Source organism: Moschus berezovskii, chromosome 24 (genome assembly GCF_049115385.1).
Source record: "Moschus berezovskii isolate FMDL1 chromosome 24, NW_MosBer_1.0, whole genome shotgun sequence".
NCBI lineage: Eukaryota > Metazoa > Chordata > Mammalia > Artiodactyla > Moschidae > Moschus > Moschus berezovskii.
In genome coordinates, this window is record NC_142483.1 from 31,573,210 (window position 1) to 31,717,388 (window position 144,179).

At 43.2% G+C, this 144,179-nt stretch overlaps 1 protein-coding gene across 1 annotated transcript; it reads right to left on the bottom strand.

Moving 5' to 3' along the window:
- Positions 1-20,838: 20,838 nt before the first annotated feature.
- RYBP (RING1 and YY1 binding protein) lies at positions 20,839-99,088 on the bottom strand. Its single transcript, XM_055414330.2, has 5 exons — positions 98,963-99,088; positions 98,097-98,222; positions 25,506-25,682; positions 25,313-25,411; positions 20,839-24,848 (listed from the first exon to the last, which is right to left on the bottom strand). Exons 1-5 carry the CDS (start codon positions 98,992-98,994, stop codon positions 24,596-24,598), a joined length of 687 nt encoding a protein of 228 aa, XP_055270305.1. The 5' UTR covers positions 98,995-99,088; the 3' UTR covers positions 20,839-24,595.
- Between the last annotated feature and the right edge of the window lie 45,091 nt (positions 99,089-144,179).

Consider the following 144,179-nt stretch of genomic DNA (forward strand, 5'->3'; position numbering starts at 1 on the left):
TGGAGTTGCTGGCAGGGCTGGGTGTGTGTGGAATCAGGTTAAGAAGAGTCATGGGAAGAAGCTTCCATGAGCCCCTTTAGCCTGCACCATCCGTTTGCCTGCTTGGAAAAAATTAGCCTCAAGTCAACAGGGACCTAATCCCTTTCAATGCTTTCTTACCTTCTTCCACACCTTGACCCTGGAGGAAGTAGGATCTGAGGCTCTGAAAACCAACCCCTGTGTCCATTGTTGTCACAAGTGGGCCAGTCCCGGTGCCAGAAGGGGCCCATAGCCCCTCTGCAAGGAGCAGGTCCATTCCAGCCAGAGGCAGCCTCAGTGCCTCTGAACAGTCCTCCCCACAGGCTGAGAATTCCTCACTGACACCCCCACTGGACTGGAGCCTGTTTGCTCCATGATGAGAACTCCTGTGTGGCTCCAGGGAAATCCTGGGGCCACCACAGGAAATCAGGGAGATGGACACCACCCTCCCAGGCTTTTCCCTGTCATCCCTCTCCTCCAGAGAGCTGGGAGGAGGGGGCGTTGCAGCAGGAAAAGCTGCATCTCTTTCTCAAGCCAGGAGTGGGTCCCCTAAGGGCATCTCTGGGCAGCGGAATTCATGAGAGCAGAAAGGGGAGACAGGGCACAGAGGGGGCCTGAGCGTCCCCCTCCCCAGGCTGCTTGGATCAGGACGCTCTGAAAGGAGGAGGTAAGTGAAGGAGAGTCATGTACATGTACATGTGTTGGGGAGATGAATGGGATGCCAAGGACAGGATCTGAGTAGACGGGGGAGGGCTGGGTACAGATCTGGGCAGGGCAGGTGGGAGGTAAGGCTGGAAGAGGGGGTGGAGAAAAGAGGCGAGAGGGGGCATGAGGAAAAGGAGGATGCCATGGGTTTCTGGGGCAGCCAGTGCTCTCACTGTCCCCCCTCCTCTGTGAAGGGCCCTGCGTGGTCCCTGCTCTGAGCATATAGCTGGTGTGGGTAGGAAGCTGTCCGTCCTGGGGTCTCCCGCCCTGTTCTGGTGGTCTTCAGCCTTGCTGGCTGACAAGTGAATTCCGCTGGAGTCGTAAATTGGCATACATGCCCCTCACCCCCTTCTTCCTGACAAATCAGGAACAAAGCCTGATTTGATGTTTCTGGACACTGCTGAAGGGGGTTAAGGCATGTTTGGGGTTTGATTTAGGATTTCTGTCAGGGATTTGCCAACAATTCATCTGCTTCTGTGAGAAGCCAGCCTGAACCTTGGTGCGCGTGAGGTTGGATGAGTGACTGACGGTGGCCGGTTGACTGACTGGGCTGGCCCTGGCCCCAGACTGTGAAAGCCTGCAACCGACCACAGCTGACCAGACTGCCTGAAACGAGGCTGATGGGTGGAGCCGGACTGGCCAAGGGACTGGCTGATCAGCACTCCAGCTCACGGACTGGGATTGCATGACCCACTGGCTGACTGGTTCATGATAATGGGCTTGGTGGCGGGTAGTTGACGGGTTGTTTGCCTAATTAAAACTGAATGGATACCTAGGAACTTACTGTGACTTACTTTTTTGACTGCCTGACTCCTGTGACTAATTCAGTGGGGCTTGTGGCTGATTCAGACTAACTAGGTAACTGGGTAACTATGAGTCCCAGTCCAACAGCCTCGAGTGGTGTTATTGCCGGAAGGACTAAAGCTGGGGGAGGGGTTGCCTCTTTCAGACTGACTGGATGACCAGATGTCTGACTGCAACCCCAGGGCCTCAGCTGCCCTTGGTGCCTGCACTTGTGACTCCCTGAGAATGACCAACTGGCTGGCTGGTGTTACCTTGTGGCTGGGACTGCCCTGGACACAGGCAGTGGCTGCCAGTGTCTCACTGTGACCAACAGCTCAGTAGAAAGTCTGGTCTGACTGAGAAGCCCGACTATTTGCCTCAATCACTGAAAACTGACTGTCCGGCGGCCTTGACCACCATGCGCTGCCTGAGGCAGACCGGACTGACGGCTGATCCCCTGCCTGACTGGGCCTGTGTACCTGAGTCTGATTGTGAGACAATGTTCTACCAGCTGACTGTCTGCAACATGCTGGCCGGCTGACTGACTTTGATGGGCTGCTAGATGACAGGACAAGGTGGCTGAGATGACTGGGCGGCTGCTGGAGGTGGGCTGACTGACCCGGCCTTGACTGACTGACTGACAGATTGTGACTCACCGGTTGGCAGGAGGCACGTTGACCATGGCTGTGACCCACACAGTGAGTGGCCGGGGCTGGCAGTGTAGCCCTGAATGTACCGCTGGGTCTGACTGTGAGACGGCGACTGGCTGAGACTGGCTGGATGACCCGATGACTGTGAACCCTGGTGTGAACAGCTGTGACTAGGTGTAACCAAGTCCATCTGTGAGTCAGATGCCCAGCTGCCTGAGCCGTTGAGGCTGGCCAAGCGACTGGCTGACCACAGCTGTGACTGGACTTGTGAGGGGCCCTGCCTCACTGTGTGGCCCAGGTTGTGTGTCGGAGCCTGACTGTGAGACAATGACAGACTGACTGACTTTTCCTGGCTGACTGCCTCCTGGGCAGCCTGCAGACAGAGTCGCTACTTGTCCCAGAAGAACCATTAGAGGCCCTGCAGGGAGCCGGCCCAGCCTGAGGGGACAGAGCGGCTTCTGTGGAGCAGCAGGGGGAGGCAGGCAGGAGCTGCCAGAGGGAGAACGGGAACCGGCCCTGCCCAGGGCTGGGCCCACATGGAAAGTTCTCCACCTCACCCTCACAGGGGCTGGGTCACTGGCACACATGCTCTGAGCTGTGTTTTTGGCTTGAGTCGTGCGGCTCCTTTATTCGGGGGCAGCGAGGAGAAGGGGGTGCTGAGGGGAAACCTATAAAAATATTGAGCCAATAACTCACAGACAGGACTCCAATTATAGGAGCCCAGGGTGGGGGAGGGGAAGGAGGCAAGCCCGGCAGGCGTGGGCAGGGCCCTGACTGCCAGTTACGGGGCTTGGCTGCAGGCCAAACGCACACAGCTCTAGAAAATTCAGGCCTTGTAACTCAGGCCTGAGGAAGCCTTAAGGAAGGAGCCTGTGTCTGTCAGGCACACTTCTGTTACCGCTGCCATTTTACAGCTGAGGAAACAGAGGCCCACCACCCTCAGGGCCCCGGGGCATTTCCCAAAACACAGCCCTCCATGAACTCCAACCTGCTCCTACTCTCCCAGAGGGCACTGAGCAGCAGGTTGTTAGGAGCAAAGTTAACGACCTTGGGCAAGGCCCTCCACCTCTCTGAGCCTCAGTTTCCTCAATCTGTTCAACTGGTGTTTCTAACCGGAGGCCACTTAGCAGCACTCCAGTTGAGTTCACAGATATGTGTGCCACTTATTCAACGAGTGGTTTCCTCACCCACCAAGGGAACAGCGTCAGGAATGGCTCTTCCTCTATAAGCTTGTGAGAAAATATATAATCCAGATAAAGACTGCAGCTCAGTACCTGGCACCTGGTAAAGGACCAAGCAGTGTGAGCTCTCGTGATATTCATATTCTTTTATTTTGTTTTTGTTTTTTTTACAAACAATTCATTCAGCATTTATTGTCCAAGTGAAAGAAAATTTTAAATTAACAAAGCAAGAGAAGGAGGCACATACACAAAGCATCATTTTTTTTAATTAAGAGAGAGAGAAGTTTTGTGTTGATGTTACCCCTTGTTCAGACATAAATTTCATGAAGGAAAAAACGGAAACATCATGAATTGGGTTTTATTTTTGTGAATGATCTTTAACATTGTAAACCTGAATAGGTTCTTTTTTTTTTTAATTGGAGGCTAATTACTTTACAATATTATATTGGTTGGTTTTGCCATACATTGACATGAATCCGCCCTGGGTTCAAAGGAGATGTTGAGATTAATGAAGATCTTTGAAAGGAAGCCAGGAAGCTCACTCAGCCTCTGAGTACTGGAAGCAGCCACTCAGCCGGGAAGCAGCCCCTGAACTGAGCCCCGCCAGGCCCTCCCAGCCACCCTGAGGTGCCCCCGGGCCCCCAAAGGATCCAACAGACTCTCGGGGACACCACAGCCACTGGCCTGGCCCCCAGGGGACAGGGAGGCAAAATCAGAAGGCAAGTCTCAGGGCTTCTCCTGGGAAGAGCCAAGGACCCAGGGTTCTTGAGTAGCCATGGTGGGGGCCAGGGCCTCTTCCAGGAACACCCAGTGTTCTCAAGCCTCTCCACAGCCAGGAGGAAAGGCCAGGCTCCCATCTGCACCAGGGCGGGCCAAGGGGTGGAATTTCCCCAGAGGGCTGAGAGCCTGGCTGTGGAACCCAGAAAAATTCCTCCCTCCCCCACCCCCACCCCCACAGCAGTGCTGCTGCCCTGTCCTCAAAGGGCTGCTGAGGACAGGAGCTCATTAGACTCTAGAGCCACCTGTAGCAGCAAATTATCGCAAACCAGGTAATGAAGCATCCCCAAGGTCACAGCCAAGGAACTGAAGGCCATCTCCTGATAAGTTCCTTCCTCATTCCTGAGGCTTAAGACTTCAGGCTGACCAGCACTGGAATCCCAGCTCAGTCGGTTTCTGGACCTGTGACCCTGCGCCTGTGACTCCTCCCCTGTGTCTTAACTGTCCCATCGACACAATGGTAGTGACTACAGCGTCAGTCTCAGAGTCATGGAGAGGGCTGGACAAAATGCTCAATCGATGCTTAAAAAACAAAAGGCGCAGGGAGCTGAGAGTCTGTCCCTTCTGTCCCAAACCTGCTTCCTCATTTGCAAAATGGTCTTAACCTTACCCTGGGGCTCATGGCAAGGAGGAAACCAGCACTTAGCCTAGTGGCTGCCACCTTACACAATTCTACACGGTGTTCTTCACATTCTGTGTGATCAGCCACAGCCTCTGCAGCTCTTCATAGCGACCCTGACTGCACGCAATGAAGACTCATAAAGAGGAGCCATTTGTCTTTCCCTGAGAGAGAAAAACAAAGAAGAAAACAAGCCTTTAAATACCAAGGGTGTGCTAAGGGCTAAGTTAAGGACAGGGGAGGGAATGAGAAAGGACTAGCAGAGTCACAGACATGGAGGGCTAGCCCAAGGCACAGGGGGCAGCGGCTGGGGGTGCTCCAGGCAGAAGGGAAGGTCTGACCCGGAGGTGGCAGAGAGGGGAGCGCCTGGGGGCACCCAGACTGGCTAGTGGAGCTGGAGCTGTAGGACTAGGGTGATGGGGCAGAGGAAGCAGCCCTAGGCCTGGGGCTGGGGCCTGTCGAGGCAAACTGAAGACCTGCCACTCCGGGCTCCCAGGAACACTTAGGGGAGGGAGGGATCCCGTCACCGTGGCCAGGGCCAGGGCAGCAGGCAGTCTCTGAGCAGTTCTCCCAATTCTACAGCCCCTCAGGCAGGGCCTATCCCTGTTCCTTTTACAAAAGAAGAAACGAGCTACTTCCTAGATTTGTTTCCTTTGACTGTTGTGAGAAAGGGCCACAAACATATTCTCTTAGCATTTCTGGAGAGCTGAGCTTCAAATGAAATTGAGGAGAACTGAGCTCCTTCCCATGTCTTCAGCCGGGAAACTTGTTTTCCCTAATTTCTAGAGGCCACTACCTCCCCTGGTTCGTGGCCCTACCTTTGATCATGGGACCACTTGCTTCCCTTTTCACGTGGTCTTCGAGCCCTCCAATCCCCTTGCCTCCCTCTTAATAAAGGCCTTTGTGATTACATTGGATTCACCTGGGTCATCTCCCATCTCAAATGCCTTATGTGAATCACATCTGAAAGTCCCCCTAGCCTCAGGGCCTTTGCACTTGCTTTTTTCATTGCTTGGAATGCCTTTTCCCCAGAAATCCATGTGGCTTATTCCTTCACTCCCTTCAAGTGCTCAAACCCACATCCTGGTACTCCTTATTCTTGTACCTTGTGTCATCTTTTCTCCATTCCACTCATCGCCAACTGGTGTATTAGAAATTCACGCATTTGTTTCTTGTCTCCTCCAACTAGAATGTAAACTGCACAGAAACTGCGTGTTTCATCTGTCGTGTTCACGGCCATGTCCTCAGCTACTGCTGCTGCTGCTGCTAAGTCACTTCAGTAGTGTCCGACTCTGTGTGACCCCATAGACGGCAGCCCATCAGGCTCCCCCGTCCCTGGGATTCTCCAGGCAGGAACACTGGGGTGGGTTGCCATTTCCTTCTCCAATGTGTGAAAGTGAAAAATGAAAGTGAAGTCGCTCAGTCATGTCTGACTCGTAGTGACCCCATGGACTGCAGCCCACCAGGCTCCTCCGTCCATGGGATTTTCTAGGCTAGAGTACTGGAGTGGCTTGCCATTGCCTTCTCCAATGTCCTCAGCACCAACTATAATGAACAAATGGGGCAGCTGAAGTACAGAGAGGTAAAGTCACTTGCCCGAGATCACCCAGCCACTGAGTGGCAAAGCTAGCGATCGGAACCTGCGTGGGTCTGACTCTCATATGTTTACAGTTTCGTTCAAGGATGCCGGTCAGCCTCTTAAAATGTACTTATGTGGATACCAGGCCATCAGGTCCTGCCCTCTGCCTTCTCCTGGCTGATGAGGGGTAATGGCAGTGTTGCTGGGTGACTCACCCTAGGAAATAACGAGAGGAATAAAAATAGTTTCTGTTGGCCCAGGGCATTAGATTTCACAACAGACTGAGTGTGCTGTGAGAGCAGGGAGCATGCCTGTTTCACTGGGCATTGTGTAATCTGTGCCAGCCAATGCCCAGCACATTGTTGGTGCTCAAGAAGTCTTTGTTGATGAAGGAATGGCTCTCACTTAACTGCATAGAGAAGACATGCTCTGTATCTTCAGTATCTATGTGCCAATGTGCGTGTGTGTGTGTGTGTATCTATCTCTGTATCAACTTATCCATCCGTCTGTCTTCTCTTTCTCTCTCTGGGTTTGGGGATCATCCATTCCTCTGCCCTGAGGTCCTGGCCACATACTCTGCCTCTCAGTGCGTCCCTCTTGCCTCTGCTTCCTTGCATTTCACGACAGGGTCCCCCGCACACCCTGCAGCACCTCAAGAGGAGCTCCGCCCTCCCCTGAAGTACCTGCTCTCCGAGCTCAGTGTCCGTGGTAATGACCCCAACAACAGGAGGAAGCATGACAGGAAAGGTCCCATGTAAGCCTCCTTACCCCTCCTCCCGAGCTGTTCCCCCAGGATCAGCCAGAAGCTGAATGAGTTCAGACTTTCCCCAAAACTTTTCTGTCTCACCTCCCTCTTCTCCAGCCAGAATGCTCAAGAAAAACAGAAAACTTACCTTTCTGCATAGTTTCCTTCCTACCAAGCCAGAAAAAGAAGTCTCAAAATCACCCATGGTGGGAGAGGGAAGAAAAGCCACAGGAAGGTGTAAACAAGGATTATGTCATTAAACTCCATCTGCAGCCCAGAGGGGCAGCACAGTGGCAGCTGTGGCTGCAAAGATATCTCCCCAAAGGGGAGTGACAGGAGGAGCAGCTGGGCTGGCCAAGGCAGGAGGTGAGGAGGTGGGGAGGTGAGGCCATAGTGACGAACAGGAAGGAAAATTTGCAGAATGTCAGCTCCACTGAAGAGGAGGCTCTAGTCCATGGCACTGCTGGATTTATGCAATTCCACATGCAAGCATTTCAATCAGCCACCAAAGCACTGTGAGGACCAGCACGTGTATAACGCTACTGACCCCACGCTTTCAAGTCTTTTCTTTACACATCCAACCACCCTGGGTCAATGAGATAAGAGAGCAGCCACTGGTGTGTGGCCACCATGTGTCCAGCTCCGACCACAAGCCTGGGTTCTATGCTCAGTACTTTCTCTCCATTAATACTCAGAAGTATCACAAATGTCTCTTTGAGGTAAGGTGTGCCTACTCTACAGACGAGAACACTGAGAACTCCAAAGGTTAACTCCCTCAGTCAGGGCCACGGTGCTCTTCTCATTCCCAACTTGGTCCCCCAGCAACAGGAATCAGCAAACCACTGACTGCAGTCCAGCCCAAGTGCTGCCCAATTATATAACGTATCATTGGAACACAGCCACACCAGGTTGCTTACGAATTACTTCTGGGTGCTTTGTGCTATACAACAGCAGAGCTGATTAGTCAAGACAGAGATTTGATGGCCCCCAAAGCCCAAAATATTTACTATCTGAACATTTACAAGGAAATTTTACAAGGAAAAGTTGCCAACCCCTGCCCTGTCATGTTTTCTGCCTATTCTCCAAAGGGAACCTTCAAAAAGCTAATTCAAGGCATGACACAACCTATTTGAAACATTTGGAATAAAATCCAAATTTCCTCCTACAGCTGACGGGGCCAGCAGGACTTGGTACCTGCTAACCTCCTTCCCTTTCACCCCCATAGATTACATTCCAACCCACTGGACGTTTTTCCACTTATCTGATGGCTGGGCTTTTACTAACCCCTGGACCTTTGCACATGCTATTCCTTTGTCTGGAATGCTTTTCCCCAGTTTTAAGTCTCAGCTCAAATTCATTTCCTCTGCAAGGCCTCCCCTGTGGTTAAGCTCCATCTCCACACACAGTCTGTTTCCTTTCTCGCAGCAATAATGGCTTGTCATCATTTTATCTACAGGTTCACTTTTACCCTCTCTTTTGTCCTAGGCTGCCAGTCTCTGTGTGTTTCACTGTTCTCTCCACTGCCAACGGGTGATGCATGAATGTCTGAGACAGCACAGACGCGTGGGCATCCAGGCCTGCGGGACCCCTGAGCCACATTCCTCATGAGAGTGCTCCTTTTTTCCTTCCCACAGACATTCAGAAAGTGATATTCAGGACTTCCCTGGTGGTCTGGTGGCTAAGGCTCCACGCTCCCAACGCAAAGGGCCCGAGTTCGATCCCTGATCGGGGAACGAGATCCCGTGTGCCACAAATAAAGATCCCACATGCTGCAACTAAGACCTAAGCCAAAAAGATAATTTTTTTTTTTTAAAGAAAAGAAAGCGATACTCATAGAAGTCTGCAGAGGGACTAGGCCACTCCAGAGAAGTGGACAAACACAGTCCTTCCCTCAGTGAAGTCCCCAGGGGCCAAATCCTCCCAGTCGAACACCCTTCTCCTTGTTCAGAATTGCTGGCCAGGGAAGGGGGTCCCATGGTGGCTGCCTGCGAGTACCCCTCCCCAGGAGTCTGCCGCTCCTCTCTCACACTCCATCAAATGTCCCCAAGGACGTCACCCCTGAGAGGCGCTGGGACACGGCTGGGCTTCCCTGGAGAAGGTGACACGCAGGACTAGGGTTGGTGCTCCACTGGTTCCAGACCCCCAGGTATCATAGGTTGATCTGGGACCACCAAAGAGGATCCTAACCCCCAGAACCTTGTGGGGAGAGGGTCTTTGCAGATATAATTAAGGCACTCAAGATGGGCCCACCCTAGATTTCCAGGCTGGGTCCTCAATCCTGTGACCAATATCCCTTCTAAGAGACAGCAGAGAAGACACAGAGGAGGCCACGTGAAGACAGAGGCAGAGACTGGAATGATGTGGCCACACGCCCCTGCACGCCTGGAGCCCCAGGAGCTGAGAGAAGCGAGACAGGACCCTCCCATGGAGCCTTTCAAGGGAGTGTGCCCCTGCCCACACCTTGAGGTCAGGTATTAGCCCCCACAACTGTGAGAGAAGGCAGTTCGGTTGCTGTAAGTCAGCCAAGCTGTGGTTAATCTGTTCTGACACCCACGGAAACTAATATACCTGGGAAGGGCGTGCTCATTTCTTGCTTCAGCCCACAAAGAATCACGGGCGATTTTGCTGGCAGGGATGCGGGGTCTGAGTCACCCGGCACTGTTTGAATCCAGGCACCCAGGCTCCACGTGACCGCTGCTTCCACCTCCACACACACGCCGCCGCCCCTCATCCCTTAGTATTTATCTTCAAACCGACCTAACGTTGTCCTTCTCCAACAGATTTCCAAAGAGAACTTGATCTCTGAGTGGGGAGAAACTGCACCGCTGGCCATACATTCGCTCCAAAGTTTTATTTCCTGGTTCAGTCAACCAAACATTTATGAAGCGCTGACTATGTGCTAGGCAGTATTCAAGGCTCTGAAACACAGTAGGGACAACGCAGACCAGGATTCCTCTCCTGTGGACCCAGCTTTGTCCTGTGGAAGGGACAGGGCATTTGTCCAAATGAATACAAAGCTGCTAAAATTAAAAACACTCCCTGGCATGTGCCCTAAAATCGAGTGACCGCCACGTGGGCATGTGCTGAGAAAGTCCCACACCTCCCCTCCCAGGGAAGGAGCTGAGGGTGGGGTGCAGGGCGAGGCGGAGAGCAGGGTTTGGGTTCTGGACATGCCTCCTACTGGCTCTAGCAAAGCCCCCCCCAGAGCCTTTGTCTTCCTTCCACCAAAGCAGGAGGAGCTCCCAGGGCCCCTGGTTCCCGTCTCCAAGAGCCTGTGATTCTGGAAAGAGAGGAGGCTCCCCCCAGGTGCAGAGCCAGGCTGGCCTGTGGGACTGGGACAGCAGTATTTCCAAGGTGCTTAGCCCTCTGGGCTGGGAGGACAGGCGGGAGGGAGGTTCTGGAAGAGAAGGTGCAGGCCTGCCAGAGCTCAGAGCCCGTGCCAAGCCCATCCTCCTGCGGGCGACAGGAAGGGCTGTCGTGTGACTTGTGGGATCTGCGGACAAACAAACTGTGAGGCTGGATCTTGGCCCAGGGAGGACAGGAAGCCCGCTTCTGAATCCTCTGGTTATAGTAAACATCGACCATTCACTGAGTACCTGCTGCTGCTGCTGCTAAGTCACTTCAGTCATATCCGACTCTGTGTGACCCCATAGATGGCAGCCCATCGGGCTCCCCCTTCCCTGGGATTCTCCAGGAAAGAACACTGGAGTGGGTTGCCATTTCCTTCTCCGTCACTGAGTACCTACAACTTGCCAAATCCAGAAAACCTGTTTTATATAGTTTAGCAGCAAAACAGTCCTCAAAGAGAGTACTGCTATTCCCATTTTACAGATGAGGAGGCTGGGGCTCAACCAGGGCATACAGCTCTCAGGAGCCGGGCTAGCATCTGAGCCCAAGGCTGCTCTTAGCCATCTCTTTCTACCACCTTCAGCTCTGGTTCTGAGCTAGTTAAGGAGTTTTCAGTGGCAAGATCCAATTCAAACTGGCTTAAGCCCACTTCCATTCCTCCAAAGGCTTTGCTGTAGAGTTTTAGGGCTTTCAGGTACAGCTGGATCCAGACGCTCAAACAATATTCTCACAATTCTTTCTCATCCTTTGGCCTTGCTTTCCTCAGTATTAGCTTCACCTCATGGTCCCAGAGGTACAAAGATGGATGACTACCCGAGCCTTCAGTCCTCTGCTCTGCTTCACAAAATTTCTAAATATGTGACACTCTACTAATAGTTTTAGCACAAGAAAGAGAAATCCACTTTTGGCCTATGGGAATACTGCATCCCCTTAACCAGACAACTGGTTCTGGTCTGGCGATGTGACCCACGCTGGGTCTACTCAGGCCGTGTACAGGTTTTCTCTTTTTGTTTTTTCCTTTAGTTCCTTGAATCACAAGTCAACTGACTTATTTTAATCATTCATCAGATAAAAACAAAACAACGATGTGAGAACAGCAGTTGCAGCATTTCCTGCAACTTTGGTCCATGAGAAAGAGCCACGTAAGGAATAAAACTCACAATTCCATTAAGTGCGAACACACTGAACTCTCATGCTTCTTTTCCATCAGAAATTTACTGTGAGGTGGGATTTCCATGCCAATGGACAAACCAGGCTTGATCGGGCCTTCTTTAGGCTCTGCCTTTGGGGGCCTCCTGCACCCAGCCCTGCAGTGTGAGCCTTAGAATGAAATAACGTTTCTCGTGAAGTGATGGCATTAATAGCTGAGCAGTAGCTAATTCAGGGCTTGCCGGGCCACAGGCACAGAGTTACAGACTCCGTGCGAGGTCTCACTCTGATTACGCTGCATCCTGCCGGGGCTGCTGCACATTTTATCCCAGGTAAGGAAACTGAGGCTTGGGACTTCAGCTGACCTGCCTACATCCCACAATCAGTTGGGCACAGCTCCAGTTTGAGAACTCAGCCCTGATTCCAAAGCTTGTGCCCCTGGTCTCTGCTTGAGGCTGCACTTCCTGGTCCTGGGAGCACGGCCCTGGTCCACTTCAGGGAGACATGGATCCAAGGCTGTAGGTAGCTCCTCCAAGCCCCTGCCTGGCCACATCCAGAAGGACATTCTCTGAGCCAAGGCAAAATTCCCATCCCAGGCCTCTAAGGCAAGCTGCCTTGTCCACCACAAAGGGCCCTGAAATAAGAGGCTGCAGGCCTGCCTCCCACTCCGTGACCTCTTCACAGCTGTACTGCTCAGGCACTCACTAATCTCCCCAAGCCTCAGTTTCCCCGTTTGTAAAAGTTTTCTCACCCCACACTTGGCTCAGTGGTTTCCAAACAGTTTCAGGCAAGGACAGCATGAATAAATGAGCATGCAGACCCCCACAGGAAAAACTGCTGAAGAGTGGCTGTTCCAGAAAACTGAGACCTGGGTCTTGGCTCTCGAAAGTCTTAGGGGAGCTGTGTGCACTTAACTCTACCAGCTCAGCCCTATGGCCACTCAGAGCTTTACTGCTCTGGGCTTCTCAGATCTTGACACATGCCCCGCCCACTCCCACCCTCCTCTCCTTATAGATAGAGTTTTCTTCCCAGATGGGTTCATCAAGACCCTTGGGGTACAAGTGATGAAAACTCAACTCAAACCAAATTCAGCTCACTTCAGTTGCGTCCGACTCTTTGCGACCCCATGAATCACGCACGCCAGGCCTCCCTGTCCATCACCAACTCCTGGAGTTCACTCAGACTCATGTCCATCGAGTTGGTGATGCCATCCAGCCATCTCATCCTCTGTCGTCCCCTTCTCCTCCTGCCCCCAATCCAAGTTAGGCCAAAACAAAACCATAGGTACAGGGTCCCCAGAATTCTTCAACTTTTCTCAAATTTGGCCCTCTCTGACTTTAAGGTTTCTTGACTTTCCAGAGTCCTAGGGAAATCATGAACGCCTTCCTTTAGTCTGTCTCCCCAAGGGGCCTGGTCCCTGGTTCTCACTCCCATCTCATTTGGAGCCTTTCTCTCCCTCCTCCGGGCCTTTGCACATTCTGTGTCCACCAAGAACTTCCCCACGTTCTTCCTTAAGCAACTTATTCTCACCATTCAGGCTTTAGCTCAAGTATCACCTCTTCAGAGAGGACTTTCTTGTCCACTCCAACTTAGGTAGCCCCTAAGCTCTCCCCATAAACTGGCCTGGTCTCATTTCCCTATCATAGTTTGGGACGATCTTACTATCTATGTGCTCCCATGCTTGCTGTCTATCTCCCCATTAGAATGTCCACTGCATAAGGCTCCGTGTTGTTTACTGCAGCACCCCTGACCTCCAGCACTGTGCATGCTGTGGACAAGCACTCCATAAATAGCGGTGGAATGAACAAGCACATGAACTCTTCATGCTTTATCAAGTCCAGACTCCTCTGCCTCAAATTCAACAGCTCACCACCAGCCAGACCCTTCTGCTCTTCCGAGGGAAGCACACCCCCCAGCAAGCTCCACAGACCAGTCCATCCTTGCCTCTAGCCCACACATCCTCTCGCCCATCGCCACATCCTGCCACGTCTAACCCTCATCTCTAAGTCAACCGCATCTCCCTGTCTCTACCACCGTCCGCCCGGCCCAGGTCCCATCTCTCTCCTCGGGATACCAGCGGCAGCTTTGCCATGGTCTCTCTCCGAATCCCCTCTTGCCCAGTCCAACCCGATGCCCTTCGATTCTGTCACCCTCTGCTGAAAAACTACCAATAGCGTCATCCGGGACACTAAAAGGAAGCTCAGCTGCCTTCCCATGGACCATGGGCTCTGCAGAACTGCCTCTAGGAGCTCATCCTTTTCCTCTTGCCCCTATCTTTCTGCTCCAGCCCCAGGTTCCCGGGACCCCTATCTTCACAGAGCACTCAGCAGTGTTGTTCACACACTTCTGCCTCCTGTGTGTTCGCCAGGGCAGATATCTCACCCGGCTCTGCAGGCTCAGCCCAGCCTTGCTCCTGGCATTTGGTGCTGCTTAATAAACATCAGTAAATGCACGGATGAATCGATGCAGTTGAGTACTTAGTATCTGTCAGACATGAAGCTAAAAATGTAAATACTGTATTTTCTAACAATCTTTCAAAGTAAGCACTACCAATTTTGATTGATACATGAATGAGTGAATGAAAAAAACTTCTAAATGAGGGCAGGACCACAATCCAAAAGTGTACAGAAGCCAGGAGGGAATGTACTTAATGGTGTGTGCTGAGTCGCTTCAGTCGTGTCTGACTCTGCAACAATATGGACTGTAGCCCGCCGGGCTTCTCTGTCCATGAGATTCTCCAGGCAAGAATAGTGGAGTGGGTTGCCGTGCCCTCTTCCCAACCCCGAGATCAAACCCAAGTCGCTTGCTTGGGTCTCCTGCATGGGTAGGCAGGTTCTTTATCACTCTAACTACCTGAGAAGCCCGTCCTTAATGACAGCACCCAGTAAAAGGAACCATGGATGGACAGCACCATGGCAAATGAAGTGCCATGGCATCTGTGAGGGGCTGAACTGTGTCCCCCCAAAATTCACAAGTTGAAGTCCTAACTCCCAGGACCTCAGAACGTGACCTTATTAGGAAACAGAGTCTTTGCAGATGTAGTTAAAGTGAAGTTGTTACGGTGGGCCCTAATCCGCTATGATTGGTTCCATCAGAAGGGGACACTGGGACACATTGAGGGAAGACGATACAGACAGACACAGCAAGACAGCCACCGACAAAGCAAGGAGACAGTCCTGGAACAGGTCTTCCCTCACAGCTCTAGAAGCAACCCTGGCAACACCTTGACCTTGGACTTCCAGCCCCAGGAATTGTGAGGTAGCTGTTGTTAAGCCACCCAGTCTGGGGCACTTTATTATGGCCAGCTCTAGCAAACTAATACATGGATGGCCTTCACACACCACAGTGTTTTTCAATTCCTCTGGGTCACATACGACTTGTCCAGGGACTGCATTCTGCCCAGGAGGGCACAGGTGGCAACCCCTGCACCCTCGAGGGTTCCCAGAGCACACCATCCACAGGGGAGTTGGCTCCAGGGGGAAGCTGGGGTCAAACAGATCAAGTGGGAATTCAATTATGGTTTGGAGACAAATCTGAGAGGTCGCTAATTAAACAAGGGCAGAGCCTGCAACCGAGGCCCCAGGCTCCAGGAGCTGTGCGGCAGCCCCCACACAGAGCCAGGCCAGGCCCAGCCTCTTTATCAAGTACAGGAGAAAACCCAAATTCAAGGCAAGAGATAGATTGGATCAGTTGAGACATGCCTTTCAACTAACACCCCAGCCTACGGTTATCAATACTCTATAAAACATGTTGGAACTGCTGTTTACAAGTATCTGTTAATTATTAAAGTGGAATCTATTTTTCCCTCTCCATCTAGTTGAGAAATCTCATGTTACACAGAATGGTTAATTACAAACCGACTTCTAAGAACCCTTTGTTGGAAGCTTCTGTTTCATTTTCTCCAAGATGAAGCCTTGAACTCCATATTTGGGAATGCAGACACAGGCTGGCTTAGTAAAATCGTTTCCTCATTCTAGCAGCCCCCAGCTCTAGCCAACCTCTCAGATGGCCTGATGCAGCTAGGATTAACCAGAAACCACTTCAAACCCCCCCACACCCCATCTAAAATGTGGTTTGGTTGCTTTTTCCGTTGAGACCGAAGACCACCATGTTTTCCACATGCTGTCCTGGTTGCAAAAGTAAGAGGGTCTCAAGTTCTGGGACCACAATGAGAGACATACAATATTCCAGTGGCTGCAACAATTAGGTCCATTTGCCCCCAGCCTTGGGGAAGGTAAATGACCTATTACTTTGTGGGTAATGCATCCCACATGGCATTCCTCAGCCTAGAGGAAGCCAGAGAGGACTCATTTTCCTAGCAAGAACTGGAACTGCGCAGTACAGAGCAGGCCCCCGGCACCAAGGCTTGGCCCCTTCCTCACCATCACCCGTGCCAGTGAGCTTCCCTGCTCGCCAAAACTCTTCTGTAGGCTTCCCAGAATTCAGTTCTTTATAGCCATGCTTGGAAACCTTGTATCTCTCTATCTGTAGCTGACTCTTAAACAACACAGCTTGAACTACTCAGGTAGATACACTTGAACTATTCAGGCAGTTCACTTACACTCAGATTTTCTTCAACAAATACTATCAATACAACATTACACGATTTGTAGTTGGTTGAATCCGCAGATGCAGAGCCACAGACATTAATACAAAGGGCTGACTGTGAGTTACACTTGGAATTTTGGAGAAGAGGGCAGCAAAGGATGAGATGATTAGACAGCGTCACCAACTGAATGGACATAAATTTGAGCAAACTCTGGAAGACAGTAGAGGACAGAGGAGCCTGGCATGCTACAGTCCATGGGGTTGCAAAGAATCAGACACAACTGAGTGACTGAACAACTACCCTCCCATGTTGTTCAAGGGTCACCTGTTTATCTCCTATTGGTTCTTTCCCTCCAGAGAATCCTAACTAATACACAATGGTTTAAATAAAAGAGAAGTTTCTGTCTCACCTGTGAAGTCAGGAGCTGCGCAGGGCATCCAGACTGCTATCTTTCAACTCTTATTATCCTTACTATGTAGCTTCCATCCTTAGGGTGATCTCATAGGCTGAGATGACTGAGTTGCAGCCATCACATTCAAGTCAAAAGCTGGAAGCTTGAATCAGGCAAAGCTAAAGGATGTTAAGAGTCTCTTCTGGGTGACTGGGAGATGTCATTGTTCTTAAATTCACATATGGCCCTTCTGATCAGACAGACCTGGGCTGAGGCTGGCTGTGCCCTTTGTGACACTGGGTGAAGGCTGTCAAGATGTAAGGACAGTTCTGCTTGTGTGTGGTCCACAGCAATGGTTTAGTGGACATCAGATCAGACTGTCATTTCCTGGGTAGACTCCTTTCAGGCAAAGAGTTAAAAGTGGACAGAAGTGAAGGTACGTACACATGCTGCAGCCAGCCATCCAAACATAGTCAGGAAATAAAATGTTAAGTCTTTCAACATGGGCAGAGGCTGGCCACCATCTCGGCTCATCCCACAGGGCCTGATGCTTCTTGGGACGCAAGAAGCAGAGCTAGTGGCCCTGGACTGGGAGAGCCTGTTCTCCAAGGGAATTGTAAGTTGAAGCCAGAACTCTCCACATGGGGAGGAGTGGGTTAAGAGGGGTGAGGATATAGCTAATCTCTGTCCTGGAACTATGGCCTTTACTGTCAAACAGCAGCAGAGTCAGTGCTGGCCTTTGTGAGGTGCATGGCTTCATGGCGGGAGACACGGGCTAAGAACAGAAGAGGGTTATGGGCAGGCCATCACGTGGCTGAGTGGCAGGCTGTTTAGAGGTGCTCAGGAGCATCTGTGACAGAAGGCCCCTGGCTCTATCTGCCCGACTGGCAGAGACAAGAAAATGCCTGTAGTAGGGCCTTGGAGCCCACACCTCGTCAAATACCTATTTACCATCATCTCCTCCGTCCTCTCTTCAAACCAGGCTTCATGCGGTTGAAGGGCAGGAAAATAGCAGGCTTCCTGGAACTTTTCAACAGAAGCACTCATCAAGGCAGCAGAGTACACCGAGAACCGAAATTTCTTTTGAGATCCCATGTTCTATTGTTGAAATTCACGTTGAAGTAGCATTTCATGCCCCCTCTCCACACTTCCAGAATTCTGTCTTGTGTATTTCGCTCCTCAGGCATGCCGGGTGGCCTGCCTCCTCCCCTCGTGCCCTCCAGCCACACCAGCTTTTCCCAGGCAGCAGCCATGGAGGGTCCCCAGCGCAGGCAGAGTGGGTCTCATGCTGGGCTCCCCAGCCAGCCAGGCACACCTCCCTCAAGCGGCAGCCGACTCTATTAAGCAAAATCTTCAGATGTCTGGGTCGCAGGGCGGTGGGGATTTTCACAGGCAGTGAAGTGGATGGTCACGTTGAGAGGCCGCCAGCATCTCACCTGCTGTCAGGAAGAAAGGCTTCTGGTGTCCAGGGAGTCAAGAATGACTCACTTAAGCAGGAGTGTCACTAAGATGAGAGAGGATTCAAGAGTGCAGCTGACAGCGGAGCACGCTGTTAAATCTTCCCGGAAAGTGACAGAGGACAAACCCACAGGGTGGGGAGTCGGCCCCCTGCCATGACCACGATGCTGGCACGCAGACACTCTGGGAAGATTTTCCGGTTACAGTTACAAGCGCCAGGACTCTCCCTCTTCTGCTTTACAGCTCTGAATGGCCCTATCTCTGGGACTAATTGGAAGCTGAAAGTGAAAGAAGCAATGCCCTTGCAAAGCTACTGTGGTTTCAAATGTGGCCTCCACGGTGGGAAGTGGCAGACAGATTAGATAAATAAGGAAATATTTAAAAACAAGATAAGACAATCACAAAACAAAACAAAACCCTTCTCATTCATTCCCGGTATTAACATCAGTGAAGCAGTAGAATGAACATACAGGAAAATTTTTGCTCTCCGTTACTAGAAACATAACAAAATATTAGCAACAAATGGTTCACTGGCCCATGATACTATGGAGCAGAGACAGGGCAGGGCAGGAGTGGTTTGCTTCAGAGGTGAGGAAAATGAGCCCAGGGAGGCTGATTTGCCCAAGGTCACCCAGTCAGGTGGAGGTGGGAGTCTCACCCAGTTCTGGCTCCAAAAGTTTGCCCTGTTCTTTCCAAGCAGCACATCCGCTTGGTCTTCTGCCCTGTCATCTGAGAGTCTCGGAGGTCAGCAGAACCGGGACAGCAGCCTGGGCAAGTTCTGGCCCAGCCTACAAGGCAGTGCTGTGGCGTCTGGCATTTAAAGTGACAGTGTCCACCATGGGCCTCCTTCTCTTGTCCCGTGCTAAGCTACTGAAGAATTGGTGTGTTGGATATTTCATTCTCTTCCTCCCTGACTCCTTCCAGCCTCTCAGCTGCCTTTTGCTTGGAATTCCTACAGCTCCAGGAAGTGCTCCACAGTGGAAGAGTTGATTAAAAATGGCCTTGTAGGGCTTCCCGACTGCCTCGGGTAGGTCTGATCCAGGGCAGGAAGGGCAAAGGCGTTTACCTCCCATGGACGTGGGATGCCTGGAGAGCCGTGTTGAGATTTCTCAGTCTGAATTCAGCCGAAGGGTACTGTGATCGATTTGTGATGCCTGGCACGAGCAAGGCAAGGAAACCAGGTGTGCGTGGCCTAGATTAAAAACACCTGAGGAGTGGGCCACTCTCAGCCTGGGCCCTTCCTCCACACCATCAGTCCTGCTCGCAATTTTTCAGAACCGCACCAGGTGCATAACTAGCCACTGCATGCCCAACAGCAGGCTTCCACCCTAGCCTTGCAGTTAACCCCTGGAGAGAAGGCAGGGTGACCAGGCAGAACACAGCAGCTTTCACTCCAGATTTCAGTCCCATTTTCTCTCCAGACAAGGCCAATGATCTTTTCTAGAAAAATCAGAGCCTTTCCTCACAGTATTCAGTGGCTCTTATCTACTGTGTGTAACAGAGCTCAGGCTGCCAGATGAAGACTGACCTTTCCTGACAAGCACCAGTAAGGGTGGCCAGATTAGAACCTGGCTTCTCTTGATGATTAGCAAGCAAGACTTTGATCAAGAATTTTACGCCTAACACACCAGTGGCTCTGAAGCGTTCCTTGCTATTATGTTAAAAGTTTCAGAGGAGCTCTACAGAACTGCTCTGAGGTCAGGGATGAAAGAGATGCAGGGCCTCACTGACAGCTCTTTCCTTCTCCTCACTGCTCTGGGAAAGGGGCTGGCCGGTTTCCATGTTACTGAACAATGAATGCGTAACTTTTCAGCTGAAGGCATCATCCTACCCTCGACCAAGATTAACTCAGCAAGAGCTTCCTACCACGGTGGGGTTAATACATCGGCCATGGTATTCCTTAGCAGGCTTGTCTAGACATGCGTTATCAAGGCTGGTGTTTAGCTACACACAGGAAAGACTTCACCTTCCTTCTCATCTTCACAACTTGAAGGAATTCACTAAAAGACATCCCTGCACTTAGATGGTAGGGACCAGCCTTCAGCTGTATGGCTTCATCTATTATGGGAGGCAGCCTCTAGCTTCCCCAAAGGGTAGTGCCAGTGTAGGGACCCTCAAAAAGATTCCTCAGGTACCAAGGAAAGCTGAGAGTCGGGTACAGCCAGCCCATCGCCTAAGGGCGCTGGGAAACATCAGAATCACTATCTGTTCCCTGTTCTTTAATCCGTCCAGATTCTTTCCAAGACTCTTGAAGAGCCAGACTCAGGTTATGATCCAGTACTGGAAGACAAAAACGAATGAAGTTTGCTAAGTTTTCTTTAACCAGGACAAACCAATTTTCGTATTATGATCCTGCACCATTTACACTCTTCCCATTTGCTAGTTTAAGTGCAGACTAAGAGTAATCGGGTGAATCTTAAAAGTGTCCTAAGTGGTTTCCACATTCTTTGTAAGTGACCACCTCCCTAGCACTGGGCAAGGTGCCGGCTTTGTGCAGCTTTTCGGTCTGACACTGCATCTCCTTTACACGAGGGCCACAGCTAACCTACGCGCAGCTGGCCAGAAATGGGTTCTTTCCAGGGTTCTTCAGTCAGGCACTGAATTAACCAGTTACCCATCATTTTCACTTCCTTCATTAAATCATCACTGCCTACCTCAAAGGACTCCTTTAGGGACACCCGTTTGCTTTCTTCCAAAATTCGGGCGTTCTTTTGTTCCATTATATTTTCTGCCGCAGCTCTGAGCCATGTACTGAGATACCCAAATAAACTTCAGCATCTGACAAACTCAAGTTCTCCTGAAATACTACATAAGTGAAAAATCTGAGTACAAAAAGTAACCTCCTATTTGCTTATGTCTACACAGACAAAAATAAAGATTTCAATGTAAATTTTACTATTTTATTTGTGAAAAAACTACAAGCAGAATTCATAAATAGACATTTCTATTTAAAGCAGGAAAACGATAAAGTGGCTTCTAATAACATAGTCGTGCACATGCCAGCAACAGGAATATATTAACATCTTTTATTTGCTAGACAAAGAGCAGTGTCCAATATAAATTTCCCCCAAACATTTAAGACCTGTGAATTTCTGACCAGTTCACAAAACCACCGACACTTTAGCATGAAGAAAAAAACAAACCTAACAGACTGTCAGCTCTAAAGACATTACAGAGCAGGAACTTCCAAAAGCGTTATACAAGCTGTCTTTCTGGGCAAATGAAAAATATAGCTCGTATAATACATTAACAAAAATTCACAAGATAAGATTATGTTTTGACATACTTAACAAGCATTCTCTATTTGTCTCCAACAAACAAAGCTAAGGAAATAATGTAACCATCTTTACACAGTAAATTAAGGTTACAAGTCATACACAAGAACAGAACTGCTTGCGCATTAAAAACTGTTCAGCTCCATTGTCATACTCTAAATGTTGGCTCTTAAACCATTTTCGGTTACATACAAGCAAAGGTTATTATATATCAGCAATTAATAAATTTTCAATAATTTAAGATACGGTAGCTTAAAAAAGTAGACTGAGAATGGTCTTGATAAGGCAGGTGAAACATCTTAGTGGAACTAAACTCACAGAAGCTTCTGCCAATGTTTTAAATGTCCAGATTAAAACTGAAAAGATTTTGACTGAAAATATTCTGAGGGTATCAGGATGTCTTTACCGTTTTTTTCCTTTTTTTGAACTGCATGACTCAAGCAGAGCAGGCTGGGTAAGCTCTGTGTGTGCACACGCACGAGCGTGAAAGATCATGTGGCATTAAAACAAATGGAAACTTGCAAGCATTAACACTGTGCTTTTGTTTTGTTTCTATAACCTGCTTACTGCGCCGCTGAATACCAAGTATTTCTGGTCCTCTTTCAATATGTATCTTTTATCATCTACACTAGTGTTTTTACACGCTGCCTACTAATTGTAGGGTAAACTGCAAAAGCAGGAAGTTACAGGAATTCCATTTCCAGAATACATGCCTGAGGGATGTCATCCATTTGGGAAATTAAAAGTCTAAGTACCTATCGTCTATCTCACTATAACACAATACACAACAGCAGCTAAAGGACGGGCCGGAAAACACCTGATTGCCAAGAGCACTCCCACCGTGAGCTGCAGTTTCTACCAAACTGGCAATGTCGTCCTCTCACCTGTTCTAAAGCAACCCTCCCTTCCTTCACCCCTCCCTAGTCTTTATTCCCAAATTAATCACGGAGGCAGAACTGAAAAACCAAGACACTGGCAATGAATTAGCAGCCTCTGAGTAGCTGGTTAATCAGCTTTTTCCACTAGTCTAGGGGTCCAATCACTTTACATGAAACTAATTTTGCAAAAGTACACAGTGTTTCTGAACAAAGTGCATACCAACACTTACTGGTTCCAAAAGCAGTGCAACCCACATGAGTTTGGTGGCATTTAAATTTTTTAAAAAAGTTAATTAAAAAACTTAGCAATTCCTTACATCTCTGGAAAATAAATATGGCTGACTAATTTACCCTCCCTGAGACCCTTAATAAAAGGAATATTAAAACTTTAGAAGGAATGTCTTTGCAATACCCCACTAATATTAAAATGTGGATTTAAAATTCATAGTCAAATCACTATGTATTATATATTCTGATGCTTACAGAAAGCATCTGATTTCCTTTGGTTCATTAATAAATACTTCAAAAATGTATTTAAAAAGGTAAGTATAGCTTGCATCCCAGATACAAGCAGTATTTTTTAAAAAGAGGGGAAACATTGTCCATGCATTTGAGAATAGGACCACAGCAACAAATGGCACTGCTTTATCATCTATACCTTTGAGAACAGAATTTAAATGATCGTACATCAGTGACTACAGAATAGTTTTAATGTAAATGTGAAAGGAGCCTTTCCTGTTGGCTACTCAAATCAAGCTGTTAATTTTTCTCTTTACTCGTTGCCTCCATACACAGAAGTTACTTCTATTCTTAAGCAAACCAGGTTTTTCACACCAAAATGGGGCATTTCATCACTAATCTGCTGCCCTCCCAGGTCGAATAAAGGAAGGTGACATCAAGTTCCCATGCTTGAAATGACTCTCAAGTCTACGAACTCTGCGAATATGAATGTTAAGAGTCAGACAGAAGAGAGATCCTAAATCCAAACAAAGCAAAATGGAACATTTCTTTTAAATGAGGAGGGGTGGGTTCATATTAGTGGTCTTTTACACGTTTTTTTATTTTTACAAAGCATCTAAAAAAAAAAAAAGAGTGAAAAGAATCTTTTTAAAAAAGAGTTTACTCAAGCTGTCTTTGTGTTGAGGAAGTAAAAGCTCACAGGAAGTAAGAGCTTTCCCTGCAACTCTAGCTGCCAGCCCTTCAACCGTTTCTTCACCACTTGCATTCCTTCCCACAGCAGGGAACGGAGACACATCATGGAACTGAAAAGCTTCATGTCGGGACTGGATGTGTTGGTTGATAACCTCTGTTCAGTCAAACAACAAGACTAGACTTTAAGAAAGGAAAAGAATCCTCACTGAATGGTAAGGGAAACAAGGGGCTGTGAGGCAAATAAAGTTCGATTAAACAAAACACCATGTGCAAAGCGGAAACAGGGATTTGCTTCTTGGATGGACCAAAAGTACAAGTGAGACAGTTTGAATCCTAAAACTAAGAGACAATTTATCGATTTACCTCAGACATGAGTAGAGGTCTGGAAAATGGATGGAATTCGAGTTACAGAATACCATATTTTCATGAGTGCTTATGTAAGAAGAGCAAAGTGAACATGTAACCGTAATTTACATGAATACTTGGCATTCTGGAGCTAGTTTAGTTACTTTCAAATGATCAAAGCCCTCCCAACTAAACCACTTGTGATTTGTCAGTCATTCCACCACAAATGCAGGCTATCTGGAGCAGTCTTTAAATTTTGAGATCACATTGTTTAAAAAATATATATTTTCGTATCATCCAGTACTCTTTAGACAGATGAGAGAGTCAAGTTCCCACGCGGGTTGGAACATACTTCATGTAAGACTGATTTTAATTTAATTTCAGCACTTTCATAGAAGGGACTGTCCCAGATCTGTAACTGTTCAATGTTGTATTCACTTCACAGTGTTTCAAGCACCAGCGTTGCCATGGATTGGTTTCAAATAACCTTTTATATATAATTTTATATTTATATATATATAGTTATATCAAAACTGATAGTACATAGTATAACTGGAAGAAAGAACTAAACTTAAAAGGATATGCTGAAAGGATGGAGTCTGTGAACACAATAAATAAAAGTTCCCTCCCTCTCCCACCCTGCCCTCCCCCAACAAAACAAAAACAAAAAACCAGTTGTAATGTACATGGAAAATTGTGCACAGCAGATTTTTTTTTTTTTTATAAAAAGTAGATTCAGGAGCACATCCAATTATAAATGATTGTTAGGAAAATCATATAAAACAATGGAATACATAAAAGTGTCAAGAGTAATCGTCAGGGTGCGAAATTCCTTGGTGGCCAGATGCCCATGGCGAGCAGAAATTATCCTGGCAGCATCACTAAGAGGTCGATGTCCACGGAAGATTCTCCAGGGGGTGCAAGCGGCATGGGCAGGTGGAGGATGTGAATTTCATACCCTGATTCATAGTTTTCACAATTCCATGTGCAACTTCAGAAAGATTCATCATTTACTGCTGACATGTCGCCCTTTGGCGTGGAGGAACGGGAGGAGCCCTTGTCTGTGCTCTCCGACCCCGAGCTGCTCTGGTTCTGCTGTTCGGACCCTGCACTGGAGGTCACTGTGGATGAGGATGTCGAGGAGGAGCGAGTCTTTTCCTTAAAGTCTGTGATAATGACGGTGACGTTGCCCACAGTCACTGCCAACTGCTGAGCGGTGCTCCTGTCCACGTTTTTCAGCCGGGGCCTGAAAGCAACACCACAGGCCAAGAGCCTGTTAAACCAGGTGTGGATGCAGAGGACTCCAGCTCCAATGTCACACACTCACACTTCATGACACTGTGGCAACGAACCTGTCTCTCACGCACACACACTTCATGACACCGCGGCAACGAATCTAAACCGCCGGCGTGGATACCAATGCTTACTACCAAACCTGCTGAAAAGCTTAGCAAGAATGGAAACCATGATCAGTTAGCAAAGCTTTGGACCACTGCGAAATTAAAATCAATTTATCTTTCTCCTGTTTTCGTCTCAGTGATAAAAAATAGCTCATATATATGTGCATGCATTTTGAAAGTTAATAGTCCCACCCCAGCTCTTCATCCCACCCTTTAGCCTACAAACCCACAGGCACAAAACGACCCCCGACTCTTGATTATGGGCAGCCAAATCTGGGCAGTGATGTATTTCAGTCTAGTTTCAAAATACCTTGAGGTGTGATTCGTTTCACTGGTCTTTGTTGTAGCATTTGCAGACTGTATACTGTTCACTTCGCTGGGAGGATCTTTCAGGATATCAGACTTTGGTCTAAATGGGGAGATAGAAAAAAAGGCATTTAAAAGATATCTTTGATTTGCCTGCAAAATAACACAGCACTGTACTGAGTTACTCAAGAACTTACTTTGTTTTCTTGTTGGTATTTTTCTTGGTAACACTGGGACTAATTTCTTTATCTTTCTCAGGTTTCTCTTTGTCTTGTTTTTCAACTTTCTCCTTCTTCTCCTTTTTAGGGGGTGGTGGAGTGGCATACTGTTGGGCCACTTGCTGGGCCACCAGCTGAGAATTGATCCGAGGTTTTCTAAAACATTCAAGAAAAGATGCCTCATTATTTGCTTTATAAATATTTCTTTGATTTTTAAATTTTGGTCTCATAATGCTTAGGTATTTTATTACTGGTATCTGGCAACTCAAAACTAAATCATATGGTGTTATTTCTACATTATTATTTCTAGGTATTATGGTTAAGTCCATAAAACTTTTCCTCTTTCAAATCCACTCTCTGTATACCTTTAATGACACAGACACATGTGCTCAAACAAATACACACATCCCTGTGCAGTCAAGACTTTCAGCCAATAAAACATGATTGCTTCTAAGAGTGCTGAGAACACTACTTCTTTTGAGCTGTCAAGATTATACTGACTGACAGCTTTCAAATACTGCTGCTGCACAGGGTTAATCTCATTTTATTAAATGGACACTGGTAATCCCTTGAAAAGAGAATGAAATTAGAAGTGTGACATTCACTCCTCAATTTAATTATTCTGACTTGGTCTGCTCCCCTACAGCTGTGACTGGCACCACCGACGACACAGAGCGATAGAAGGTAACTGGTTCACATGAGCTCCCGAGGGGGTGAACACTGAAAATCAACAAAAGAAAATCCTAGAAAAGCGATACGGTCATTGTGCCATCAACCATTATGTGTGTGCCAGTCTCCAACTGACACTGGTTTTTAGCACTATTGTTGACAAAGTCTAAACTTTGTGCCAAATATTTCTTACAATGCATGACCATTCAGACCCAAATGGCAAAGGGAGAAAGGAAAGCTTAGCACACAATATTAATTTTCAAAAACATTAGCATCTAGATCGACATTTCCAATATAATAAACTCTCCAAGTATAATGTGTGAAGGTGACAGTCACTCAGTCACGTCCGACTCTCTGTGACCCCATGGACTATATACACAGTCCACGGAATTCTCCAGGCCAGAATACCGGAGTGGGTAGCCTTTCATTTTTCCGGATCTTCCCAACCCAGGATAAAACCCAGGTCTCCCACTTTGCAGGCGGATTCTTTATACCAGCTGAGCCACAAGGGAAGCCCAAGGTAGGACGCATGTATCTAAATTAGGGTCACTAATGAGGTGAAGCAACTGCCAGCCACCATGTAACAACCCCCCTCAGACCCTATATCTCACTCTGCTCTCCATGATGGAGGCACTGGCCAAAGAAAAGCAACTGGACAGATGAGGGCTGGCTCATCCATGAAAGAGCCACTGGTAGAGGAGCGGAAATGGAAGGAAAAAATAAAAAACAAACCTAGGAAAAGCAAGTTTCTTTTATAAATAATCATGTCATTAAAAAAAAAAAAAAGCTGCTAGAAACAGGACACACTGTCTGAAATACCTCTTAGGAGAGGGTGTGATGTGTGAAAAGAAACACAGGGTGAAGAGGGGACAGCCGCCTACTGCACAGCTTCCAGGCCGGCCTGCTCGGGGGGTCCCTGGCGTTTCTGAGGGTCTCGGTGCTGGTCCCACAGTCGGGTGGCTTTGCAGGAAACTGATGAACAAAGGATCAATCCCAGGGCAAGCCTCCTACGGTCTCCAGCAAACAGAGGCCTTGGCAATGGATGGCACACGGCGAAACCCAGTCACAGGCACAGCCACCTCAGGCTGGACCACAACCACAAACAGCCTCACCTGCCACTGAGCAAGGGAGTCAAACTCAGACGTGTAGTGTAGCAGACAAAGGAGGAGGTTCTTAAGCTAAGGCCCTGCCCTTTCATGTGAAAGGTAACTTTCCTTTTTCACAAGTTTGCTTCCTTGGTGGCTCAGACAGTAAAGGATCTGTCTGCAATGCAGGAGACCTGGGTTTGAGCCCTGGGTTAGGAAGATCCTCTGGAGAAGGGGATGGCAATCTACTTCACTACTCTTGCCTGGGAAATACCATGGACAGAGGAGCCTGGTGGGCTGCTACAATCCACAGGGTAACAAAGAGTCAGACACATACTCAACAAAGGCAGCGGCAGCCTATTCTGCTCCTTCAAAGAGGAAGTGTATCTGTTAATACTTAAGAGAGAAGATAATCACCACTACAAGTCATTTCACAAGTACTCATCAGGGACACAAACAGATCAGATCAATTGTCTATAGGGATTACCAGCCAGCTTAAATCAGAATAAAAAAACAAAACAAAACTGTCTTACACTAACCAAGACTCAAGATGAAATAACTTAATCAGAGTTAAACCAACTATATACAAAAAGCTACCTTGATGGAGAATTTCAATTAAGCTAGTATGTGTACTTCACGACACAGAATGACAAGAGAGGACAACGGGACAGCAGTCCAAGATCACCTTCAACAGACACTCAACGGCACACCAAACCCTTGCCCCAAAAGAACCCCTAGCCTCCTGCCCAACTTGAGTTATGGGGGGCCTGTCTCACTCCAGGTACATCCTATAAAGTTACAATGCTACTTACCACACCACTATGTAACTATCAATCAAATGTACACTCCTGAATGGCACGACTGCATCTTAATCATCTTTGTCACTATGGCATTCAGCACAGTACCAGGTACCCAATAAAATTACCTCCTGGTGGAATGAAGAATAAACAAACACTGCAGAGAAAGACAGAGTAAGATAAGGACTGAGAAAAAAGCCCAAGCTCTGGTGTGATCAGGTCACTGCTGACTTTTAGGAGAGCAGCCACATGAGATTCGGACTGCAAAAATGAAGAGATGACAGGATGTCAGAGCAATAGCCTAGAGATGGCCAATAAGAATTTTTCTGGAGAAATGTCGCGGTGAGGTAAAGATGGTCCTGCCACTACAGAGAGGGGTCAGCATGGTTGGAGGAGATTTCCAGAGGAAAGGGAGGCTGAAGTCACGTATACTGTAGACGGAGAAAGACGGAAGGCAGGCAAGACAGCAATGTCAGCCATGGGGCAAAGGAGAGAAAGCACATAATCAAGAAAAGCACTGGCAGAGGCACAGTCTTCTGAGACAGGGGAGGGATGCTAGGTACCGGGGGGTTATGGACAGAATATGGAAATGAGAAATCAGAGAAGAGATCCTGAAACCATGGACATCAGAAGTGGTGCCTAGGTTGGTAAGCAGCTGGAACTGCCAGAACAGAGAGCTTGGAATAGGCAGAGATGAAAGGAAGTCACCCTTGTCTCACAAATAGCCCTTTACACCAGGTGCCCGGTGCGATTGAGAGCAGCTCCCCAGCACCTGGACCCCGTGCTGCTCCACGATGGAGCCCTGGGGACCATTCCCAGGCGTCTCACCCAGGCCAAAGGCACACTGTACACAGGCAACAGGCCCGGGGCCTGTCTCATGTCCTCCCACGGACGACCACTCTCTAACACCTCAGCAAGCAACCCCTCAGAATGCTTCAGCGCCATGTGCCACAATCCGGTCCCTAAAGGACACAACCTACACACGTGCACACACACAAAAAATAAGCATGTCCTCACGTGCTCCTACGGAAATGGATGTCTGACCAGAATGGTGAAGTAAGTGTTCCTCCCCTCCAATGCGCAACCAAATCGAAACTTCACAAATGAAAAGGCCCCAAGGCTAACTCGGAGAAGGCAATGGCACTCCAGTACGCTTGCCTGGAGAATCCCATGGATGGAGGAGCCTGGCAGGCTGCAGTTCATGGGGTCACGAAGAGTTGGACACAACTGAGCGACTTCACTTTTCACTTTCCTGCATTGGAGAAGGGAATGGCAACCCACTCTAGTGTTCTTGCCTGGAGAATCCCAGGGATGGGGCAGCCTGGTGGGCTGCCGTCTATGGGGTCGCAGAGAGTCAGACACAACTGAAGCGACTTAGCAGCAGCAGCAAGGCTAACTGAGATCAGATTACCAACAAATATGGCATGTCTGCTAAAGGCACCTGTGTTGTTTCAGAAGTACATTCTCAATATCCTCAGGCAACAATCTAGTAACTCTTCCATCACCACTTGCCCACAAAAAACCCTCACCAACAAGTTGAAAATCATTATTTTAATTATTAGAGCAGTTTCTTCAAACTAGTTCCCCCAAAAAATTCCACAGTGTTTCTCGGATCAGGGAACGTGTGAGGTAGGAAAATGCGTCTAATTCATTCTGAAATGGTGCAGTGTTACTGAACAAAATGCATAACTTTTGGAGGAGAAGATTAAGAAACAAGAAGGGGTCATCAGTGGGAGGCCCTCCAAAGGTGCCACCCTGCCAGATCTGCCCTGACAGCTCCTGCCACCCATCCCCTCATTTCTAGGCCAGCACGCTCCAATGGCATGAGGGTTGGGAATGTGCCAGCTCCACTAAGAGCCACATGCACCCCACTCCCACCCTGACGGGTTTCTCCCAGTTCAATGTTATAAACTGCCTGTGAAGCAGGAGGAGCAGAGCCACCTCACAGCCATCACAGTATCCCCTAGATCAGAAAGATCAAGACCCCTGTCTAAGGCTTACAGTAAATGGCTAAACTGGGGTTTTTAACACAGACGCAACTGAACTATCATTCAGAAACTCCTCTTATGAAAACCACTCCACGATGTCCTCCCTCCGCCACCCATGTGTTGTGTGTGCACAGGCGCGTGTATGGGCTGGGTGCAACGGGAGGGGGCACAGGGTGCTAGGAATCAAAGACCCAGGTCAGTCCAGGCTACAATTGACGGACACCTGCGCAAGAATTCCTGATAACCCCACTGTCCTCACTGGATCAAGGGGAGGACTACTTGGTTATCCTTAAGGGAAAAGGGCAGGGGAGAGAAGCTGGCGAGAATGTTTTCTGATTTCTATGGAACATTTCCCATAAGGAATGAACCTTTATCACGGTATTTAATACTGCTGATCATGAGAAATAGTTACTTCTCACAGATTTACACTGCCCAATGCCATCTTTTAAATGTTACACAACACACTGTAAATAGTTTGTTTAATGGGTATGTTGTAAGGAAGTCAGTTCTTCAATATGGAGCTGAGAGTCTGGATTCTCCAAAATTACCTAAGTTTCCCAAGAAACAAATCTTAAATAAGCAATCAACAGCCTTCACAATATAGGGGAAACCTTAGGCCAATGAATGTGGTTTATTGCTTTTAGTGTCTAAGCCTCAAAGTCCATCAACTAAAAATAATAAAACAAACATCAAAAATGCTACACAGCCTGACCAGAAATGCTAAAATATAACAGGGGGCCTCGTTTCCTTTGCAAGTACATTAGGCAATGAAAGCTTTTTCCTATCTTAGTCTTCAACACTATATTCTGTCAATAACAAAATTTTTAGTTTTCTCAAAAATTTTGTGTTTATTGTTGTTTTTACAGTAGTTTACAAAAGAAAATCTGCTGTGAAATTTCAAATAGACATCATCAAGAAGTCTTGTCTATTTGAGCCACACGAACAAAAATGAGAGCAAAAAACAAACAAAAAACCCAAGCCATCTTCTTGGATTGCTCACATGGGTGGACTCGTGGCACTTTTGGGGAACGTGGGCAAACCTTACATTTCCCCCACACAGCCCTTTCCTTTGCCACTGTGTGCTCGGGGAATCTGAGATCACCTCTCCTTTGCTTTCCTGCATCTCAGCTCCCACAACTAGAGGAAAGAGACAACGACTCCTTTAGTTCCGGCAACAAAGAGCCATAACACATGGTTTCTTTCGTTTCATGATGCCCAGCTCTTCCTAAACTATCACTTGTGTTCTGGCTCACTTATGGAACTCTATTTTCAACTAAAATACTTCAAAAGCTCTGGAATCAGACAATCAACTTTTCATTAAAAAAAAAAAAAGTACTCTGCAGCTTACAAAATGTCTTCTCCAAGTTAACTTACATTGCCTTTAAGTTCTCTGCATACTGCCTGTACACCCCTGCCCCCAGCCAACCCCTTCCTTGCCTTGGCAATCTGCTAGTTGAAGAATTAGCAATTTCAAGATCTAACTACTCTGAAAATGCCTGTCCATTTAGCTCACACTATTAGGAGAGCCGACAATTCTTTATGACAGATCACATCATGACTCTGTAATTAAAAGACTTCTCCACATGACCCATTTTCCTGTCCCTACACTCAAGAGAGTCTACACATGTGCACTGGACTAACTAGGATGCTTTCCTCCTGCTCAACAATGACTGAATGTTTCTATTGCGGATGACCCACAATACATACCTGAGCACACACACACACACCCGCTGGGAACAAAGCAAAGTACTCTGCACAGCCATTTCTGACTATAACATTTTGAAAATGAAATGGGAATAGTAAATGTAACCTCAAGGAACTGGGTGGGCCAAATGTGTAAAAACGCTTTATAAACTTTTTTCCTTTGTAGAAGTACCTTGATAAAGCCATAATGAGGTTAAATAAGTCTGGACTTGTCTACATACAATATGTATTCCAAGTTAAATCAATCAAACAACAAATTTATTTGAGGGATACAATCCGTTTTTACACGGTTATTGCCTGTATTTACCTTTTAAGGCGATTTAAGATTCATACTTTGGCCACCTCATGCGACGAGTTGACTCACTGGAAAAGACTGATGCTGGGAAAGGTTGGGGGCGGGAGGAGAAGGGGACGACAGAGAATGAGATGGCTGGATGGCATCACTGACTCTGTGGACATGAGTTTGAGTGAACTCCGGGAGTTGGTGATGGACAGGGAGGCCTGGCGTGCTGTGATTCATGGAGTCGCGGAGAGTCGGACACGACTGAGCGACTGAACTGAACTGAAGATTCATGGTTTGTCTGTCCCAACATTGTCAACAACACACAATAATGGCTCCTGGCTTTCGCAGCAATACAGAAAAGAGGTCCTACAAGAACAACTTGTTTTCTGTCCATTTTACCCACCCACTCCTGATCCATTATATTTTAAAGACCAAAGATAAAGCAGAACACAGAAGTCAGGACATGCACAGATAAAAACAGATTTGAAGTAATCAGACTACTTTTAGGCCTCTTTCCCCTTTACCTATCCTTCTTTAAAAAAAAAAAAAAACAGCAAAATCCAACAACAACTGCTGCTGCTGCTGCTGCTAAGTCACTTCAGTCGTGTCCGACTCTGTGTGACCCCATAGACGGAAGCCCACCAGGCTCCCCCGTCCCTGGGATTCTCCAGGCAAGAACACTGGAGTGGGTTGCCATTTCCTTCTCCAATGTGTGAAAGTGAAAAGTGAAAGTGAAGTCGCTCAGTCGTGTCCAACCGCTAGCGACCCCAAGGACTGCAGCCTACCAGGCTCCTCCATCCATGGGATTTTCTAGGCAAGAGTACTGGAGTCGCTTGCCATTGCCTTCTCCAACAACGCTTATCTGCAACAACGCTAACAGGTATGTTACACAATCACTAGTATTTTGAGTTAAAAAAAGAGAAAGAGGATTTAGAACCAGACCAAGGACTATTAGTCTGGTAGTCTTTCAGGTATACCAAACTAGGCTGAGTTTTTAAATAAAGGGTTTTAATCTCCTAAAAATTTCTGTACATTTTTGTATTTGATGCACAACTACAGTACAGTTATTACTAAGAATCACCCATGTGAGCCAATCCAGCCCAAGGAAGAATAACAGATGAGAAAATATGGCAGATGATCTAGTTTAGTAAATTCCAAGGGAGTTTCTATGTAAGCACGTTCTTTGCCACTATTTTAAAGGACTGATTATCTTGACAGAGCAATAGACAAATAAATACACATCTGTTCAGTTATGGAAGGATGAAACCACACAGTACTCCAACCAAATTCTCCCCTGATGGAAGAAACAGCAGACCTTGTTGTACAGTTGTTAGTCCCAGTGACTAGGGTGCCATTTCAGCTTGCTGGTTTAGGCCCAGGTCATTATTACTCAGACCTAGTTGGCTTTGTTTTGGAAAGAGGAATACTCTTGGCCTTCCCTAGAGTTGCTCTTGGCACAGAGGAGGCTATGCCACAAAGTAGTGCAGAATTTCTGTGACCTTGGGACCTTCACTGCTAGGATCATACACTGCACGGCTTTATTACATTCTCGCTGCTCCCCAAATAGTATCTCTTCTTGCTGTTCTTTTCTCTCCTAGAGAGTTTCTCCCCGCTCTCAGATAAATACTCGTCATCATGAAGTTTCTCAAATCCTCTGGCTTATCGTCTAGAATGAGCCATTGGAGGGCCTTAAGGCCCTTGACTCAGGAGAACCACTCTGCTCTGCATAAGGAAACAAAAACTTCCCCCTCAAACTGGACTCCAACTATCAGGTTTAAAAAAAAAAAAAAAATCAAGTCATTCCCTTTATCTCACCAACTTCTCCACCCTCGCTTTCACTGATGATAGGCAGAATGCAGACTTTTGAGTTAGGACAGGCTCTGGACTTTATCCAGACTCTGCTATTGAGCCTGGGTAAATTCTCTAAATGGGAATGGGGCCACACCTAACTTAACAGGGCTTAAGTCAAGGAGGTCAAGTTCACTTAGCTCTTGTCATAGTTCATGTACACAGAACATGTAGACATTCTACATAATACTGATTGTTGTTCAGTTGCTGGGTTGTGTCCGACTCTTTGAGACCCCGTGGACTGAAGCATGCCAGGCTTCCCTGTCCTTCATCATCTCCTCATCTCCCGGAGTTTGCTCAAACTCATGTCCATTGAGTTGGTGATGCCATCCAACCATCTCATCCTCTGTTGTTCCCTTCTCTTCCTGCCTTCAATCTTTCCCATCATCTGGCTATTTCCCAATGAGCCGGCTCTTCGCATCAAGTGGCCAAAGTATTGGAGTTTCAGCTTTAGCATCTGTCCTCCCAATGAATATTCAGGGTTGATTTTCTTTAGGATTGACTGGCTTGATCTCCATGCTGTCCAAGGGACTCTCAAAGAGTCTTCTCCAGCACCACGGTTCAAAGGCAGCAATTCTTCGGTGCTCAGCCTTCTTTACTGTCCAGCTCCCAATCTGTGCATGACTACCGGAGAAAAAACCATAGCTTTGACTACACCGACCTTTGTCTGCAAAGTGGTGTCTCTACTTTCTTCCAAAGAGCAAGCGTCTTTTGATTTCATGGCTGCAGTCACCATGTGCAGTGATTCTGGAGCCCAGTCTGTCACTGTTTTCACTTTTCCCCCAACTATTTGCCATGAAGTGATGCGACTGGATACCATGATCTTCATTTTTTGAATGTTGAGATTTAAGCTAGCTTTTTCACTCTCCTCTTTCACTTCATCAAAAGGCTCCTTAATTCCTCTTTGCTTTCTGCCATAAGGGTGGTGTCATCTGGTTATTGATATGTCTCCTGGCAATCCTGATTCCAGCTTGTGCTTCATCCAGCCTGGCATTTTGCAAGATGTTCTCTGCATATAAGTTAAATAATATACAGCCTTGATGTACTCCTTTCCCAATTTGGAACCAAATTGTTCTATGTCTGGTTCTCACTGTTGCTTCTTCACTTGCATACAGGTTTCGCAGGAGGCAGATAAGGTGGTCTGGTATTCCCATCTCTTTAAGAATTTCCCCCAGTTTGTTGTGATTTACACAGGCAAAGGCTTTAGTGAAGTCAGTGAAGCAGAAGATGTTTTTCTGAAATTCTCTAGTATCCGAAATACTGATAAACCATCTTAAAGGTAATAGATACATTTCAAAGCACTATCTCCCCAGCTGGAGTAGAATCTACCACCCTTGCTCAACTGTGAGGCCAAGGGAAAGATATACAAGTGAAAGAAGCTGGGAAGTCTTGCTCCAAGGAAATGGTTCTAGCAACAGAAATCCTTCATGTAGCTGTCCCTAAGTTAGTCACACTGTCTGGCAGCAATAGCAGAACTAAGGATCCTCACTGACTTAACTGTCAGTTTTTCTGCATTATTTCAGACAGAATTTGGGTTTGCAGACGTGTGTGCGTGTGCTTAATCTCTTCAGTCGTGTTCCACTCTTGCAACCCCATAGATATAGCCTGCCAGGCTATTCTGTCCATGGGATTCTCCAGGCAAGAGTACTGGAGTGGGTTGCCATTTCCTTCTCCAGGGGATCTTCCCCACCCAGGAATCAAATCCAGGTCTCACGTATTGCACGCAGACTCTTTACTGACTGAGCTACAAGGGAAGCCCCTCAATGTACATGGTACCGCACAAATTCACCAGATACGACTTGGCTGGAAACTGGCTCCAAAAGAACTAACACAAGCATCCTTTACAGCAGAATCCGAAATGTTCTACTATAGATTCAAAATACAGCAGAATCTGAAATGTTCTACTACAGATTCAAAATTGTCATTGAGTATTCAAATGTCTCTTATGCTCTGAAAACACACTTGAGCAACATAAACTGTCTGCACTACTAACTTTTCTGTAACTCAGGAACGTATATTCAGAAAGTAGGAGGAGCTACAAGTGGTTACAATTCTTGAGAACAAAATCCCTATTTTATAAACCAACCTGGCAGCAATGGAGTGAGATTCTGGTCCAGCTATTCTCAGGCTGTGGTCCAGAGACTCCTGGGGGTATTCAAGGCCCTTTGGGGAGGGTCTACAACACCCAAACTATTTTCCATAATAATCATCTCCTTAATACTACTTGCCTTTCCATTTTTCAGCTTAAATGGAAAGTGACATCACCACTCTGAGAGCTAATGTGGCAAATTCTTGTGTTCTAAATACTGCTCAGTTTCATCTGATACAGAAAGCATCTACAGGTACTGCCAACAGGAACAAAAGGTACTTGGGTCCATAATAAACAGTGCAAGAGATCCTCTCACCAAAAATCCCTAAGAACTGCAAATTTTAAACTTATCGAGCACAAGAAAAACTTCCAAGAAGGAGACTTAGAAGTATTTTAACCACAGACTATAAATCTGGCTTCCTTCCATTTCCTCACCCAGCTGGTGCCTAAAGCAACAGAATTTCTTCATGGTCCTTCAAATATCTAAAGTATTTAAAGTCCCATAAATATGTCCTTTAGATCTCTCACAAAAAGTAAGTCCACTGACAAAGAATGGAATAGTTGACATGTACGGAGAAATGTTTCCTAAACTGTTTTCAAAATGGACCTTTTCTGAAGATGGCTAACCACACTTCTTTTTGACACCTGCCATTCCTTATTTCAACACAAATTTTATTCTACTGTAAAAGACTTCAGTGTTAAGACTGAAAAGGGTCTTTTGCTGGCTGAGCATTTGGCCTGAGCAGTGTTTCAAGGTGGCTACAACACCTGAGGCAGTGTAAGAATCATAGCCGCTGCTGGTACTGTGATCACAGCTGCCTCGCTAAGGAAGAAAGTCCATGTAGGTACCAAATCCTGGCTCTCTGGGCAAGCTAGCCGGACTGGGTAAAGGAGCAGAGAGAAATTTTAACAGTCCCTGTGTTGTCTCTTATCCTGGTTTCATCTTTGGCATTCTGGCTTATGTTTCCAAATTCATTAAACTGATGTCAACTATATGCAGAGGCAGGGCACTATGCATTCTAGGTACAGAAATGTTTATTTTCCAGAGTTGGTAAAATATGATGCCTTAGATTTCACTGGCCCAGATCTCTATTGACGGTCCAGTGTGTTTTACTGTCACACTGTCACACAAGTTGCATCCCAGGACTTAGCAGGTGAGATGCCTTGGCTCTCTCCTCTGCTTACTGCATTTATTTCGGAATCTAACTCCATGACTTTGTATGAATTACACACTCTCTCCAAACTTCAGTTTCCTCACTGATAAGAGAGATTAGAACAAAGTAAGCAATCTCTATGGCTCAGATACTTGTATTCAGCATTTAATAAAAACAACTGAACAGAGTAGTTGTTCTTAAGGTACAGGCAAGTTTGCATGAAGTACACTGTACAAACTATACTGCTGGTTTAGTGACTCTGATATGACCTCTCCCCACAACCCCCCAAAGATATCCGAAATTACCTTGTAAATCATGTCAATAATTTTCAGAGGGATCACAAACACTACAAATCTCTTAGCAAACTGTATCTTCAGATGCAAGTAAACCTGATGATGAATCAAATCTATCTCCAAGAAACTCTATACTAAAGCAATCAATCTGCTCTGCAAATTACTTTACAGCTGTCAGAGATCCCATTTAAAACGCATTTAACCATGTTGAAATTATAGTTCATGTCACAAAACTGGGCACTTATAAAGCACACAGAAAAATTAGTAATTCTTCAGAGGGGGGAAAAAAGGCTACTTAGATAATTTAAAGAAATCAAGGTCTAATAAACTTGCCCTCTTCAGGTCTTGGTTTCCTCACCTGTGAAATTAGAGGGTTGGACTAAATGAACGTAATCTTAAGAACTTCCTCAAATCTAATCTTAAAACAAAAACATATGTACTAGAAAATAACAGTTCTAACAAACAAGCTAGTTCATGGTCAAATTACAATGGGCTTCCTAAATCGCTGGTAGTCAAAACTTTCTTAAAGCCTATCATCACTTTGTAAGGGTGTCTACTGCAGGTTTCCCAGCCACAGCATTGGTGATAAGCTAGAGAGCTCCTAACTCTTTGCTGTCGGAGCTGTCCTGATGCATTGCAAATATTTAGCAGCATCCTGGCCACTACCCACTACATACCAGTAGCACTTCCACCCCCAAGTTCTGACAGACATTGCCAAATATTTCCTGAGTGGCAAAATCAGTCCCAGGTCAGAATCACTGGTTTATATAAGAATATAATATAAAGGAATAGAAATATTTATAAACAAAGGGAGGCAGCCCAGCAGAAAAACAGCCCTTGGCCCATCAAAATTTTATCAAAAGATATCTGTCAAAAACATATATATAATATAATTCATTCTAATTGCTTGGGATTATAAGAGGGTAGGATTCAGAAAGAAGAATCCTAAGAGCTTTTCATATATTGATACTGTGGGACTTTTTAAAAATTAAGTTGTAACTATCACTCTTCTCAAATAATTTACAAAAGTTTTATTAGATAAAGTTCTATACTGCATAGCAGCAGAGAAATATACATACCCATCATAAGATAGATCAGTTATAATGATTAAACATGATGTCTTTGGTAATTCTAAACACCGATCACACATTTGTTCTGGAACATATCAGTTGCTCAAGATTTTAAGTAACATTATTTTAATATAGCAAAGAATTTTCTAGGGAAAAAATACGAAGTAAAATGTAAAGCAACTTCTGAGTATAATGTACCACAAGACCAGTCTGTTTAATCACCGAACAGATGCTTGAAGGAAGACCATCCGATGGTTTCTACACAATTACAACTCTGACAACTAACATCTTATACTTTGGGCACCTGAGGCTAATCAGGGTCTTTATTTCCAGGGAGAGAAGGAAAAATTTTGGGTTTCAACCATTTCAAATGGTTGAAAAATCAGATGTGAACGAAGGTGAAGACTCTGAAACCACCTGCAGTTATTGGTTAGAGACACAAGCACTGGGTTGGAGAAGTCCTTCAACTCAATATACATTATTTTGTTGTGCTAGGACAGTGAACAATGATGGGATTTCACATATAATCTTTGAATTAAATGTTGGTCATATTTGCTACTCATGGATGAAACATTTCTCAGAATTCTAGGAAATAATTAGAATTTGGAGAATAAAAACAGAAACTTAAATATGTCAATACAGTCATCCCTCAGTATCTGAGGCGGACTGGTTCCAGGACCTCCGGGAACACCAAAGCCAATGGATGTATTTGCTTATCTATTGAACGAACCTCATACTTTATCTGCAAAAGTCATACCTATTTTAAGACCCAACTCACATGCCACTGCTTTCCCAATTTCTCCTGGCAAACAACAGTTTGTGGTAACATTTTCAGGGTTCCCAAAACAGGACATACCTCCACCACTTAATGTTCTACACTATAGAATCTGTATATCTGCACAGTATCATCTGCTGCTTTGCACCTAATTATGTACATCTCTGCAGCAGTCTCCACCGTTTACATTTTATGCTATGTGTTCCAAACTGGCTTCAAAGTAGTCAATTGTTCCTGAAAGCATTCTCTGTACAATGTGGTGTAGAGACCAGAGGCTGCATCAGCATGTAACATAACACAAATTCTAATACTGAACTGTCTCTCTGGGCTTCTGAACTGAGGAACTCCATATAACTCATCTTTCATACTGCCAAGACTAAGCAAAAAGCCTAGGACATGACACCTTCTCAATGAACAGAACTATCTATCCCAGAGAGAACAGCTCCCAGTTTGTCAGAGGTGAGGAAAGAAAACAGATGATGAAATGCTTCCTCTGACAAGGCACTGTGTTGAGTTTTTACATATATAACTCATAATTCTCACAACTTTTTGATGTTTTTGGTGGAATCAAAGCCCAAAGGTCCAACTGCAAATAGGCCAGAGCAGTTTACTCCAAGTTTATTTTTGTTCTTTCCACGAACCTACACGGCCCCACCCAAAGAACCTTAAGAACGGGAATTCGACTGGAGCCAGTAAAACTGAGGAAAACAAAGGAGAATGGTATACCACTAAAAAGAGCAGGACAAAGAGTTCATGAAGCAGTCACAGGACTGAAACAGGTCTGATTCGGCCTGAAAGGCACTTCAGGGATGTGCCCTTCCACAAGAAGTGATCTGATTCTCTTCTAATCCTCAACTAGATCACATGTGCCCCCTAACCCTTCACCTTTCCTCTTCAACCTCAAATATCCCAACTACTTCAACATATCCCATCCTAGAGTCACAACCATACTACAGGTATGAAACAAGCACTCTGACATTCTGTATTACATTGCCTGTATTTTTAAATATCGAGGGCTAGGGAATTAGGACAAAATTCTTAGGAAGTCAAGTCTAAGTCCTTCAGGAATGCCCTTGGTTTCCTGTTTCTCTGCTGCTGCTAAGTCACTTCAGTCGTGTCTGACTCTGTGTGACCCCACAGACGGCAGCCCACCAGGCTCCCCTGTCCCTGGGATTCTCCAAGCAAGAACACTGAAGTGGGTTGCCATTTCCTTCTCCAATGTGTGAAAGTGAAAAGGGAAAGTGAAGTCGCTCAGTCATGTCTGACTCGTAGCAACCCCATGGACTGCAGCCTACCAGGCTCCTCCGTCCATGCGATTTTCCAGGCAAGAGTACTGGAGTGGTTTGCCATTGCCTTCTCCGTCCTGTTTCTCTACCAAAGTAAAAAAAGACCTGTAAGTAGTAACAACTGATTTCTCAAAGCACGGCACATTTAGTAAGTCTGCTTACTTACCATAAGAGAAACCACATTATCACCAGAGTAAGTAATGTAGAACCAAGTGGGATTCTCACAGTACCAACGAGCTCTTCAATTACACAGATTTATCTAAATCCTTAGCTTATAAAAAGGGATACTTAAACTGGGATGATGATATACTGCATACATGCATGTATCTGCATCATTCTGGTACAGGCACTTTTCAAGTTGATATTCCACTCCAAAGCACCTGCCTTTGGCATCAAAGTAAGCCAATTTGCATGCCGGTAATAAGTTTCCAACAAGGTAAGGATTCTGTGTGTGCCAAAAATAACTTTTAAATGCCTTCATTTGAAAGGGACTTTTTTCTTCTTAAACTAAATTGCTGCAAGTGCACTTTCATCAAACAAAGATTTGCTGAAAATTTGATTAACTCATTTGCAGAGGTACAATGGAGATTTGCAAGGTCTTTTTTGAAGTCTCAAATGAAATTTTCAATGTTTCATTTTAATTTTTAGAGTTTCAAAAATGGTAGAGTTCCCACATACCCCTCACTCAGATTCGTCTAATGTTAACATCTTATATAAACACAGTATAATTATTAAAACAAGAGAACTAGTCACTGGTACAATTCTGTTAACTGAACAGGACACTTTTTTTTTTTTTTAAAGTCTCATCAGTTTCCCCACAAATATTATCACCATCAAATTCCCATCTAGGCATCCACATCAGAGTTCCTTTTTCCTCATGTTTAGCCTCCTCCTGTCTCTGATAGTTCCTCAGTGTCTTTGATGGCCTGGACACTTCTGTGAGTATCAGTCACTTATTGTGGAGAAATAGCCCTCAATTTGGATTTATCTCAGGATCACGATGAGATTATACGCTCTGACAATAGCACAGCAAAGGCGTGCATTCTGCTGACTGTATCACAGCAAGGAGTTCCTGATGTTTCCTATACTGATTAAGACTTTAAAAGAGTTATCTTGAAACTATATGTAAATATATGCCATTTCTCCACAAACTTTCACCCACTAACTTTAGCATTCCAAGATGGATTTTGCAAATATTGCTACTGTTTTGTTTTGGCCCCACGGTGATTTGGTCTTCTACATTTATTAACTGGAATTTTTCTGTAAATAAGAGCTGTCTCTTTGAACTCATTTAATTTTTTTATCAATATGAATTAATGGCTATTTCTCATATCTTATAAGTTAAAACCCAATTCTATCATTATTTATTTTGTTGTGCAAATTGTTCCAGCTTTGGTCATCAGGAGCTCTTTCTTCAGGCTGTTCTTTTGATAGGTTCCTGCCCTTTTTCAACCCCAAAAGTATAGAAGCTTTTAGGATCAAATGTTCCTTGGACTATTTTATATTCCTAAGTGTTATACTCAAAGAAAATCCTTATAGTCCACTTAGAGAAGGAATAAAACACTTGTCAGTCATTCAAAGTTGATAAGATGTAATGATGCATCATTACATCTTATCCCAATCAGGTATATATTCCACACAGCCTAACCACTAACAGAAGCTGGGTGATATCTAAGCAAATTAGAGCTCTGGATATCATAAGAAGTACATTTTCTCAGAATGTAATCATTAATCTAATGCTTCTATTAACAGAAAACTTTTGTGTTCTAAAGACATACTTAATCATCAAACAGTTTGTAGCCAGTGGTAAAAGTTCCAGGTGCAATGATGATACAATTCCAGCTAGTCAGACACAAGTTTAGTTGCTCAGTCATGTCCGACTCTTTGCAACCCCATGGACTGTAGCCTACCAGGCTCCTTCGTCCATGAGATTTTCCAGGCAAGAGTACTGGAGTGGGTTGTCATTTCCTTCCCCAGAGAATCTTCCCGACCCTGGGACTGAACCCGGGTCTCCCACATTGCAGTCAGACAAAAATGTCCTCTAAAAACACACAATATATTTCTCTGGCATTCTGCAGAGGGAAAGGGAAAAGATTTCAGACTCTGGAAGAAACTGGAGGTATTCTGCACAGGAATAAAGCTGCAAGACCCGAGGCTGAGCACATGTTCCAAAGAATAAACAGACTATGATTAAAGAAAGCAACAGACACTGTTCCTTCAGACATTACCCTGCACTCTCCACAGCTCTAAAAGAGCTAAAGAATAGTGGACGTCCCAAATTCCTTCCTGTTTGCTTACAGGTGCCTATTCACCTGCCATCCAAACATCCAAGAAAGGGCAGGGTTGGAGGAGCTACAAAGAGGAACCAGTGCTGAGGTCTGCTGACTTGGACAATCTCTGCCTAGAACAAATCTTAAGAAGGAGGTGTAACTTACATACAACAAAACACACGTTGTTTTAAGAGTACAGTTTGTTTCGACAAATACATACAGCATATCACCACTCCTGATCAAAGTTCTTCAGTGTTCTTTCCCAGACAATCTCCACTCCCAGCTCCAGGAGACCACCAAGCTGCTTCCTGACCCAGGAATCGAACCAGGCTCTCCTGCATTACAGGTGCCTTCCTTATCAGCTGAGCCACTAGGGAAGCCGTGTGTTCTCCCTCGCTGTGGATTCAATGAATCTTTCCCGGAGTTTCACATAAAATGGAATTACATGGCACATATCTGCTGTTTTATGCGGCTACTTTCAGTGAGCACAGCATTTTCTGAGAGTCATCCCTGTTGTTGTGTGTTTGGTTTACCAAGGCTCCTACTGATGGACAATTGGGCTATCTGCAGCTTTCAGCTCTCATGAATCAAGCTGCTATGAACATTCATGTACAAGTCTTTGTGTGGACATGTTTTCATTTCTCTAAGCTAAAAAATATCCATGGCAAGTACAATATATATTTAACTTTATAAGAAACTGCCAAACTCTTTCTCAAAAGTGACTGAGAATTTTCCAACTGCTCCCCATCCTCAAGAGCACTTGCTACCGTCAGTCTCTTTGAGTCATTCCAGTGCATGTATATTAGCATCGCAATGTGGCTTTAACTTGCAATTCCCCATGACTAATGATGTTGAGCCAACTTTTTGTCCAGGATGCATATTTACACAAATGTAGGTGATGGCTTACCAGAAACAATAACTTTTGTAGTGTTTGTGAAGATCAAGAAGCTTGTCAATATGCTAACTGCAGAAACTGAGTGATGGGCAGGGAGGCTGATGTCTACAGAATTCTGTGTTTAAGCTGTGTCCACTGAAAAAAGTTATAAATAAACCAGAAGGCTGGTGGGCTGCCTACCTTCGTTGAGGCACCGGACTCCGAAAGAAGAAAATAAAAGACAATGACTTGTCTAATTTAGGTGTAGAGTAATGGGATAAAAAGCATTCTGACTCTGAGCTAAGCAGCTTTTCAAGAAATTACTATCAACTAATTCTTAAAAGTTACCCAGTTGACCCAGAGGAGTAAGAGTGTATGTACTAAAAGGTCTGTAAAACTCAACTGATTAGATGTGGACACAGCAGACAGGTGGCCAGCCTCTAAGGACAGCTGGAGGGAGATCCACCACTTTGGATGATAGAGTGGAAATCTAAGGGGTTCAGTGAACTGGAATAATGGATGTGGGATCAGACAGTAAGAGTTCACAGGATAACAGTATCTATACAGATAATCTGCTTGCTGTATTTCTTCATCTGAATGTAAGTGGTCTAGTGAAGAGTCATAGATGGTAAGAAAATGGCATTTTACCCCCAGTTCTCTTACCAATTTGAAGAATGATTTTTAAGAACCACAGCCTTCAGCCTGTTTTCCCAACCACTTAACACAGAGAAAAATATGAATGTCCTACATTCGTCTCAATACAAATGAGATAAAATGTTAGAACCAGCAAAACATACACTTGGGTGCAGAAGAGCAGAACTGTTTTGGTTTTCACTTTCACACACACACTTTTGTATGCACAGTCTTAAGCAAATCCAAATTTTTAAAACTGGTTTAGGAAAAACAGAAAAATGTTTCCCTAAGTTTCATACTAATATATACCTCAAAGGGTGATACTACATAATAATCATTCAGTAAGGAAAAAAAGACAAGTCTTAACTGCCACACTACATTAACTGAGCACCACTGGTGAGTCGAGTGAATTTGCCAAATAGTTTTGTCTTTTTTAAGGTTTTTAAAAATTGTATTTTGAATTCCTAGCATTATTAAACATTACATGGGAAACAATCTACCTTCTGGTTACTCTCGCTTGCTATTACACTGACATTCCTTGAAGAAGTGCACAGAGCTGCCCCGGTCCTATACAGTTCCATACAGCGTTTTCACAGTATATAAACTGATGATCATACCCTATATTTCTGCCCTCTCTGTTGCCCTAACAGCTGTCCATACCCACACCCACAACCAGGCCTCATTCTGAGAAACTGGAATGCTCTTAAAATAACATGCCCAGACTTGAGAACACAATTCTTTTAGAAGCAGATTACAATGCATTCAATTTTTAACCACTAACTCAGGGTCTTGTCCAAATGTCTTTAAAAGGAATTTGCTTTTTTTATATATTACTAAATCAAATTAATCAATCACAAAATATTCATTTAAAACTTCCTCCCATACCTAACTGTTCTTAACAAATAAGCCACAGCCACATAATCTCGCCAAACTTAAAATCTAGTAAGGAAAACTTCAGCAATTCCCAAGTGGTTCAGTCAGTAAAGAATCTGCCTGCAATTCAGGAGACCCAGAAAGGAAAACTTCAAGAAGACACAAACTCATCAATAGTCATATTCACTCTCTAAGTACGAAACATCTCCTGAGAACAACACACACAATAAATCAAGACCAAAACCTTCCCTTCAAACAGAAGCTGGGAAATCTATTCTTGACTGGCAGGGATATCTGTAAGGACATCAGGGCTAACCATTAATATCTTCAACAAAGAAGAGGTGTTTCCTACCCAACAAATGACTTCTGAAGAACGAGCAAATTCAATTCAGAAGTTTTAGAACTGCATGAAACTCTTAAGTAATATTCATTAACTCCCAATTTATCTTGCTTGGTGTACTTTTAACAGAATCAGCTTCATTTAACCTTCTCCACTACTGAAGAATATGATTAACAGTTTGTTGACTATGTTTTGGCAAAACGAAAACTCTCCCATAGAGTTAAGAAAAACATGAACATGCTTAAAATAGAAGAAATAATAAGGAGAGCAAGAGGTTCAACTGTGGTGGGAGGCACAGCACATAGCAATGGCTTCCACACAGTTTTTCAGCAGTGAGAAGTTAAGTTATCCACAGAGAAATACATGTCATGATACCCCCTTTAAGATTCGCAACAGACGGTAAACATTACAGAAAACGTCTATACTGAATCTGCATAGCGCTGCTTTTACCCAATGATTCCCCACTGATTTGATTAGAGAACCTTCTTTGGTTTTCCCTTATTATATTCACTGAGTTTGTAACTTTCACACGGTATTCTTGTGTTCCATCCATCTCACCACTGAAGTAAATTAAAGTATGAGAACTGGTGCTTTTTTTTTCCTTTAGGAGAACGGAGTAGGGGTGGTATTCTGAAAGAATACTTTTATTCCGAAAGAAGTTGTGTTTCACTGTTGTCCTTTATTCTAGTAATAAAAATTAACTCTTCAAAGTGCTTTGTCTGTGATAAAAGTCCGAGTTAGTAACCAATATGGTAATGAGTTTATATACTTTACATATTACAATTCACAGGGTAATCTTAACTGTGGTTGCATGATTATCCAGGAATGCAGACAGAGACAGGGGAACACCTGCAAAGGAGGCTGGTGTACACTGGCTGCTACTCTGCTTAGCTTCAAAGTAATTGCTTTTTAATAATAATGAAAAATTTCCTTTATGCTACAGATGAGCAGTATGCTTAGAGAAAACTAGTCATTGTCACAAGAATTTGGCTTTAATTTGCCTCTCCACACAGTAAACTACCAGGTTAAGTGCCTAACCAAGACTCTTAAAAAAACTTTCAGAGTTTTTAAGAAAAGGGTCAGTGCATAACTAAAACTCTTATTCATCTACTCCAAGCCCCAACTGATGCCATGTTTTCTTACCAGATGTCAAAGGGAAATTTTTACACCTTTACTTGCTAACACCAACTGAAATGTCAACGATTTTAGTATATGTCACCATGACAGGAAGGTTAAAATACGGGAATTTGGCATATCAGAACAGGCAAAACGGTGTATGATTTGATTTACTCCTTTGGATCACTCAGCACTTGAGTTGCTACCACTGCAATAAAAACACATAGTGCTTAAAAGCAAACTGGATTTTAAAAACAGAATTAATTTTTAAATACTGTTTTTAAAAAAGCTTATTTATTTTTGGCTGTGCTGGATCCTTGTTGCTGCGCACACTTTTCTCCAGCTGTGGTGTGCAGGCTTACTGTGGCGGCTTCTCTTGTGTGCGGAGCATGGGTTCTAGCGCACAGGCTCACTTGCCCTGAGGCACACGGGACTTTTCCAGATCAAGGATCGAAGTGATGCCCTCCATTGACAGGCGGATTCTTTACCAGTGAGCCACCATGGAAACCCTATATACACTTGCTATTCTCGTTTTGGGGTCTACTTGGATTTCCTCCTCTCTATACCCACTTGACCTGAAATAGTTAACCTTGCTTAATACTTACCCTCTAAAGCTCTAGGGAGTGGGACAATGTAGCTACCTAGTGATTTAAGAAAAATAAAAATTCTCAAAATGATCCAAGAGAACTGCTCTCCTTAAGATGCTCTGCATTTTATTCTGAGGTTCTGGGGCCCAAGAGGAAAAAGGAAGCAAAACATGAGGGAATTATGGGACATCTACAGCAATAAATTTTCCCAGAAAAATACCAGGCTCATATCCCTAGGACATACTTAGTCACTGTGCTAAGTGCTGAGGAAACAAAGAATACTATGCATGTTGCAAATAAATTCTTCAGCAGTTCTTAACCTGGGTGGGTATGTGGGTCCTTCTTGCAAACTTTTGCAAATATGGCAACTATTAATCTACTCAGAAAAAAGTGCCCACAAGTAAATGTCAGGGTTTAACTTCAAAAGATTTGTAGATCCCACAGTTAAGACAGGTACAACAAACACTACTTTATATAAAAACAAACAAGAACAACAGGGATGATGGGCTAAGATTCCATCTGGGACTTACAGAACACCAGGATGGTATCATTGAAGCTGTCCAATTTTTCTCTTTATCAACTATGAAAACTGCAAATACTGAATTTAAGACAGTCCTTGACAAGTATCCAGAAACTTAGCTAAATGAAAATGACTCAACATGGCGACACACAAATGCCATCCTACCTTTTTTCTATATAGTCACAGACATTATTACCATTAGGATGCGACAGAACACCCACATCCCAGAATCATTCCATCTTTCCCTTCCACTTTGGTCCCATCATTACCTTTTATTAGAGAAGAATGAACACAGAGTTTCTTGCTTGTCTATTCTTAAATTGAGTTTCTGCTTGCGTATTAATTTCCCTAACTAATAAACTCCAAGTGTTCTGTGAGTAAGAATAGTTTTTACTTATTCTCTTTTGAAATCTAAGTCTCTATAAACTGTTAGCTTGAAGACTAAGAAAAATCACCAATCATCCAGTATTACAGGATGTTCTGTTTCTTTTCTTTATTTGCCCGTGACACCACAGGCAAATAGCCCTGAATTCAAACTCTGCATTTTAAAATTCTCTCAAAATAGAAATGCTTTGGAATGTTTCAACATGAGGGAATAAGTCTTTATACAAAGATTTATTTAATCTCTTTCATAACTGAATCCACTAGGCCCAATCTGAAAATGTTAGAGTTTGGTGATACTTCAAACAGATCCTTGACTAAGTTGATGGAAATAGGCAAAAACGGATAGTTTACAGGCTTGTGTACAAAGGACACACATATTAAATATGTGTTTTTGTTGTTCAGTTGCTAAGTTGTGTCCGACTCTGTGACCCCAAGGTCTGCAGCACGCCAGGCTTCCCTGTCCTTCACCATCTCCTGGAGTTCGCTCAGACTTTCAACTACTGAGTCGGTGAGGACACCCAGGCATCTCATCCTGTTGCCCCCTTCTCCTCTTGTCCTCAATCTTTCCCAGCATCAGGGTCTTTTCCAATGAGCTGGCTCTTCACATCAGGTGGCTGAAGTATTAGAGCTTCAGCTACAGCATCAGTTCTTCCAATGTATGTTCAGGGTTGATTTCCTTAAGGATTCACTGCTTTGATCTCCCTGCTGTCCAAGGGCCTATCAACATATGTGTGTGTGTGTGCGCGCGCACGCACACGTAACAAAATATTTCCAGTTCACAGCAAAGGCAGCGTCTAAAAGCAGAAGTGCCTCTTGGAGGCCTCCAAATGAAATCTGAACCCACCTGAGAGAGTGAAGAGTCTACCTTATCCCACCAATCAATCAGTCTTCCTTCCTGGTAGAAACTGCATCCCACTGTTACCTTACCTCAATCTCATCTCACATATACCAGCCATACCCCTTCAGACAGACACACATACATGTCTACTCACGCCCCTTGAACAATCTCCCAAATCCACTTCATAGAAAACCACACACCCCTCAAAAGCACATGCTCTTCAAACACACATCATGACACCAACAAAACACAGACACAAACATACCACCCAAATAAACCAGTGCTCCTCATTCCACCCAAAAGATACCTACTCCTATACCTTCCTTCTGTCCCTTCACTTCATAACAGGCATCTAACGGACAGAATGGGACTCAGGTGCTCTGAGCTGAGAATAAGAGGGGACTGCAGCATCCTCCCTGCTCTCTCTTGGGCCACTGGAAGAAGCCAGAAGTCATGTACTGACGATGCTTACAATGCCTTAAGAAGAGGTTCATGTGATGAGCAGTCAAGACCTCCTGCTGACAGCTAGCAAGGAACTGAGGTTTTCAGCAAAGTCATACAGGAAGTCATCTAGAAAAGCAGATCCTCTGGCCCCAGTCAAGCCTTCAGATGACTGCAGCACCATCCAACAGCTTGATACAATCTCATTAGCGACCCTGAACCAGAATCACCCAGCTAAGCCACTCTCAGATTCCTAAGCCTTTTTAAAGGTGTGAGGATTGGATACAGGTGGTGAAAAGGCAAAAACTTCAGTAATAAAATTAAGTAAGTACTGAGGGTGTAACACACAACATGATGACTATCGTTAACACTCCTGTACGGGAATCTGAAAAGTGCTGAGAGACTAAATATTCTTAAATTCTCATCATAAGGAAAAAAAAAATTTTTTCCCCCTTTTTTGGTATCTGAGATGATAGATGTTAACAAAAATTACTGTGGTTATCATTTCACTATATATTTAAGTCGAGTCATGTTATACACCTTAAACTAATATACAGAGCTATTTATATGTTTATACATAATTCAATTGTATCTCAATAAAACTGAAAAAGCTGTGAGATAACATCTGTTTTAAGCTGCTATTTGGGGGATAACTTGTTACACAGCAATAGATATCAATAATTCACACATGGACACATGCCTCCAACATTTCCCAAATAGACAATAGTTTAAAAGAAAAATGTCTAGGAAAGAGAATGCATGTTCCACGTTAAAATACATCTATTTTCTACAAATCCTTTAAGATTATACAGTCTCATCAGATCTACTCTAGAGGGAATAATGGTTAATTCAAGGAAGCCAGAAGTGAATCTTATTCAATAATTTTTTTTTTCTCTTTTTTTTAGTGAAATGGGCACTATGTAATTTCTCATCTTCCCCTGTCTTTCAGCTACAGCCCCTGCCCTTTTCCACATTTCTAGGAATCCTAGTTTTTTCCCTCTCTCTATTATTTCTCTTGTCTTCTTCTAGTGCCTATCACAGCCCATTTAGGGCTGGCTCAAACTTGCCTCAAGGACTTGAAACTCTGCAGGGAAGGACCTGACCATGACTCTCTGTCTTGCCTCTGAACCATCAGCACCTCTGCTCCAGGAATGAGGCCAGTGCTGAGCTGGTTGGAGCAGCAGAGCAGTGGTGCAGAGAAATCTGGTTTCATGATCATCTTTTCTCTTAGTTCTGAGGTTTGTAGAGCTGCTCATTAAAAACCTTGTCTCCAGTGTTGGCTGAGCATCCCCCAAACATGCTTAACAACATGCTTCATTGAAGAGCAACTCATTACTCAAAAGCAAGTTCTTCATGCACTGACAATAATTAATGTAAGTAACTCAGCTCTGACTTCATGTCAACTCTTCAGATACTCATGACTCTTATATTTAAAACAAATATGAAGAAGTCTAAAATAATTTCATTGTGTCTACTTAACTGTTATTAGGTGGTAAGCAGCTGTTCTTATAGTTAAAAGGGGAGTGGTGCAGGACAATGGAAAGAAATTAAGGTTTGAAAAACACAATTTGCTTATGCTCTTTTATTAGGAAAAGTCTCTAAAAAGTCAGTAAAATGTTATCTAAAGGGAATGCCACTCTGTTTAATTTGCCTTAAGACAATATTTTGTCTCTGTCTCTAAAATTACAGAGCCATTAATTTTTTTATTAGAAATCTTTTTTCCCCCAATAAAGGTTTCTTAGTAAATGTCCTCTCTTAAGTGGAAATATCACTGACAGCACTTGAAATCAGTCTGGTGGGCCAATGACCCTGAAAACCCCCACAGGAAAAATAACAGGATCAAGCTACATCTGCCACAAACAGATAGCTGGCTACTCACTGTGAAATTATACAGAGTCTTGCATTCCCTTGGTTAACACGGTTTTCCTGTTTAGTGGCTGAGAGCTTTTAGGAAAGACCCCATTGTCTATCTCTGACATATGGTGATGGGGTAAGGATCCAGTTTCAATCCAAGAATGATATGGATACTCTTTAAAGTCTTTTAATCTTTTAGATATACTTAACATAAAACTGTGTATGTATCTGGAGTCCATATTGAAGTAAAATTCTTTAAAAACTAAAAAATATGAAGTACCTTAGAGAAATTCAATGTTTTAAGAAAACCTGAAATTCAAATTTTGGCTGACTTTCCCATGGCTCCCTTGTACTTTTAAAAACCAAAGGGCAACAGTCTTCCCTTAGGGCCACTGGACCCTTAAGAAGAGAATTTAGGGACAAACAGACTGTTTATATTATCAGTAATTTGGGGGAGGGGAAATTTTGGGGGGAAGCTGAACAAAATGAGCTGGAGGAGGAATTTTCTGATGAGAGCCCAGATACTAACAACCAAATACAGAGGTAAGTCCTGAGACATGACAACAACGTAGGTGCTTAGACCAGGTCAACCATTCCCTTGTGGGGTGAGCAAGCAGAGGTATCTACAGGTAAAGTCTCATTTTCTGTTACTTGAAAAGCCCACCTCAGTATGTGTACAAGTTCTAAATTGACCCCCCAAAGCTCTACCTCGGCCATGGAGGGTGGTTTTTGCCTGGAAACTTTTCAGAAGAGCTGGCTACCAAGATCACAGAAAGGTCTTCCTTCTACTGTCATGAATACTGCAGCTTTGCTAATGCCTTCCAGTGAGCTTAAGCCTCAGGCTTCCTGCAAGGTTGGTCACTAGCAAATAACACTGATGAATCACCATGCATTTTATTCCCTGGACAATTAAAAGCAGGAATTAAGGGAGGTGCATCTATAATTATCTTTCATTTTGTTTTCATTTAAGCTGTGAGGTAGGGTAAATTCAGACCAAAAAAGAGCTGTAGGTAACAATGTTCTCTTGGTTCTTCCTAGTTAAGAAATATTTAGTTCAATTTCTTCTATTTTACAGATGACAAAAATGAAATGTAGATACTCAGTGATCTACCAAAGGTTTTAAATGTTATTTACTGTCTTCTAACTCCTGTGTACGGTAGTCTTGCTCTTTTTATTCCATAACAGTGCCTTTCTTATCAAATTCATGTAAATATTCTGAAATTAACATTCACAGATATGTGAAAATACATTGCGAAATATTAGACATGTGTCCTCAGACTCCTCTGCTATTAATAAACAGGTGGTTTAATAAACAATTGATATGCTTGCCAATTTTAAACCCAAGGTGTGAATTATCCCCATTTCCTTAAAAGAAAAAAAAAGCACCCAAAAAAGTTTTAACTAATCTGTGTCCATAAGTTTTGCTACCACTGAATAACAATTTCTCTAAAAATAATCACTCTTTATAAACCACTGTTTTTCCATACTGACTCTTGCTCATCCATCCTGCAAAGCCTATGGAAGACAAACACCTAGCACAATTTCTCTCCCTTCCAAACCAGAGCAAATGTGCAAAGCTCAAATGGGGCTCCAGAATCCTCAAAACAGCACTCCTGAAAGCTTTAAGATAAAACCTATATGCTACTCAGTATCTCCAGCCTCAGAAGTCTCTGAGTTCCTATCAGTTGTCCTAGTTATTTGGTTCCATAGACACATACAAGATTATGGAATTTGTGTCCAGTTACACTGCTAGTTTAATTCACTCATTCAATGCACGATGTGTCCCAAGCCCTGTGCTAGATGCTAGACACAACCAGTGTGGGTAAAAACAGGTTGACCCCTGCTCTTAAAAAGCTAGGTCTAAACAGGCAATCCCAGAGAAGGCAATGGCAAGCCACTCCAGTACTACTGCCTAGAAAATCCCATGGATGGAGGAGTCTGGTAGGCTGTAGTCCATGGGGTCGCTAAGGGTCGGACACGACTGAGCGACTTCACTTTCACTTTTTACTTTCACACATTGGAGAAGGAAATGGCAACCCACTCCAGTGTTCTTGCCTGGAGAATCCCAGGGACGGGGGAGCCTGGTGGGCTTCCGTCTATGGGGTCACACAGAGTCGGACACGACTGAAGTGACTTAGCAGCAGCTGCAGCAAACAGGCAATCAAAGTAGCAAATAACCACACACATGCATAGAAAATTACAACTGAGAAGGCACAGGAACATGGAGAGCATACTCAAAGAAACTGGCTTTGGGGTAGGCTGATGGAGTTAACCAGAGATGGGTCGCGGGGAAGGAGTCAAACAGAGGGAGTCTCAGGTAGGGAAAACAAGGGAAACAGCCCTATGGTCAGAAGGAAAATAGTACAGTGTTCCTGCTGCTGCTAAGTCACTTCAGTCGTGTCCGACTCTGTGTGACCCCACAGACAGAAGCCCACCAGGCTCCCCCGTCCCAGGGATTCTCCAGTTAAGAACACTGGAGTGGGTTGCCATTTCCTTCTCCAATGTGTGAAAGTGAAAAGGGAAAGTGAAGTCGCTCAGTCATGTCTGACTCGTAGTGACCCCATGGACTGCAGCCTACCAGGCTCCTCCGTCCATGGGATTTTCTAGGCAAGAGTACTGGAGTGGCTTGCCATTGCCTTCTCCGAGTACAGTGTTAGGTCATACTAAAGGAAGACCAAGGTGGCAGATTTGAAGACTGGACACCAGAAGATGAGAGCAGAAGGCGAGGCAGGGAGCCAGATCTCCACTACTATTCAGGGAGCAGGCACTCAACTACTCTAAGTGCTCTGTACTGTCTACTATATACTATTTTACAGAAAAGTAAAATTCACTAAACTTAATGAAAGGTTGAGTTCAACAACAGGAATATACTGAAATATTAAAAGACACAGAAACTGCTAGAGAAGCAATAGCTTTGGTAGACAATCCTACCAGATCCATATCACTGATTGTCAACTACTATGTTTACCCTTTGATCAGGAACTCTCAATACCGACTGTTCATTAGAATCAACAAGGCAGCCTTGAAAGCATAATAAGGCTCTGGTTCCACCAACAGAGACACTGTCCACCTAGGCAAAGGAACCATGCTCCCCGGGAGACTCTCATGTGAAGTCTACATGGAGAGCCAGTTTAGGAATAAACTCTCCTAACAAGCTTCTCAGAAATAGCCCCTTGTTTCTCATAGGCATTCCTTAACTGCTAGACATTGCCCCCTAATTCCTCCTAGATTTAACCCAAATCTGGGGTCCCCAAACACAGATCTGAGTACCTGAGCCCCAGGAACCACACTCATTCTTTTCAGATCCCTTTCAAACAAGCAAGTTGGTATAAAAAATGAGGTGGAGATGGGAGTGAGGTGCTGAGCTAAAGTAATAAGAACCACCCTGAAAGGAAGTTCAGTCTTGAATACTAGTCAAAACTCTTGATTTGGGGAAAGAAGTAAAATCTATAAGGTGTCAGACAAAACAAGAAAGGTGACTTCTGTTCAAGAGAAAAGCTTCCCCCCAACCTTCATTATCAGCAAAAAAGGAAAAAAAAACAGGGAAAAGGAAACCACTGGATTTGTGTCTACTTGCCGTCTAAGGCAAAAAGCTCTGAGAAATCAACAGAGACTATTAGACAGCAGGACGCCAAGAATGGGAGGAAAGAAGGGCACTCAAAACTGCGTCTGGAGCTGCAAGCATGGAACAGTCTTAGGAACTCAAATACAAAGTAATGTAGGTCAACTCTTAAGCTATTAAAATTGCCGAGTTTAAGCAGAGAGTTTAACTATAGCTTATGTTTGTTATATAAGAAAACTGCTAGTCGATATTATCTGTAACCATAGGATTCTATCCCCCATCCTAGTTATATACAAACGTAATGTTTTTAATAATTCAAAATCAAATGCAACTTCAGAAAAATTTTAGATTTCTCTGGCAACTGTGGATTTTCTGTGCATCTCTCCAGAGGTATGAGGTTGATGCACTAAGCATAAAGATTTTAAGCAGGCAGTTTTACATATGAAAAAAATCAGAATTTGGTTAACAATTACCTCAAAAGATGCAATGCAATTTTCACTTTCTCTATTTTAAAAGTGAAGCCACTCTAAGAACAATTACAGGTGACACAATGAGAAAAAATAGCTCTCTCCAAGAACTTTCCATTCTATGATGAACCTGAGCCAACTGTAAACGAAACCATCTTGGCACCATTATTTGAAGTCATTTTCCATTTAAAGAATCTCACCTCAATGGCAGAAGTACCTTTCACTGTCTGTAGCCCTTAATGCCCACAACTTCTCCCAGTTCCACTGATCAGAATACACAGATTGATATGACAGTGGATTACTGGGATCCTTAATGTCTTTACTTCTGTTAGCGACAGGCTGGACCCTGGGCAGTGTGCCTGAAAGATGGAGCACATGGAACTGTCAGCCTAACATCACGGGTCTTGAGGAGTCTTGAAGGAATTATTGAAATAAAAAACAATCTCTGCTTACAAAATGCCTCTCACCTCCAAACTTCTAAGTTTCAAACATACATAAAATGTTTTTTTTTCTTTAAATCTATTAACAAGAATATCCCATTCCACATTTTGATGACATAATAAACAACACTTTTTATGCAAATTCTTATTTTCTTCCCAAAATTACACTTTGAAAAAATGAGATGACTTGAAAATGCCATCCAGAAGACCTTCTTTTAACAACAGCTGCATTCTTGGAAATGTGTTCTATTCCATCATCACTACCCTTAAGGCAACAGTATGCCTTTGTGTTTCAAATATTAACTTAATATAAATCTTAGAAATGGCAGAAAAAAGTCAAAATGATTTTATAACACATCAGGCATCTTTTACAAATACAGTGCTTTTCATGTGGTATTCAAAAGTTGTTTCTATAAACTCAGTAATTTAATTGTCCTAAAACCATTTCCTTTGCCTTTTGCATCCAATTGGTGTAGCCTGATGAAGTATGAACAGAAGTTTGTGACACTGTACAGGAGACAGGGATCAAGACCATCCCCATGGAAAAGAAATGCAAAACAGCAAAATGGCTGTCTGAAGAGGCCTTTCAAATAGCTGTGAAAAGAAAAGCAAAGGAGAAAAGGAAAGATACTCCCATTTGAATGCAGAGTTCCAAAGAACAGCAAGGAGAGATAAGAAAGCCTTCCTCAGTGATCAGCGCAAAGAAACAGAGGAAAACAACAGAATGGGAAAGACTAGAGATCTCTTCAAGAAAATTAGAGATTCCAAGGGAACATCTCATGCAAAGATGGGCTCGATAAAAGACAGAAATGGTAGGGACCTAACATGCAGAAAATATTAAGAAGAGGTGGCAAGAATACACAGAAGAACTGTACAAGAAAGATCTTCATGACCCAGATAATCACCATGGTGTGATCACTCACGTAGAGCCAGACATCCTGGAATGTGAAGTCAAGTGGGCCTTAGAAAGCATCACTAAAAACAAAGCGAGTGGAGGTGATGGGATTCCAGTTGAGCTATTTCAAATCATGAAAGATGATCCTGTGAAGGTGCTGCACTCAATATGCCAGCAAGTTTGGAAAACTCAGCAGTGGCCACGGGACTGGAAAAGGTCAGTCTTCATTCCAATTCCAAAGAAAGGCAATGTCAAAGAATGCTCAAACTACCACACAACTGCACTCATCTCACACGCTAGTAAAGTCATGCTCAAAATTCTCTAAGCCAGGCTTCAGCAATACGTGAACCATGAACTTCCAGATGTTCAAGCTGGCTTTAGAAAAGCAGAGGAACCAGAGATCAAATTGCCAACATCCGCTGGATCATCGAAAAAGCAAAGAGAGTTCCAGAAAAACATCTAGTTCTGCTTTACTGACTATGCCAAAGCCTTTGACTGTGTGGATCACAATAAACTGTGGAACATTCTGAAAGAGATGGGAACACCAGACCACCTGACCTGCATCTTAAGAAACCTGTATGCAGGTCAGGAAGCAACAGTTAGAACTGGACATGGAACAACAGACTGGTTCCAAATAGGAAAAGGAGTGCGTCAAGGCTATATATTGTCACCCTGCTTATTTAACTTCTATGCAGAGTACATCATGCTTAACGCTGGGCTGGAAGAAGCACAAGCTGGAATCAAGATTGCTGGGAGAAATATCAATAACCTCAGGTATGCAGATGACACCACCCTTCTGGCAGAAAGCGAAGGGGAACTAAAAAGCCTCTTGAAGAAAGTGAAGAGGAGAGTGAAAAAGTTGGCTTACAGCTCAACATTCAGAAAACTAAGATCATGACATCTGGTCCCATCACTTCATGGGAAATAGATGGAAAAACAGTGGAAACAGTGTCAGACTTTGTTTTTTTGGGCTCCAAAATCACTGCAGATGCTGATTGCAGCCATGAAATTAAAAGACGCTTACTCCTTGGAAGGAAAGTTATGACCAACCTAGATAGCATATTAAAAAGCAGAGACATTACTTTGCCAACCAAGGTCCGTCTAGTCAAGGTTATGGTTTTTCCAGTGGTCATGTATGGATGTGAGAGTTGGACTGTGAAGAAAGCTGATCGCCGAAGAATTGATGCTTTTGAACTGTGGTGTTGGAGAAGACTTGAGAATCCCTTGGACTGCAAGGAGGTCCAACCAGTCCATCCTAAAGGAGATCAGTCATGGGTCCTCATTGAAAGGACTGATGCTGAAGCTGAAACTCCAATACTTGGGACACCTCATGCAAGGAGTTGACTCATTGGAAAAGACCCTGATGCTGGGAGGGATTGGGGGGAGGAGAAGGGGATGATAGAGGATGACATGGCTGGATGGCATCACCGACTTGATGCACATGAGTTTGAGTTAACTCCGGGATTTGGTGATGGACAAGGAGGCCTGGCTTGCTGCGATTCATTGGGTCGTAAAGAGTCAGACACGACTGAGCGACTGAACTGAACCGAAAACACACACAAAACCTGAATGACTAAGTTTGTTCCTTATTACAACTTTTTTTTTTTTTTAAAAGAAATGAGCCTGCTCACACTGGATTCAATGCCAAAGAAGTGGAAGATACTACAGTTCCCTTTTGGAGATTACAGTCTAGACATATAAATAAAAACGTTCAGAACAATGGGAGAATGGCATTGAAACATGTATATTATCATATGTGAAACAAATCACCAGTCCAGGTTTGAAGCATGATACAGGATGCTCGGGGCTGGTGCACGGGGATTACCCAGAGGGAGGATAAGGCGAGGAGGGAGGTGGGAGGGGGGTTCAAGAAGGGGAACACATGTACACCCGGGGTGGATTCATGTCAATGTACGGCAAAACCAACCAATATAATATTGTAAAGTAATTAGCCTCCAATAAAAAATTAAAAAAATAAAAATAAAGTTGCCTATTTAAAAACTAAAAGAACATACAAAGTAAAAAAACAAGAAAAAATATCTTAAGCAAGCTAAGCACTGCATTTTGTTGTTTAGTCACTAAGTCGTATATGACTCTAATCATATGACTCCCTATAGAATAGCTGCACCTCAATACTACAGGAATCTACTTGATCCAAATTTCTGGGGTGACTGAGGGAAGGAAGGTGACAAGCTGATATAAGCATTTCAGAAAGAAATGCAATTAGAAAGGTGGTTTGCATGACGGAATAGAAAGCTTAAATGAAGTGGACTGCTACGTATAAACCTATAAGATCTATGTAAAGTAAAGAAGTGTGAAGACAGAGGAAAATATCATCGGCTCTAGGTAGAGGCTCTCTCTGCAGAATAAAACACACAGTGGACACCATCAAATACTTGAATGATTAAAATTTTACTTTTATTTCTTCTTTGAGTGGTTAATATACTTAGGTTACTCAAATGGCAAGTTAGTTACTGGACAGAGCTCTTAGTTTTACTTTCCAATGTATGTATTTGTTATTTTTCCTCCCCCAATTCAGGATCTTTACAATACGTTACCCCACCATTCATTATCAAATGAACTGGTAGTATGAATTTCCAAATGAAGTTCCTTTCTCACAGTAAGACAATGTTCAGTATAACAACAAACAAATAGGAATTTCCACCCACTCCCACTTTTCCCTGTCATGTAACACCTTCCTCTGCAACTGGAGTTAATATATCATGCTGACTCCGTATGTTCCGGATGGGTTATGTCTATCTTCATCTTTAAAATGGCAGTAATACTAGGTGTCTCCACGGCTGCTGTGAAGATAAAAAAGCAAACGCCTGGTACCAGGCCTAGCATATAATGGACCCTCAATAAATGGTTATTATTCCACCTCCCACTGTGGATCAAAGTACAGCTCACCTGAACTATTTTTACTACAAACCTTCAGGCCTCTAGTATCATCCTGTCTTCAGTTTATCGCAAGGAGGGTCAAAGTTCATTCACGGTCACTGATTACACCACTCCCTCCTTCAAAGTAGGAGAAGGCAATGGCACCCCACTCCAGCGCTCTTGCCTGGAGAATCCCAGGGACGGGGGAGCCTGGCAGGCTGCAGTCCATGGGGTCGCACAGAGTCGGATACGACTGAAGTGACTTAGCAGCAGCAGCAGCTCCCTCAAAGTTTCAGCTTGAGTTCCTTCAAGCACTAGAAGCCAGAGCTAAGTTGTTACCATCACAATTCACTGACAGATAACACTGGCACTTCTAGACATTCTCCGGAAGATTTTTTGGCCTGGACCACTCTTTTTGCACTCCAAGCCATGGTGTCACTTTCGTTCATTATATCCCCAAGTCTCACTTGTTTCCTTGATTCAAGAAATATTTATTGAACATTCACTATATGTAAGGCCTTATGTCACCTCTTTGAGAAAAGAGGTGACAATTCTAGAAACTTCTCAACAATTCAAACTTCAGAATATGTTACGGTTTCACTAATATTTCACACTTCTATTCTGTTGCTTTCTCACTTTCAACACACATGCTCATACATCCTCAAACAATTCTCTCAAAACAACAGTTTCACAAATGAGAAAACTATGAGACACCCAAGAGTGGTACTGACTTTTTAAAGCAGTTCTATATAATGAAAACATGTGTTGGGGCTCAATCGCTAAGTAAGGTTCAACTCTTTGAGAACCTGTGGACTGTAGCCCACCAGGCTCCTCTGTCCATGGGATTCTTAAGGCAAGAATACTGGAGTGGGTTGCCATATTCTCCTTCAGGGATCTACCCAACCCAGGGATCTACCCAGGAATTGAACTTGCATCTCCTTCACTGGCAGGCAGATTCTTTACCACTCAGCCAACTGGAAAGGCCTCGAAGTGACAGTATTGGCCATTTCATTTTAGGTTTTCTGGGTACGTACCCTCCTTTGAAGCTCTATTTTATTTTTTTAAAGATCTTTCTGCCTTTTCTATGCCACTAATAACATATCTGTACTTGACGTATGCAGCCTTTACATCACTTAAGCTGTTTTTTAATGTCTTTATGCTTTTGTCAGCTGGTAATAGCAGTTATGGGCTCAGGTGATTTGAGTGTGGTATTAACAAAGCCAAGATTGCATTTCTATATGCATATGGACCAAAACGTTCTGCTGTTTGCTACCCAGATACACCGCTGCAAAACCGTACTATACATGCCTATCATAGCTACACTGAGCAAGAGAGTGTAAATGGATTATTCCATATTCAACCAACATACATCAGGTGTTGACAAGTCTAACAGTCCCTCTGGGGATGGATAAGGATGAGGTTGTGAGATGCTGCTGTAAAATACTGTTTTTCAAATGTGAAAGATGGTTACAAGGCCAGCTACTGGGGCACAAAAGAGGCAAAAACAACTCTGTACCGGGAGATGAGTAACAGAAGCTGACTAGGGAGTTTTCAATCAATGAACCAGTGAACAAAGGGAACATTCCGAGGAGGGGAAACATGCAAGGGGAGAGACAAACAAGTTTTTAAGGGTGGGGAACTCCAAATAATCTGGGCAGCCAAAGCACATGATCACCAGTGATAGAAAGGACTGTAGGTGTTCGCTGAGTGTCTAGGTTCCTGGAAAACTAAAAGCATATGCCAGGTTCTGATTTCTTAGGTACACAGAACATCTCTGCTGCAGGTTTTTGTTGTGCATTTGTAAATTCACATGAGAACTGATTATACCACATCAGAGTCCACAGCCTTTCTCAATCTGAACCACAGAGCACACAAAAAATGATCTTATTTTCTCAAGTCTCCCAAAGATGCAGACAGGAATATACATGTGTGTGTATACATACATAAACTAACATGACTGTGAATGCATGAGGGAAAAGATAATTCACTACCTCCATTGGAAGCCTTAGAGCAGTAGAGTTCAACTCACTTCAGAACCATTAAGAAAGTCAGTTGGGTTTAACAACTCTGTGCAGTTAGTTATCCTAAGACTGTACACAGAATGTCTCTCTCTTCAGAACACATACAGAATGCGTATGTGTTCTATACACAGTACGTGTAGATACTCAACCTGAGGCTTCTGCTCTTATCTGAAAGCTAATAGATGGTAAGAAATTTCCACTGGTGTTATAGTTTTTTCTTAGAGGTGAGCAGGGGGAAAGCAGAAAGATATGCTAGTCCGCAACTCTACAATATTTGCAAATAATTGCTGAGTGTCTCAGATGAAGTTATTTATTTAGAACAAAACTAGGTAAAAAACATTTAGAACCTATGGAATTTAAGGAGTTGGAGCTGCAAAGCACTACTGAGATCTATTAAAGGTAAGCCTTTTATTTTATAGCTTAGAAACAAAAGCCAGGCAAAGTTTAAAGTCACATCCCATATTCAGGCCTTTGCAGGCACTCTCCATGTCCCTTCACTATTAGTCTCTTTACAGGTGATATACGCCACTTCAAAGAAAACAAAGGACTTTATAATGGAGTGATAATTAGCAACAGCAAAGATAGGAAAGCAGCAGCATTACTTTATAATGCTTGCCAAATTCAACGTTTATATCCACTTGAACACACATTGTAAGAACTAAGCTTATCTGTTTACATTTCAACGTCAACTTTTTTAAAGTCTGAAAATACTTTTAGATTTGTTTACTTATTAGTGACACTGTTCAAGTCAGTGAGAAACTGATTACTATCAGGAGAAATATGCTAAGACCATCGAACCTATAGGTATCTCATTTGTAGTAATTTTTGAAAAAGTTAGAAATGAAATGTGAATTTCATCTTCTATGCTTCTATATGAAAATATTTTATAAATTCAACTTATTAATATCTCACATCTCATTTATACTTTTAGAACGAACTAAGTTTGAACTTACTTGGCTCAAACCAAAGCCATTTATTTTCAGTGTCACAGGTTTTAATAGTGATTAAAACTTTTGCCATGATTTAGAAACTTTAAAGTACATGTTTTAAGCTATTAATATACAGACACTTCAGAACACAAACTTAAATACAACTTATATATGAGAAATGAGCAACCAATCAACTTTAGCCCAACAGACAAATTTCAGATCAACAAATAGCAAAAATTAAGGATGATTCAGCCAATTTGTGAATCCGTGATGAGAAGTCACCTCAACATTTATCTCCAGAACCAAATTTAAACAGAGAATGCCCCACAGCCCATAAAACCATTTCATAGGTGAGCAGGATGACATGCGCACTTTGGCAACTTTAAAGGACAAGATCTCTAGGAAAGGGAAGACGGGTCACTTTTTACCACTCAAGAGACTCAGAAAGGTCCCACTTATGCAGCCACACTAACGGTACAAATAAAGGACAACAGATCATCTAACATTTTTTCTATATTGCAACAAATGGGGTTCCATTATTTATTAGCAGATTCACCTTTTTAATGCATGTTCATGTTTAAGTGGAGTAGAAATGGCAACCCACTCCAGTGTTCTTGCCTGGAGAATCCCAGGGACAGGGGAGCCTGGTGGGCTTCCGTCTATGGGGTCACACAGAGTCGGACACGACTGAAGTGACTTAGCAGAGCAGCCTAAAGATACAGCAGTTCAAGTTTCCTGGTCAAATCAGAATTCCTTCCCCAAACACCCTCCCTGCATACTCTGGCACTGACACTGACAAACGAGTGTATCAGAGAATATTCTTTAAAAACAGAAAGGTAAGAATCACCAGCTGTAAACGCAGTGAAGAAGACCTCATTAAATCACACAGTTAAAACACGGTCAGTGAGAGCAACACCATTACTCTGAAGAAAATTAAAGACAAGAAGTCCACTCATGTGCTTGTTAACTCTCCTCATTTTCTCAACAGCATGCAAAACAGGCGCTCTGGTTCATAATTGAGATAGGCATCCAAACGAGGTTGGAGGGTCCTCAGCTTACTAGATATGGGTGGTAACAGGACAGGATGAGATTGCCTATACAACTAACTGCTGCTTGGCTAACTGCAGCCTAACCAAAAAAGTCTGTGGTTAACTCAGCAGGACCGATCACCACAGAAGGCTTGAAGACTACTACTAACTTGAAATACATTTCTGGCAAACCTCTAGAGAGTAGATGTTTGAAAGATTATAGCATGCTTATTAAGACAATTTCCCATATTTTCACTTCTGTGCAATCAACTATGCTGGGGAAAACTGCAACAAGTAAGTATCTGCACAAGCAGGTGTTCCATGTCTGAAAGATCAATTTCCATGGCATGGTGTACAATGTAAAACAAAGACAACTTCCTCAAAGACTTCTGACAGTCCCTTAGACAGCAAAGATATCAAACCAATGAAACCGAAATAAAATCAATCCTCAATATTCAATGTAAGGACTGATGCTGAAGCTCAATACTTTGGCCACCTATGCGAAGAACTGACTCATTTGGAAAAGACCGATGCAGCGAAAGATTAAGGGTAGGAGGAGAATACGGCAACAGAGGATAAAATGGTCGGATGGCATCATCAACTCAATGGATACGAGTTTGAGTCAGGGAGATAGTAAGGGATAGGGAAGCCTGGCGTGCTGCAGTCCATGGGGTTGCAAAGAGTTGGACTCAACTGAACAACAATTTTCTGATGGGACTGACCGTGCACGAGACCTTAACATGATACTCCACCAACACCCTGGATGCCACGTATTTTCTCCTTTACAGAATTCTTTCAGTTCAGAGGCCTTCACTGAAGTCACAACTAAACCTTAACATGATACTCCACCAACACCCTGGATGCCACGCATGTTATCCTTTACAGAATTCTTTCAGTTAAGAAGCCTTCACTGAAGTCACAACTAAATCCCTGTTAACTTTTCCATGTCACCAACTTTAAATATGACATTTTACTTCTTGGCGGGCCTCCTGGGTGGCTCAGAGGTTAAAGCATCTGCCTCCAATGCGGGAGACCCGGGTTCGATCCCTGGGTCTGGAAGATCCCCTGGAGAAGGAAATGGTAACCCACTCCAGTATTCTTGCCTGGAGAATCCCATGGACAGAGAAGCCTGGCAGGCTACAGTCCACGGGGTCGCAAAGAGTCGGACACAACTGAGCGACTTCACTCACTTTCACTTTACTTCTTGGCACAAAAAAACTTAACTATTACAGGCAAAAATAAGCGTAGGAAGTTACGTACAGTTCATACTAAGAAGTGTCCTATCTGAGAGGTGATCTCAGGCTGTTCCAATTTCTGATCTTCATTATCAGAGTCTCTTATACGGTCTGCTATCCATATACAAATACATACTGACCCCAAAGCCAGGACTGTTCTGGAATAGGGAAATTCATAAAAGATGGTTGATGCAAAGCAGTGAAAAAGTACTCAAATAATCTTTAACCTGAACCCATCTTGAAATCCACCTGAGAAGTTCACTTTCAATTAAGCGGCATCATTCTGCTGCCTTCTGCTTATGAAGAAGAGTGAGTAAGAAATTCAACTCCAACGCCATAATAGGTATACAGTTTGCATTCCTTTCCTGATCAAATTTTAAAAAACCAAACAAACAAAATTTACTGAAGATCTACCTTGCACTTAAATAATTTACTATTAGTGAGCCACTGTCAAACTAAGACAAAAGTGAGATAGGAAGAGGAAAATGATGATAAAAAACTTGATACTTCTCAAGCGAGAATTACACTGTTGTGATTGAGCTCCAGAGTTAAGACACTGGTTCCCCACTACCCTGAATTTCTGATAGCATTTGGCATTAGTTTTAACATGTATATTGTGTATCTCAATCAAGTTTAATTACCTGATATGGTCTGAAACAGACATGGGGAGAACATTATAAACTAAAATGATGAAAACCTAGTTTTTCACACAAGATTTATAATACCTTGAGAAGATTATGAGTATTATAAGCTATTGTTTCATTGTTGGGTAAAATAAGCTAAAATCAAGGTTGGAACTCAGTATATTTTAGAAACAGACAAACAGAGGTCACAATTTTTGAGTATATGTTTTTTCACTGGTAAGACTTCCTTCTTAAAAAATGTTTTTCTATAAGGATGAAAATGATAAATTTAAAACTTCTGCCCTTTAAAACACATCAATAAGAAAAAGACAAGGCACATATATTTGATAAAGGACATATAATCAGAACATAGAACTCTTAAAATTTTAAAAACACAAACAACTCAATTTTTTAAGTGAGCAAAATATCTAAATAGACATTTGACTGAATAAGATACACAAATGGCTAATAAACACAAGAAAAGATGCTCTTCCATTAAGTCATTTCAGAACAGCAAATTAAAACCACAATGAAGTTTCAACACATTCACTAAAAAGACTACAATAAAAAACACAGTACAACCAAGTGTTGGTGAGGATGTGGAGAAAATGTAACCCTCTTATGTCGTTGGTGGGAATATAAAAAAAGTACAACCCCTTTGGAAAGCTCTGACAGTCTCGCAGAAGTTAAATATACAAGTCAGCAATCCACTCCTAGGTTATCTACTCAAGAGAAACAACACACAAATAATAATGATAGCCACACAAATGTTTACAGCTGCATTATTCCTAACAATCACAACTGGAAACGATCCTAGTCCACTAACTGGTGAGAATACAGAAAACTTGGTTTAACCATGCAACCAAATACTGCTACAATAGTGAAACAAGGTGGACAAACCTCCAAAACTCTGCACCAAGTGAAAGAAGCCAGACACAAGACTATACAGTGAATTATGCCACAGACGTGAAATTTACAGAGACCAAAATCCTATCAGTGGCTGCCTGGACAGTGAGGACTCACTGCAAACAGGTCCCAGGGAACTTTCAAGCTGTTGTGTTCTAAAACTGGACTTCAGTGGTGGCTGTACAACTGAATCAGTTCACTAAAACTCACTGAATCATTTCATGGGTGAATCGTATAGTATATAAAGCAATAACACTATTAACTTTAAACTCAATCCGCTAAATTATAAAATAAATTTTCAACATTTTCTCACTTCTTATTCTTTATGTACCAATTAAACAATAGGCTGTTTTCAAATATAAGTTCTATTAAAATTAAAGGAAACTCAAGATAGTAGCAATTTATCATTTAAGGCATGTTGTTTAGAAAATGCTGTACAGCATACATATTCCAGTCTTAACTGTAGCGTTTAAAAAAAAAATTGCACTACCACTAATTGTACTCTTGGGCATATTTTTCCTAGAGAAACAAACTTAGGTTCACATAAAAACCTGTACACAAACATTTGTTTTAGGCGCTCAGTCACTTTTGACTCTTTGTGACCCCATGGACTGTGGCCTACCAGTCTACTCTCTGTCCATGGAATTCTCCAGCCAAGAATACTGGAGGGGAAAGCCATTCCGTTCTCCAGGGGAAACGAGAGATCGAACCCAGGTCTCCTGCATTGCAGGCAGATTCTTTACCATCTGAGCCACCAGGGAAGCCACACAAACATTTATACCAGTTTTACTTGTTCATACTGTTCACGGGGATCTCAAGGCAGGAATATTGAAGTGGTTTGCCATTCCCTTCTCTAGTGGACCACATTTTGTCAGAACTCTCCACCATGACCCGTCCGTCTTGGGTGGCCCTACACGGCATGGCTCATAGTTTGAGTTAAACTAGGCGGTGGTCCATGTGATTGACTGGTTAGTTTTCTATGAGCATGGTTTTCAGTCTGTCAGCCCTCTGATGGAGAAGGATAAGAGGCTTATGAAAGCTTCCTGACAGGACAGACTGACTGAGGGGGATACTGGGTCTTGTTCTGATGGGCAGGGCCATGCTCAGTAAATCTTTAATCCAATATTCTATTGATGGGTGGAGCTGTGTCCCCTCCCTGCTGTTTACCTGGGGCCAAACTATGATGCAGGTCATGAAGATAATGGTGACTTCCCTCAAAAGATCCCAGGCATGTACTGTTACAGTCCGTGCCAACCCTGCAGCAGACCACCACCGACCCACACCTTCGCCGGACACTCCCAGACATCCACAGGCAAGTCTCCTAACAGACCACCTGACCTGTCTCTTGAGAAACCTGTATGCAGGTCAGGAAGCACCAGTTAGAACTGGACATGAACAACAGACTGGTTCCAAATAGAAAAAGGAGTAGGTCAAGGCTGTATATTGTCACCATGCTTATTTAACTTATATGCAGAGTACATCATGAGAAATGCTGGGCTGGATAAAGCACAAGCTGGAATCAAGATTGCCAGAAGTATCAATAACCTCAGATATTCAGATGACACCAACCTTATAGCAAAAAGTGAACAGGAACTAAAAAGCCTCTTGATGAAAGTGAAAGAGGAGAGTGAAAAGGTTGGCTTAAAGCTCAACATTCAGAAAACTAAGAACATGGCATCCGGTCCCATCACTTCATGGGAAATAGATGGGGAAACAGTGGAAACAGTAGCTGGCTTTATTTTTTTGAGCTCCAAAATCACTGCAGATGGTTACTGCAGCCATGAAATTAAAAGATGCTTCTCCTTGGAAGAAAAGTTATGACCAAAAAAAAGAAAAGTTATGACCAACCTAGTCAGCATATTAAAAAGCAGAGACATTACTTTGCCAACAAAGGTCTGTCTAGTCAAGGCTATAGTTTTTCCAGTAGTTGTGTATGGATGGATTATAAAGAATTGGACTACAAAGAAAGCTGAGCGCCAAACAATTGATGCTTTTAAAGTGTGGTGTTGGAGAAGGCTCTTGAGAGTCCCGTGGACTGCAAGGAGACCCAACCAGTCCATCCTAAAGGAGATCAGTCCTGAATGTTCATTGGAAGGACTGATGCTGAAGCTGAAACTCCAATACTTTCGCCACCTGATGCGAAGAGCTGACTTATTTGAAAAGACCCTGATGCTGGGAAAGACTGAAGGTGGGAGAAGAAGGGGACAACAAAGGATCAAATGGTTGGATGGCATCACCAACTCAACGGACATGAGTGAGTAAACTCCAAGAGTTAGTGATGGACAGAGAGGCCTGGCGTGCTGCAGCCCATGGTGTTGCAGAGAGTCAGACACGACTGAGTGACTGAACTGAACTATTTGTTCATAGCCCCAAAGTGTAAATAACCCAAATGTCCTTCAATGGGTCTATGTCACAATTACGGTACATTCATATCATGGAATATGACTTAGCAATAAAAAGGAATGAACTACTGATATACACAACCTGAATGGATCTCAAAGGAATTGCGATGAATAAAAAACCCCAACTTCAAAAAATTACATACGTATGACTCTGTTTATATAACATTCTAGAGAGATGGAGAACAGTTAAGTAGCTGCGAGAGAGGCTGGGGGTGGTAATTATGGCTATAAAAGAGTAGCATGAAGGATTTTTGTGGGGCTATTCTGTGCCTTGACTGTGATAGTTGTCACACAAACTACATAACGTGGTAATATTATAAAAAAGCAAATACATAAAATTCTTTCACACCCACCACCAACAAAGGAGTGTCTGAGTAAACATAGGAACCTGAAAAAAGTCTACGGACTGAATCAATGTCAATTTTCTAAGTAATGCAAATATTACCACTGGGAAAAACAGGGGAAAGGATATATGAAATTTCTCTGCGGTATTTCTTAAAACTGCATGTGAACCTACATGTATTTCTAAATAAAGGTTTTTTAAGTTTTAAAAAAAAAATTAAGACACTATATTTACATTACTACTTCTGTGCAATACCAATGTATCACACATTCTGAAGAGGCATTATGTTTAAGTCTTGCTGTACATTATTCTTTTTTATGGTGGATAAACCTCCTCACCAGAAGAAAAGTTTTGATCAAAAATCAATCATTAACTTTTGGCAGAAAGAAATTCAGCACTTAAAACTTCTACACCGAGACTCACAATTTCTGGAGGTAGACTTAAAATTTTCACCGAAAACAAGAACAATCTTATTATCAATCAGAAAGGTATATAAGCCATGCCTTTAAAAAACTGTAAGACACAGAGACAGACACGCCTTTTGTTACAAATTCCAGGTTTACCAAATAAGTTCAAATCACTAACCTGGGTTCTTAATACCCTGGCATGTAACAAAGTGCATCTGATAAGAATATCTGGGCATGCTGGTTAGTGGAAAGAAGTATCACTGTAAACTGCCATTCTGCTTCCACCTGTCTTTTGCAAATCTGATTTCACCTTCTTTCACCTTTTTTCCCCACTAAAAGCCTGTGACAAAGGTCAGTATAGTCAAAGCTATGGCTTTTTCAGTAATCATGTACAGATGTGAGAGTTGGACCATAAAGAAAGGCTGAACACTGAAGAATTGATGCCTTCAAATTGTGGTTCTGGATAAGACTCTTGAGAGTTCCCTGGACAAGCAAGCAGAGCAAACCAGTCAATCCTAAAGGATGTCAACCCTGAATATTCGCTGGAAGGACTGATGCTGAAGCTCCAATACTTTGGCCAGCTGGTACAAAGAGCCAACTCACTGGAAAAGACCCTGATGCTGGGAAAGATTAGGAAAAGAAGGAGGTGACAGAGGATGAGATAGTTGGATGGCATCACCGACTCAACTCAATGGAGTTGAGCCAATTCTGGGACACAGTGAAAGACAGGGAAGCCGGGCACGCTACAGTCCATGGGGTTGCAAAGAGTTGGAGATGACTTAGCAACTGAAGAACAACAACAATAAAAGCCTGAGAGACTCAGTCCCTGGAACCTGGTGACCTACTGATGGCACTATCTAGTCTTCAAATGGAATGGACATCTGCCAGGAAAAGCAGGATTGGCTAGAAATGGGTAAGTTTTCCTGTCCATTTCAAAGAAAGGAGCAGCTGTAAAGTAGTCATTTAAAGCTATAAACATCACCTGGTAGTTAAAACAATAGAAAGATAAAATGGGCACACACTGTAGTCCTTTGCACACTGAACTAAACAGATAACCAAAGACAAAAGGATAGAAAATATTAGGAAAGATTCTACAAAGCAACAAAAAAAGGAATGCCAAAGTTCAAAATTATAACTCAGGGAAGTATGTTCAGAAGATTAAGCCCTCTCACCATTTCAATAGTTAACAAATATAGATAGATTTCAAATCGCTAACAAACATATGAAAACATGTTTAACCTTCTTGACAAAGGAAATGTAAATCAAAACCATGAAAAATCCTTCCCCATCCTATAGATTCCAGTTTCCCTTTAAATCTGATAATCCCACTGCTGGCATTACAGACATACCCTGGAGATATCCTGGGTTCAGTTCCAGAACACAACAATAAAGTGAGCCAAATGAACTTTCTGATTTTCCAGTGCATATAAAAGGTATGTTTACACTATACTGTAGTTTATTCAATGTTATAGGTTTTAAGAAAAAATACACACCTTAATTAGAAAATATTGGTTAAAAATGCTATCATCTAAGTCAATTGCATCGTAAGATTTTGTAACAGTAACATCAAAGATCACAGATCATCATCATATAACAATTAAAAAGTTTGAAATATTGCAAATTACCAAAATGTGACAGAGACACAAACTGGACAAATGCTTTTGGAAAAATAACATCAACTGACTTGTTTGACACAGGATTGTCACAACATTCCATTTGTCGAAAAAGAAAAAAAAGATGCATTACCTGTGAAGCACAATAAAACAAGGTATGCCTTATATAGGAAAACTGGAATTTTATTGCTGGCAAAGAGTCTGGAGGACAATTTAATACACAGTCAGCCCTCTATCTGCAGACTCCACATTCACAGATTCAACTAACTGCTAACCGAAACTACTCACAAAAAAGGAAAATATTTCCCAAAAGTTCCAAGACCCAAAACTTCAATTTGCAGTGTGACAGCAACAATTTACATAGCATTTACTTTGTATAAGGTATTAAAATTAATCTAGAGATGATTTAAAGTAGACAGAAGGATGTGTGTAGGGTATATGCAAATACTACGCCAGCTTATTTAAGACACTTGAGTGTTCTCAGAGTTCAGTATCTTCACGGGTTCCTGGAAACAATCCCCTGGTAATACCCAGGGATGACTATGCTTCTTAATACTGAAGAAGCTCATATCTTACAATCCATCAATTCCACTTAAAGATCTCTAAAGAAACTCACATACTTATCACAAGAAAAATTTTCAAAGATGCTTCCAACAGTGCTATCTGTAATTAAAAAAAAAAGAAAGGAGAAGCAACTTATCTAAGAATAGGCAAGTTATCTTTTACCCAATACTGCACAGCAATTAAAATGTGCAAGTCAGATCTAGTACCAACATGGCAATATCTCAAACAAAACTGAGTGAAAAAAACAAGATGCAAACAGAGGTACTGCACACCATTTAGGCAGATTTTCCAAAGAAAAAAGGTTTACACTGATAATGAATTCTTAAAAACAAGCACTAAAAACAGGAAAGTATGCACATGAATGATGTACACCAGCTTCAGTAACAGTGGTGTACTCACCATTTAAACTCCAACTAAATGTTCACTATTTAAACATTTGCAGCTTCCCTGGTGGCTCAGACAGTAAAGAACCTGCCTGTAATGCAGGAGATCCAGGTTTGATCCCTGGGTCAGGAAGCTCCTCTGGAGAAGGGAATGGCAACGCACTCCAGTGTTCTTGCCTGGAGAATTCCTCTGCCAAAGGAGACTGGCAGGCTACAGTCGATAGGGGTCACAAAGAGTCGGACACAACTTGAGCGATTAACATACACAAAGCAAACATAGAAAAAAAAATGTTAACATTTATTGACACTGAGTGGTGAGAGTACACAGGTACTTGTTACTACTCTTCTGTACTTTTCTATTAACTCAGAGGAGTATGCTGTTTGTTACGTTTTTGAAAGGCGTTAACATATTAAGTCACCCACTCCAGTGTTCTTGCCTGGAGAATCCCAAGGACGGCGGAGCCTGGTGGGTTGCCGTCTATGGGGTCGCACAGAGTCGGACACGACTGAAGCGACTTAGCAACAGCAGCAACATATTAAGTCAAGGAAAAAAGAATATTAAAAAATTATCAGGAATCGAAGAGAAATCACTACAACTCTTACAAACATTAGAAGTTTATGGGAAAATTGCAAACAACTTTATGCTTAAAACTGACTGTTTAGATGAACTATGTGTCAAGGAACTTTTCCAATCAAAGCTCACTGAAGAGATAATATAAATAGACCTGTATCTACTAAATTAACTGATTTGTACTTAAATAACCTACAGCAATTCACAAATCCAGAAGAAACCCTCCAGGCCAAGATATTTCATTAGTGTCTCTCCCAGAAAAGAATTCTACAGATCTAGAATATCAAAGGCCCACATTATTTGAATACTAAAACTAGACAAAGATCTAACACAAGAAAACTACAGACCAATCTTTCTCACAAATACGGACGCAAAACTTGTTAACAAATTTCTAGTAAACTGAATCCAGAAATGCATAAAAATAATAAACATGATGACTCAGTGGGTTTTATACTGCGAATGCAAAGTTGTTTCACTATTTGAAAAATCAAAATAATTCACCATGTTCACAGATTAAACAAACAAACTGCACGTTGGGACTTCCCAGGCAGTCTAGTGGTTAGGACTCTGCTCTTTCACTACAGAAGTCGCGTTCCATCCCTGGTCCAGAAAACTAAGATTCCACAAGCTGTGCAGCACCCCCTGCGCACCACTCCCGGCCAAAAAAACCCCCAATATCTCAATAAATGCAGTAAGAAAGCAACATTCATTCACTGTAGTAATTTTCAAAAATCTAGCAAACTAAGGCTTCTATTCAACACTGTACTATTCAACACTAAGACTCTTGCCCATGGAGTAAGCAGACATTCTAAAAAGAGCAAAATAAAACTGTCTTTATTCAGAGTTTGCATGACTGTATATGCAAAACATCCCAAAGAACATACCAAAAACATTACTAAAATAAGTGAATACAATCATCAATTTTATCTCTGCTGCTAAGTCACTTCAGTCGTGTCCGACTCTGTGCGACCCCATAGACGGCAGCCTACCAGGCTCCCCTGTCCCTGGGATTCTCCAGGCAAGAACACTGGAGTGGGTTGCCACTTCCTTCTCCAATGTGTGAAAGTGAAAAGTGAAAGTGAAGTCTCTCAGTCATGTCCGACTCATAGCGATCCCATGGACTGCAGCCTACCAGGCTCCTCCATCCATGGCATTTTCTAGGCAAGAGTACTGGAGTGGCCTGCCATTGCCTTCTCCGAATTTTATCTCTACCTACTAGCAAATACTCATTAGAAAAGATCCTGATGCTGGCAAAGATTAAAGACAGGAGGAGAAGGGGACGACAGAGGATGAGATGGTTGGATGGCATCACAGACTCAATGGACATGAGTTCAGGCAAGCTCCGAGAGATGGGGAAGGACAGAGAAGCCTGGCGTGCTGCAGTCCACGGGGTCACAAAGAATTGGACACAACTAAGCAACCGAACGACGACAATGGTTCAGTACTATCTACCCACAGTTGCAGGAATCCTTTAGGGGTCTTGGAGAGTATCACCCATGGGTAAGGGGGGAACTACTGTGTATCATGAAGCAGTGGAAACTACAGTCATCACGCTGTGCATTACACATCCCTACTGCTTATTTATAATTGAAGTTTGCACCTTCTGACCAACTCTTTCAAATTCTCCCTCCTCGATGAAAGATACTATTAGGAAAATATAAAGCTACAGACCAGGAAAATTTTTTTAACAAAATCCATATCTATGTAATATAGATGTATAATATTTTGTGTATTATCAAAATACCTATCTGATAAAAACTGTTATCCAGGATATATGAAAAAATTTAGAAGCTCAGTAACAAAGAAACAAAACATTTTAAAATGGGCAAAAAACTGAGTTCGTTTTATCAAAGATACATGGGTGAGTTACATAAGCAAATGAAAACAGGCTTATCCTTATTCATTAGTGACATGAGAATAAAAAGCACGATGCAGTACCATTACAACCTACTACTCAAAACAAGAACTGGCAATACCAACTACCGAGAAGGACACCCTAAAATGGAATCCAATACTGCTGACATGAGTACCAAATGGCACTTCTGGGATGATGGAAATAATCTTTCTCTTGACTGTAATTACAGAACCAAGTTCAGACATATACATGAAAAGTTCTGATACCACTATATACAAATACCACAACAAACCTGATTTTTAAAAAATCCTCATGTATTTTAAGTATTTTGTCTAAAACATTTAAATCTTTTCAGTTCTCCATTCAGAAACTCCTTTCATCATGTCCTTGTAGATGGCCTTCTGATGAGGAGTCTCATATAAGCAGCTTCATCAAACATCAGCTCTACAAGACAAGGTGAGCTGTCCATATTTCTAGACAGTATGTTTCTAATGAAAAGAAATGTACAATCTGATGAGCTTCAAAAAGAGAAGAAAAGCATTCTACCTCTGTAAAAGTATTTCCAGCTGTTGCACAATTGCTTATAAATAAAGTCATCAAGGGGACTTCCCTGGTGGTCCAATTGTGCGGATTCCAATGCAGGGGGCCTGAGTTCAATCCCTGGTCAGGGAACTAAATCCCACATGCTACAACTAAAGATCCCACTGATGCAGTAAAGATCAAAGATCCCGTGTGCTACAACTAAGATCCAGAGCAGCCAAATACACGATAAAGATGCTTTAAAAGCCAACAAGAAGCATAAACAACATGAAACGATTCAAAAACAAAGGACATCTTACAAAGGGAAGGGAAGTGGATATCATACAGATGGTAGCTTAAGAAAAAAAAAGCACACCAATCTCTTTTACATGCTTCCCACTGAGGGAAATTAGATGGGTAAAGAACAGAAACACGTCAAGAGAAAGCAAGTTACACCCTGAAACCCTCATCTCAAATAAGAAAGAACCCATCAAGCAACCAAACCATAGACTTCCAAAGATAACATCAATAGTGGAAGAAGTGAAGAGAATAATAACACTTAAGTGTAGACACTGTAACTATAAAGCTTCTAGAATATGATCTGAGAAAACTATAGTGAGGATATTTGGCAAAAATTTCTTATATGACAAAAAGATTATAAAAGAAATTAAAACTTCATCAAAATTAGTAAATCTTTTCTTCAACACACTTTCAAAACATATATCCAAATTGAGAATAAAGAACTCCTCAAAATTCAGTAAATCACGCAACCAAATTTTAAAACAAAGATACAAAAAAAGAAAGAACTTAAAAAAAAATACACAACAACTACACACATGAAAAGAAGCTCAACAGCACTCATTATTAGAGAAACAAATTAAAACCACAGTGAGATACCATTAGAAGTCCTCTATCAGCCTAAGATTAAAAAGACTGACCACATCAAGGTAGGAAAGATGTAGAGCAACTAAAACTCTCATCACCTGCTCTGGTAATTTAAAACAGTATAATCACTTTGAAAGCATACGTCTACACTCAAGACTTCGTCAGAAAATGGAAACTCAAACATCCATCAACAGGTGAAAGAATTTAAAAAAAGCAGAATATGCATGCAATGGAATATTACTCAGCAGTCAAAAGTAATAAATACCGGTGACTCTCAAAATAAGCAAGCTAATTCAAAGAAATCAGACCCAAAGAGGCACATAGTGTATGATAACATTTAGATAAAACTCAAGAAAATGCAAGCTAATCTACAGTGACACAAAGCAGATTAGCAGTTGCCTGGAGACAAAAATGAGCAAAGGCAATTACGAAGGGGCAAGAGGAAATTTTTAGGAGTAACAGATGATCATTATCTTCTTTACGGTGGTTTCCCCGTTTATATTCTTTAAATGTGGAGTTTTTTATATGCCAAATACACCTTAACAAAACTGAGAAAAAATAAACACAAATGACAAGATGTTGTGCTTTATTTCCTGACTGCAGTATAATACTCCTTAGTTTCTCCTAAATAATACAAAGGATTATGTATAACACACAGTTTACGCAGAAATTATATGTTAGTGTACAAAATTTACACAACTTTTACTGTTCATCATCTTTTAAAATCAAGAGATAAAAATCTAACTGCTTAGTACTATTTGATGATACATTCTAGAAATGCTACAAACAGATCATCTTCTTGTAGAGCAGAGTTATTTTCTCACTAACTTAAGTATTTTCAAAATACTCTATATTCATTCCTAGTAATCTTAACTGGCAATAGAGCCTGACATTTTAGCTGTAAATTTAGTATCAATATGATCGTTACCATTTCACACACACACACAACACACCCTATAAATTATAACATGCATCTCTTCAGAAACAATCTGCACTGCCAGAGTTTCACCAAGGCATAGAGTGGTTTTCCTGATGACTGGAAGAGACCATAAATCAAGCCTGTTTACAGCTTCCTGTGATTTGGGGGTCACTATGCTATTTCTCATATTCCCTAGATACAGAAATCCTCTTTCTATGCTTACACCAGTATCTGGTACAAACCATTTTACGTCCAGCACAAGAAAAGATATGAAAGGAACAAAAACACAGCCAGGCTGAATCTACCTAAAGGTCAGTTATCTAGTCAGCTCTGAGTCTGGAAAACTCAGAGGTAAGCAAAGAAAAGTACTAATTTATCAATTCCATTTGCCATAAGCCTTTTTTGGTCCAATTCCAGGGCTTGGGTTTGTCTGGTGTTTTATTTGGGGAGTTTTCGGGGCGGGCGGGGGTGTATGACAGCAGTGATAAAAAGGCTGAAACTAAAATCATTAAAATGAACTTGGGAGTTAGATGAGGAAATTCTAAATCATGTAAGACAACTAAAAACTGATGAATTCATCCCTCCACATTCATCACTCTTATTTTGCTTCATCTCACAAAGCAGAAGTAGGGGAGGCCAACAATACTGGTTTCTTTGATTTTAAATACTGCCAATGGAATGAGTTACAAATGTCTTCATTCACAGGCAATAAAATATATTCCACAAATATTTGCTAAACTGAAGGTCAAATTATATAGCCAAGAACAGGACTAGAGAAGTCTGATTTATCTGCACACTACAAATATTCTGACTATAAAGAACAATTCATAAGTTCAAAAGCTTATTCTTTAAAGGAAAGAAAAAAATACAAAGGACACAAAAAAACCTACATACTATAATTCTACAATCCAGGTAGGTTTATTCAATTACATAAAAGTAAAAGACTTGTAAAATGAAATTCATAGCAGCCACCACTATAAGCCAAGTTAGAAGTTAGTTCTGACCTATATAGAAAATCTCATCCATTAGCACCAGGGTCTGAAAAAGTTTAAATGACACAAAAGTATTCAATATATATTTGTCATTATGTCAGAGTTTGAAAGGTTTTCCACTTCACCATACTGCCTGTAACATTTATAATGTAAATTTGAATTTTACTTTAGAGACATTTGAACAAGAACTACAAACAAAAATTTTTGAGGTATTATTTCATATAAAACTATATAGACCCTAGATAAAGTGAAGGGGAATGAGAAAAGAAAATCAAGACCTGTTTACTCGCAAAATCACTGAACTGGTAACAAAACAAACTCTGGTGACAGCAAAACAAAACTAAAAAGGACGTTTTAGGATTCTATTAGTCACTGAGAAAAACAAAGCAATATCCTTACACCAATTTTCTGTGACAAGGTTACAAACAAAATTCTGAAAATACACCTTCGAAACCATGGAGGAACACAATGATTAAGTACTAGGATTAACTCTAATACTAAATTCAGCTAAAGTTTCCCATCTACTGATCAGCCCAATTGTTGTATACTAAAATTATTCAATTTTTATAGGATATTTCCTGCTTGTAAATATCCTCTAAAACTAGGTATTAAGTTTCCATGTTAACATCTGTTTAGAAACTTTTAGTCTCTATTTCCACTGAGAATTTAGTCTCAAAATTCATGCTCCAGTTATTAACTGCTTATTACTAGCTAACAGGTTAATTTAAAATGTAACAAATTCATTTACCGAAACGTAATAATGCATCCGGAGAAGGCAATGGCAAGCCACTCCAGTACTCTTGCCTGGAAAATCGCATGGATGGAGGAGCCTGGTAGGCTGCAATCCATGGGGTTGCGAAGAGTCAGACATGATTGAGCGACTTCACTTTCACTTTTACACACTGGAGAAGGAAATGGCAACCCACTCCAGTGTTCTTGCCTGGAGAATCCCAGGGACGGGGGAGCCTGGTGGGCTGCCGTCTATGGGGTCACACAGAGTCAGACACGACTGAAGTGACTTAGCAGCAGCAGCAGCAACAATAATGCATCAGGAAAAATATCTTCTCATGTGAAAATCAAATATGTCTAAATTATTAAACAATTCAAAAAATTCTCTAGTCCACCTCTTGAAGATCCTTTTGCAAAGACAAATACAATCATACTGAGTCCTACAGAGCTGCAAAATTTCTAGGAAAATAAGACTTCATGATCTTGTCAATTTTAATCCACCTTTTCCTCCTTCAGCCATACTCTTGAGTCTAGACCCTCTAGTCACTTTTTTACAACTTTCAAGATAACTGTTTCTAAAAGCTTAAGCCAGCAAGCACAGAAAAGAATGGAATTTAAGAGGTGGGTATTCTTTAGCTCTCCTGAGAAGGATCATCTTTTTAAAACAGACACCACTACAGAAGAATTCTATTTTGCAATCAATTGTTGTCTCAACTGTGAGCAGAAAAGCACGTATCAACTTGAAAGGGAGAAAATCAAGAGACCTAGCTTAACAGTAACAGACTTGCAAAGAATAAATGTAAAATTAGAAACTAAAGAGGGGGAAGTAAACTAGGGTTGGTAGTGTTTCCCAGTCACTTACCAAGGTTTTTTTTTTTTTTTTTCTTAAATGGACATGTGCAGAGAGGGTAAACCAATACTCTACAATTATTTTAAAAAGGAAACAAGATTTAAAAAAAAAAAAAAAAGAGAGATTAGGAAAATGGATTACACCCTAGAGGGTTCAATGAAGAATACAACAGCAACAGCATAGAAGACCCTGCCTCTGAAAACGTTAACACACTGTGCATGCTCATGAAAGCTTCAAAAGTAAACTTGGGTAACAAACACAGGTTCTGATACAAAATGATGCTATGTTAGAAATGCATACAAAGTGCTTCAATGATCACAAAAGAAAAGAATCAAGGAAGGTTTCCCAAAAGAGTTTACAGGAGCTGGGTCTAGGCAGCTGTTAAGAGTCATTAGGCAGCACAATAGCACGGAAGAACATGTTGAAGGAACACTAAGTCTGACTGGAAGGTGCATGATAAGGCGTGGCAAGGATGAGCGGGTGGGTAGTAGAGAGCCAAACCGTGGTGGGCCGTCTATGTCATGTTGAAGGAAACAAGTCAATACCTCCTTGGGCAACAAGGCAACGACCAAGAATTCTAAGCAGATAAGCTACATCAGCTACATGTTTTCTGGACACGTGACATAACTGGCAGACAAGTCTCAAGGCTAATGCAATGGTCCAGGTGCAGGTCTCAACCACAGGCTTGTGATTAATTAAATGCATAATTAAATAAAACATTAAATGATCAGGAACTAAATTAAGGTAGTAACAACAGAAAGACAAGAGAAATAAATCAACAGAATTCTGTATCTGACTGCTACAGGTGGGTGTCTAAATTCATATATTTGAATTGCATAGTAAAATAGATGGCAGTGCCATTTTCAGACAAGACTAAATAGAAAACAAAAGGAAATCCTATGATGTTGGAAGATCCAAGTCAAGTGTAACTGTTATTTTAACTTCCATTAGGAATGTGAACTCTAAGATTCATTATCTGTAAAATGGAAATATAACTACATACACACCATCGCCTGGAGAAGGAAATGGCAACCCACTCCAGTGTTCTTGCCTGGAGAATCCCAGGGATGGGGGAGCCTGGTGGGCTTCCATCTATGGGGTCACACAGAGTTGGACACGACTGAAGTGACTTAGCAGCAGCAGCAGCAACACACCATCGCCACGTAAGGATTAAATGAGACAATGCATGAAATAAACACTGTGCCTGCTATATGTTAAATGCTCATTAAATGGTGGCCCTTATCAACATTATTGGGTTGAGTGCAGAACTGATCAAGTCTCTGAAGAGCTATATCCCACTGTCCTTCCTGTTACCCCCAATGAAGCTCCTTCTGGATCTGTGTTACATTTACAGTTCCTTGCTCACTCGATAAAGTTGTCCAATAAACGCTAAGCATGAGAAAGTCCAAAGTACACCTGTTCTATTAGAACCCAGCTTTGCCTTGGGGTATGATGCAAGCGTTAACTACTTTAGTAATAATTCAAACTTAAAAAAAAAAAGCATCAGCAACATCTTATTGAGGTATAGCTGATTTACAATGCTGTGTTAATTTCTGCTGTACAGCAAAGTGATTCAGTTATATATGTGTGTGTGTATGTATACATTCTTTTTCATATTCTTTTCCATTAGTTTATCGCAGGGTATTAAATATAATTCCCTGAGCTATACAATAGGACTTTGTTGTTTATCCATTCTATAAACTTGTTCTTTTAATCAAATGCTATAACAAAGAGTAAGTAAGAATACCCCTAGGGCTGCAGTACACCGGTCTTTACTTAGCAAAAAAAAAATATCTTCCACACTAGGTGTTCTGTCAGGAAGCACTTATCTTAAAGATCCTTAATAGGAGATTAACTGAATCTAGTGTTTTGGTCAGTCTGCAATGAGCTTAATTTATTTGGCAAAATCAGGGACAAGGATTTATTAACTCATAAATGAAGAATTTCAAACTAAAAAGATTAACTATAACTTAAATAGGAAACTACATAGCCACATATAAACTCGACAATGCCAGAAAGTTTTCACAAATAAAGAACTCCTATTGAGAGATTGTGAAATGTGCATCCAGTGTTATATCTTGTGGGTGGAGGGTGAAGATATTACAAATACATTATTTTCCATGTATTTTAAGACAAGTGTTTGGCAACCATGATATTTAAGGGTCATTATATTATAAGCTACCAAAACTGACACAAATGACAGTTATTTCAAAATTGGAGGAAACACAGACATCATTCAGTTCTGTTAATTTCAGGGTATTTCAAGTGTTAACTGCAACCCAGTTTTACATTCCAACCTTGTACACAAATCTGTACGTATCTGTTATTACAATATATTATTTTTTTAATTATATAACTGGAGCAGCAAACACTGTGTACAGTGAAACTTGTAAGAAAGTCTAGGCATTAAGACTGCCCCTGACAAAATAGAAATGTTTGAAACATGACTATATCAAATTTCATCCCCAAAGTCAATCGGAATAACTACATCCCACAATTCTCACACCCCTCCAATAAAAGAAAACAAACACTGAAGCAGAATTTCATGCTGCTAAGTATCACCAAGATCAGAAATGATGACTCTCTTGTAGTGCGAGTTCTGATGGGTTCTTTGTGTAAGATTTATAGCCCTCAACCTACAGTAAAGATAATATAGACAGGAAGAGAGGCGTTGTCAGGTAAATCATACTAAACCAAAGGAAAACTATCTGAGAAGGCAAAGAGAAAACTAAGGGGCAAAGAACATCTCACCTACCTCCCCCAGTTATCACTCTTGTCCTGAGCACCAAAACACAATTCCCCTTCTTATAAACATGCTTCAATGATGTACACCAAAGTACTCGTGTGAAGATGACTTGATAGCAACAAATTGGAGGTCCTGTGACTTCAATTTCTTAATCGAAAAAACCAGAAGTTCCACAATGCACAAAGTGAAAAGAATCTACAGAATTCTACAATTATAACACAGAAACTGAACACCTGATGATACATGTTCCACCTGACTTCACCCAGGAGAAGACTGCCTTCCCCTGCACCACTGCCTCGAGGGTCAATCATTCACAAACTCGTTGCCTCTCACCGCTGACTTTTAATGGTGGCATGCAATGTTCTTTCAAAGAATTGTGTAATTTTCTGAGTAAGTCAAGCGATGAACAGCACTTCAGACAAACAGCACTTCAAAGAATATGATTTTAAGTCAGCATATAGCATACTCTTAGCCCATTTTTATGGGTATATTTAGCCAAGAGATAGAATGATAAACCCTCAACTTTATGAGAAACATCACAACGAGCAAAATATATCACCTAGTCTATACAGGCTTATATTAACATTTTACAACATAGGTGATCTGATTCAGCTAGTAACAATGACAGGCTAATTCTGAGAGGTAGCTATTCAACTCACATTTTGTCACCACCCTCTCCTAATTTAAATGGCCCTAGACGAGGATGATGTGTTTCTCCCGAGGTGGAAAATGTGGAAGGGAAAGAATCAAAAGAATATAGTTAGAACTCTTTGGTATCATATTTGCCTGTTTAATTACATTCATTTTTCTATTTCTTCTTTTCTACTAACTTGGGTATGAAATCAAGAAAGTTATTTCACTTTTCTGAGTCTCAGCTTCCTCAACAGTGAAAGCTGGAATAACAACTACCTCTCAGGATTGCTCTGAGTACAGCACTGGGAAAACAGACATAAACCTGGTATGCAAAATGTAAAGTACTATGCAAATACACTGTATTTGAGGATATCATCTTAGAACTTACAGTCCAAATGTTTGAGTGCCTCATGTAGTATTTTGCACATAAATGCTCAAATATTTGTCCATTCTTTCAGCCGTAATTTAAAAGTTAGAGCCCCAAACTTTAATTCTGGAACCAAAGATTATCTCATATACTTCTTACGTATTTATTCACTAGTGATAGAAATCAGCTGTGCCTTTAGGATGGTTAGTCTTTTAATTCAATACACAATCTATTGGAATATTAACATTGCCACTAGTTATATACTCCTTAACAGTATGTGTTCTATGCCAGATCCATATACATTCACTCATCTAATCCTTAGCACGCTCCTACGGAGAAGCTACCATCCGTAACTGAAAAACTACAGCACAAGTTAAAGTCACACACCCAAGATCTCAATATTGCATATGACAGACCTGATGGGACTCAAACTTAGGTCTGATGCCAAAGCCCTGACTTTCAACTACGACTGCTACTACTCTCCAATATGAGAGCCACGAGGGACAAGTGCTATTGAACACTTGCAGCGCGGCTAGTCTGAATTGACTCGTGCTGTAACTGTAAAACGCACAATGGATTTTGAACACCTAGTATGAAAAAAGAATGTAAAGTATCTCACTGCAATTTTATATTGATTACAAGCTGAAATCATGATTTCGCTATAATAGATTAAATAAAATATATTCTAAAACTAATTTCACCTAATTTTATCTATTGCTATTAGAAAGTTTAAAATTACTTGTGGCTTATAATGCATATACTGGACAACACTGATTTAGAATATCATACAGGACTTTGTGAATCAAAAGAGCACAGTTTTTTAAATGTTTTAATCTTTAAATTAATTTTTATTGGAAATTGGAATATAGTTGCTTTACAATGTTGTGTTAGTCTCTTCTGTACAGCAAAGAAAATCAGCTAACAAATACAAATTGGGTTGACAGAAAAGACCATTCAAGTTTTTCTGTACCATGCTATGGAAAAATCTAAACAACCTTTTTGGCCAGTCCAATGTATTCCCCCATGTATTCCCCCCCACCCCTTTTGGATTTCTTTCCCATTTAGGTCAACACAGAGGACTGAATGGAGTTCCCTGTGCTGTTCAGTAGGTTCTCATTAGCTGTCTATTTGACACACAGCAGTGTACATGCATCTCCCAGTTCATCCCGTATCTCCTGCCCACCTTGGTATCCCGTCTGTTCTCTGTATCTGTGTCTCTATTTCTCCTCTGCAAGTAAGTTCATCTGTACTGTTTTTCTAGATTCCACATATAAGCAATGTTATAAGGCAAGAGCACAAGAAAACTTTAATTTATAAACACAGTATGTTTTAGAGCACACAGGTATTTTCCCACCTTAACAGCTGTTTTCATACTAAGTTAGTTTAACTAGGGCTTCCCTGGAGGCTCAGTAGTAAAGAATCCACCTGCCAATGCAGGAGACACTGGTTTGATCTCTGATCCAGGAAGATCCCACATGTGACGGGGCAATTAAGCCCGTGTGTCAGAACTACTGACCCTGTACTCTAGAGTCCTGCAACCGCAACTACTGAGCCCACGTGCTGCAACTACTAAAGCCTGCATGTCCGAGAGCCTGTGCTCCACAACAGGAGCAGCACCTGCAATGAGAAGCGTGTGTATCACAACTAGAGTAATCCCTGCTTCCACAGCTACAGAAAGGTTGCGCAGCAATGAAGGCCCAGCACAGACAAAAATGAGTAAATAAATAAAAATAAACATTAAAAACACTAAGTGTAATCAATATAAACAGAATTTTAAATTTCCTTAACCTAAAATATGATTTTGCTTATTTAAATTTCAATTTCTAGAATTAGATAATTATTTTTAAAATTTTCTATCATGAACATTTGTTTTTCCAACTACAAAACTGATCCTGGCTCATTAATACTACAGAAACCACAGAAAAGCACACATACAAAACAATCCCATCATCCCACCAAACAAAATTAATATTCTGATCAGTCATTCCTTTAGGTATGTATAGAAGATGAAATTACATGAAATAATATTTAATGGGGGATTACACTGTTTATTTTATAACTCGCTTTCTCTAATAAATTAAAAGCATTTTTTATTACATATTATTTCTAATTTTTTTTCTTAAATTTTTGTTGTTGTTCAGTCACTAAGTCGGAGAAGGCAATGGCAAGCCACTCCAGTACTACTGCCTAGAAAATCTCATGGCTGGAGGAGCCTGGTAGGCTGTAGTCCATGGGGTCGCTAAGGGTTGGACACGACTGAGCGACTTCACTTTCACACATTGGAGAAGGAAATGGCAACCCACTCCAGTGTTCTTGCCTGGAGAATCCCAGGGACGGGGGAGCCTGGTGGGCTTCCGTCTATGGGGTCACACAGAGTCGGACACGACTGAAGTGACTTAGCAGCAGCAGCAGCAGCAGTCACTAAGTCATGTACAACTCTTTATGATCCCATGGACTGCAGCATGCTAGGCTCCTCTGTCCCTCACTATCTCCTGGAGTTTGCTCAAATTAATGTCCATTGAGTTGATTTTGGAGCCCAGGAAAATAAAATCTGTCACTGCTGCCACTTTTTCCCCTTCTATTTGCCATAAAGTGATGGGACTGGATGCCATGATCTTAGTTTTTTTAATGCTGAGTTAAAATTTGGAAAGAATTATATATTCATAGGAAGTGGGGAAAATAGTACAAGGTCCTATATAACACCTTACCTAATTTCCTCAAAATTGCATCTTCTTGATTATGGTACAGTATCAAAACCAGGAAATTTACATTGGTATAATACATGTAAACAGTTCTATGCCATCTCATCACACATGTGAATTCATGAAGCCATCACTACCATCAAGATTCAGATCTATTTCATCACCACAAGTATCTCCCTCTTGCTATCCCCTTTACAGTCACATCAATCTCCCTCCTTTCCCCATCATCCCTAATGCCTGACAACCATTAATTCTGTATTTCAAGAATGTTAATAGCATCCTACAATAGGTGACCTTTGGAGACTGGCTTTTTTCTCTCAGCACAAGGGCCCTTTGATATCCATGCCAGTCGTATGCATCAATAGTTTGCTCCTTTTTAAGAACTGAGTAGTAGTACATGGTACGGATGTACCATTCACACTCCGAAAGAAACTTTTCTTTCCAGTTTCAGCCTATTACAAGTAAAGCTGCCATGGACACTTGTGAACAGATTTTGTGTTAATACAAGTTTTAATTTCCCTGGGATAAATGTCCAGGAGTCAAATTCCTAGTTTTGTAAAAAAAAAAAAAAAAAATGCCCAAATTTTTTTTCAGAGCAGCTGTACATTCTACAGTCCCACCAGTGTATGAGAGATCTGAAAACATTTTTAAGAGGTGCAAAATATTTATAGCTATTTGACAGTTTCTAACAATTTCATGCTGATTCCTACGTAGGTGACTTCATTTTTTGTTAAGATGATGCCGTTAGTATATATACACAAAAACTTTTGCATACGGATCACATAAATTCCTATATGATAAATTATTGGGTAACGAGATACAAATATTTTAAAGGCATTTGCTACCAAATGCCATAATGACCTTCAAAAAACTTTAAATCAACATACACACCACCCACCAATGGCCTGTGAGAATGTTCACTTCCTAGTCTCACTAAAATATCTTTTTCCATCTTTAATTTTTTACTTGCAAAAAACATCATCCTGTTTGGTATATATTTGAATAATGGGAAGGTTGTATATACTTCCCCCATTTCATGACTTAATACGTAGTAGTTCCATAAATTATCTGTTCATATTCTTTGCCAACATTTTACTGGAATGTTGGTGTATTGATTTTAAGACCTGGTTCTGTCTCTCTGACTTATGGTGCAAAGAAAGTGGTGTTTAAATAAATATATGTGAAATTCAACCCAAGTGTTAGTAACGCAAGATAATCACTGATTTTAGGATGCAAAAAATAAACTAGTTTACTTGATATGGTCCCCCAACTTATCAGTACTCCTATATTCCACACAATGTGGAGGAATCGACACTAATTCCAGCTCTGGATTTTAAAATATGCTTCTTAGAATGTCATCACTTAAGTTCGCTTTAAATGCCAAGACATAATTTTTCCGTAACAAACATCAAAAACAATCCTCATCTTCATGAGGACTGGCTGGTTTCTCTTTAAAGGAGAATTTAAGGTCATCTAAACCAGTTTTCACAGTATGCTCCCTAGACCAGCAGCATCAACATCACCTTGGAACCTGTAAGAAATGCATTGCTACCCCAGACCTACTTAATCAAAAACTTAAGAGCCTACATATGAAATCGTATCTGTTCTTAGAAAGCAGTCACCAGGTTTGTTTTCTCCAACTAACTTCCACACATTTGATATTTTAAGACCCAATAAGCTGATTAAACTGGCATCCTACATCACCCTTTTAATTTCTTGTCCCTTCCAAAGGCTTTTGAAGTATTCTCTTCAACTGTATTGCTAATGATCTCAAATTATAGAGAAAATGTTATGAGTAAGTTTTAACACGCTTCTTTGACATCCCCCCTTCCTAGTTTCTTTTCCCAGTCAAAGGATAACCTACATAGATTTTCTAAATTGACTGAGGGAGAAAAGGAGAGGAGCAATAAAGATCTAATTATATTTAAAAATAAAAATTTCAGCTGTTTATCCTGTGAAATCAACTATAGACGGTCCTCAACAATGGCTAACAATTGAGGATTTTTCAACTTTACGATGGGGCAATGTGATACAAAGTCAGTAGAAACCACACTTCAAATTTTGATCTTTCCTTGGGCCAGAGGCATGGGGTATGGTACTCTCTGGTGATGCTGGGCAGAGAGCAGGCCCCGCAGCTTCCTAACAGCCACACTATCAGCAAGGCAAACAACCGATGCACTTACAACCATTCTGTGCCCAGACAACCATTCTGTTTTTCACTTTCAGTACACTATTCAAACATTACATGAGACATTCAACAGTTCATTAAAGAATTGGCTTTGTGTTAGGTGATTTTGCCCATCATTATTAGGCCATCATAAGCGTTTTGAGGTGTTTAAGGTAGTCTAAGCCAAGCTGACCTGCCTCTTGAGAAACCTGTATGCAGGTCAGGAAGCAACAGTTAGAACTGGACATGGAACAACAGACTGGTTCCAAATAGGAAAAGGTGTACGTCAAGGTTGTATATTGTCACCTTGCTTATTTAACTTATATGCAAAGTACATCATGAGGAACGCTGGGCTGGAAGAAGCACAAGCTGGAATCAAGATTGCCGGGAGAAATATCAATAACCTCAGATATGCAGATGACACTACCCTTATGGCAGAAAGTGAAGAGGAACTCAAAAGCCTCTTGATGAAAGTGAAAGAGGAGAGTGAAAAGGTTGGCTTGAAGCTCAACATTCAGAAAACAAAGATCCTGGCATCTGGTCCCATCACTTCATGGGAAATAGATGGAAAAACAGTGGAAACAGTGTCAGACTTTATTTTTTTGGGCTCCAAAATCACTGCAGATGCTGATTGCAGCCATGAAATTAAAAGACGCTTACTCCTTGGAAGGAAAGTTATGACCAACCTTGATAGTATATTAAAAAGCAAAGACATTACTTTGCCAACCAAGGTCCATCTAGTCAAGGCAATGGTTTTTCCCGTGGTCATGTATGGATGTGAGAGTTGGACTGTGAAGAAGGCTGATCGCCGAAGAATCGATGCTTTTGAACTGTGGTGTTGGAGAAGACTCTTGAGAGTCCCTTATACTGCAAGGAGATCCAACCAGTCCATTCTAAAGGAGATCAATCCTGGGTGTTCATTGGAGGGACTGATGCTAAAGCTGAAACTCCAATACTTTGGCCACCTCATGCGACGAGTTGACTCACTGGAAAAGACTCTGATGCTGGGAAAGGTTGGGGGCGGGAGGAGAAGGGGACGACAGAGATTGAGATGGCTGGATGGCATCACCGACTCTGTGGACATGAGTTTGAGTGAACTCCGGGAGTTGGTGATGGACAGGGAGGCCTGGCGTGCTGTGATTCATGGGGTCGCGGAAACTCGGACACGACTGAGCGACTGAACTGAACTGAACTGAAGCCAAGCTGTGATATTCGGCAAGTTAGGCATTTTAAATGCATTTTCAACTTTCAGTATTTTCAACTTATGATGGTTCTGGACATAATCCCATTTTAAGTCGAAAAAGGTCTGAACTTCTGATTTCTGAGTTACACAGGGGTTTATTTGCAATGCCTTTACTGAGAATTCATCTTTGGCATCCATCTGTGTCAATCACTGCACAGAACTGAAATTATAGCTAAATAAATAAATGAGTGCGTCAAGACTTCAACTTAACAGCACTAATAAATTCAAATAACAGTAATGTATACCATGTACAAAGTGCAACTATCAAGTTATGGGTATGTTAACACAGTGGAGAGCAGAGCGTAACATTTTCAACAACACTTAAGATGCTCTGTAGCCATTTTTAAACTGCCTTTAGGTGCCAGCTTACAAGCACACTCACCTAGTTCCTTGGTTAGTCGCTAAGTCATGTCTGACTCTTGCAATCCCATGGACTGCTACCTAGTTACTTATCACACCTCAGAACTGGTTTTACACAACATGACTGATCCTCTGCTTCACTAGGAGACTTTTCCATGACTTTTGGCAGCTTTAAATCACCAAATGTGCAACAAAAAGAGAAGAATGGTCACAGTTATTATTTAGGTAAGTGTGCTAAAACTCTGAAGCCCAAAACCACTCGGGAAGTACTTTAAATGCACAGGCCAGGGTCTCTGAGGTTACAGTCTGTGTTTAATTTCTAGAACATGTTTAGGAAACAAAACCAGAAAACGAGACTACTTCTTCTTAAAGACATACTTTATAAAGACAAATTTCCCCTAATTCAATAACTTTACAGACAAAACACAAGCCCTAATGTGCAAGAGTATGTCTCAGAACTCTTTAACTGGAACAGCTTTAAAGGCAACTCCGATTCAAATTTCCAGTCTTCATCTATTCTATATACATTTACTGAACCCCTACTGAGTGCCTGACACTGTAACACACACAAAGAAAGACCATGCCCTCAAAAAGGTGAAAACATAACAGAGGTAATCAAACAAAAATACAGTTCAAATGTTATGAAGAGGTATACATGACTGTAGGGCACTGGAAAAAGACTTCCCAAGACGTCTCGAAGGACAAACAGGAGCCAGCCAGGCTTAGGAAGGAGACACATTTGAGAAGAAATCTAGAGGAAAAGAATGTGTGGAAGTATGGAGATGAGACAGTATGGTCCATACAAGGAAATATCAGGCAGTTTGGAATGAAAGACACAAGTGCTGCGTGTGCAGGGCAGACGGTGTGGAGGCAGGCTGCATCCAGAAATTCTAAAGCAACAGGAAAGGATCAGATCAGAAGCCCTTTGTGATGGTAAGGATTTGGACTTTACCCTAAGAACAATGAGAACCAGGAGATAATCTAAGCTGTCCAAGTGGCGAGGCCCAAGAACCAGTTGGATCTGTTTGTCACGTGTATTCATGAAATACATGGGGGTGGTGACAGGTGGTTAATAAACAGTATCTGGGGATTATCAGGCTGTAAAGAGAAGTGGGAAGGTACCGGTGACATCTGAGTGTAAACAGTTAAAAAGGAGAAGGCACAGAACTAACTTGTATCAAATTGTACAACAAACCCCATATCAAGAACCAAAAAGGCATAGTTTAAATCTCAGGTTCAGTGAGGAGGTCTTCCCCCAAATACCCCTCAAAACAGGGTCTCCACCTCCTCTAAAACTCACTTGCGTTCACAACCACTGGTCATCTTTCTACAGTCTTATCTTTTCAAGAAGTTTGTTAGGTTCCTTCAGAGCAGGAATTTTCTGTTTATTTAACCAATGCCTTGAAATATAAATGATTCATGAACAATATTACTTATGACAGTCAAAAGTTTACTCTATTTATATACTCTAGAAAGTTTCACATACCAGGTTTTCTTCCTTTCACCTAATGATATGTGGATTTATGCTGCTGCTGGAAGGAGATGACCAAGTTCAAGTATGAAGGTAATGAACAGAAGCTGAAGAGAGTCTATCTCTAGAACGTGTTAGAGGTCTGCATGCAGAGTTAAACACTTAAGATATTTGTACAATAAAACAGCACTGGTAAAATAAGCAAGAACCACACACAACATGAATATTCACAAACGTAAGAATGAGTGTAAGAAGCCAGACCCAGAAGTGTACATACTGTAAAGTTAAAAGCAAGCAAAACTCATCTCCAGTGTCAGAAGTAAGCACAGGGTTGGGATGGGGAAAGTGACTGGAAGGGGGCCCAAAGGGCTTTTGGGGTCCTGTTAATATTCTGTTTCTTAATCTGGCTGCTAGTTACACAGGTGTGCTCTCTTTGTGAAAGTTCATCAGGTTTTACAATTATGATTTGGGCATATTCTGTATGTATGCTACAGTTCACAAAGTTCACTTAAAAATAAACAAGCCAAAAAATAAAACAACAGGAGAGCAAATGATAGGAAGTATAAAAGATGTCACAAAGAGAAAAGGCCCTGGCAATGGGGCAAGAGGGCAAACGAGAACTGTAGTGACTGCAAAATGGTTTAGTTCGAGTTGTAAAGAGGACATCTGGAGATCCACGATTTCCTGAAGTACTAAGGACTGTGTTAATGCTGATAACTAGTTTGCTAAACTACATACAGTTAGTTGGAATTCCTTCAGCATCTATGAAAGTACACAATATATGATGCATGAAAAAATAACACATAACTGAATCCATTTAACATCTCCTATTCGGTAATAGTTAACCCTTAAACAACATGGGTTTGAACCACACAGGTCCACTTATACACGGAACTGTTCAATAAACACATACTACAGTATCGCACATACCATGGCTGGTTGAATTCACAGCTGCAAAACTGAAGACAGCCTGCAGTGCAGGAGACCTGGGTTCAATTCCTGGGTTGGGATGATTCCCTGGAGAAGGAAATGGCAACCCACTCCAGAACCCTTGCCTGGGAAATCCCATGGACAGAGGAGCCTGGCAGGCTACACTCCATGGGGTCACAAGAGTTGAACACAAATTAGCAACGAAACCACCACCACCAAGGCAGGTCCTGGAACTAATGCCCTTTGGATACCGAGGGACAACTGTTACGTTAATTTCCAGCTAAACACAGAGGCACGGGAATCAGCAGCCCTCATCTCCCAGTTGTTCAAGGGTCAACTGCAACAGGATATACTGGCATGCTAGCTGGCCAGACTTTAGTCTACGAGTGCAACTAAAAGTTTAGTCTGGGTATAAAGGCTCCAACTCTATAAACTGTCCCCAACCAAATGAGCTAACTGGTGCAGGTAAACCTCCAAAAGAAAAAAGTTATGCCCTTGTTTCAGAAGAAAGCAGCATCAGTGTTGCCTAAAAAGGCCAGGGTGCATCTCAATATTGTCTATAAGGCAGTTGCTCCGCCCAATTCTCACCACTCCAGTTCCCTATCCTGCTCCAATTTCCTGGGAGCACTGATCTCCAGCTGAAACGATCTTTCTCTTCTGTCCACTTGTTTATTTTCTTTTCCTCCCCATTGTACTTTAAGCTTCATGAAAACAAAGACCTCATCTGTCTGTACACCATGGACACAGAGCCCAGGCGACTGTGTACTCAATAAAAGACTGTCCATCACAACTACCCAGGTAATTTATTGATACTTTAAGGTCACCAAGTATACATATGATCAAGTCAGTACCATAAGATCAGTTAAGTCCAGTGTGAAAGCAAACACAAAATAAATTATCACTTCGTTTCTGGGTTAAGAATAATCTCTAAACCTGTACCCACTTTTGCACCAACTATGAGGCTGAAATGTTTAGCAAGGTTTGATGATTTTGAAGATGAATAATTTTCTATGTACTTTATGGAGAAACTTTATGAAAAGGCTAACACTAAAAACCAGTGCGGGGAGTCCCTGGTGGTTCAGTGGTTGAGCATCCACCTGCCGAGGAAGGGGACATGGGTCCAACCCCTGGTCTGGGAAGAGCCCACGCCGCAGGGCATCCTGCAACTACCGAAGCCGAGGCACCCTAGAGCCTGTGCTCCACACAAGAGAATCCACCACATTCAGAAGCTGGCTCACTGCAATGAAGAGTCGCCCCCACTCTCCGCAACTGGAGAAAGTTCAAGCATAGCAACAAAGGACCCAGGGCAGCCAAACATTAATAAAAATGGTAAAACTTAAAAAACAACAAAAAAACACCAATGTGGCCTAAGAGGCAGAACCGCAGTGGCAGATGACCCAGAACTATGCTTTGGAAAGGAAGCCCTGCTCCACTCTAGGTGAGGCCAGAGTGGAGAGGAGACTCCCCAGCTTTCTGGGAGTCTTCCTATCTGAAAAGTATCACAGGATGATGCACTTCTGAAGCTTTCAGCAAAGACGAAAACGTTTCATGTTTCACTAAATATGTGCATCTTCCCCCTAAAACTTCTAAAGAACTTCATGACAAGTCAAGAGATTCTGAATTGTCAGAGTATCTGAATTTAACGGGAGAAAACGTCCAAAGTTACAACTGCAAAGAATCAGGGAGTTCCTGGACAAGAGAATTATTTTACACAGACAACTGAGTACTACCAATTCCCATTCAATATCCTGAGTACCAGGCTTTTTTTCTTTTCTTTAAGGCCACACCACTTTATTACACACCTAACCTCACTTTTACTCATCTGTAAAAGCTCTAAATAGAGTACATTTTTCAGGGGGATAGTACTCAGTGCAGCACTATTATCAAAGCGCCACTAATCAAGAAGAGCTGCAGCAGTAATTTTTATTTTACAATATTTATAGATAATTGCATTCAAAGAATTAACAAAACCAAAAGTAAAATACATTTATCAACATGTCTAGGAAGTTATTACTCTGTACAATACTCAAGAACTCCAATTTAAAAGAACAACGGTTAGGTAAATTTGTGAGTTTGTGGTTTTGTTGGTTTTTTTTCCCTTTTAAAAGTTGATATCCTCTTTCATGAGATTTGCAAAGTGGGCTGGGAAATACTACTTAGGCTATCACCTAGGGAAGGGATACTATTTCTTCCCACTCACCACCACCTTCCATACACACTCCTTTATTTTCTACCTTGAAAAGCTCAGGGTACATCAGCATGGTGGGAAAATGAACATTTCAGCTGCAGGTGCCTCAACTACTGAAGCCCACGAGCACTAGAGACCATGCTTCACAAGAGAAGCCAGCACAATGAGAAGCGCAAGCCCCCCAACTAGAGAGTAGCCCCCAATTGCTACAACTAGAAAACCAGCACAGCCAAAAATAAATCACTCACTAGATAATTTTTAAAAAATGCACCACAGAACAGGCATAAGGAAGCCATTCACAGCCATAGAAATGTTCTAAAACTGGTTTGTGGTGATGGCTGTATAGTCAGTTTTTAAAATTACCTAAAATCGCTGAGTTAAAAACTTATACAACTGGTGAATCTTATAGTATGTCTTAATAAAGTTGTTTAAAAAAAAAGAGTGAAATGAAATAGTTGGGAAAAGGAGTGCATTTAAGAACTAAGGAAATGCAAAACAAATCCAAAATAAAGATTTCTACTGCCCTCTGAATCTCCAAGTAGCCAACAAAGTATTGCCTCTTTCTTCCCTTCACAGATTCCTTTGGCGCTTCTGATCTTTCATTCTGCTCTATGCTGCTACAAAAAAAAAGACCTTCTGAATCACTTTCATGACTCTACCTGCAGAATTAAATTTATCTGGTACACATGGCAATAACAGTGAAAGATGGCAGGTAATTCTGTAGAAATCAATTCTTCTCCAGAAGAACTGAAGGGAGGGGAATTCTTCTAATTGATGCCCAAGCCAGATTGCTCAGATCTCCTGTAGCTTTTTATGCATACCCCTCTCAGAGCCTTTATAACTTGGATTATGGTCATTCCTATACACGTCTTACCAACCTTCTAAAAAAACCCCTTCCTGTCTTCAATGTCTTGAGCAGTAATCTTTCACATCCTAGTAACTTTAATAAATGTTCTTTGGATGGGTGACAGTATTTTCCAAATCAAACGGAAGAATGTCAATTCTATTCTCAAAGAATACAGTCTGGATCCTACTGGACTACCATTAATTCAAAGCTGACTTCCTTACTTGATTGGCAGACAGATGATGGCAACAACAATGACATGAATGATGAACAAACTCCAGAATTACCACTAGCTACCCAACTGTCAAGGCTGTCATAAAATATCAGCTCAGAGCACTAAAACCCAATTTCTATACCAGTCTGCAGACTGAAGTCCTTTAATTACTTAAAAATTGTATCCAAAACCCAACAAGTTTTCCACTGCCATTAATAAAACGTGATTTAAACTACACAAGGCATGGGACTTCCCGAGTGATCCAGTGGCTAAGACTTAACATTTCCACTGTAGGGGGTGCCAGTTCGACTCCTGGTCAGGAACTAAGATCCCACATGCTGTGTGGCAAACATTTTTGTTTTAAATAAATAAAATTATAAAAGGCAGCAAATGTCAAACCTTTGTTGTATGAATTAAATTACAAATAAAAAAGGCCCAGGGAAACGACAAAGCAGTAGTAACTAGTATCACAGAGAAATTAGCCAACAGTAAATACACTGGATAGCACAGGACGAAAACCTGTGAAATTCACCCTTCTACATGAAACCCATTCACAGCATCAGTTCAGTTCAGTTCAGTCGCTCAGTCGTGTCCGACTCTCCGCGACCCCATGAATCACAGCACGCCAGGCCTCCCTGTCCATCACCAACTCCCAGAGTACACTCAAACTCATGTCCACAGAGTCGGTGATGCCATCCAGCCATCTCATTCTCTGTCGTCCCCTTCTCCTCCCGCCCCCAACCTTTCCCAGCATCAGAGTCTTTTCCAGTGAGTCAACTCGTCGCATGAGGTGGCCAAAGTATTGGAGTTTCACAGCATAGGAAGGCAAAAATGTTATCTGCCTCCTTATTAATGACTTTTAGAACAGTTTTTTATAAAGATTTTTAGATCTAACACAACAAAATACTGACAAAAACCAACATGAAATTAAGTGATGTAAAAGTATCATGAGTTGGTTAAGAATCTAAATCCTCAGATCTCTTAAATCTGTGTTCAAACCCTACACAACCACAGACCTCAAAAAATCATACTCTTAAAGACAATAGGTGAGTATCATGTTCCTGAAATATTTACATTATTAAGAATTTAATATATTTGTTTAAAAAAACTTAATTCTAATGTTGTCATCCTTGGGGCTGAAAAAATTTTAAACATCTACACTGTTTTTAAAATCAACACCTTCCACGTGCTTCCAAAAGTTGATGAGTCAGATTTTTTTTGTGATACATGTAGAAACTGAAATGCACTTTGTTATGCGATAATTATTCCCAGCAATACACTGGATGTAAACTTCTGAATTTGCTTTAAGTTTCTCTTCACCAGTAAAGTTCTCAAGTTCTTAGGAGTTTCCTAGTCATTACTTTAACATCATCTACGGTAACACTCAAAGCAAAACCACAATAAAGAGGTTTGGCCTCTGAGGGATTCTACACGTAAAAAAACATTACTCAAATAAAATACAATCACTATTGCTTTAAGTAACAAATACATTTCTAAACTTTCATGTCATTTGATGGAATTCCCTACTTTAAGTAGCAAAACAAGATCTACTGAGCTCCCATTGGGTGTTTTTAACTAAATCTGCTCTATAATAATACCAAATATTGATATGAATTTACTTTAAAAAGTACCTATGGGGAAATACTTATAGCCCTGGAGTATTTTTACTTAAAGGTCTCATTACTTACAGTCAGTGAAATTCACAGAAGTGTTCCACCAGTAATTGGACCAATTCATCCCAGTTACATTCTTCAGATTGCTCAATATCCTATTTATCCCAGGTATAAACAACGCAACCAAACCCTAACAGGACACATTCACTTAGTCAAAGAACAACATCCAGTTAGAACTGTGCAGTACTACTACACGGTCACGATGGTAACATTACCAATTAAAAAACAAGTACCTGATGAAATGAGGCTTCTAGCAATCAACTTTAAAGATGCACAGGAAAATCACTCATTCCATCTTACTTTCACACACACACACACACACACACACACACACTCCCCCAATGTCTGCCCATAAAATGACATAAAGAATAACTTCAAACTAAAATCACTGAAACAAATATAAAAGTGAAAAGATGACCGAAAGTCTTAAAAAATCAGCTTTGACGTTTCATTCAAGTATATCTAAACGTTAAATCTGAAGTAGTTCAACTCGTTTTGATACCATACACTTTACTACCTTCACTAGAATGAAAAGGAATTCCTTCAACATTCTTTTCATTACAATAAAGCTCTAAACACAAACTTCAGTATAATCACACTATTCATTACACATTTTCCAAAAATCCGTCCTCCATCACCATCCCTCATAAGCTAATCAGAAAAAACAGACACACACAAACTGGCAGTTCGGTCTTTCAAAAAATGCACTTTATCAAACCCCACCATTTATTGTCAAGTGCAAGAGGGGAAGAAAAAAAAGACAGCTGCAGTTCAAGACAGGAAAAGCACAACAACCCCGTTACTGTACAACCACCACCAAAATTCTCAGTGAAGAGAAAAATATATCAGGATAGGCAAATTAAAAACACTCTGCACATGGCAAAAATAAAAGGTCCAATGTCCTACAATCCATAGCAAAAGCACTGCTTCCTGTCTTTTGGAGCCAATACCAATAAGCCAATGGATACAAGTGTCAAATAAATCCAGTGTCTGTTTGAAATAAGACGAAACCTGGAAAAATTCTCTCCCATAAATCATTCAGTGAACACGAGGCTTTGCACCCAACATGAAATTACACACAATCAAAACCACACATCAACCCCCCCCAACCCGCAAATGCAGAAAAAGCTGTAATCAACAAGTTGGAAAGAAGGTAGGAAGTAGAGTTCACAACCCTCTCCCCAATCTTGATTTTTAAAAAAAAAAGTCCTTTAACAAAAGGTAACAAGAGATCTTCAAGTACCTGGTGGAGGTGCCTTTCCTCACATCGCAGATACTGCATTTAAAGGCTTCGGCGCTGTTTCTGAAGGTGCAGACGCTACAATCCCAAAAGCCTTCGTCTGCGGCAGGTTTTGCTTGTCTTTTTGGCCTTCAGAGGAGTGAGGAGTGGGGGAAAGGGGAGGGAAGAGGGAGCAGGAAAAAGGGGGAGCGACAGCAAAAACACAGGCGCTGGTGAGCCGTCGTAATTTCCCAGGAATCCGGCGCTGGAAACTTCGCTAAGACGACCACCCACCCACCCTTTTCGGGGCCGAGAGGAGGGACCGGGGGAGGGGACGGGGCGCCCCCACCGGCACCCTGCAGCCTCCGGGCCCGGGCTGCGCCGCCTCGCACAGCAGGCGGCGGCGGCGCCCCGGGAAGGGCCGCGGCGGGCGCAGGAAGCGGGCGGACTTGTGGACTTGAGCGTGGGGCTGGGGGGGCCGGGAGGGGAGCCGCGGGCCGGATCTGGAGGGGGCGCGCAGGGGCAGCCCGAGGCCGGCGGCGGGGAGTGGGCTGGCTCCTTCCCTCTCCCCTCCCATGCTCGCGCCCTCCCTCCCTCCCCACCTGGTTAAATCTCCCTTTGTCTGGGAGGAGTGGCGGCGGCGGCGGCGGAGGGCGGCTGAGGAGGAGCCGCCATGGCTGCGGCGCGCACGGCCGCCGGCCCCGAGCGGGAGCGACACCGCCTCCCGCCGCCGCCGCCACCGCCCGCCGCCGCCGCCTCCCCCCGCCCCCGGATCTCCATCTTAGCAGCGCCTCCCCCCGCCCCGGGTGGCTCCGGGGCCTAGTCGTCGCCGGCCCCCGCCCGCCCCCAGCCCTCCCGCCCCTTCCGCCCCCTCGGCTCGGAGCAGGTACCTGGTCGGGCTCTTCTTGTCGCCCATGGTCATGGATGGGCTGCACCCCCGCCCCCCCAAATCCGACACCGGCGCTGCTCGGAGGAGAAACGCCGTCCGGGGAGTCGTCGCGGACCGGCCCCCCTCCCTCCCCCGCGCCCGCCCGCCCGCCCTCAGCCGCTGGGGCTCGAGCTCCGGCCGCCGCCGACGCCGCCGCTGCCAGTCTCCGGACGAGACTAGTCCCCGCCAGCGCCGCCTCCGCCGAGTGACTGACGAGGGGCGGGGCCGGGCGCCGCGCGTCACTCGCCGGGCGGCCAATGGGAAGGCGGCGGCCGGCGCCGCGAGGGCGGGGGCGGGGCGCGGGGGAGGGCGGGGCGTGGTGGACGTGGGCCGGGCCGTCGGTGTGCGTGCCCCGGAGTGTGTGCGCGCTTGGGGCGCGCGTGCCTGCCGGTGGCCCCGCGGCCCGGCGTGGCGGAGCGTGCGAGCCCGGCAGGGCGCACGTGGCCGCGCCCGGGGACCCACCTGGGCTTTGGTCCCCGCGCGGCCGCCCCGTAGGGCTGTCGCCGGGCCCCGGGCCCCGAAGCCACCCCGGGGAAGTAGTTGGACGCAGTTTGCGCGAGCCGGTGGGGCTTTCAACCGCAGCGACGCTCGCAACGCCTCGAGGCTTGCAGTGCCCCCGGAGCTGGCAGGGCCTCTTTTGGCCCGGGTTCCCCCGCTTCCTTCTGCTCCTCCGCCACGCGGAGCTTTGTACCTGCTTCTCGTAAATTCCCTGCCTCCAGTCGATACACCATCCCGAAGCCCCTTCCCAAGCCCTTGACGCAGGAGGGAACTGTGCAGAAGAGGTGTGCCACAACTAAATGTCCCCCAAGGCCCTACACTCAGCTTCTGCTTGAACCCCCCAGAGCCTAAGTGGGGCGTTTCCCTGGGGAAGTTACTGTTCAAATGCCAGCAGCCACATGCCAGCAGTTTAAACCTGTGCCTCAGTGCCATTCTCCTCCTTTGGTTGTTTGGCGAATTCAGGGACGTAATGCACGAAAAGCAAGCAGGTCAGTACCTGGCACTTGGAAACGACCAACAGAAAGTAGTGGGTTGAGAACTATTATAACTGGGCCTGGGTTGTGCACCATTTCCCCTGCTTTAGAAGCTTCTTGGAGGCCAGGAACAAGTAGTACCCTTTACTTTTTAGCCTGCTTCAAGAACGCTTGCCAAATTGACTTGAACGTGACTCAGGCCCCTCTGCCCTCAGGCAATGGGGAATCATGGTAGAGGGAGGACCCAGATGATAAGATAAAAGGCTTGACTGGGCTGAAGCCCTGGGTGGGGGTAGGGACAGGGTCAGAGGATGATGCTAGAAATTGAGGCGTGGGGATAAGGGCGTGGAGGGAAAATAAGAGGGGCCCTCAGCTTCCGCTGAGATAGCTCCCCTCCCCCCCAGTTTACATGCAAACACAGAGTGGGCTGCTATAAAGGCTGCCCTATGAAAGCGTTCCAGGGCAGGAGACCAGGGAAGCTCACTTCCCTAAAACAGAGTACCCACGGAGCAAGAAGTCCTAGGATCGGTACAGGGATCAGAAGAGAGAATAAAAGAGGGAGGGAATGTGTCAGTGATAACCTTGATCAGCACACAGTGTCCTTTCTAGGCAGGCACACCCTGGAGGGCCAGGAGGGACAATACTGTTCAGCCAGGGTCGGCAACCTCCCAGGCCAACCTTCAGGGAGAAAAGGAAAAAAAGGAGGAGAGAGGCATGGGGCTGAGGGCCAGAGAGGCCAGAGAAAGACAAGGGGCATGTACACAAGCCATGGCCCAGTGCCCACAGCCTTGGCCTCTGGTGTCTGCCTGGCATGCTCCCAGGACTCTGCCCCTAGCGTGAAGGTACAGCAAGAAAAAGGGAATTAAGAAATCCCAGCTGGAAGAGTAGCCTCTGGGGAGGGACACTGGGTAGCTGGGAGCCACAGGTAGTGGGAAGGACACTGACTTTATTGTTTACTTAGAGTAAAACGCATGAACTGTTTTGATAGCTCCGTGAATTTTTATATGTATCCACTACACCTTTGCATGCAACATCCGGATCAAGATATAGAATCTTTCCATCTTTCCTCCCTGCAGACTAGCTTTGCCTGAAGATCATATGGTATGTACTGAAGTCTCTGGATGGCAGCTTTTGCTCAACAAAATATGTGTGGTATTAATACAAACTGTTGCCTGTCCTGGTAGTTCATTTTCATTTGCTTAAGTGTGTAGAATTCCACTGCAAATACACAAGTCATTTAGCTATCCACAGGAGACCAACCTTTTAGTGTATTTGTGTGTGTGTATTTGACCTGTTTTACCTTTTTTAAAAAGAAAAAGTTTAAAACCTGATTTGAAGAAAAAAGAAGTTCCAGAATACAGAACTAGTTTCTGGGAACATAACAGACCCACACTTCACACCATGTGGTTGTAAGTATAGAAGCTCTTAAGTTCATTCACATGTTGGAGGTAAATACCTACTGAGAATCTCCTTGCGGTTACAGGAGCCAGACAAGTCTACTTCATGCTGGAGAACAGCATGGCTCTAGACAGAGCATCAGACTATGATTCTAGAGCAGTGCATTCAACCTGAGCTGGGTGGGGAACAAATCTTCTTCCACCATGTTACTTTGAACTAGTGTGAGGTGAAGGGATGGGTGGGAGTTGACAGAGAGCCACCCTCTTGCTCCCTTGTTTCCTATCTTGAACTTCCATTTCATATTTCACTGGAAGGAGAGGTTCTACTGCTTTAAAACTATTAGAAACCCATGATTTTAGAATAGACACTGGTCAGAAGCACTCTCCAAGAAATGTCTGGTGTAAATGATTCCATGGATACACAGGTCAGATTAAAAGACTACATTTGGACACTTTGCTTCTTTCCTCCTTATTCACCACTTCTGTTACACTGACTGTTCCAGGAATGTTCCCATCGCAGGGCCTTTGCACTTGCTATTCCCTATGCTTGGAATGCTCTTCCTCCACACCCCACCCCGATAACCACATTTACACATGCCTTACCTCCTTCATGTCTTTGCTCAAAAGCCACATTCTCAGTGAGGTTTTCTCAAGTCATCTAATCTAAAAATATCGTCCACCAGCCCTCTACGTGTTGTTTAACTGCCTTACTTTTTTTGCCCTTTGTACTTATCACTGCTTAACATACCATGCCGTTTACTTATCTTGTTTAGCAGATCTTTGCCCAGTAGGATAGAAGCTCTATAGCAGCAAGGATTTTTTTTTTCTCTTTTTTTCCCCCGCACCACCATCCCCACTCCAACACACACACACACTGTTATATATAAATGCCTAGAACAGTGCCTGGTAAACATGCATTGAAGAGGATTTCTTTCATTTAACAGTAATTTATTGCACAGCAACTTGGTGCCTTGCCCCATGCCAGGGACAAGAAGATCAGATAAACAAGATAGACTTGATTCCTGTTCTTTTGGAGTTTGCATTCTACTTGAGAAGGCCGACTTTATCTGAGTAATTAATTATGATTGTGACAACTACTGCAAAGTACAGGATGCAAGGTGAGATTGCCTAGAAGACGAGAAAGGAAGAACATTCAGAGATGTGGAGCTTTGAAGAAGTCCGAGGCAAGCAGCTGTACCAGGAGCCCTGCAACAGAGACCTGAGACTGAAGATGTAGCCCTTGGCTATGTCCTGTTTGGTGGGGTGGGCTAAGGTGAAAGTGGTGTTGAAGCCACGAATGAGTTTAACAAGACTTTCTGCTGGGGACCGTCTGTGGTCTGCTTTCATGAATGAGGGCCTGGGAGAGGCTGATCTCCTTGGAGCGGGGACACAGTGGGAGGATTAGATCTCCTTGGGAGTTGAACAGGAAGGCAGTTCACAAAGAACTTCCCTCCTTTCTTAATGCCCAAGAAAGATGCAAAACTACTGGTACCTGTCAAAGGAAAGGTCTGAAATGTTATCAGCTCAGCTTTCTCCTGTCTTTACTCCCAGACAGAAACCTAAATACTAAGACTGGAGCTTTAAGTGAGAGAAAAATGCCTTTCTCCAATACCTTAGGGCTTGCTCTCTCCATGATATACCTTCCTTTAGTCTGAGTGCAAACTGTAGTTTGGAGTGAGATTGTCCCCCATCTGCAGTGCAATGAGAAAGCTAAAGGGGTAACTGTATGAACACTATTCTAGATCCAAATAAATTACCAATTAGTTGGTTCTCAGCAAACACTATTTTTTATTCTGATATTATGTCCTTCCAATTTTTTCATTTCTTGAAGGTTTGGGTAATTTAAATGCTCCTTTTTTTTTCATGAGTGTTGGCAATAGTAGATGGTATTTGCCTGCTTAAAATGTCCTTAGTTGACCAGATCACAAGTGGACAATTCTCTGTTGGCTTCCTAACGCTCTCTTCTCACTAATTTTATCTTTGATATTTTAAGTATATGAAGATCTGAATAACTTTAACCAAACATTCCAAGATAGTGTTATTGAGTGAAACAAGAAAAAAAAACCAGTATCACTTAGTGAATGAAAAAGTCACCCAAAAAGGACAGAAGCTAGGAAGATTAAGATTTCAATCATAATTGCTAAGATTTAATGCCCTGCTTTGCACTGAATATTCCTTCAGTGGTTTAAGAGAAAATGTTTCTTGAAGCATCTAACTACCTACAGTATCTTAGGAACTGGAGAAAACCTAGCTCATTTCACTGAAAAACTCAGGCCTGTGCTGGTACCACTGAAGACATCTGTGGAGAGTTACTGAAGATAGGATTAACTTCTAAAGAGAAACCTTGAAGTCAGAAAGAGGTGGAGCTTCCCAGAACATCTTTGAAACTTAACCAGATGTTTCCACGCGCTACACTGTCACCTGTGCACATGCTCATCAGAGATAACAAGTTTTATTGATCTGCTTCTTGCACAGTAGGAACTATCATGTCACATTTACATAAATTAATTCAAAATAGGTGAGACCTAAGAGCAAAACGTAAAACTATAAAACTTCCAGAAGAAAATAAAGAAGAAAACTTTTGTGGCCTTGGATAGACCTAGATTTCTTAGATACAAAAAAACGAACAAACAAAACCACATGATCTATAAAAGAAAAAGTTGGTAGCTTGGACTTCCTGCTCTTTAAGAGACACTATTTAGAAAATGAAAAGGCAAAGACTGGGAGAACTTATCTGCAAAACACAGTAGATAAAGGAATTACATCCAGGATAGATGAAGAATTTTTACGATACAATTGAAAAACAAGTAATCTGATGAAATGAGGAAAAGATTTGAATGGACATTTTGTCGGAAAAAAATATGAATGGTTAATAAGCATGTGAAGAGACACTCTACATCATTATTCATTAGAGAAATGCAAATTAAGCCACAGTGAGATACCACTGTACCTTAGAAAGTCTTAAATAAAAAGTCCTGACATTCCCAAGGGCCGGGAAAGACATGGAGCCACCCTCAAACAATACCAGTGGGAGTGCAATATGGTATGATTCCTCTGAAACAACAGTTTGACAGTTTCTTACAAAGTTAAACATACGCTTACTATATGAGCCAGCAATCTCACTTCTAGAAATTTACAAAGAGAAGTCAAGACATATGTTCACACAAAAACCTGTACTCAGATATTGATGCCTCATCACCAAAATTTGGGAACAACCCAAATGCCCTTCAGCTGGTGAATGAGAAACGATGAGCAGCAGGTCCCTGCACACCATGGAATACTACACAGCAAGGCAAAGGAGTAAACTCTGGACACATCTGTGCAGCACAGGTGAATCCCAGAGGCATTATCCAAAGTAAAAGAAGTCAGTCTCAAAAGGCCACATAGGGTATGATTCTATTCAGGTGACATTGAGGAGAAACCACAACTACAGGGATGGAGAACACATCAGTGGTTGCCAGGGGTGGAGGGAGAATTTGACTACACAAGGAAGAACAGCAAAACGGAATTGGGAAAGCAATGGAAGTAACTTACATATTGATTGTGGAGGTGGCTAAGACAAAATACATGTATACAAAACAGACCTAGTCACCCAAAAAAGTAGCTATCACTGTATATAAATTGCACTAAGTCACTTCAGTTGTGTCTGACTCTTTGTGACCTTCTGGATGGTAGCCCACCAGGCTCCTCTGTCCATGAAATTGCCTAGGCAAGAATACTGGAGTGGGTTTCCGTGCCCTCCTCCAGGGGATCTTCCTGACCCAGGGATCAAACCCATGTCTCTTACATCTCCTGCATTGGCAGGCGGGTTCTTTACCACTAGCACCATCTGGGAAGCCCATATAAATTATGCCTCAATAAATCTGACTTTTGATCATTTGGAACTGAAAAGGTCCCCAAGCCTCCACATTCCACATTGCCTGCCCTCTTTATAGTAATAACCACAAAGCTACAATTTTGTAGTTTTGCTGTGTGCCTAGCACTGCAGGTAAGCCCTGTGCTTTCCTAGGTGTTCTTTCCAGTAATTCACCCAGTTCAGTTCAGTCGCTCAGTCGTGTCCGACTCTCCGCGACCCCATGAATCACAGCACGCCAGGCCTCCCTGTCCGTCACCAACTCCCGGAGTTCACTTAAACTCATGTCCACAGAGTCGGTGATGCCATCCAGCCATCTCATTCTCCGTCGTCCCCTTCTCCTCCTGCCCCCAACCTTTCCCAGCATCAGAGTCTTTTCCAGTGAGTCAACTCGTCACACGAGGTGGCCCAAGTATTGCAGTTTCAGCTTTAGCATCAGTCCTTCCAGTGAACACCCAGGATTGATCTCCTTTAGAATGGACTGGTTGGATCTCCTGGCAGTAACTCGGGCCATAATCCTTGGAGGCATCCATGACTCATCTCTTTGCCTTATACCCTATCTCCCGTCCATCAGCAAATCCATATCCTGAATCTGACCACTCCTCTTCATCCCCATTGCTGTCACTCCAGGTTAAGCTGGGATCACCTTCCAGCCTTCTAAATGGCTCCCTACTTCCCCTCTTGCTCCTGGAACCTGTTAGGATAGATTCAGTTAGGTTATGGTTACAGTCCCCAAATCTTCATGATTTATCCTGGTGAAGGTTGATTTCTCACTTAAGCGATGTGCCTACTGCAGGCCAGCTGCAGCTCTGTCCACCTCCAAACCCAGGCTTCACCTCCAATATTTTTGACTGCCCACACAGAAGGCAAACGAGCCCTGGAGGGTCTCTTACTGGCAATTGACTGCTTTTCCTGGAAGTGACACTTGTGACTTCTGCCCACCCTACTCATTGGTCAGAGTGTTATAGCCCCACTTGGCAATAGGAAATGCAATCCACCGTGTACGCAGGAGGTGCAAGAAATACTTAGCAATCAACTTAGTGATTACCGTGATTCTTTAAAGTCTCTTCTCCAAACAGTAGTCAGAGGATCCTTCTAAGCTGTAGATGACAGAGTCACTCCCCTCGCTCAGAATCCTCTAATGACTTCTCATGACACTTTGGTTAAAATTCAGAACATTTTTTCCCCCTAACATTTTCTTTCTGTCTTTGCATTTAATAGTCTTCATTTTATCGATATAAAATGTATCAAGGATGTTGATCTTTTCTTCTTAATCAATTTTGAGATGACAAAGTAAACATTCTGTTTTTATTCCAACCTTACAGTATATAAAAAATTAATAAATCATACATTTTCTTGAGTGATTCATGAGCTAAATGGAATTAATAAGTAAAAATTATTTATAGTGCTTTAAAACAGTATGAAACCCAGAATTTTGACCCTGGTCTTCAAGGCCTACTGACTTCATCTACTCCCAACTCAGCGCCCCTTGCAGTTTCCTGCCAAGTGCAGCCATCCCTTAGGGTGTTTCTGCCTGTTCTTCCCCCAGATATTCCAATGGCTCCGTCTCTCTCATGGTCCAGGTATCTGCTAAACACCCCCTCTTCAAAGAGAACCTCTCTGACTAAGCCATCTTACTTGGTATCACCCCCCCCAACCATCCCTGTCAGTGTTGGCTCCTCATTATGCTTTACACTTCCTGACATAGCATGATGTGTTATTTGTTTTTGCCTGATGCATTCACTAGAATTTAATTTCTCTCAGGATGATGGCTTTGCTTTCATTCTGTATCCCTAGTGTCTAAAAGAGGGTAGGAAATGTTCCTACACACAGTCCTTGTTGCTGTTGAGTTGCTAAGTCGTGCGTGACTACTCAAAAATTACTGGTGGAATGAATGAAGCACTTTTACATCTGTTACCCCATGGAAACCCCAAACACCCCAGTGAGTCAAGAACTATTAAGACTGTTTGACAGATGAAGAAACTGAGTCAGTGAAGTGCCCAGAGTCAGGGACAGGGTTTGAATTCAAACTCAACATTGATTCCTAGCTCCATCCCTTCATCTCTGCTTCTAGAGCACAACTTTCACTGGAAAATAACCAGTCGGTTTTGGAGGTGGCAGAGATGGAACTTCAGGTGGTCTTTTTCGATAGCATTGCAGGATCCTCTTAAAGACAAAGAGGTTCTCTGCCCCAGCACATCTAGTTAATGGTCCCATGTTACTGTGAGTTCTTGCCAAAGCAGACAAGTCCACATGTGCCAGGACCATGGGACTGAATGATACACATTGGCACTGCTGCAGTTGGGGCTTTGGACTATGCAGAGCAAGGGATCCCTGTGACGGGTGTGATTTCCTGCACTAATTCAAGTATATCTACTTATGCCTTGGGCCCAGAAACTGATTCCCCAGCAGCTTGTTCTTGATGTTTGCATTTCCACCCTTAGAATGACAGTCAAAGAATTTTGAGGATGGAAAGGAGAGTCAAGACAATCCATCTAGTTCTGTCTTTTTAGGGCAGAGGCAAAAACCTGTGGGTGTGGAGGTTATGCAGGGTTTTACCCATATGGTGCCATTGGTCCTCACAGCTATCCTAATGTGAGTTCCCATCCTCTTCCTCAGAATGAAGATGCTCCATGAAGATGAGGCAAGTCACAGACCCCTGAGCAGGTTTTAAACAGGAGCTTCAAAACCTGCTTCTCTGAGAGCAGGTTCTCACTCAGTTCAGTTCAGTTCAGTTCAGTCGCTCAGTCGTGTCCGACTCTCCGCAACCCCATGAATCACAGCACGCCAGGCCTCCCTGTCCATCACCAACTCCTGGAGTTCACTCAAACTCATGTCCACAGAGTCGGTGATGCCATCCAGCCATCTCATTCTCTGTCGACCCCGTCTCCTCCCGCCCCCAATCCCTCCCAGCATCAGAGTCTTTTCCAGTGAGTCAACTCGTCGCATGAGGTGGCCAAAGTATTGCAGTTTCAGCTTTACAATCAGTCCTTCCAATGAACACCCAGGATTGATCTCCTTTAGAATGGACTGGTTGGATCTCCTTGCAGTACAAGGGACTCTCAAGAGTCTTCTCCAACACCACAGTTCAAAAGCATCAATTCTTCGGCGATCAGCTTTCTTCACAGTCCAACTCTCACATCCATACATGACCACGAGAAAAACCATAGCCTTGACTAGATGGACCTTTGTTGGCAAAGTAATGTCTCTGCTTTTTAATATACTATCAAGGTTGGTCATAACTTTCCTTCCAAGGAGTAAGCTTCTTTTAATCATGGCTGCAATCAGCATCTGCAGTGATTTTGGAGCTGTTCATTTCCAAGGCAAACCATTCAATATTACAGTAATCCAGGCCTATGCCCCAACCAGTAATGCTGAAGAAGCTGAAGTTGAATGGTTCTATGAAGACCTACAAGACCTTTTAGAACTAACACCCAAAAAAGATGTCCTTTTCATTATAGGGGACTGGAATGCAAAAGTAGGAAGTCAAGAAACACCTGGAGTAACAGGCAAATTTGGCCTTGGAGCATGGAATGAAGCAGGGCAAAAGCTAATAGAGTTTTGTCAAGAGAACACACTGGTCATAACAAACACCCTCTTCCAACAACACAAGAGAAGACTCTTCACATGGACATCACCAGATGGTCAACACCGAAATCAGATTGATTATATTCTTTGCAGCCAAAGATGGAGAAGCTGTATACAGTTAGCAAAAACAAGACCAGGAGCTGACTGTGGCTCAGATCATGAACTCCTTATTGCCAAATTCAGACTTAAATTGAAGAAAGTAGGGAAAACCACTAGACTATTCAGATATGACCTCAATCAAACCCCTTATGATTATACAGTGGAAGTGAGGAATAGATTTAAGGGACTAGATCTGATAGATAGAGTGCCTGATGAACTCTGGATGGAGGTTCGTGACATTGTACAGGAGACAGGGACCAAGACCATCCCCATGGAAAAGAAATGCAAAAAAGCAAAATGGCTGTCTGAGGAGGCCTTACAAATAGCTGTGAAAAGAAGAGAAGCGAAAAGCAAAGGAGAAAAGGAAAGATATAAGCATCTGAATTCAGAGTTCCAAAGAATAGCAAGGAGAGATAAGGTTCTTACTACTAAACCACAAAAGAAATCCCCTAAAGCCACACACCCTGGACTTCATTATCAAGAATTAGATTAAGAGGTTTCCCTGCAGAACATGTAATGGTGGGGTTTATCTACATGTTGTATGGACTGAATTGTGTCCCCCACGTAAATTCATATGTTAAACCCTAACCCGAGTCACCCCCAGAATGTGACTGTATTTGGAGAGAGGCCTTTAAAGCTAAAATGAGCTCATTAGTGTGGGCCCTAATCCAATCTGACCAGTGTACTTGTAAGAAAAGGAAGAGACCCTAGAGATGTATAGGCACGGAGGAAAGGTCAAATGAGGACACAGCCAGGAGGTAGCCGTCTGCAGCCAAGGAAAGAAGCCTCGGGAGAAACCAAACCTGCCAACGTCTTGATCTTGGACTTCCAGCCTCCAGCACTGTGAGACAATACATTTCTGTTGTCTAAGCCACGCCCTGAGCCACATCTGTGGTATTTTGTTACAGAAGCCCAAGCAGACTAATATAGTGTCATGAGTTTGTGGGCAGTAAAGAGAGGCCACAGCAGAATCAACCAACATACACAGAGCAGTTACAGTTGAGATGGTAAACAATTTAAGATTTTTTGTTTTGCTTTTGTTTTCTGGGTGTTTCTTTTTGGGGTGGGGGGTGGTAGAGTCTGAACCGCTAGACCACCAGAGAATTCCCAACAGTTTAGGTTTTTTAACTCAGTGAATGCTAACAAAAATCCTGTAAGGTAGGTTCTGTGATGGAGCCTCTTTTATACACAAAGAAACTAAGACAAAAGTCAGTTATCCTAAGCTGCACATTTGCAAAGTGGCAGGGGCTTCCCAGTTGGTGCTAGTGGTAAAGAATCCACCTGCCAATGCAGGAGACGCGGGTTCATTCCTTATCGGGGAAGACTGGAAATGGCAACCTGCTCCAGTCTTCTTGCCTGAAAAATTCCATGGACAGCAGAGCCTAGTGGGCTACAGTCCATGGGGCCACAAAGAGTTGGACACAACGGAGTGACTGAACATGCACACACACACAGGGATGTGAACCCAGGCGGCCTGGGTTATCATCATTCCCATCTTCCAGATGAGGAAACTGAGACTCAGAAACTTGTCCAATTTCCCACAGCCAGGGTGTGGCAGAACCAGGATTTCAAGTTCTTTATACTTCATCACAAACTAAATGCCTGGAACTCAAGAATCCTGGAAGTCACTCATTGGAAGGGGTAGAGGGACCCACCTGGAGGGGTCAAGACAAAAAGCTATGGTCTCACTAAATGCATCTGCGGAGGAGAGGCATCTGATAGAGAAGTGTGGGCCACATGAAGGTCTAGGGGAGATGATAATGTCCAGCCAGAATCTGGGCGGGCTAGGAGGAGGGACAGTGTCTTTGAGGAGCAGTGGTTGTCACCTCCTCTTCACACCCTTGCCTCCCCATGGCAACTGTCCATGGACAGAGATGCAGTAACTGGCTCCAGGTCCCTCAAAAAGGAAAGCAGCTGGCAGGACTCATTCGGCTCTCCCTGACTCCAAAGTTCACTCTTACTTTTAGCTTTAGATTTTAGCCTATTTACAAGGCCCCCACCATGTGCCAGCTTTCAGGTGCTGACAACCCTGGGAGAGAGGCCATGGCAAGCCTCAGCTGCTGGAACTCATGGGCTGAGAGAAATGAGCCTTGAGCAGAAAATGACGGGGTGGGGGAAGGACGGCGGTGGCCAGGTGATTGTAATTGTCCTTGTGATCTTTTGTCTCCTGGCGTTTCCCCCTTTCCCAAGCAGTTAATTCCCTATCGGAAAGGAGGCAATGTGACACAGTAGAAGCAAAAAAGTCCTGTCAGTCTGTCTCTTGTGTTCCCTAATTATAAACTCTCCATGTTCCCAGGGAAGCTTAGGAGAAGTATGAAATAAGCAAATCTTCAGAAGAAAAAAGCAGACAGAAGTGTTATTTTATTTTATTTTTGGGGGCCACACCATGCAGCATGTGGAATTTTAGTGCCCCGACCTGTGTCCTCTGCAGTCAAAGCACAGAGGATGCACCACTGGACTGCCAGGGAAGTCCTTGGAAGTGTTTTTATGAGACAAGAAAACTTCCCAGTTGCCGCAGGAGAGACAGAAGGCAAAGAGGTAATGAGATGGAGAGGGCAAGGGCCGAACAGCAGGGGTATCTGTCTGAAGACCCCCAGGAAGGCGGCAAGATCTCAGAGCAGGTATGCGGATATCTACACAGATATAGCAAAAGCCACCTTGTAGAGATTCCAGGGACCCAGCATGGAACGGGCATTGCCAAGATAACACCTAGACTGGAAGCGGCCATGAGGAGAAAACCAGGGCTGTCTCTATGGCAACCTGTGGTGAACAGGTGCCCTGAGACCAGGGAGTCACGATCCTCAGCACCCTGACACCAGGCAGTCTAGAACTTGGATACAATGCTGGAGAAGGGGAAGCACCAAATGGACCGAGATTGAGTTGGGATGGGGGCTCAAGTTAAAATCAAGAAGATTTGGGAGAATGGCATTGAAACACGTATGTTGTCATATGTGAAACGAATCACTAGTTCAGGGTCAATGCATGTTATAGGATGCTCGGGGCTGGCATGCGGGGATGACCCAGAGGGAGGATAAAGGGAGGAGGGAGATGGGAGGGGGGGTTCAGGAGGGGGAACTTATGTAAACCCGGGGCGAATTCATGTCAATCTACGGCAAAACCAACCAATATAATATTGTAAAATAATTTGCCTCCAATAAAAAATAAATTAATTACCAAAAAAAAAATCAAGAAGAGAAAGAGAAAAATAAGGAAATATATTGTTCTCACGTGACCGAAATGCACACCTGCTATGTTATAATAGTGGCAAAGTAAGGTGCATGAGAACATCCAGCCAGCCAGGATTGTCTAGGGAAACAAGTCAGGGAGGACATCTGAGGTCGAGGGAACCAAACCTGCAGTGATACTTGGCTAGTGGACCACAGATAGGAATGCGCTAGAACTCAGAGCATGTGTGGAGTGGTAGAAGTGAGAGTCCAGAGGAGTAAGCCCCATCGTGAAGCATCTAAGAAACCATGTGGATTGGAAGGATTTCATCTTGAAGACAAGGGTAGACTATTGACACATTTCAATCAAGGAAGTTGCAGAATCAGTACTGAGTTCTTAAAATCTCTTTGAGAGTAGTATAGATGGTGGTGACTTGAGTCAGACTGAGAAAGGGGTCAGTTAACCAGTAAAATGACAAAGAAAAGAACAGGAGAGGGTTAATGGAAAGGAAAAAATGAGAGGTTTTCAACAGTAGAATCTCTTGGACTTAATTCATGATTGCACTTTGTGGGTGAAGCAGAGGGAGGAGTCAAGTATGATGTCCAGTTTTCTGACTTGGGTGAATGAGTCAATTACAGTGATATTAACAGCAACAGAGTATTATGAGAGGAGGCTGTTTGGAGGAGGAGATAAGGAGTTGAGTTGTGGATATGATGAATTTGATGTTTCACTTAGGATGCTTTTGGCTGCAAGTAGCAACAACAAAAACAATAAAAGAAAAGCCCATACAAAAATGAGAAAATGTATTATTTAACATAGTTGGAAGCCCCTGTCCTAGTTAAGATGCCATCAACTGGTCATTAAGAACCCAGGTTCCATCTTTCCCTTATGGTTGCTGATGGTTGTCACTACTTTTATAAGGCAATACAACATCTAGAAGAAGAAAAGGAACCATTGTTCATGTATCTCTTTAAGAGGGAAAAAAAAACATTTCCTAGACATTCCCAGAACTCTCTCCTGGCAGAATCAGATCATGCACCCACTCCTTAAACAACCCATAGGCTTTGACTAAATATCTGGAATGGAGTGGCCTTTAGTGAGTTCACCATCACCACCTCTACAAGTTGTGGCACATGCAAATGGAGAAATCTTGGAAAGGTGGATCAGAGGACAGATTTTGGCTGAAGATACCACAGAGGGGCTGTGAGAGGAAGGCTGTAGATGAACTTCTGCAGGGATGGGGCAGAGAGAAGAAACGGGCTAAACAGAGGTCTGGGAACAGCAGTATTTAGGGGGCTGCCTGGGGAAGAGAAATGACTGTGTGGTAGTTTAGAATTTGAGTCTGGATTCAAAGAACCCTAGATGGGAATTCCAGTCCTGCTACTTATCAGCTATGTGACCTGGGGTGAGGATTACTTCATTGCTCAGAGCCTTACTTTCCTTGTCTGTAAAGTGGAACCATTAAGTCTTAGCTCTCAGAATTGCTGTGAAACGTTGATAAGAAAAGACTCAAGAGAGCCCTGTGTGATGTCAACACACAGCAGCTGCTGGTAGCCACTGGTGGAAAAGAAAAGGGCCTAGAGAGGGTCTGAGAGGGAGCTGACCGGGAAAGCTGAATTATAACCAGGATGGGGTGGTGCCGTTGAAGGCACAGGGCGAAAGGATTTCAAGGAGGAAAGAGTGGGCAATTATGTCATCTGCTGAAGAGAGGTCGGGTCAGAAGTGGACTGAAAAATGCCCTTTGGATTTAGCAATTAGAAGGTCACTGGTACCCTTGACAAGAGCACTTTGAATGGAGTGCTGGGGTTGGAAGTCAGGAAACAAGGGGTCAGCAGTCAAGACCGGAATTCAAGTTGCTTGGCTGCCAACATCAGCGTCCTTTCTGCTATGCCAGGAGCGCCTTCATTCTGAAAACTCCTGTTTTTTTAAGTCTTGCCTTAAAAATACTCATTCAGAGAGCAGTAAACAGTAGGACTCCACAATCTGTGAATGAAACAGCCCCTCTTCATCATCTTTTCTTTTTGTGTGAATCAAGCGAAGGTGGTTGTTTCCTTTCATTAGAAATATGTTGCATCTTTTTGGAGGGTTTGTGTTTACATTACCATTTTATTGCTATACGGTTCTTTTTTATATAACATATTTTGCAACTGCAAAAACAAACAAACAAACAAAACCCAAACAACATATGTGCTTTGCATTAAATTCAAAAAGTTCAAACCCCTCTCACTCTGAGCACATTTTTTGAGGCAAAGTGTGGGATTTGGAAAACCCTAGAAGAACCATGCAATTTGGCAAATCCTCCTTTAATAAATGATAGCAGTTGCTTTTGAGACTGATTTGGTCATACGGATCATGTTTGTCAGGGCTGTCATTAAAAGCCTAACATTTTTCCTGTTGCAGAATGTCTCCAAGTAATCCAAACGTGGGCAGTGGCTAAGCACGGTCAATTTCATGACCTTTTTCCTGCTACCCACCTCCCCCTCCTGGCTATCTCAACTCCCCAGTGGCTGATCCCTCATCCCTAGCAACAACTGCAGCTGCTACTGTTTCTTGACTCTGGTGAGGAAAGCGGGCTCAGGGCCAAGTCTACTGTCCAGGGCTCCCTGTGGAAGATGCTAGAAGAACACTGCACACCCTCTCAGGGTCCGTGACCCAGGTCCATCACCTCTGCTGAACATCTGGATTGCAACACACTGAGTTCAAAGGTCCAGCATGTGGGTCTGCACCTGGCCCGACTGTTTAAATGGAGCTGACCTCAGACCAGACACCAGGCCCCGTGCTGTTATTTATGTGGAGGGTTAGATGCCAAATATAAATATTAACTTCAGCATCGTCTCCCTATAGGCCTTTGTGAATTTTAAAAAATGCACGTTAATCATCTACTGTGCAGGAAAAACCACCCAACTCTTCTCTGAGTCCTACTCTCTTTGCCCAGGCAGGCTGCTTTCCCTTTTGATCCCTGTTTTGAATGTTTGGTTGTTTTTTTTTTTTAATTTAAAAAAATCTTTGAAGTAGGATGACAGATTTGCAGGAGATCTGTAAAATACAGAACAAGGTTACATATAGTTCCAGTATGTATTACAATTACTTTTTCAAGTCAATAAATTCAGATTTTTAGTTGGAGTTCCAATATCAAGCTCTCAAAAATAGAATACAGAGAAGTAGAAGGCTATAATAGACCTGAAAAGCACTGAGAACCAGTCTGAATGTATGCTTACTTGAATAATATCACAGCTCCTTTCCAGAGGAGCCCACTGTAGCCTCTTGTATTTCAAGTCATCAGGTGGTGGGCCTGCTGCAGGGGTGGTGTTCCCTTCCCCAGGAGAGGCTATGAGCGAGTGCCATATGTTATTAAGACCTATCAGAATTCATTGCCAGAGCTGGGAGCACAATCAGAGAAGAGCAGGGCAAGATGGAGCCTTGAAGTAGAAGTCGGTTCTTAATTCTTGGTAACTCTGAGACCATCCTTCTTTTTGAAGTCAGCTAGCTGGGAGAAATATCAATAACCTCAGATATGCAGATGACACTACCCTTATGACAGAAAATGAAGAGGAACTCAAAAGCTTCTTGATGAAAGTGAAAGAGGAGAGTGAATAGCTTGGCTTGAAGCTCAACATTCAGAAAACAAAGATCATGGCATCTGGTCCCATCACTTCATGGGAAATAGATGGAAAAACAGTGGAAACAGTGTCAGACTTTATTTTTTTGGGCTCCAAAATCACTGCAGACGCTGATTGCAGCCATGAAATTAAAAGACGCTTGCTCCTTGGAAGGAAAGTTATGACCAACCTGGATAGTATATTAAAAAGCAGAGACATTACTTTGCCAACCAAGGTCCGTCTAGTCAAGGCAATGGTTTTTCCCGTGGTCATGTATGGATGTGAGAGTTGGACTGTGAAGAAAGCTGATCACCAAAGAATCGATGCTTTTGAACTGTGGTGTTGGAGAAGACTCTTGAGAGTCCGTTATACTGCAAGGAGATCCAACCAGTCCATTCTAAAGGAGATCGATCCTGGGTGTTCATTGGAAGGACTGATGCTAAAGCTGAAACTGCAATACTTTGGCCACCTCATGCGACGAGTTGACTCACTGGAAAAGACTCTGATGCTGGGAAAGGTTGGGGGCGGGAGGAGAAGGGGACGACGGAGAATGAGATGGCTGGATGGCATCACCGACTCTGTGGACATGAGTTTGAGTGTACTCCGGGAGTTGGTGATGGACAGGGAGGCCTGGCGTGCTGTGATTCATGGGGTCGCGGAGAGTCGGACACGACTGAGCGACTGAACTGAACTGAACTGAACTGAAGGAAGGTGGATGAGCATGTGTGGAGGGTGTGGCTGAGAGCAGCCAGGGGCAGAACAGGGGTAGCAGTTTAAGGAAAAGGGAGATCATGCATTTCTTGGGCATAAGAATGGACCTAATTTTCCTGTTTCTGGAAAGAGGCCTGAAGAGAGAGGGCCTGGTTTAATTTCTACTAACATTTATTAACAAGTTGGCTGTAATTATTATCCAATGGAATAAGTGCTAGGGCACATACACAATATTATAGGGTAAAGGGAAGAAAAAAACTCTAACATTCACTCAAGTTTTTGACACAAGTTTCCCCAAGGAAAGAGGGTTTGAATGGGATGCTTCAAACATTCCTTCGCTCAACAGGTGTCTGTGAGCCTTGCTGTGTGCTAGCGCCACAAGGGCTCTAGGTTGAGGAGAGGCAAGGTGGCTCCCATCATGAAGCCGCCTGCTTCATGAAGCTGCACAGCATGCCTATTTGGGGACAGGCCCTGTGAGATGCCATCCTGGAGATAAAAGTCTGTTGACACAAATGAGACAGTCAGAGAGGTCATTCTAAAAATGTGCCATAGGTGTTAACAATGGGGAAAGAACAGGGAGCTATGGGGTGATAAGAAGGAAACCTGATCTAGTTCAATGGCTCTCAGTGGTACAGAGAGTTGCATTTCGTCCTGCAAAGAATATTTTACAGTCTCTAGACATGTTTTTCTTGTCTCAACTGTGGGGAGAAGGGAGCTGCGGGCATCTAGTGGGTAGAGGCCAGGGAAGCTACTAAACATCCTATAATGCCCAGGGCAGCCCCTACTACAAGAGCTATCCAACCCTAAATGTTAACAGCGCTGAAGATGAGAAACTCTGGTTTAGTCCCAGGCTCGGGGAATGTTTGGGGGAAGAAATGCACTTGGATTTAAGAACTAGAGGATGGTTCAGAACACTGGGAAGTGGGGGTCTGGCATGAAATCAGAGGACATATAAAGGGGAAGAGGAGGCGAACTGAGGATGCAGGGAAGGTAGAGGGGAGGTGGTAGGAGGTAAAACACAAATCCCAGGCTGTTCCCAGAGAGACTAGAGGGTCTTCTATGCTACATACTGTACAGTGTGGACTTCATTTGGAGGGCATGATGGACTGATACGATCTCCCACCCACGCCCCCTTACACACACATCTACCCACTTGGAGAATTTCAAATCCAGCAATATGATTCCATTTGCTTTGAAAAAATCCACTCTAACAGTGATGCAGATGATTGGAGAGGGGAGAGCTTGGAGGCACGTGAGCGGTTTTCATGATACAGAGATAACAAATGGAGATGGAGGCCATGAACATAAAGAAGCTGCCACAGACTCCTGAGGGTAAAGACATTCTTATACTCTGTGATTAACTGAATGTTGAGGGGGAAGGCGTGCTCAGGATGACTTTGAGGTTTCCAGCTAAGGGCTGGTGTGAGTAGTGAGGTGTGTCATAGAGGAGAAGTAATTTGTAGGGGACGTAGTCCACTTTAGCAATATGGTGTTTATAGTCCTGGGAGACATCTAAGTGAGCACGTTGTTTGTACAGAGAGAAAGGTGGATTAGACGCTGAGGAAAGACCTGTACCTGGTGCAGACACCACCTGGTGGTGGTGGTGGCTTGGGTCTGTGGAGGCTTAGAACTGGAGAAAGCATTCAGGGAAAATGCCTAGAGAAAGATGAAAAGGAAAAGGCAAAGGGCAGGATCTCAGGGTTCATCCATAGTTGAAGGGCAGGAAGAGAAGGGAAAACAGAGAAGGGACCAGAGAAGTAGAGCAGTGACATCTGCCAAGGAAGAGACTCACTTTAAGAAGAAGAAAGTGGTCAAGCTGTCCAATGGATCAGGGGTTCAGCAGGATGTAAAATTAGATGAAGCTGTTGGACATGTCAATCAAGAGGTCATTGGTGACCTTTTCAAGAACAGTTTCACTGTAATGGTGAGAGTGGAATTTATTTAAAGACACTTGATTATCCAAATGTAGAAAAGAAAATGGAAACTGAATGTCTTTATATGTAGGCAAAATTTGTATAGCAGTCATTTTCCAGACTTGGCAAACAGAAAAGGAGGGTATCAATTAAGTAGCAGAAAATTAGATTCACAATAGGCCAAATCATAAGAACAGTTATTGAGTACTAAAATAGAAATTTGAAAGCAAGCATCCCCAGAGTCAGTCTAGCAGTTTAGTAATGTCATTAGGAAGCTGGCCTCTTTTTTTTTTCTTTTTCTGCTCTGTCACCCTCATGCTTATAACTACATGGTCACAAAATGGCAACTGCAGCTCCAAGCATCACATCCTCACCTGACAGTACCTAAAGCAGAAAGGAAGACAGCAGGGGCCAAAATGAGGCTCACCCCACACTACTCTCTCCTTTTCTTGGGAGACTTTCCCTTATATTTCACTGGAAACTCAATCATATGCTTTCTTCTAGACCAGTTAAGAAAAAGGTAAATGGGACAGCCATAAATGGCTTGCTCAAATCATGATTCCTCCCTCAGGGTTAGGCACAGGAAACATGGCTGCCTGAGTAGAATTGGTGTTCCGTTTACAAGAAAGAAGGGCAGTTGACAGTTGGGTTGGCGACCAGCAGTGTTTGCTGTAGGAAAGCGTCCTTTCACAGGGTGAGGATGGATCATGGGGGAGCAAACCAGAGACTTTACAGAGTGGGGCAAGCCCTCAGTTTAAAAAAATACTTAAATTTTGCAGTTGATATTCACAACAGAGATATGACATCCACCGTTTATTTACCAATTTTTGACAGAAGGCTGATTGCTTTGCAGATCATACACAGGGCATCACCAAGATGTAGGCAATAATTATGATGATGCTGGCCATAAAGTACTCTTACTGAGTGCTTACTATATGCCACACACTTTACATTGATTATCTCAATTAATCCTCAAAACATAAGTGAGATAGATGTTATTAATATTCCCATGTTATCAAAGAGAAAATTGGAGTGTACAGCATTTCAGTAACTTGCCTGAGGTCCCTAATAACAGCCAACTCAGGGCTGTCTCTTCCCAAAGTCAGTGCATTCAATGACTGCCTCCTTAGAGTAAAAAGAAGCCACTGGGAAGTTTTACTATATCCCAGAGGTAGGAGTGATCATGTCTAAGAATGGAAAATTTGCCATCATGAGCTTTTTCTCTCCACCAGTGCTTTGAGCTTTCAGTATTTCATTTTTCCACACAACTTTGCATCCCAAGTACATCCAATGGACAGCCCATTCCTTTCAGCTCTGCACTCTTGTTTACAAGCTCACTGGCCTAACACTGCACTTCTGGGGCCTGGAGACCAAGAGGGAGAGGCATGCTCACAGCTATGTGCACAGCACGGTAGCCAGAACTTCTTCTTGGTAGGAGAAGCAATGCAGACAAGGTGTGGGGGCCTAGGATTGAATTCTGAAAGCATTCACATGGAGTACAGGGGACCTCCAACAAATGGTGACAAAAACTGTCTCAGGTGTTCAACGAGTTCTCAACCAGAATTTAGTTTCCCATCTTGAGATGTGAGAAGAACTGTCATTTGTGGATGCAAATGTTCTTGGCTCTGTCCTAACTATTTTAAATGTGTTATCTCACTGAACCTCCCAATGAGGTTATGGAGAAGAAACTTATTATCTCTGTTTTTCAGATGAGGAATATGAGCCTTGGAGTGTTTAAGCATGTTGCTGAAGGTTATAGACCTGGTGAGAGACAGGGATGAGATCTGAACCCACCCCGCTCTGTCCCTGCAGACTGATTGTTTTATAACCACTGTACTACCAAGGTAATGCCATGTTATAAATATCTCCAGGTATTGAATGAGACTGGGTGAGGGGGCAGGTGGGAGGGGATCTTGAAACTCAAAATTCTCTTTCTTTAAAATCCTATCTCTGTTCCAAATATACTCCAGTGTGTGTATTTCAGGATGAGCACACATGCCTAATTTAAATCACGGCCTCCTGTTGGAAAGGCATCTTAACATTATCTAGAAACAAAAGTAAAGAGGCCAGAAATACTATGTAACCCTTTAGTTGTGCCCATAGCATCCTGGGGGTTGAGCGGAAGTACTTTCAGTGTCCTCAGAAAAAAAGAGCTCTAAGGCAAGCCAGCCTTTCACTGGGTTAATGCTGGCCTGCTCTAAGGCTGGGTCGAGTCGTTTTGCTAACCGAGTTTTCAGTTTCTTTCCCCACTATTGTCAAGACTGCTAAGATTGCCCTGTGGCTTGGATTAGAGCTGTGCGTGGAAAGACCAGCTGGAAAGTGGCAACGAGATGACCCTGCCTTCTCACCAACATGTGGAAACTCAGTTCTAGGCACCAATGTCAACACCTCTTTCACTTGAGGACTTGACAGAATTTGAATTCCTCTTACCAGTACAGAGATTAGAGGTGTTATCCAGAAATGGCATCACCACAGATCATAATCCAGACCTAAAGCAGGAGGATCTGAAACAACGTTAAATCCTTCCAAGGCTGCTCCTGGACCACAGTGCACCCACATGGTGCCCTAGCTTGGAATTAGAATAGGGCACCTCTCCTTCTAAGCAATACAGCTAGCCTGGTATCAGGGTTCATGACTTGATGAGTGGAGGGCAGCCTGGATTTTAGCTCTCACCATGCAAAGTACAATAAAAAAATGACAGCCCTGACCCAGGTCTTGTCTTGGATTCCTTGGAATGTTTTCCAGCGGTTAAAAGCACAAAGATGAGTGACACTTTCTCACCCAGCTTAAAAGGGGAGGAAGGGAATTCTGAGGACTCATTTCTTGTTGTTGAATTACATAAGTCCCGCAGCTCAACCTAGAACGACTCAATCAAGAGGAGCTGTAGGAAAACCTCAGAACCATGAAAGGCCCAAGGCCATGCTCAAAAAGCTTTCAAAACCTGTTAGCATGGAACAACTTTGTTTAGTTCACAAAATTGGCATTGACTCAGCCAATATCTTTCCTCTTAGCTCCATCTCTCAGCCTCATTCTTAACTCTTCCTGGCCCAGGAGGAAGGCATAGACAGTGCTTTAGAGGACAGGACTATGAATTTTGGTTTAGAATTGGCCATAGTTGTTTGGAGTTGTGTGACCTTGGGTAAGTTACTTAACTTCTCTGAACTCCAGTTTCTTCATGGGATTATCACAGCAAATAAATGGGAGAATGATGTATAAAGCACTTTACATTATGTTAGCTCTTTGGAAAATGGACAGTACATAATAGTCATTATTAACCGAAGCAGTGCTAGAAAAAAGAATGCAAGAGTGGTCAGTCTATCTGATCCTACTTATTTTGCCTAAACACTCAGATAGGTTATGACTAGTATGGTAAGAACTTGGAGAAGTACATATGACTAGAACTTGGCATGAGCAACTTTATCTTTACTTATAGAACATCTATATATAAGGCATTGAGTTAAGTAGTGCTGAAGTGGTGGTGAAGACATAAGATGAAAAAAATTCCTCTACCCTTGAAGAGTCTGCAGGCTGGTAAGAAAAGAAGTGGGCTTCTCAGATAGTGCAGTAGTAAAGAATCTGCCTTGCCAATGCAGGAGACACAAGAGACACAGGTTTGATCCCTGGGTCGCGAAGATCCTCTGGAGCAGGAAATGGCGACGCACTCCAGTATTCTTGAGTGGAAAATTCCATGGACAGAGGAGCCGGGAAGGCTATAGTCTACAGGGTTGCAAAGAGTCAGACTTGACTGAGCACACACACCCAAGAAGAGATTTATTACGAGTTTAGAAAAAATTCTGGAAGCATCTACCATTTTCTCCTTGCCCCATCCACCACCTGGTGGAACAAGCCTTTCATGTCTCATGACCTGACTCATCCTGGGTACAGTTGATTAGACCAGAACTAAACACTTGACCACATCAAGCCAATAAGATTCTTCCCTGGGAATTTAAAATCGAGCACATCTGAATTCAGACTTGGGATGAAGTCTGTCATGATGGTGATGGGTACAGAACTCACAGTGATGTAAACTCAAGGCTAACAGAATTTTTAGCCTTGGGCACATCAACCATTAAGCAGAGAATTTCAGAGTGAAGCAATGATGGGAGGTCAGGCAGCTCTAGAAAGAGATGGAGGCAGTAGCCCTTTTGGATTCTTTCCTTTTCATCTTAAAAAACTTATTTATTTTTTATCGAAGTAAGATCAATCCTGGGTGTTCATTGGAAGGACTGATGCTAAAGCTGAAACTCCAATACTTTGGCCACCTCATGCGACGAGTTGACTCACTGGAAAAGACTCTGATGCTGGGAAGGATTGGGGGCGGGAGGAGAAGGGGACGACAGAGAAAGAGATGGCTGGATGGCATCACCAACTTGATGGACATGAGTTTGAGTGAACTCCGGGAGTTGGTGATGGACAGGGAGGCCTGGCGTGCTGTGATTCATGGGGTCACAAAGAGTTGGACATGACTGAGCGACTGAACTGAACTGAACTGAATTGCTTTCAGAATTGCCCTTTTGGATTCTTAATGCTTTTCAGTTCCTATGAGGCTCAGCTATCCTTCCTTCAATGGGGTTTCATGAGTCTTCTCTTCTGATAAACCACTTTTCACCTGAGCAATCAACACCCCCTTGTTCTACAGAAGGGCTAAATGTGTGGGACCCACTGATTAGATATAAAAAGCTGCCAAAGGCCATTCAGATATGATCCCTTTAATCAAAATAACTGCCTTTTAAAATCCTGATTATATTAACCATTTGGTTTTAATCCAAACAACTACTTGGCAATTGATCCCATTTGAACAGATCCAAGAACACTGGAGTATCCTCCCCTCTTACTCAGAGGACCTCAATGTTATATGACCATTAGGAAGAGTTCCCTGAAAAACACATACTTCTGGGGAAATAAAGTGCCAAAATTTATAGGTAAAATGAAAGTACAGTTAAAGCTCTTTTAGGCTTTTTTAGGCCTGCCTTGTGATTTCTAGAGGGAGCCAGTTGTTTGCTTTCAGTTCTTGGGCTTGTAGGTATGTACTTATTTTCATGGCTGACTTAAGAGACACTCTGTGCCAGCACCGCCCAGCTGTGTAGAAGACAAGAACAGCTGGCCATCAATCCAAATGCAGCGTCCATCCAAAACATCTTTTTAAAAGGCATAAACATAATTACATTCATCCTATCACCCTTTCTGAATATTCTGGGTGTGCTGGTACATTAGCAACATTATTTTGCCATCACTAAAGCCTCTAAAATTTAATTCAGAGAAGTCTATGAAACGGGTATGGCATTTGAGGAATATGTATATTGCCTGTACATCAATTGGCATCTTGGGACTGCTCTGGGGCACAGAGGTCAAAGCTTAGTGATGCATGGAGTTGTCGTCCTAATGGTAAGTATTGATTAGTAGCCTCAGAAACAACCAGTAGGCACTCAGTCTTTCTCCAGCCAGACGCCAGGCTCCCAAAGAAGGAGTGTCTTTCCCAGAGAGCCTTGAAAAACAATGCATGGAACGCTCAAGCCTGCCATACAGAGAGGCTCTGAGATAGTGAATGAGTGCTTTAGCGGCTTAAGTGGAAAATGATAAATAACATTGTGAAACATCTGCATAGCTAAGATACCTGATAGGAAAGTACTCAAACCCAATAAATATCATTTTCATAGTGTAATATCATAATGGAAATACATTACTTTTCCACTGCTACCCAAATTACCCCAAACTTGGTAACTGAAAATAACACAAATGTATCTTTTCATACCTGTGTAGATCCACAGTCCCAGTTGGCTGGACTGATTTCTCTACTCTGGGTTTCACAAGGCCAAAATGAAGGTGTCAGCAGGACTTCATTCCTCCTGGAGATATTCTGGATGAATTGCTTCCAAGCTCGTTCAGGTTTTTGGCTGAATTCAGTCCCTGACAGATGCAGGGCCAACGTCCCAGTTCCTTGCTGGCTGTCTGCTGAGAACTGGTGTTTGCCTCTAGAGGCTGCCCACATTCAATCTCGTTCTGGACACACTCCCCCCAGCACAGCAGTGGCAGGGTTCCTCGCACACTTCAAATCTCTCCAACTTTGACTTCTGCCAAATCTCTCTTACCTCCAACCAGAGAAAGTTCTCTGATTTTAAGGCTTCATGTGATTCGACTGGGCCCACTGGATCATCCAGAATAATCTCTCTATTTTAAAATTTGTAACCTTAATTACATCTGCCATTTCCCTTTTACCATGTGACCTAACATATTCATAGGTTCCATGGATTAGGATGTGGACATTTTGGGGTGTCTACTATTTGACCTACCATGATATACATACACTTTTCTATCCTGAAGAGCAGAGTTACAGGTGGACCAACATGGTGGGGTCTGCACTGCACTCTAACTGAGCAAAATGCATCGGATGGTGTGTTAGTCACCTACTGCTGCATAACAAATTGCCCCAAATTTACCAGTGTAAAACAAGTCTTCATTATCCCATGGCTTTCATATGTCAGAAAACATACGCAGCTTACCTGAGTGCCCTTCGATCTCTAAGGAGGTTGCAGTCAAGCTGTTTTCCATGACTGCAGTTTAACAGGAAGACCCCACTTAGGTGTCAAAGATCCACTTTCAAATTTATTCACATGTTGGCAGTCCTCAGAAGACTCACCTCCAAGTTCACACAGATAGTTGTTGGCAGGCCTCTACTCCCCACCACGTGGATCTCTCCACAGGATGTCTGAGGGTCTTCCCAACATGGCAGCTGACGACCTGAGCGAGAGCCAGAGCCAGAGAGTGAGCATACCAAGAGGGGGTGAGAGAGGCTGAGATGGAAGCCACAGTCTTTTTTTAACACCTTAACCATTTTGAAGGGTGTAGCTCAGTAGTGCCACGTATACTCACACTGTTGTATATCACATCTCCAAAATGTTTTCATCTTGCAAAACCAACATTCTGTCTTCATGGAACAACTCCCCATTACTCTCAGCTCCTGGCAACAACCATTCTACCTTCAGTCCGTTTGAACTTGACTACTCTAGGTACCTTATATAAGTGGAACCACACAGTATTGGGGTTTTGTAATGAGATTATTTCACTTAGGACAAGGTCTTCAAGTTCATCCATATTGTATTATGTGGTAGGATTTCCTTCTTAAGGCTGAATAATATTCCATTTTATGTGTATATCACATTTTCTTTATCCATTCACTTATCAGGAGGCATTTGGGTTCCTCCCACCCCTTGGCTATTCTGAATAGCATAGCTGTGAACATGAGTGTGCAAACATCTCTTTAAGATCCTGCTTCCAATTCTTTTGGTGATATACCCCAATGTGGGATTGCTGGGTCAGATAGTATTTCTATTTGTCATTTTTGAGGACCCTCCATCTGATTTTTCACAGCAGCTACACCATTGAATATTCCCACCAAATGTTCATATAGATCCCAATTTCTCCACATCCTCACCATCACATATTGTTTTCTGTGTGTGTGTGTGTTTACAGTGATCTTCTTTGGATGGAAGCTACATTTTTTGTAGAAATCTAAAATCATAAATAATATCTCATCAATTCTGTTGTATTCTGTTTATTAGAAAGGAGTCAATAAACACAGTCCACACTCTAGGGGAGCAGAATGCCATAAGCAGGGACCACAGGGGTCATATTAGAGGCTGCTTTCCACAGATGGAGTATCCGAGTCCATAAAGTAGGGCAGTTCAGGCCTGCTGGGCACCAAGGATCTCTTCCTAAACTTTGGCTTTGATAAGAATCATTTGAGGAGCTTATTTAAAAAGCAGATTCCTAGGTTCCTGCCCTGGAAGTACTAAATCAGTGGATCTTGGGTAGGACCCAGGAATCTGCTTTTTTAAACAATCTCCTAGGGATTTTTTTTTGTAAGATACAATTCTCATGCCATAAAATTCACCCTTTAAAAGTATACAATTAGCAATTTTTAATATATTCACAAATTTGTGCAGCCATCACTGAGAACAGTTCCATTACCCCATAAAGAACCCCCTACTCATTAGCATTGCCTCTGCATTCCTCTCTCCCTCCAAACCCCTGTCTCTGTGCATGCGTTTGCCTATTCAGGATATTTCACATAAATCATTTACACAGTATGTTGCCTTTTATGTCTGACTTTTCATTGTGCATAATGTTATTAAGGTTTATCCATGTTGTAGCAGGTAGCCATATGCCGTTCCTTTTTATGGGTGAATAATATTCTATTTTATGGATTTACTACATTTTATTTATCCATTCATTGGCTGAAGGACCTAAGAGATGCTTACCGGAAGGGTAGTTTGAGAAAGGCTGCAAACTAAGTTTTATAGGGAGATCAAAAGCAGCTTGGATGTCTCAGATGCTCATAATAATGCAGATTTCAAGACCCAACCCAAATCTCCTGAGTTAGAGGAGCCAGAGATCTGTATTTTAAACAAACTTTTCAAGGAGATTCTTTTGCACAAGGAAACTCAGACTTAGAGTGCAAGTGAGATGAGGTGGATAGCAGGGAAAGCGATTATTCCCTATAAAATCATTGTTCCCAAGTGGCACCTTTTTCAAAAGTTTTTAAAGACAACGTGAAGAGATGAAACCTCATCACTGACCAATACGACTATGATGAGAAGACTTGAACAGAAGCTTCATGAACACAAATCTTGAGACACAGAGAGGAGGCAGGCAAAGATGATGCCTCTTACTATTTTTCCTATTTTCTGTTTTATTTCTCTGTAGACCCTACCCTCTGGTCAGGCCTCAACCCCAGATCAGTTTCTTCTGACGTAAGAATTTAACTAAATCAGTGTAATGTCATAGATTCTGAGAGCTGAGAACTTAGGAGCTTATCTTGTTCAGAGGCTCCAAACATACGTGATCATCCAGTGAGTTTTCAGGGTTCTCTTGAAAACCCTTCTTTACAACACTCCTCTCCCCCACTCCAGCTGTCTAGATTTGATAGCTCTGGGATCTTGACATCTATGGCTTTATGAAGCTATTCAGGTGAATCTGAGTGTCAGCCAGATATCTATAACCACTGGTCCAACATCCTCATTTTTCAGAGCAGGAAACTGACTCAACAGAAAACTGCAGGAAAGAACATTCCCTAGAATTTAGGTCCCTAAATTCTCATCAATATTCTTGCAAACCTGTGTTGTCAAAATGTCTAATCATTAGAGTAAAAACTACATGGGATTTGAGAATTTGGTTTCTGACACTGGAGTACAAGTCTACACACAATCAGGGTTTAACTCAGTCCTCCATTTTGTTAACTGGCCGATGACATGAAATTGTGAAAGAACGCAATGAATGAAATGGTCATTATCAAGTTAATACCCTGCGGAATCAGCAGCCATTAGTATTTCAATTCTAGCGATATCTCCTGGTGCTTTGATTATCATTAAGATGTAGAAATTAGAAAACTTGGACTTCAGCCATATCATAAATATGGATAAAATGTTCACTCGCACTTATTTACCGTAAACCTGGAAATAACAACTTTCCGGCTCAACGGTTCTCCAATTTCACTGTGTATTAGAATCATCTGGGAGAGTTTAAAAATAGACCCTTGCCCAGTCCCATCCTCAAGACAAGAGAATCTAGGTCCAGAGCCCAGGCTCGTGTATTTTTAAATGAAACTCTCCCAAAATATTCCAATGCATGGCCAGGGTTGATAACCACTAGTGTAGCTCTTTGGATGCCTAATAAAATAAAAAATAATTAGAAAAGTTTAAAATTTCTCATCATATTCCTGAAAAACATTTTCGCCCTGAGTGGGCTCATGAAGGATCTCATTCTGTGCTCCTACAGCCTAGGAATTATAATCAGTAACATTTGTGCCCTGCTTTGTAATTTACTAAGTGCTTTCACATACATGTCACCACCCAGTTATGATTATTTATGAGGTGTCTATCATACCTTTTCTGCTAGAAGTTTAAGGTGGTAGAATCTCCTGTCCATCCTAAAAAGGACTCCATTAATGAGGCTTTTCTTTTCAGAATTTTAAATAAGTCCCGAAAACAGGGCAGAACTCTTTTCCACTGGAAAACTGTGCTGTAAGTAATGACACTGGAACACCTTGCATATTGTGTGTTGAGACTGAGCTAAATTCAGCCTCGGAGGTTCACAGACTGTTGGAGTTGAAGTAATGATGAGGAAGGAACCAAGGGGGAAAACTGAGTTCTGGACCAGGGCTTTTCAAAGTCTAAATGCATATGAATCAACTGGGGATCTTGTTAAAATGCAGATTCTGTTTCAGTAGGTTGAATCTGAGATTCTGAATTTTTAAGACTCCCAGGTGACACCAGTGCTGCTGGTCTACATATCACAGTGTGAGTGGGATGATTTTAGAATTAGGGACAGGCAGTTAGAAAGGGATCAGAAGATCTGTGCCCCAATATCTACCCCCAGGTTCTGGTACCAAGAGGCTTTGGAGAAAGAAGTCACTTCACCCCTCAAATTCTTAGATTTCTCATCCACAAATTGGGGTTGGGATACTGGTCTTGATCAAAGATGACAAATACTTAACCCTTGTGACTGCTCTGTCAGATGATGTGGGAAAAGATGTTGGATCAGTCAGATGCTGGAGACAGGATGGACATGATTTCCAGTCCTCCCATCCAAAGAATGTAGGTGGGATCTTCAGGAAGACCTTAGCTAAGTCGTCACATGTTGCAAACTGTGACCCATTAACTCTTTAACATGGATCTGATTATCAAAACAATTAGGTTTAGTGAATCAGACTTGGTATGGATAAGTTGTAATGGGAAGAGAAGGCACAGTGAGGAGCCTGAAGCTCCCAGAGGCCCTTCAACAGGAAAGAAGCTCAAGGAGAGGGAAGGAGTCCAGAGGCAGGGGAGCCACAGGGCATAGACTTAACTCACTTCCTAACATCCTGGTCCTGGGGATTACCATCTCAAACCTCGGTCTTCAGCTTCAGCCCTCAAACCAGAACTTCTACTACAGAAGGGACTTCTCCAACCCAACTGAAGCAGAAGATGAGAGATCCCTAGAGGCAGAGCCTGCTCACTTTCTCCCTCAGGACCCAGGTATCCTTTCCAGCTCTGGCTGGTCCTGACTGGTGCTGAGAGTGGGCTTCCAGGACTTCTGAGGGTGGGGTGGTGACGGTGCTCAGCATCATTTTCTGGAGTTGTGCTCCAGCATCTCTTAATTTCACAAGGAGATGGTTCTATGTCCATGAATAGAAATGCAGTTCAGTGGGAGCTGTCCAGGGATAAAACTGATCAATGCACTCCTCAGACAAAAATCTTCAGGGGTCATGTGACTGGCACTGTTCTCAGATTTTCAAGGTTAAAAGAGATACTCCCAGAGGGAAAAGTACGTATACTCAGATATAGACAGTGTGCCAACACACTGTGCTACCAGCTCTCACTTTTATCTCATTGAAACAGCACAACACTACAAATTTTGTGTTATCGTTCCCATTTCGCAGATGAAGAAAGCGAGGCTCAGAGAGGTCACCAAACTCCTGCAACTTGCACAGTTGAAATGTAGATGACATGGAATTTGATTACCAAGTCATCTGACTCCAAGTCTGCTGCTCATGATGCTGTATCTCATTGCCTCCAAGGTGCTGTACTTGGAGGGAGGAGTCTCCATAAGCTAAAACTAAGCAAGATTGATGAAATGGAGTCAATTTTATTCCACCTCTCTAGCTGAGGACAGAACAGGTACCTAATTCGATAGAATACTTCTTACAATTCTTAAAAAAAAAAAAATGTAGGCTTGGCTTTTCTGTCTGCAGGTGGTAACCACAGGATTTGGGGGGATTACGAACAGATGGCATCAAGAAGGTGCTAGGGTGCTGACTGCCTGCTTGAGTGGGGTCCAGCTCCCTTAGATGCAAACTGTGGATGCTCTTAGCAACTCTCATATGTATACCCCCAAACCCTGCAGTCAACTCAGACATGTTTTGAAATGTGACAACCTGCCAAACAGAGCAGGTGCTGCAAGGTAGACGCAGGTGAGCTATGCAGATGAAGCCCCCCTCCTCAGGGCTGACCTTCTGGCTGGGAGACAGGCAGGGAAGATCAGCTGGTCACAAGTAAGACATTTTATGTGTAAGGAGGATGATGAAAGGGGGCCCTGCAGTGCTCTAGGAACACACAGGGCCCCAACCTCTCAGTGGGCAGCGTAGAAAGCCAAATGGATGAAATTAAACTGAAACAACCTTCCCCTGCCTGGAGGAACTTGAGCCAAACCAGAGGGTGAGCCACTTTGCTGCCTGGAGCCATGGCTGCCCTGCCTCTCACTTGGAGAAACACTCTTTGCTAAGGTTGTAATAAATCCTCCACCCACTTGGCTAAGTGCTGATGTGCCAAAAGGTCTGGGCAGAAAAGTCCCAGGCGTGTACACATGTGTGCACACACACCACACAAACACACATGCACAGCCCACTGCACTCACAAGGCCATATTTCACATCCTTTCTCCCCTCAGGCAAAGCCAAGTGGATGGGGTTTCCTTCACAGTCTGCCCTGGAGATGTTGTTAATGTACTTCAAAATCATTTCCTTTGTTCTTTGGGGAATACACTAAGACATTAACAGTGCTAGACCTGGGTGGTATAATTGTGGGAGAATCTTTTCTTCCATTTTTTAAAAAATCACGTTTATTCTGTAGCTTTTCCAGATGAGCATGGATCACTTGTGTAATAAAAAAAAAATTAAAAATAAAAATGAGATTTCCTTTGCTCCACTACAACTGCTCTCCAGTTCACATTTGCCCTGGAAGACAAGGACACAGGTGGTGTCCTGGAGGCCTGCGGCAGCCGTGGTATGATGATAAGATCATTGGAGTAGGAACTACAACACACAAGTTCAGTTCCCAGGCTTCCAGAACTTTCTAACTTTGGGATACTTGGCAAGTCCCTTTACTTCTGTGAGCCTTCATTTTCTCATCTGTATCATGGAGCAGTAATAGCTCTCAAAAGATGAAACTGATGCATAAAGGTCAAGTGGGATTATCATTATAACTATTTCCATAACTGAAAATTGCTTATTTCATGTTTGTGTAGAAAGAAGAAACAGTGGTTCTGTGAATAGTGGCTTAGTCAGGTTCAGCTGGTATCTGGACGTGGTAGCCAGCCCTGGATGGCCTCTAGTGATTCTCACGTTCCGGCATTTATGCCCTTGGATATTCCTCCATTGAGGTGTGCTGACCTGTGTACCCAATGGGATATTGCAGAAATGACACAGTGTGACTTCTGAAGCTAGGTCATAAAAGAAGACATTGTTACTCTGCCTTCCTCTTTTGCATCACTCACTCTGGGGGAAGCCAGTTGCTATGTCTTGAGGACACTCAAGTGTCCTTATGCAGAGGTCCTTGGAGTGAGGATCTGAGGTCAACTGGCAGCACCAACTAGCCACCCATGTAAGAAAGCCACCTTGGAAGCAGAACCACCTGTCTCAAACCTTCAGATGACCCCAGCTCAGGGTAACATCTCGACTGCAAACTCTTGAGCAACCCCAAGCCACAACCACCCAGCTAAGCCACTCCCAATTTCCTGACCCACAGAAACTGTGAGAGAACAAGGGTGTATCGTTACTCTAAGCTACTCCGTTGTGGGGTGATCTGTTATGCAGCAAGAGATGACCCTTCAGCTGGCAGCAATCTAGGATGGTTAGGGACCCACATGGCTTTGGGAAGGGAAATTCATTCCAAGCCAATTTCTTTTCCTTTGTGATAAGGTCACCTGCTATATGAACAGGGAAGGGATGGGGGAGAGCAGTAAGTGTATCTTTCAGACCTCAGGAGTGCTTTTAATTTGATACCACATGCCATGCTCATCAACAAGACTGGAGGCAGGATCTTAGCATGGTTCATTGATTTGGCCCCAAGAGAATGGATGCAGGAGCTAATTGAGGATTTGAGGAAACCAAAGGAATAATGATACTGATGCCAGTACCAATGCTAAGAGTAATACTCTTCACTACTACTCATATTATCTCTGCTGACACTCATCACATGGACACCTCCCCTTTGGAGAGCCCCAGGTTCTCTGGAATTCAGTAATCACCCTTTCCTTTAATAAACTAGGGAAATGGTTTCAACCTCCATGGTAGTGCTTTGACAAGTCTCCTTCAAAACCTCCACAGACTTCCAGAAAGATCTACCTTCTCTGGTCATCAGGGCTGTAGCCTTGGTCACTACTGTTCCCTAATCTTTAACCATCATTCATTGCTCTTGAGGCTGCCATCCTGTGTCCCCTTCTCTGTTACTCCTGGACCACCTCACTTTCTCCACGTCCCAAAGCACCATGAACACATGGCTAGTTCCCAAAAGCTTGTAGGTAATGGGAGGGGAGTAACAGTCCTATACAGCTGATGGGTTAAAGTGAATCTCCACCAGCCTAGTCCTCTAGTTCTTCAGCTGTCAGTGTTTCTCTTGCTCTGTAGATGCCCTTGCTGATCACTGCTACCCTGAGCTGCTTTTATTTTTCCCTGAACCCTCTCCTCTCAATCTCTCCCTTCCTTCCATCCCCAGTGAAAGTGAAGTCGCTCAGTCGTGTCCGACTCTTTGCGACCCCAGGACTGTAGCCTACCAGGCTCCTCTGTCCATGGGATTTTCCAGGCAAGAGTACTGGATTGGGTTGCCATTCTCTTCTCCAGGGGATCTTCCTGACCCAGGGATCGAACCCAGGTCTCCCGCGTTGTAGGCAGAGGCTTTACCATCTGAGCCACTAGGGAGACCCGTCCCCAACTGCCTTTTCATTGGCTCGCAGTCCCCAACTCCAAATTTCCGTCACCTTTTTTTGCAGACAGGCTACCTTTACTGTGAGTCACTTTCCCCACCAGGGTAACATAGACATAATAAAACATGGGCTCCGAGGCCAGAAGAGAACTGTCCACCCTCCCCTCCCCCAACCCCACCCCTTGAACTCCCAGCTCTGCTTTACCTCCTTGAATCTTCCTATCCCTATTATACAGCTGACATCACTGACTTCTAGGAGGACAAGGTTTTGTGCAAGGACCCAGGGTGAGCAGGAAGGCTCTGGGCCAACTCCCAGGCTCTCCCTGGCAGGAGGAGAACTGGGTTGGAGATCGCTGGTTGGGGGCACCTGTAAGGGCTAAACTGAGCCTGCCTGAAGCTTAGGAGGAAAGAAATAAACGTATAGTTCCTAGAGGACTTATAAATAGGACCATTGCTCATCTGTCCTGAGAAGTTACAGGGCCAGCTTTCCTGAGGTGAGGGGAGGGGGCGGGGTCATATGTCCTGAGGTCATTTCTAGCTTGATGATTCACAGGACAAAATCCCAGCATGGGTTCAGCCCCTCTGAACGTACTTTCATTTTGCATTATGATTTGCCACTTGAGCTGATGTGAACCCAAATTGATGTCACTTCCCTCCTAATAAGCTCTTGACCAGAAAACATCTGTTTCTCTATCTAACTTGGGATTTTTTTTTTTTCATCCAGTTCCTACAAAATCATCTTGCACTTTGCCTCAATATATTTTCTTCTCTTTTAAAGATAGCATTTGTCAGGGCTTCTCCTCTGGTCATAAAAGTAATGTACATGCATATTTCCAAAGAATCTGGAAAGTACAGAAAGCTGAAGGAAGAAAAGAAAAATTATATATAATGTCACACCCATAGACAAACATTAAAATGGTAGTATGTTTTCTTTCTGTCTTTTCCTCATGTATATGATACTTTTTTTTTTTTTACCATAATTGGATCAAAAGCCTTTTTTTAAGACTTCTATTTAAGAGTGGGAGGGAAGGATTATACATTCTGGCTTTAGTGAAAAGGAAATTTTAATAATAGCTACATTTACTGAATACTGACACTGTTCCAAGCGCTTTATATGCATTGCTTTAATGAACATAAATCCTTTAGATGCATTGCCCTGTTCAGTGCTTACAACAACCCATTGAAGATGCTCATACCCACTGTGCCCATTTTACAGATGAGGAAACTGAGGCTCTGAGATCATAACTTGCCCAAGGACAACTAGTTCATAGCACAGTTGGGATGGACTTGAGGGAAGATCTTTATGCCTCCGCAGGCTAGAATGGTCTTTATAGTATGGATACAGTTTACCTCTTTTTAGCAATAATTGCCGCAACTGGAAACACCACAGTGGAAATACAGGCATGCCTCTCATTTAAATGGGAATATCTTAATTGAACCATAATATATTCATGGAACAAAGACCTCACTCCATTTTAACCTCCTGGAGCTCTTTGCTTGTAAAAAAATACAGGGAGAAAGAAAATCCAAGTGAAAGGTCAGACGTTTAATAGCTGGTGCAAGCTTGAACACACTTTCCTATAAGCTGTTGCTATTTTAGTGCCTGATGGCCATCTAACATGTCCCCAGGCAGAGGAGCAGCTGACAGATGCCAGGGTTCAGTGCTGATGCTGTAAAGTGACTGCTCATTCTTTCCACGGGCATTCATTGAGCATCTACTTCATTTCTCTCAGGCACAGTGCTAAGCATGGTCTCCAAAAGTAAGCAGTATAAAGGCAGCACCCATGGGTTTATCTTAAGTGGTAAAGTGGTCTTCTAATTAAAACACACAGAGAATTAGGAAATGAAATCTAATTTCAAAACAATAGCTCAAAACGATCTACTGATTAAATAGCATATCTCTTAGGGTGCTTTGATTGCAAGCAACAGAAATGGACTCTGGTGGATCTAGACGAAAGAAGAATTTCTTGGAAGGATACTAGAGAATATGCTAGAACAAGGGAGGGCTAAAGACTCAGGCTTGCAGCTATCAGGCACCCGGTATCTCCAGAAGGTTCTTGGCAGCAGAAAATGCTCAAAAATCTCACTCAGCTGCCTCGGCTGGAATGAGAACACTCCAACTGTGCGTGTTTTGGGCCTGAATCCATGATTCAGATTTCAGAGCAGGAGCTCCCATTGGCTTCTCTGGCAGTCATGTGCTGGGGATGAGCAGTACCTGGCTCATTATTCCATCAGAAGACATGGGAGAGCTACTAGCTGAGGAATATGGGCAGCTGACAAACGATGAACGAACTTGCATTGTTGGGGAATGATGAGAGCCCGGTACAGAGGCTGTGACAATGTTTAAAAAAAAAAAAAACCTTTCCTCTTCTATCCATTTCTCTCACATGCTGAGGCTGCGCCACAGAATTTCTGTCTCCAGTTCTGTGCAAATCTCCCTGCTATCCAGTCCTTTACACCCTTGCTGTGAATGAATCTGCATCACCTGGGAGCTCGTTAGAAATGCAGAGTCTCAGGTTCTGGCCCAGACCCACTGAATCACGATCTGCATTTTCACAAGATCCCCAGCTGGTTCAGTTTCTTTATTATACAGACAACCTAGTCTCTCACCAACCTGAAAGAATCCCTCTTCTTCAGCGAGAAGGAGACGTGTTGTCAACTACAAGGTTGTTCTGGTGGGCCGAGGGAGAAAACATTCACATGCTAACAATTTCTGTCTTGTAAACAAGGACTTAAGTGGACACAGTCTGTGACCTTGAAGAGCTCATGTTCTAGAGGGAGGAGCTGGCCAGCCGGTCCAAATCCTATTGAAGGCTTCCAAGGGGCATGGCACGGTTCTCAGGGCTGAGCTGGCTCTGGTATGCTGGGTCTGGTGAGGATCCAAGGTACAAAGGGACAGAATAGGCAATTAAGTTTTATTGGGCTGCTCAGATGCATCTGGAAGGCCAGAGGTCCTTTAGGTGCTTTACCAAATGCCACAATGGGATATAAAACAGTGCCAGGTACCCATGGCTGATCTGTCTTCCACTCAAAGAGAACAAACAGGGAGCTGGTCCCAGAGGAGGGCGCAGAGGGGAGCGCAGAGCCTAGAAAGTGGAAAGTTGCAAATACAATTTTGAAAGTTTTAGTGTTCAGGTACACTGCTGTTGGCCTCTCATCATACTGGCCTTTGTAACATCCAAATAGAGCTGGCACAAGATTTCCCCCAGAATTCGAGTCTCCTGTGACTCGTTTCTCAGGAACTTGGTGGCAGCCACTTGGCTGAAAGCAGCGGTGAGGAGGAACGTCCAGGCATGTGATTTGAGCCAGGGGCGCGGTGGTGGGCGTGACTGGAGCCGGACAGAGACTGTGGGTGTGGCCACAGTCGGGGGCGTGGCTGTAGCAGAGGAGGCGGGCCTGTGGGCGTGGCTGTCAGCCTCAGCAGCCTCCAGTTACTGACGGACTGACTGGCCTCAGCTTAGTAACCCCATGGCAGGTCTCCAGATGGTGCCCTTGGGTCCCAAAAAGGTAGAACTAGAGCCAAAGGTGTGGAGAAGGCAATGGCACCCCACTGCAGTACTCTTGCCTGGAAAATCCCATGGGCGGAGGAGCCTGGTAGGCTGCAGTCCATGGGGTCGCGAAGAGTCAGACACGACTGAGCGACTTCACTTTCACTTTTCACTTTCATGCATTGGAGAAGGAAATGGCAACCCACTCCAGTGTTCTTGCCTGGAGAATCCCAGGGACGGGGCAGCCTGGTGGGCTGCTGTCTACGGGGTCACACAGAGTCGGACACGACTGAAGCGACTTAGCAGCAGCAGCAGAGCCAAAGTGAGAACAGACCCTTGGAGGGTCTGAAAGATCAGAGAAGAGGTCCCAGTCACACACCTTGGTTTTTTATGTTGCTGCTGGTGGCAGTGAAGTCCGGCATGAGGGTGACCTGAAATGCCTTGACTCCACCCCGCCTTCAGGGTGTCTGGATGGCACCTGGGTTCAGGGAACCCCAGGAGCCCCAGTTGGCAATGTCTGAGTCAGAGGGGTGCACATTGGGGATGCAGCAGGGTTCTCTTGCAGGATTCAACTCGCCCTCACCTTGCTCTCATTATTCAGACCCCTCAAGGCCACATGAAAGGATCAGTGGCATCCCACCTCTTCCTCATCTCCTGTTCCCAAGGCCTCACAGTCTACCAAATAATATCCTCTCTTCCATCAGCAGAAATAAGTAAAGACACATCCCCACACCAACCCCAACAATCCCTCATACCAAGCTATGGCTTCCCATCAGCTCAGTCTTTCCACCAAAGAAACGATCGAATTTCAGTTAGAGCTCAGCTAGAACACTCTGTGGTGGGGTCCAACGAGTTAATGGTTGCAAAAGCTCTTAGAAAAAGATAGACACTCCTGGAAGAGTGTGATTTACATTTCTTTGACATTCTCCAGTTTCAAAAGCCACTTACCAATGCCAGTACTTCTGAGTTTTACTTCTGATACTTGTACCCACAAAGTAAGGCACCTTTCATAAAAAATTTAAAAAGCCTTTTAAACCACACTCTTCAAGACAGGAGAATGGAAGAAGGAAAAAGAAATAATGATGAAATAAATAAACAAGCAGATCGGTTTGCGAAGTAGCCCCAGCTATGAGTCCACCCCTTGCCAGGACCTTCTCATCAACACTGATGGTAAAGGTTCACCCAGCACTTACCTGGCAGCACTTACTTCCAAGTGCTTTCAGTTCAGTTCAGTTCATTTCAGTTCAGTGGCTCAGTCGTGTCCGACTTTCTGTGACCCCATGAATCACAGCACGCCAGGCCTCCATGTCCATCACCAACTCCCGGAGTTCACTCAAACTCATGTCCATAGAGTCGGTGATGCCATCCAGCCATCTCATTCTCTGTCGTCCCCTTGTCTTCCCGCCCCCAGTCTTTCCCAGCATCAGAGTCTTTTCCAGTGAGTCAACTCGTCGCATTAGGTGGCCAAAGTATTGGAGTTTCAGCTTTAGCATCAGTCCTTCCAATGAACACCCAGGATTGATCTCCTTTAGAATGGACTGGTTGGATCTCCTTGCAATCCAAGGGACTCTCAAGAGTCTTCTCCAGCACCACAATTCAAAAGCATCAATTCTTCGGCGATCAGCTTTCTTCACAGTCCAACTCTCACATCCATACATGACCACAGGAAAAACCATAGCCTTGACTAGACGGACCTTTGTTGGCAAAGTAATGTCTCTGCTTTTTAATATACTATCAAGGTTGGTCATAACTTTCCTTCCAAGGAGTAAGCGTCTTTTAATCATGGCTGCAATCAGCATCTGCAGTGATTTTGGAGCCCCCAAAAATAAAGTCTGACATTGTTTCCACTGTTTTCCCATCTATTTCCAAGTGCTTTACAGCAGCTCTAAACAAGTGCTTTTCAATCAGGGATTATTTTTCCCTCCCCTCTCGAGGGGATATTTGGCAATACCTGGAGACATTTTTGCTTGTCACCACTGTGGGGAAGGGAGGATGGCCACTGTTATCTGGTACGTAGAGGCCAGGGATCCGGCTTAAACATCCTATGATGCTCAAGACAGCCCCTACAGCAAAGACTTTCTGGCCCAAAATGTCAATCAATAGTGCTGATCTGGGACTTCCTGGTGGTTCAGTGGCTAAGACTCCATGCTCCCAATGCAGGGGTCCAGGTTTGATCCCTGTTCAGGGAACTATTGTAGATTCCACTGGCACAATTAAAGAGTTTGCATGCTGCAAATAAAGATTGCAGGTACTGCAACTAGGACCCAGGGCAACCAAATAAATGTTTAAAAGAAAGAAAGAAAAACCCTGATCTAAGAGATAAAAATTAGCTTAACCCTCTTTTACAGATGAGGAAACAGAAGTTCAGAGACGTGCTTCAAGAATCTTAGGTTTATAATCGAACATAATTAGCCAAAATGAGCAAAACAAGAGATGGAGAAAAGTTTGCCAATATTTTGAAATGAGCTAAGAGAAACAGGAACTTGGAAACCGTTAGCTTTGTGTCTGCCCTGTAGTTTTCTAAGCTAGGATAACGTGAATCCATGGCTCCTATTGAATCAAATGGTTCATGCGCGGGATTGAAGGCAATGACACTGCCTTCCAAACTCATCACTCACGATCCCTATTTGCGAACACTCTGTTTTCCAATCTCACAGCCACACTTCTCATTCTCTTCTAATTTGTAGCCAGTGCTTCTACCTTATTAGGTCCATCTGTGAGAGCTCAGAGCATTGGTGATGAAGAGAGGCACCTGCCCTGCAAATACAGCACTGTCTCACTTTAGACTGAGAGCCCGCCTCTACCTGGGGGTGGACAGGGTAGTTGGCCAGCTGTCTGTAGTCTCTCCTTTCTCTCCTGGGCAAAACCTTTTCAGAATCATTGGGAATGTCAGCTGATGGCTATACAACGAATGAGGGCAGAAGGAATCAAAAAGAGGCTAAGACTCACATGGACTGTCATTTTTAAAAAATGCTCAGGGTATTTGGAATGAAACAGCCAAGTACAAAGTTGAATGTACATCAATGATGACTTTTTTAAAACTTTGCACTTTTGCATATTCCATTTTCTAAATGAATATGTATGACTTTTATCCGAAGCAAGTTAATTATTTTAATAAGAATTTTTTTTTTAAAAAATCCCACATAAGGAATGAAATGAGTGAGGTCCACAAAGGGGAATGTAAAAAATGCTCAGAGCAGCCTTTTTGTGTGTGAGAACTAAAGCCATCCAAATGAAGTGGAGAAAGGCTAAATAAATTGAGGGTATTTTGCCTCAACAGAATACTACATAGCAAGGATAAAAGAGCAGATTACTACCTCCCACAGCCACACAGATGAGTGTCAGAGACATAATGTTAAAAAGGAAACTGGACAGAACACAAAAATGTACACCTATTTTATTTAGATATTGTATTTAGGTGAAGCTCAAGCCTGAGCATTGACTGGAAAAGGGACAGAGAGCCTGGGACGGGTGCGGGGTGGGGCGGCTCCCTCTCCTGCCTCACCCAGGGTCACTGACTGGCCCCTCATTTGCATAAACCACTCAGCAAAACGAAAGCCCTGGAAGTAACGGAAATCTGCTCCTTTTGAAGGCAGGCTAGCCACAAGCTCTTTTCCAGGGTCTTTTCTAGGTCTCATTGGAAAAGATCCTGATGCTGGGCAAGATTGAAGGCAGAGAAGGGAACGACAGAGGATGAGATGGTTGGATGGCATCCCTGACTCAATGGACATGAGTTTGAGCAAGCTCCAGGAGTTGATGATGGACAGGGAAGCCTGGTGTGCTGCAGTCCATGGGGTCGCAAAGAGTCAGACATGACTGAGCAACTGAACTGAACTAGCCACAAGGTAATGGGACTTTTAGGGTGCTGCTACCCGTCAACCCCAAACCCTTGCTCCCCTTGCTCCCCCATCCACTGGTAGAAGGGGTCCCATCATTACCATTATATCAGGGATCCTATTTCACCAACCTTATCCCTGTGTATTTTAGTTTCCCACTGGAAACTATTTTTTCTTTTTTTAAAAAAATATTAAAAATTTTAATTGAAGTCTTGTTGATTTACAATGTGTCAACCTCTTCTGTACAGCAAAGTGATTCAGTTATAAATATATATACACGTTCTTTTTTTCACATTCTTTTCTATTATGGTCTATCATAGGATATTGAATTGTTTCCCTTGTAACTCAGTCGGTAAAGAATCTGCCTGCAGTGCAGGAGACACTAGTTTGATCCCTGAGTCGGCAAGATCCCCTGGAGAAGGAAATGGCAACCCACTCCAGTATCCTTGCCTGGAAAATCTCATGGACAGAGGAGACTGGTGGGCTGCAGTCCATGGCGTCGCAAAGAGTTGGGCATGATTGAGGGACTAACACTTCTAGGATATTGTATATAGTTCTCTGTGCTATACCAGAGCACCTTGCCATTTATCCTGGAAACTGTTTTCCTGGTGCTGCTCCGCTCTAGGGCTGAGCCAGAACCCTTACTGCCTCAGGGAAGGAGAAAGATCTTTCTGAATAAAGAGAACATTGATCAGCATTAGCATCTAAGCTGAGGTTCTTGACCTCTGCAGGGGGACAATGGCCTTGAAAGGCAGGCTCTTAAGAGGGAGGGCAGGCATTTCCCAATAACTCAGTTCCTTTCTCACCAAGTCAGGTAGACGGCTCTCAGAAGGGCTTTTCAACCAGAGTACCTCTGAACTCCCCAGGAAACTTGGTCCCCTCTGCTCTCAGAAGAGACTGGCAGGACCTGCATGGCTGGGGACCCTGTAACTCCTCCAGAGCAGCGCACTGGGGTTCAGATCCTCTCCAGGATCCAGTGGGCCCCCATTATTTCCTATGTGATGTTTGCTACCACATGAAAAACTGCTTTCCTGGTGGCTCACAGGTTAAAGCGTCTGCCCCAATGTGGGAGGACCTGGGTTTGATCCCTGGATTGGGAGGATCCCCTGGACAAGGAATTGGTAACCCACTCCACTATTCTTGCCTGAAGAATCCCATGGATGGAGAAGCCTGGTAGGCTACAGTCCATGGGGTCGCAAAGAGTCGGACAAGACTGAGCGACTTCACTTTCACTTGTGGCTCTTAATCAGTGCATTTTGTCATTCCCAGTAACCTGTTCATGCTACCCTGGGAGGGTGGTGAGGAAGAAGAACATGCAGACCATTGATAAAATCGGATGACTCCAGGGATTCAGAAACATTAAGAAAATGATGGGAAAAGTATGAGAACATCAGGGCACAGTGCAAGGAACTCTGCCAGGCCCTGGAGGTGGGGCCCTGCCTCTGGCTTAAAGCCCTGTGTCCCTCAGGCCAGCAGCAATGGTGTGCAGGCGGTATGTGAAGGAGTGTGTGGAGCAGTCTAAAGAAGAGGCCCTAACCCTCTGTGGCCTGTTCGGGGCACTGAAGGGGACTCAGAATCTCCCAGGAGCCTGATGAGGTGCCAGAGAGGTGCCAAAAGAGCTTGGAACCAGCTCTAACCTGTGATCAGGAGCAACAAGCTGCCACAAGCAAAGAGTGTAAAGCCAACGGCAAATAACCTGGACTCTGGGTGCTGGCCAGGGTCTGTCCTGGCCTATGGAATGCCTTTGTGCAAACTAGAAGAAGCCTCCTTCTGACATACACAGCCGCCGGGCTCACAGCTCACCTAGTAAAGTTCTGGCTAGATTTCAGCTCCTCTGCGGGCTCCCTTGTGCAAGGCATAGCCCCCACTTCTGTGAGAGATGGCTCCAGTTCCAAATTGCTCCACCAAAGAAAGTTAGGTGGACAAATTGCCCCTCTGTGGTCCCTGGTGCAGGTAGCAGCTAAGACCAAGCATTCCTTAAAGGAGACCCTGATCCTCTTTCACTTTCTACTTGTCCCCCATGTGGTGAGGGAGTTGAGGTGTTTTCGGTGAGGTTTGTGGGGGGAAGGGAGATGGGGCTGGGAATTCTGACTGTATTTCTCTCTCTGCTCAGTCATGTCAAGACTGAAGGTCCCAGAGATTATTTAAATCACTAGGCTGGCATAAAATCATATATCCCCCCTTCACTACATACAGGCAAGAAGATGTATTGTGGAAAAATAAAGAAGCTACTTTTTTTTTTTTTTGGTACATTCAAGTGTTGAGCAAGTAAAACCACAACTCTACTGAACAATTTTTTCTCTCTTGTTATATTTCTGGGGAGGTGCTGGTGGCACCTGTTACGAATGAGGTAACCAAACGTTGCTGTTTGCCCTAGAACTGTCCTAGATTTTCCTGGTCCCCAAGATCATTATTATTGGCTACCCCCTTCACTCCCAGAAGTATCTCAGAATAGATGATAAATTATGTGGTCATCTACTAACAAAGCCACAACAGATGTCAAGCTTGGCTTTCGCTGTCTTTCCTTCTAGCTTTGGTTAGTGCCAAATAAGAATGACAGGCATAGTGATCAGAGGAGGAAGGAAGGAGAGATCCCTCTGGGCTGGAGAATACAGGCAGGAAGAGGAATTTGATGTGAGCCTTGAGGGAGAGAGAATTCGGAAAGGAAAGGAGTAAGCCTTCTAGACAGGAGAGTGAATGTATTCATTACTTTCATAGCAGAACACATTACTAGCAGCTTCAAACAGAAATAAATATAATCTCACACAGTTTCTGTGGGTTAGGAATTTGAGAGTGGCATAACTGGTGGCCCTGGCTCAGGGTGGGTATAATCAAGATATCTGTTGGGGATGTTGTCACCTGAAGACTTGACTGGGGCTAGAAGATGTTTCCACAATGGCTCACTCACATGCCCATGAACAGGAGTTTCTCACCATGTGGACCTCTTCACAAGGCTGCTTGAGTATCCTCCCAGCATGGCAGCTGTTCTCCCTCAGGGCAAGTGATCCAAGAGAGAAAAAAGTGAAAGTCACTCAGTCATGTCTGACTCTTTGTGACCTCATGGACTATACAGTCTTTGGAATTCTCCAGGCCAGAATACTGGAGTGGGTAGTCGTTCCCTTCTCCAGGGGACCTTCCCAACCCAGGGATCAAATCCATGTCTCCCGCATTGCAAGCGGATTCTTTACCAGCTGAGCCATGAGGGAAGCCCAAGAGGGAGCAGAGGAGAAACTGCCAGGGCTTTCATGACTTAGCTTTGGAAGCCAGGCTCCATCATTTCTACAATATCCTAATGACTGCATCAACCAGCCCTGTACATATATGTGAATACAAAGAGGTGGGGTTTAGTGGGGGTCATCTTGGAGGCTGGCTGCCACCCTGAGTGTGCACTGAGGCAGAAATATGTAGTGCGTGCTTGGAAAACTAGCGACTGGGCAGTTGTCTGGAACATTTACTGACTTCCCACTATGTTCAGCACTGAACAGTCCTCTCCAGCCAAAGTCCAGCCATCCGATGTTGGAGAATATTGATTGCCTGAGCATGTTTGAAGACACGAGGAACTGCAAGCCCTTAAGCATTGCTGAGCAAAGTGCTAAGAAATATTTTACTTTTGCTAGCCTGAGAAATGCACTATATAGAAAGCACACTGCTGCCTTATATAGGAGTTGAAGATTACTCCTTTTTAAAAGTACACTCTAGGAAAAAAAATATACATCATTAAAAAACACCCTTTGAAAATCCATTTTTCTTTTTATTTATGAGCATTTTTCTCATTTAAAAAATGATATACTGCTTGTGTAATTTTTAAAAGATTAAAAAGCATTACAAAATATACTTTGCACAGAGCTATCATGCTTTTCCAATACCAGACTCCTGTGAGGCAAA

Excerpts from the sequence above, each read along its gene's own strand:
- RYBP (XM_055414330.2), bottom strand. The coding sequence starts at position 98,994 with ATGACCATGGGCGACAAGAAGAGCCCGACCAG. Across the intron at positions 25,412-25,505 it reads AATACCAACAAGAAAACAAA|ACCAAAGTCTGATATCCTGA; the intron begins GTAAGTTCTTGA and ends CTCCCCATTTAG. Across the intron at positions 24,849-25,312 it reads GAAACGAATCACACCTCAAG|GCCCCGGCTGAAAAACGTGG; the intron begins GTATTTTGAAAC and ends TGTTGCTTTCAG.